At 45.7% G+C, this 144179-nt stretch overlaps 1 protein-coding gene and 1 non-coding gene across 2 annotated transcripts; one reads left to right on the top strand and one right to left on the bottom strand.

Moving 5' to 3' along the window:
• The first annotated feature begins 20039 nt into the window (after positions 1-20039).
• Positions 20040-20113, top strand: TRNAR-UCU (transfer RNA arginine (anticodon UCU)). Its single transcript has one exon. It is a non-coding gene; the product is annotated as a tRNA-Arg (tRNA).
• Positions 20114-71115: 51002 nt separating this feature from the next.
• Positions 71116-115668, bottom strand: LOC138638260 (vomeronasal type-2 receptor 26-like). The gene is made up of 6 exons (XM_069727468.1): positions 115557-115668; positions 114547-114981; positions 114278-114360; positions 107136-107348; positions 78558-78681; positions 71116-72032 (listed from the first exon to the last, which is right to left on the bottom strand). The coding sequence occupies exons 1-6, from the start codon at positions 115666-115668 to the stop codon at positions 71116-71118; spliced, it is 1884 nt and encodes a 627-aa protein (XP_069583569.1).
• Positions 115669-144179: the final 28511 nt, after the last annotated feature.

Raw genomic sequence — 144179 nt, 5'->3', positions numbered from 1 at the left:
ACTTACATAGTGCCAATAATTCCACATCACTTTACAGACATTTGCAGACATTAGTTGCACTGTCCCCATTGGGACTCACAATCTAAATTTCAGTATGTCTTTGGATTGTGGGAAGAAAAATGAGTACTGGAAGGAAACCCTCGCAAACATGGGGAGAACATAAAACCTCTTTGCAGATGTTGTCCTTGGCAGGACGCCAGCGCTGTAAGGCTTCTAATGTTTTTGTGTTAATGACTTAATATTCCTGAGATTGGAAGCTTATGACTGCGATACACACTGTGTGCCTCACAGCTGTCTTGGGAAAAAACACTATCAAGATTATCTTCAAGCATCTTTATATACTGCAGCATAGGCGCGTCCATTTTCAGGGGGAAAGCAACAGGCAAAATTTATTTTAGTATCACGGACTAAACAGACTGGCAACCCAGTAGTCAGCACTATTTTGAATCCTAACAATACGGGCAACAAACATGTTGCAGATAGTGCTGCAAGAAGGCGCTCATGGGTTGGTCTCTTTCATGAGGTACAAGTCCATAGTGTGTTGGTGGTGGCATAACACTCAAGCTTGCTTCCTTTATCCCCTCCTTGCAACCACAGAAAACAGAGAGAGAATCATTATCCTCTTCATCTCCTAACTGTTGCACATCAATATCCTCTTCTTTATTATCCTTCTCCATTTATTCCTCCAATGGCAACCGTCTGTGAGAAGACAGATTTGAACTTAGAGATATTGTTACTCCTACTGCATCCTCCTCTGCTTCCTTCTCTTCTTCCAGGACTACCACCACCACTTCCTCACCCACAATATTTCAAGTGTGCTCCAGCATGTAGATGACTGTAAGTCTGATGCTGATGATGGCATCGTCAGCGCTAACCATCTTAGTAGCCATTTTGAAAACATGCAAAGGGTGCATAGGTCCTTCATCTGTGTCCACTCTGCTAGTGTGAATTGCATCATGTCTGTACTGTGTTGTGCCAGGCTATGCAAAATGTCATACTCCATCAGGTCTCAGTACTGCTGCCACAGTCACTGCAACATGTACAGAGTTGAATTCCACGGCGTAGTCACGTCACATATCAACTGGTTAAGTGGTAGGCCAAAAGATGTCTATACCAACTTGAATGGAATGGTGGAAGTGAGCATACAATGACAGTGCTTTCTTCATCAGTGCATCTAGACTGGAACAGTGGTGGAGGAATTTCTGTACCATCAGATTGAGGATGTGAGCCATGCAAGGCACATGTGTGAGGTTGCCCCGGCGGTGGTCTGCCACCAGGTTTGCGCTGTTACTGCACACGGCCTTCCCTGGCTCCAAGTTGAGTGGAGACCCCAATTTCTCAAACTCAGCATGGATAGCTGTCCACAACTCTTAATCTGTATGACTGCAATCTCTAAGGCATATTAATTTAAACATTGCTTGATTGCGGTGAGCCCTGGCTGCGCAGTATGGAGGTGGGGGGATTATTTCTGCAATGTTGGAATGTGGAGGTGGAGGACTGGGGGAAGTGTTAGATACAGAGGTTTGTCCCAATAAAGGTTATTATTAATTGAAGATTGAAGATGGTGAAGTTCAAGCTCTTAGCTTTGCCATATATAGGAGGAAACAATCTTTTATGTGTTGTATAAAATGTTAATATGTGGTCCCATTTTCATGCCATGACTAAGACCTGATGGTCGAAACGCGTCGGCGTTGACCACCTGGGACCCCCATCTCTTTTTTGCAAATGTTTGCATTTTAAAGTGTTTTCAATAAATTGACTTTTTAGAAGATCCATGCTGGAGATTATTTTTTCTTTTTCATTGCTGAATCTTTTATGTGAGCACAACTGCACAAACGAGGGCTGGCTGCTGTGCTGACAGAGGGTGGAGTAGGGTGAACACGACCAGCTGCTGGACTGTGAGGGAGGTTGAGGCAGAGATGTTATGGTGGATTGAGAAAGAATGGGTGTCCTTGGAATGTAAGATCAGTAAAAAACAGCAGGTATGTCCACTTCCGTATCAGTTGACAGTCTCTCACTCACCCTGACTCTAGCAGGTAAACAAGTGGAGGTTCTCTGGCCAGAGACCTGTGTGATAACACTTGCCACGGTGAGGGGTGAGAAAGAATAAGAAGATGCAGTTGATGGGTTAGACAGTGGTTGGCAAAGTCTACATTTTAGCACAGTGAGATTCCCAGATTAACGCATGTTGATCGCGCATGTGCCAGTTCATGCATATAGTAGTCAAATTATTGCATTTTTTAAACTCTACTCTGTCGTTTTTAGCAAAGTTGTGAGATAACGTGATTGTTTTCATTTTTGGTAGTCGGAAAAATCCCCAAGTTAGGCAACTGCAGACCCGCAAACTCTGCTGTCCACTGACAAAGTTGTGGCTGATAATGCATTGCTTGTCGTGGTTGCATAACTCACTGTTTGCGGAAAGCCACAACGTAACCTCCTCTTCTTCCTCATCCTCTGCTGAGCTACTCAGCTGCATGCCTCTGGGTTTATACCAAGTGTAATCTACTACCTCATCGTCAACCTCTCTGTTCCACTTTTCGCCCTGAGAGTCACCCTCCTTCTCTTCCTGTCCTGACAGCACAGTACAATCTGCAGGAGACTCAAGTATCTGAGTCTCATAAGGATCACCTCCACCACCAGGGGGTTAAGGTCTGTTGACAAGGGTTTTTATTTTACTCAGACCCTACTTTGCCCAACCCTGGATCAAACTGAAAGAAAATTGGGGCATCGGTGCAGATGATTTCCTGCTCTTGACTCTGTGAATCTTTGGAGTACACTTCCGATGGCCATGGCATAAAATGTGTAAACAGATCTGCAGACTCAGCCATCTGTGGTTCTTTACAGTCAATTGGTCAGTTGGAGAGTTGTGACATGTGGAAAAATAAGGGTAATTGAGGTGCCACCTATGAGGACTGATTGTGTGTGATGTTAAGGTGGAGGAAGAGACACAGAGGCCAATTGATGCAGCGTGTGCCATCTACTGGAGCACATGTTCTTTCTGGCCCTGATCTACAAAGCGTACCACTATGCGGCTGCCAAAGAAAGGGAATGGAGTAGCCCCTCCAGTAACAAAAGTTGTGAAAATGCTGCACAATTGCTCACTGCTGCAAAACAAACATACAGTGTGGCCCATTATATGGATACTCCTAAATAAAATGGGAATGGTTGGTGATATCAACTTCCTATTTGTGGCACCTTAGTATATGGGAGGGGGAAAACTTTTCAAGATGGGTGATGACCATGACAGCCATTTTGAAGTCGGCCATTTTGGATCCAACTTTATTTTATCCAATGGGAAGATTGTCATGTGACACATCAAACTTATTGAGAATTTCACAAGAAAAACAATGCTGTGCTTGGTTTTAACGTAACTTTATTCTTTCATGAGTTATTTACAAGTTTATGACCACTTATAAAATGTGTTCAAAGTGCTGCCCATTGTGCTGGATTGTCAATGCAACCCTCTTCTCCCACTCTAGACACACTGACAGCAACACCACAGAAGAAATGCTAGCACAGGCTTCCAGTGTCCTTTGTTTCAGATGCTGCACATCTTGTATCTTCACAGCATAGACAATTACCTTCAAATGACCCCAAAGATAAAAGTCTATTAGGCCAGATCAGGAGACCATGGTGGCCATTCAACTGGCCCACGATGACCAATCCACTTTCCAGGAAACTGTTCATGTAGGAATGCTCAAACCTGACACCCATAATGTGGTGGTGCTCCATCTCCCCTCTCTCTCACTATGCTTCTGTCTACTAGCTCCATCTCCCCTCTCTCTCACTATGCAGCTGTCTACTAGCTCCATCTCCCCTCTCTCTCACTATGCTGCTGTGTACTAGCTCCATCTCCCCTCTCTCTCACTATGCTGCTGTGTGCTAGCTCAATCTCCCCTCTCTCTCACTATGCTGCTGTGTACTAGCTCCATCTCCCTTCTCTCTCACTATGCTGCTGTGTACTAGCTCCATCTCCCCTCTCTCTCACTATGCTGCTGTGTACTAGCTCCATCTCCCCTCTCACTATGCTGCTGTGTACTAGCTCCATCTCCCCTCTCTCTCACTATGCTGCTGTGTGCTAGCTCCATCTCCCCTCTCTCTCACTATGCTGCTGTCTACTAGCTCCATCTCCCCTCTCTCACTATGCTGCTGTGTACTAGCTCCATCTCCCCTCTCTCTCACTATGCTGCTATGTACTAGCTCCATCTCCCCTCTCTCACTATGCTGCTGTGTACTAGCTCCATCTCCCCTCTCTCACTATGCTGCTGTGTACTAGCTCCATCTGCCCTCTCACTATGCTGCTGTGTACTAGCTCCATCTCCCTTCTCTCTCACTATGCTGCTGTCTACTAGCTCCATCTCCCCTCTCTCTCACTATGCAGCTGTCTACTAGCTCCATCTCCCCTCTCTCTCACTATGCAGCTGTCTACTAGCTCCATCTCTCTTCTCTCTCACTATGCTGCTGTGTACTAGCTCCATCTCCCATCTCTCTCACTATGCTGCTGTCTACTATCTCCATCTCCCCACTCTCTCACTATGCTGCTGTGTACTAGCGCCATCTCCCCTCTCTCTCACTATGCAGCTGTCTACTATCTCCATCTCCCCTCTCTCTCACTATGCTGCTGTGTGCTAGCTCCATCTCCCCTCTCTCTCACTATGCAGCTGTCTACTAGCTCCATCTCCCCTCTCTCTATGCTGCTGTCTACTAGCTCCATCTCCCCTCTCTCTCTCACTATGCTGCTGTGTACTAGCTCCATCTCCCTTCTCTCTCACTATGCTGCTGTGTGCTAGCTCCATCTCCCCTCTCTCTCACTATGCTGCTGTGTACTAGCTCCATCTCCCCTCTCTCTCACTATGCAGCTGTCTACTAGCTCCATCTCCCCTCTTTCTCACTATGCTGCTGTCTACTAGCTCCATCTCCCCTCTCTCTCACTATGCTGCTGTCTACTAGCTCCATATCCCCTCTCTCTCACTATGCTGCTGTCTACTAGCGCCATCTCCCTTCTCTCTCACTATGCTGCTGTGTACTAGCTCCATCTCCCCTCTCTCTCACTATGCTGCTGTCTACTAGCTCCATCTCCCCTCTTTCTCACTATGCTGCTGTCTACTAGCTCCATCTCCCCTCTCTCTCACTATGCTGCTGTCTACTAGCTCCATCTCCCCTGTCTCTCACTATGCTGCTGTCTACTAGCGCCATCTCCCTTCTCTCTCACTATGCTGCTGTGTACTAGCTCCATCTCCCCTCTCTCTCACTATGCTGCTGTCTACTAGCTCCATATCCCCTCTCTCTCACTATGCTGCTGTCTACTAGCTCCATCTCCCCTCTCTCTCACTATGCTGCTGTCTACTAGCTCCATCTCCCATGTCTCTCACTATGCTGCTGTCTACTAGCTTCATCTGTCCTCTCTCACTTTTTAATAATTTAATTGTGCTTTAATTTAGGCAATTAAGCTTAACCCCTTAGTGACGGAGCCAAATTTGAAATCTGACCAGGGTCACTTTTTGTGGTAATAACTCTGGAATACTTCAACAAATCCCAGTGATTTTGAGATTGTTTTTTCGTGACGCATTATCCTTTATGATAATGGTAAATTTAGGTTGATATGTTTTGTGTTTATTTATAAAAAATATCAGAAATTTGAGAAAAATGTTAAAAAATTAACAATTTTCAAACTTTGAATGATTATCCCTTTAATCCAGAGAGTCATACCACAGCAAAACATTAATAAATAACATTTCCCTTATGTCGGCTTTACATCAGCACCATTTGTAAAATGTTATTTTATTTTGTTAGCATTTTAGGAGATTTAAAAATGGAGCAGTAATTTTTCATTTTTTCAAGGAAATTTACAAAATGTATTTTTTTTAGGGACCTATCCATGTTTAAAGTGTCTTTAGTGGTCCCATATGTTGGGAAACCCGCAACAGTTATACCATTTTAAAAACAGCACCCCCTGACATACTGAAAACTGCTGTCAGGTAGTTTATTAACCCTTCAGGTGCTTTTTAGGACTTAATGCAAAGTGGCATGATATAAATGTCGCCAACATGTAAGCAGGTTACAACAGCCGACAGACTCTAAAGCCGCTATTTAGTCGTGCCATGGCAAACATCAGGACCACAAAATCATGATCTGAGGGCACCAACTGGGATAAAGAGGAAGCCCCGACACTCTGTTAACCATTTATAATGATGTAGTCACTATTGACAGCAGCATCAAAGGGGTTAAACAGATATAGGCGGTGACAACACTGATCGCGGCTGATGCAGTAAGGCTGGTTTCACATTTGCAGTTGTGTCCGCAGCTTTTGTGCTGCAATTATCCGCATGCGTCGTGTATTCCTATCTTTAACATTGGGGATGCATGTGTCTGCGATCAGTTGCGTTTTGCCGTGTTAGACGACGCATGCGTCGTTTCATCGTCTGCGTTTTGACGCGGTAAACGCTACAAGTAGTAATTTTAGAGGCGTCAATTTTCCACCTAGAAACATATGCGGTTGTTAGCGGAAGGAATGCGGCAAAAAAACGCATTACGGTCTATGTGAACGCATGCATTCACAAGCACATGCGTTTTGCTTGCGTTTGTGAACGCATGTGTTGCACAACAGGAAAACATGTCTAGACACTGATTAGCCACCCCCAACATACAAACTGATGAAAGGAGGGAGAGAGTATTTGCAGATCACTACCCAGCAGACAGAGAAGCAGAGCAGACGCAGGCAAGAACCCCCTTGGAGGAAACAAGACACTGAACATTGTGAGTATATCCTAGCCAATGTCTTTGTTTTCTATTTTCTGTCTCTATATGTCATAATTTCTGGCATTTTTTTCTTTCTGCATGCATCAGAATGTGATATTCTTCTGAGGAGGAGCAATGTCCTGGGCCTGCACAAGCCGAATATGTCAGTGAAGTGAGTACTCACCTCCTCAGATTGGTAAGTATTCACTGTCACATCTACTCATGTGACAATTTTTTTTTCCTTTTTTTAGAACACTTCTGGAGCGCCCCCAGACACAGGGCCACGCGTTCTCGGTACCGGGCCTCTCTGGTTTGTTTCTGAGGCTGTCACGCTGGCTAGACCCGGTCCGCGACCCTGCTAAGGGGCGTCCAATAAAGGTGGTACAGTCTATCAGGGATTCGGGACGCCACCTGTGGTGTTTGGTCAGGGTGACCGACGCTGCTGTGGGGTCCGCTGGGGTGATGGAATGGCAGCTAGATGGTATACCTTCCCACAGGTGAAGTGTGTCCCCAGGGCTTCCCAGTAAGGTGGATGGTGATGGTGTGAGGTGCGGGCAATAACGAGGACACAAGGTTGCAGGCTCTTTACCTCTTTACTGAAGACTTCAGGATCCGCAATCCAGAGCACGCTTAACAAGGCTATCTGAGACTGGCCGGTCCGATGGGCACTTCCAGAATTCCCTTTGCAGGTGGAAATCGTTGCCTACCACTAGCGCCTGTGTGTTGTAGTGCTACCCTGCTGAGCATTCGGAATAGTCCTCACAACTTCTGTTCTCGTTTGTTCGTTCTTTCTAATGTGTTCCAGATGTTTCTAGTTCAACATCCCCCAGGTATGTTATGGCTAGGACGCACCCATATGACGGGAAGGCCTGGAGGTCTTCCGGGACCCTAGAGACGCCCCTCCCCCACTGTTGCCCCCTATGTCTTCGTAGGTGTTTAGGTGACACAGCCAACTTATAATTAACTGTCCTGCGGAGTTTGAAGTAAGGCATAGAGTCAGTTACTCCCTCGGTGTTCCGGCCACCGGCTACGCGCCTCAGTAGGATGTTGCCTCGGTCTAACGGTACGGCTCCTACTGGCTCTCCTTTGTGCTTGATCACGTTTCTCACTGTCTCACAATATCCTTCGCTTCGTGTCTCTTTCTTAGGATACCGCCGCGGGGTGTGCAGGCGTGGTTCCGTAACGTTCTATTCTGGTCGCTAGGTGCCTGCCAGGTTCCCACGCCTGACAGGGACCCCCCTGTGTCTTCTCCCTGCAACACCCCCTGCCACGGGATGTTGCCTGAATCCAACCGTCAGCTTCTGACTAACTTTCTGTCCAACCCCTAGTTTTACCAGTGTGAGGAGTGTAAAGTGTAATGTGTGCTGGTGATACCTGGTCAGTAGAATTCCTTCAGTGCCATCAGACGTACCATCACTCCCCTTAGTGGCAGAGTGTCATACTGCAACGACCAGATCTCTGAGGCACTGCACTTCCACTGCGGCAGAGGCTGAGCAGGAGCAGTGGGTTCACAGTCGGGTGGCAAGGCGGCAGCATGTACGTATACGTGGCTGACTGTTTATTGTATCCTCACTTTACTATTCTTAAATGTTCATTTCTTTACTTTCCTCTTTTTTTAGCTTTTTCTTCTTGACTCCTGTTTTTCTTGACTTTCAATATTCATGCCAGTTTTCTGTCTCTGTTTTCTTTCTTTTCCTTATGTTAATGTCTCCTACTTTAATGTCTTTATTTATTTTTTAGGTTCCAGAATGGGATGAGGACTTCATTGAAAATGACCTCCTAATCTCCCTAGTCCTTGAGCGATTCCCGTTGTAGGACACCCGGGCTCCGCAGCACTCGGACAATGTGACGATCCGACGGCTATGGAATGAGGTGGCCAAAGCGATGTGGGATGGCTGGGACAACACCCCGACTCGGGTCCGAAATGCATTTCGTAAGTATTGCAATGCAGTGTGATGCAGCAGTGACCTTGGCTGTGATCACACAACTGTGTGTGATAAGAGAAACTCTGAGGAGTTTCTCTCCTCACACACAGTTGTGTGATCACGGTCCAAAGTGCATTGTCTAACCATTATTTATATTTTTCAACATTGCTCAAAGTCAAAACACGTTGGCGTTCGATGAAGGATCGCTTCAACAAGGACCTTTGTCAAGGGAGTCGGGTTCCTAGTGGTGCTGGAGCAAGGATCCGCAAATACAAATGTCACCGAATCCTTGCATTTTTTAGACCAGTCCTTGTCCAGAGAACGTAAGTATTTTTTTGTGTATTGGGTTGTGTTTTATTGCCTAAATCTGTATGTTTCTATTTCACAGGAGTTGGCGCTTAACTTTTGTAAATGTTTGGTATTAATTTTTTTTTCTTCTTTTTTCACAGCACATGGAGCAGCACTCTTGACCCTGGTTCTAGAACGGTCCTTCATCAGACAACCCCCGACCCGTCCACGCCATCCAGCAGCGCTGCAGCAAGTGGGCCTGCCACACAGACTGGAGACCAGAAAGCTGGTCCATCAGGTGTTCCCCTTTCCCAGTCCTCTGCCTCTTTTTTGGGGGCTGTTCTCGGCAGCGGCAGAGGGCCTTGGACAGGTCTCCAATGCCCGAGTTTTTGCACTTGACCTCGGTCTTCCATGATGGACTCAAGGCGATGGGTGACCGACTGGATAGTGCCATAAACCATATGAATACACTTATCAAGGAGGTTACCAAAAGCCTTGACCAAGTGAAAGCCAACCTCCAGAGGTCAGCACATCATTTTTTAATCAAATTGAAAAGGGCATGTCGGAACACCTTACTCCTGATCTCCAGCTTAGTGTCATGCAGGCCTGCAATGCTGCTTACGTGCAGGCTATGCAGCAGAGTCGGTATTTTCAGCACACAGTGGTGGCATATCCACCTGTGCCTACACTGTCACGCTTGACCTCAATGCCGAGCTCTGCTGTATACCACTGCATGTCCACCTCCATTCCAAGCACTGCTGGACACCACTACAGCACCACCACCATACTGAGTGCTATTGGACAGCCCACCGCCACCACCATGACAACTGCTGCTCCTGCTTAGACCTCCTCCACTGCCACCAACATGCAGCAGCAGCACCCGGATCAGGACAGGTCGGCCACCATCAATACGTCCCAGCTTTTCAGCACCAGTATGCAGCAGCAGCACTCGGACCCTGGAATGGCTTTAACTACCACCAGGATGCAGCAGCAGCAGCCGGACCCTGGCATGGCCTTCCCCACCACCACAACCATGCAGCAGCACACAGACCCTGACAGGTCGGCCACCATGACCAAGCCGCAACAAATGACTCTATCGAAACTCCCCAGACCGCAGTGCCGATCCCAAAAAGGGAAACTAAATAAAAAACAAAGGACGATCTCAATTCCTCCCCCCTCACCTCCCAATATGTCTGTAATGTCAGGTTTGTCTCACCCTTCCAGTGTGTCTCTGCCCTCTCATGCATCAAGCCCCATCCCCCAACTCCCAGACCCCACTACCTTAAGGCCATGTGCACACGTTCAGTATTTTTCGCGTTTTTTTCACGTTTTTTCGCTATAAAAACGTGATAATAACGTGAAAAAAATGCTTACATATGCCTCCTATTATTTAAAGTGTATTCCGCATTTCTTGTGCAAATGTTGCTTTTTTTCCGCGAAAAAAATCGCATTGCGGAAAAAAAAGCAACATGTTCATTAAATTTGCGGAATTGCGGGGATTCCGCACACCTAGGAATGCATTGATCTGCTTACTTTCCGCATGGGGCTGTGCACACCATGCGGGAAGTAAGCAGATTATGTGCGGTTGGTACCCAGGGTGGAGGAGAGGAGACTCTCCTCCACGGACTGGGCACCATATAATTGGTAAAAAAAAAGAATTACCGTATATACTCGAGTATAAGCCGAGATTTTCAGCCCAAAATTTTGGGCTGAAAGTGCCCCTCTCGGCTTATACTCGAGTCAAGGTGGGTGGCAGGGTCGGCGGGTGAGGGGGTGAGGGCGCTGAGGCATACTTACCTAGTCCCAGCGATCCTCGCGCTGTCCCTGCCGTCCCACGGTCTTCTGTGCTGCAGCTTCTTCCCCTCTTCAGCAGTCACGTGGGACCGCTCATTACAGAAATGAATAAGCGGCTCCACCTCCCATAGGGGTGGAGCCGCCTATTCATTCCTCTAATGAGCGGTGCCGGTGACCGCTGATAGAGAAAGAAGCTGCGGCACCGAAGACCAGGCAGAGGGACAGCGCGAGGATCGCCAGGACTAGGTAAGTATAGCATATTCACCTGTCCTCGTTCCAGCCGCCGAGCGTCGCTCCATCTTCCCGGCCGGCGCCTCCATCTTCCCGGCGTCTGCGCTCTGACTGTTCAGGCAGAGGGCGCGATGACGCATATAGTGTGCGCGGCGCCCTCTGCCTGATCAGTCAGAGCAGAGACGCCGGGAAGATGGAGGCGCCGGAACGAGACGCCGGGAGCTGCAATCAAGGGAGGTGAGTATGTGGTTTTTTTTTTTTATTGCAGCAGCGGCGGCGGCAGAGATTTATGTGGAGCATCTATGGGGCACAGTGAACGGTGCAGGGCACCGTATATGGCACATCTATGGGGCACAATGAACGGTGCAGAGCACCGTATATGGCACATCTATGGGGCACAGTGAACGGTGCAGAGCACCGTATATGGCACATCTATGGGGCACAGTGAACGGTGCAGGGCACCGTATATGGCACATCTATGGGGCACAGTGAACGGTGCAGAGCACCGTATATGGCACATCTATGGGGCACAGTGAACGGTGCAGAGCACCGTATATGGCACATCTATGGGGCACAGTGAACGGTGCAGAGCACCGTATATGGCACATCTATGGCGCACAGTGAACGGTGCAGGGCACCGTATATGGCACATCTATGGGGCACAGTGAACGGTGCAGAGCACCGTACATGGCACATCTATGGGGCACAGTGAACGGTGCAGAGCACCGTACATGGCACATCTATGGGGCACAGTGAACGGTGCAGAGCACCGTATATGGCACATCTATGGGGCACAGTGAACGGTGCAGAGCACCGTATATGGCACATCTATGGGGCACAGTGAACGGTGCAGAGCACCATATATGGCACATCTATGGGGCACAGTGAACGGTGCAGAGCACCGTATATGGCACATCTATGGGGCACAGTGAACGGTGCAGAGCACCGTATATGGCACATCTATGGGGCACAGTGAACGGTGCAGGGCACCGTATATGGCACATCTATGGGGCACAGTGAACGGTGCAGAGCACCGTATATGGCACATCTATGGGGCACAGTGAACGGTGCAGGGCACCGTATATGGCACATCTATGGGGCACAGTGAACGGTGCAGGGCACCGTATATGGCACATCTATGGGGCACAGTGAACGGTGCAGAGCACCGTATATGGCACATCTATGGGGCACAGTGAACGGTGCAGAGCACCGTATATGGCACATCTATGGGGCACAGTGAACGGTGCAGAGCACCATATATGGCACATCTATGGGGCACAGTGAACGGTGCAGAGCACCGTATATGGCACAGCTATGGGGAAATATGAACGGTGCAGAGCACCGTATATGGCACATCTATGGGGCACAGTGAACGGTGCAGAGCACCGTATATGGCACATCTATGGGGCACAGTGAACGGTGCAGAGCACCGTATATGGCACATCTATGGGGCACAGTGAATGGTGCGGAGCACCGTATATGGCACATCTATGGGGCACAGTGAACGGTGCAGAGCACCGTATATGGCACATCTATGGGGCACAGTGAACGGTGCAGAGCACCGTATATGGCACATCTATGGGGCACAGTGAACGGTGCAGAGCACCGTATATGGCACAGCTATGGGGAAATATGAACGGTGCAGAGCACCGTATATGGCACAGCTATGGGGAAATATGAACGGTGCAGAGCACCGTATATGGCACATCTATGGGGCACAGTGAACGGTGCAGAGCACCGTATATGGCACATCTATGGGGCACAGTGAACGGTGCAGAGCACCGTATATGGCACATCTATGGGGCACAGTGAACGGTGCAGAGCACCGTATATGGCACATCTATGGGGCACAGTGAACGGTGCAGGGCACCGTATATGGCACATCTATGGGGCACAGTGAACGGTGCAGAGCACCGTATATGGCACATCTATGGGGCACAGTGAACGGTGCAGGGCACCGTATATGGCACATCTATGGGGCACAGTGAACGGTGCAGGGCACCGTATATGGCACATCTATGGGGCACAGTGAACGGTGCAGAGCACCGTATATGGCACATCTATGGGGCACAGTGAACGGTGCAGAGGACCGTATATGGCACATCTATGGGGCACAGTGAACGGTGCAGAGCACCGTATATGGCACATCTATGGGGCACAGTGAACGGTGCAGAGCACCGTATATGGCACATCTATGGGGCACAGTGAACGGTGCAGAGCACCGTATATGGCACATCTATGGGGCACAGTGAACGGTGCAGAGCACCATATATGGCACATCTATGGGGCACAGTGAACGGTGCAGAGCACCGTATATGGCACAGCTATGGGGAAATATGAACGGTGCAGAGCACCGTATATGGCACATCTATGGGGCACAGTGAACGGTGCAGAGCACCGTATATGGCACATCTATGGGGCACAGTGAACGGTGCAGAGCACCGTATATGGCACATCTATGGGGCACAGTGAACGGTGCAGAGCACCGTATATGGCACATCTATGGGGCACAATGAACGGTGCAGAGCACCGTATATGGCACAGCTATGGGGAAATATGAACGGTGCAGAGCACCGTATATGGCACATCTATGGGGCACAGTGAACGGTGCAGAGCACCGTATATGGCACATCTATGGGGCACAGTGAACGGTGCAGAGCACCGTATATGGCACATCTATGGGGCACAGTGAACGGTGCAGAGCACCGTATATGGCACATCTATGGGGCACAATGAACGGTGCAGAGCACCGTATATGGCACATCTATGGGGCACAGTGAACGGTGCAGAGCACCGTATATGGCACAGCTATGGGGAAATATGAACGGTGCAGAGCACTGTATGGCACAGCTATGGGGAAATAATGATCTATTTTTATTTTTGAAATTCACCGGTAAATGCTGCATTTCCACCCTAGGCTTATACTCGAGTCAATAAGTTTTCCCAGTTTTTTGTGGCAAAATTAGGGGGGGTCGGCTTATACTCGGGTCGGCTTATACTCGAATATATACGGTAAAATAAAAAATAGTGATATACTCACCCTCTGATGGCCCCGGAATCTTCCCGCCTATCATCGGTGCATGCTCTCTCTTCCATTCCTATAGATGCTCTGTGTGAAGGACCTGCGATTACGTCGCCGTCTTGTGATTGGTCGCGTGACCACTCATGTGACCGCTCACGTGACCGCGACATCATCGAAGGTCCTGCACACACACACCATCTGTAGGAACGGACGCCGCTGAGGAGATCGCCTGTCTGCAGGTAAGTATAACCATTTTTGTTATTTTTTTATTATTTTTAAACATTCTATCTTTTACTATTGATGCTGCATAGGCAGCATCTATAGTAAAAAGTTGGTCACACTTGTCAAACACTACGTTTGACAAGTGTGACCAACCTGTCAGTCAGTTTTCCAAGCGATGCTACAGATCGCTTGGAAATCTTTAGCATTCTGCAAGCTAATTTCGCTTGCAAAATGCTAAGAAAAACGCGAAAAAAAACGGGAAAAAAACGCAAAAAAAAAATGCAGATTTCTTGCAGAAAATTTCCGGTTTTCTTCAGGAAATTTCTGCAAGAAATCCTGACGTGTGCACATACCCTAATTGCCCCTACTCCTGCCACCCCTGCGTCATCCACAGTTAGCCAGGCCTCACAGCTACACACCCACCATTTCCGTCACTCTACCCCAAGCAGGCGCAGTTAAATTAATTGTGAACAAGGAGTACATAAGGAGCATAAAGGTAGTCAGAAAAGGTAATAATACTTTATTAAATTACATGAAAAAATGCAACATGCACATAGTAATCATACAGTAGTACAAAAATATATGTATATAGTGCTCAAGGATAGTTAAATCAGAACCTGAGTGGACATTCCCGGGTGTGCACCGTCAATAGGGCCAATGTGCAAGCATAAAATTTGAGTGTGCTAGTTCAGGTGCACATGAATGACTGCACCAGTATATAAGTAATGCCCACTGGCGTAAAGAGTATTAAGAGTCTAACATAGCAACACTTACCAAAACAAGGCACCGAGGCAGGACACACTGGGTGGCATCCACCAACACAGCCCCCAGGGGGCCCCCTTTCCCCTGGACCATTACTCCTCATAGCCTCATTGGCTGAATTATTGATTATACTCATGTGTCCGTCCTGAGTGGTGAGACCGTTCAATTTTTTACTTTGAGCACTGGTTATTTTGAGCACCTTTCACTTGTTTATGTGTTTTTTTGTTGGGTTCTAATGTTTTTTTATTTATGGTTATTAAAAGTTAAGTTTTAACATTGGTATCCCTCCATAGCTGCAGTCATAAATACATAAAGGAAAATACAAATAATGCATGGCAGACGAACAATAATTATGACTGGCATTTGTTTAGAATTATTAAGTACCTTAGTGTGACCAGGAGACATTCCTCTGCTGGAATCGCTCTACGGAGCTGGGTGTCCTGTCTCCGGATGGCTCCTAGGACATGACCAAGCAAATCCCGAAAAGAGTCTTGAGACATCCTGGTATATTCCGGGAATTTGTCCGAATTGGCATTAAGCTCGCCATATAGCGTGTGATAGGCTCCACGGCTCTCACGGAGTTCAATAATGGGGTGTCTCCAAAAATGCCTACCCTGTGTCCTTCTCTGTCGTTCTCTATTTCTTTGTTGCTCCCAAGCAAGCGCACAGGCAAGAAACAGCTTAATGCTTAAATCCAGGTTGAAATAAAAGCTCTCCATGCGAAGATCCATCATGACACAGGATACAGTAGCAAACTGTTAAGATTTCAGCATTCCTAGGGTCAATATGTAGATATCCCATAATACACGCCCCCCTGTAGTCCCATTGGCAGTGTCTGGTTATCTAGATTTTTCTCCTGTTAAATTTTTCACCATGCATACAGAAAACGCAAACGCTTGACAAAATGCATGGAAAAGCGTGAAAATGTAGCGTTTTTTTAAATGCATGAGTTAACGTAAGCGTCTAAAAAACTGCTACATTTGTAAACGTTTCCATGCGGTTTTTCCTGCATTTGTGGTTGGGGATTAAACGCTGCGGATTCTAACGCAAATGTGAAACTAGCCTGCGGGGGAGAAGAGATGAATGCCGGCTTCAGCACCACGCAGGGGGGACAGCGCTTGGTGTAGCGCTCTCTCTCCTGCACGGTCCGTGTGGTCCTCAGGCGGCACACGGGTGGCACACGGCTGCCGCACGTGTGCCACACTGATATGCCACGTGAGCACACGGACACACAGACACGGATAATTCTGGTACCGATTTTTCCGGTACCGGAATTATCTGGACGTGTGGGACTGGCCTTTCATGGACATTCCAACAATTAATCACTAGAACATGTTAGATAACTCATCAGTAATTGTTAGATAACTCACCAGTAATTACTGATGAGTTACCTAACATGTTCTAGTGATTAATTGTTGGAATGTCCATGTAAATATGTGAATTGTAATTGGTTCTTTTATGAGTTACTCTTTGTGCTGTCTCTTATATGCTTCAGCTGGAATCTCTTTCTTCATGCTTGGGTTAGTGCCAATTGTTTTTAAAAACTGTTTTCCTTTTTTGAAAAATGTGAATATAATCTAGTATCATGATCCATGGCTAGTCCCATTCGGATAGATTTTTCTCTCTTCTTTTTTGTTTTGTTGAAAATTGAGATCGAACAATAACATGTAGATATACAGGTCCTTCTCAAAAAATTAGCATATAGTGTTAAATTTCATTATTTACCATAATGTAATGATTACAATTAAACTTTCATATATTATAGATTCATTATCCACCAACTGAAATTTGTCAGGTCTTTTATTGTTTTAATACTGATGATTTTGGCATACAACTCCTGATAACCCAAAAAACCTGTCTCAATAAATTAGCATATCAAGAAAAGGTTCTCTAAACGACCTATTACCCTAATCTTCTGAATCAACTAATTAACTCTAAACACATGCAAAAGATACCTGAGGCTTTTATAAACTCCCTGCCTGGTTCATTACTCAAAACCCCCATCATGGGTAAGACTAGCGACCTGACAGATGTCAAGAAGGCCATCATTGACACCCTCAAGCAAGAGGGTAAGACCCAGAAAGAAATTTCTCAACAAATAGGCTGTTCCCAGAGTGCTGTATCAAGGCACCTCAATGGTAAGTCTGTTGGAAGGAAACAATGTGGCAGAAAACGCTGTACAACGAGAAGAGGAGACCGGACCCTGAGGAAGATTGTGGAGAAGGACCGATTCCAGACCTTGGGGAACCTGAGGAAGCAGTGGACTGAGTCTGGTGTGGAAACATCCAGAGCCACCGTGCACAGGCGTGTGCAGGAAATGGGCTACAGGTGCCGCATTCCCCAGGTAAAGCCACTTTTGAACCATAAACAGCGGCAGAGGCACCTGACCTGGGCTACAGAGAAGCAGCACTGGACTGTTGCTAAGTGGTCCCAAGTACTTTTTTCTGATGAAAGCAAATTTTGCATGTCATTCGGAAATCAAGGTGCCAGAGTCTGGAGGAAGACTGGGGAGAAGGAAATGCCAAAATGCCTGAAGTCCAGTGTCAAGTACCCACAGTCAGTGATGGTGTGGGGTGCCATGTCAGCTGCTGGTGTTGGTCCACTGTGTTTCATCAAGGGCAGGGTCAATGCAGCTAGCTATCAGGAGATTTTGGAGCACTTCATGCTTCCATCGGCTGAAATGCTTTATGGAGATGAATATTTCATTTTTCAGCACGACCTGGCACCTGCTCACAGTGCCAAAACCACTGGTAAATGGTTTACTGACCATGGTATTACTGTGCTCAATTGGCCTGCCAACTCTCCTGACCTGAACCCCATAGAGAATCTGTGGGATATTGTGAAGAGAAAGTTGAGAGACGCAAGACCCAACACTCTGGATGAGCTTAAGGCCGCTATTGAAGCATCCTGGGCCTCCATAACATCTCAGCAGTGTCACAGGCTGATTGCCTCCATGCCACGCCGCATTGAAGCAGTCATTTCTGCCAAAGGATTCCCGACCAAGTATTGAGTGCATAACTGAACATTATTATTTGATGGTTTTTTTGTTTGTTATTAAAAAACACTTTTATTTGATTGGATGGGTGAAATATGCTAATTTATTGAGACAGGTTTTTTGGGTTATCAGGAGTTGTATGCCAAAATCATCAGTATTAAAACAATAAAAGACCTGACACATTTCAGTTGGTGGATAATGAATCTATAATATATGAAAGTTTAATTGTAATCATTACATTATGGTAAATAATGAAATTTAACACTATATGCTAATTTTTTGAGAAGGACCTGTATTTACTCTTGGCACAAGGGACCTTCTGTGATTTGGGGATAATTCCCTCCATTGTAAAGATGTAAGATGTGGCTTTAGAGGAATATATTATCCATTTGAGAATTTGGGGTTGAGACGCATTTCTTTAGCGAGGCTTGTGTCTCCCCCATTCTCCGTGTGGTGAGTTGCCAGCCCCAGCTAATGGGGGGGGGGGGGGGGGGGTGTTCTCACCCTTATGGATTTTTCCCAGCCCTTCTAACATCTAATTTTAATGGGAATCCTCTTTGAAACATGTTTGATAATGAGTCTCATATGTATGGTGCAATTTGATCTTATTAGCATTATACTTATTGAACAATATTTGTGTCACTATATCAAAGTACTACTATATTAAAACTCTATGTGCTGTACATTTATTTTCTCTGTTTATAAACAAAGATGTTGTAGCTTATCTGTCATTATATGAATATATTGTAGTGCGCAAGTTTCGTTCCTTTGTAACATGCTTGAAAATGATAGATTTATGACTCTGGTGTTTTATATTAACACAGGAAGAAAACTGAATTATAATCGTGCTATAACACCGCTGTACATTTATTTTTTCTTTATACAGTATATGCATATATTTTTTCTTTAAAAAGCGCTGTGACTTAGTAGTGCTGAGGTTTCGTTCCTTTGTAACATGCTGTTTACTTGGATTTTTTTGCCTTTACCCAAGAGAGTGGGACAAGTCATGGATGTGATTAACAAGGCTACACACCTGTTTTATCATTACCAATTGATGTCTAAATGCATATATTTCAATGCCTTTTCTATCTATATCTACGCACTGCACTTTATGTGATGAATAATTCCTGTATCACTGCCTGCACTTTATGCATGTCAATTATAATGTAAATACATGCTCTCACAATGATGATTAATGCAAATGATTAAGATCATGTATACTCTTTATATACCTGGCACTTTCACATGTTCACTGCTTGAGAAAGGTTCCTGTTGGGACCGAAACGTCGCTTTCTGGGCTGATTAACTAGCTCTTTTTCACTACAAACGGTGTGCTGCCTCCATCTTTTCTTTTCTATCTATCTATCTATCTATCTATCTATCTACCTATCTATCTATCTATTAATCTATCATCTATCTATTATCTATCTATCTATCTATCTATTAATCTATCATCTATCTATTATCTATCTATCTATCTATCTATCTATCTATCATCTATCTATCTATCTATCTATCTATCTATCTATCTATCTATCTATCATCTATCTATCTTCCATCCTGCTTCCTTCTGTCTTTTCTGTCCATCCTTCCTGCTCTCCTCCTATGATGACATTCTCAGCCCTGTTCTCTGTAATAATCCCGCTCCCCCGGACCCCGTCTGTGATGCCACAATTTTTCCCTAAATTCTCCATCTGGATTCCTCCTCCGTTGTCTCCGCTCGCCTCCATTGTTCTCCTCTCATCCCCTTTCTCTCCATCCTGTATTGCGCTCCATCTTTTCTATGTCCTTGTTCTCAGATGTGGCGTCCGGGTGATACAGCACGGAGGATGCTCTTGCATCTCGCAGTTAACCCTCTCCTGCCCTCCCTGCCTGATGCTGCAGAAGCTGCGCTGCTGTCGTTTTGTGTGCACATTCCTGCATCCTGATTTTGCAGCATTCCCTGGGAGACGATGCTGGGGAGGAGGAGGGTGATGATGCTGAGATGATGCACAAGTGATGCTGTGGATGCAGAAGGTGTATTCTTTTTCAGAGCTGATGCTGATGGTGAGCATGCGGTGAGGTCTCTGTGGCGCAATGGACGAGCGCGCTGGACTTCTAATCCAGAGGTTCCGGGTTCGAGTCCCGGCAGAGATGGTGCCTACCGTAATCTTTTGTTTTACGCACAATGTAATATAATTTCACTGGAATTATCTTGGCAGTTTCAGAAGATGGTTCTTCATTGTGAATTGTTTATCTCCTGGTATTTTACTGTGACAGATCAGATCAGGGGAAGAAGTCTATTTCTGCTGCATTTTATACATGTTGGATATTTTCTGAATAAAGATGACTATTGGATTTGTAAAATATCGGGCGTCAGAACATTTCATGACATGATTTAAAGAAATAAGAATGCCTTGAAGGATGCCTATGTGATTGATATAAACAAACTAATAGGAGGGCACCATCGACAAATTAGATGCAAAAGTGAAAGAAGGTGATCAACCCGAGACATGTCAAAATATGTGCTACAAACTAAGTGAAAAAGAAACATGTCACAAAAACAGCGACCACCATATGTAATAGTCAAAAATAATCATTTCATTCATTTCATTTCAAGTGTACAGCAGCACAAAATATAAAAACTTTTAAAAACAATGTTTATATAAAAATATCAATTAGCTCAAATGACCCAATCGACAAAGAATGCATCCAATCATATCAAATATTGCGGAAAACCACAAATCTAAATAGAAGTAACAATAATTATTGAATGGAAGAAAATGTTGTTGTTCAACACCAAAAAGGTCTTGAGAACTATTACACTATCCTGACTCCCCTTTCATCAAAAAATACCTGATGCACAAATTATTGGTAAGCCATCTCAAGAAAACATGTAACAACCCCCCCAAAAAGGTAGGCAAATGCAGTTTTTTTTCTGCCTAATCTAAAATAAATAGAAGGTATAATGGCAAGTTGGAAATTAAAGGGACACTGTCACCTGAATTTGGAGGGAACAATCTTCAGCCATGGAGGTTTTTTTTTGGGGTGTTTGATTCACCCTTTGCTTACCCGCTGGCTGCAATATTGGATTGACGTTCATTCTCTGTCCGCCGTAGTACATGCCTGCGCAAGTCAATCTTGCCTTGCGCAGGCGTGTACTATGGAGGACAGAGAATGAACTTCAATCCAATATTGCAGCCAGCATGCAGCCAGCAGGTAAGGAAAGGGTGAATCAAACACCCAAAAAAAACCCCTCCATGGCTGAAGATTGTTCCCTCCAAATTCAGGTGACAGTGTCCCTTTAAAAGCCAGCCAGAAATGTCTACCGAACCAGGAGGTAGGAGGAATAGATAGGGTTAGGGAAGGAGTAGTGTCTACAAATCTTATGGGTAGAGAGGGGATGGTGAACCCAAACTCAATTAGTATAAGACACACAGGGAAATAATGACTGAACTGTGGTTCCACATAATAGTGTCCCAATCACATACCACATGGAGATGCCTATAGCTCAAGACCAGTTTTGTGGGATTTATGTCGAGTGGGCCAGGGGATGGCCCACACATCCGTGGCTTCATCAGGGACCTATGCAATGGTGTGAGTACACTCACTTCACTATATAGTATACTAGCGAAAAACGGAGCATAGACCCCAAAAGCTATAAAAAAAGATATAAAGATTTTATTGAAGTACAAAATTTGGACAAACAGTAAACATACATGACAGAATATATAAAAAATTCCAACATGTAGAGAGGAGGAAAAACCAGCCGGTACACTAAAAAATAGGACACACGTCCATAGTATGACCTGGGTAAATGCAATGAGTCCAACCAGTAGCCTATGCTTCCTATAGTAAGGGGTCATACCCAAAGGACCAATGTCCCATATTAGGCTAGATGTCCATATATCCCATTAGACAACATATCTTAGAGGCAGTATAGACTTACCCATAGTAGGTCAGGATCTGTGTGTGGCCTTCCCACCACCCCTGATGCGCATTTCGCCTAATCGCTTTTTCAAAGGGGGGAGTGATATGAGTGTCCTGCTCCTGCTGCACTATTTATAATGAGTCGGATCTAGTACCATGCGGCGCATGTGCACCTGAGCCCAGCACATAAAATAGTACTATCTCCATAGGCGTCATTGTGCGGCGCGTAGGTGGGCAGAAAACCTGCCTATGGTACCTAAATCCATCCGCGCCGCACATGTTGTAAACGCCATGGAGATTAGATTGTGCCGGATAGACAGGGCTGCGCATGCGCACTACTAGCGCCGACAAAACCGGAAGTGCATGGTGACTACCCTGGAAATGTTTCAGTCCTGATTAAGGACATACTGCGCCTGCGTAGAGCTGCTGTCAGCGTCCACAGGTCCGCGGTTGTGTTACCTGTTATAACAGGTAATTCAGAACCACAATGGACCTTGAAGTTCAGAGCACACAAAGTGACCTGACAATTACCAAAAACATAGGACGAGCTCTGAGACGTGGAAACTCTGCTGACCGCAATCCCTAATCCTATCCAACCACACTAGGGGTAGCCGTGGAGCGCTCCTGACCAGTCCTATGCGCCTCGAGCACAGCCTGAGAAACTAGCTAGCCCTCAGAAGGAAAAATAAGCCTACCTTGCCTCAGAGAAATACCCCAAAGGAAAAGGCAGCCCCCCACATATAATGACTGTGAGTTGAGATGAAAATAAAAACGCAGAGATGAAATAGATTTAGCAAAGCGAGGCCCAACTTACTGAACAGACCGAGGATAGGAAAGATTGCTTTGCGGTCAACACAAAACCCTACCAACAACCACGCAGAGGGGGCAAAAAGACCCTCCGCACCGACTAACGGTACGGAGGTGCTCCCTCTGCGTCCCAGAGCTTCCCGCAAGCAAGAAAAACCAATATAGCAAGCTGGACAGAAAAAATAGCAAACAAAAATAACACAAGCAAAACTTAGCTTATGCAGGAAGACAGGCCACAGGAACGATCCAGGAGAAAGCAAGACCACTACTAGAACATTGACTGGAGGCCAGGATCAAAGCACTAGGTGGAGTTAAATAGAGCAGCTCCAAACGACTTAACCTCATTACCTGAGGAAGGAAACTCAGAAGCCGCAGTACCACTCTCATCCACCAAAGGAAGCTCATAGACAGAACCAGCCGAAGTACCAGTCACGACCACAGGAGGGAGCTTGGCCACAGAATTCACAACAGTACCCCCCCCCTTGAGGAGGGGTCACCGAACCCTCACCAGAGCCCCCAGGCCGACCAGGATGAGCCACATGAAAGGCACGAACCAGATCGGCAGCATGGACATCAGAGGCAAAGACCCAGGAATTATCTTCCTGACCATAACCTTTCCACTTAACCAGATACTGGAGTTTCCGTCTCGAAACACGAGAATCCAAAATCTTCTCCAATATATACTCCAACTCCCCTTCAACCAAAACCGGAGCAGGAGGATCAATAGATGGAACCACAGGTGCCACGTATCTCCGCAACAATGACCTATGGAACACGTTATGGATGGAAAAAGAAGCTGGAAGAGTCAAACGAAAAGACACAGGATTAAGAACCTCAGAAATCCTATATGGACCAATGAAACGAGGCTTAAACTTAGGAGAGGAAACCTTCATAGGAATATAACGAGATGACAACCAAACCAAATCCCCAACACGAAGTCGGGGACCCACACAGCGCCTGCGGTTAGCGAAACGTTGAGCCTTCTCCTGGGACAAAGTCAAATTGTCCACTACATGAGTCCAAATCTGCTGCAACCTATCCACCACAGTATCCACACCAGGACAGTCCGAAGACTCAACCTGCCCTGAAGAGAAACGAGGGTGGAACCCAGAATTGCAGAAAAACGGCAAAACCAAAGTAGCCGAGCTGGCCCGATTATTAAGGGCGAACTCAGCCAAAGGCAAAAAAGACACCCAATCATCCTGATCAGCAGAAACAAAACATCTCAGATATGTTTCCAAGGTCTGATTGGTTCGTTCAGTCTGGCCATTTGTCTGAGGATGGAAAGCCGAGGAAAAAGACAAATCAATGCCCATCCTAGCACAAAAGGCTCGCCAAAACCTCGAAACAAACTGGGAACCTCTGTCAGAAACGATGTTCTCTGGAATGCCATGTAAACGAACCACATGCTGGAAAAACAATGGCACCAAATCAGAGGAGGAAGGCAATTTAGACAAGGGAACCAAATGGACCATCTTAGAGAAGCGATCACAAACCACCCAAATGACCGACATTCTTTGAGAGACGGAGAGATCCGAAATAAAATCCATAGAGATATGTGTCCAAGGCCTCTTCGGGACCGGCAAGGGCAAAAGCAACCCACTGGCACGAGAACAGCAGGGCTTAGCCCGAGCACAAATCCCACAGGACTGCACGAAAGAACGCACATCCCGAGACAGAGACGGCCACCAAAAGGATCTAGCCACCAAATCTCTGGTACCAAAGATTCCAGGATGACCAGCCAACACCGAACAATGAACCTCAGAGACAACTTTATTCGTCCACCTATCAGGGACAAACAGTTTCTCCGCTGGGCAACGGTCAGGTCTATTAGCCTGAAATTTTTGCAGCACCCTCCGCAAATCAGGGGAGATGGCAGACAAAATTACCCCCTCTTTGGGAACACCCGCCGGCTCAGGCAAACCCGGAGAATCGGGCACAAAACTCCCAGACAGGGCATCCGCCCTCACACCCTTAGAGCCCGGAAGGTACGAAACCACAAAGTCAAAACGGGAGAAAAACAGCGACCAATGAGCCTGTCTAGGATTCAACCGTTTGGCAGACTCGAGATAAGTCAAGTTCTTGTGATCAGTCAAGACCACCACGCGATGCTTAGCTCCTTCAAGCCAATGACGCCACTCCTCGAATGCCCACTTCATGGCTAGCAACTCTCGATTGCCAACATCATAATTTCGCTCAGCAGGCGAAAATTTCCTGGAAAAGAAGGCGCATGGTTTCATTACCGAGCAATCAGAACTTCTCTGCGACAAAACAGCCCCTGCTCCAATTTCAGAAGCATCAACCTCGACCTGGAACGGAAGCGAAACATCTGGTTAGCACAACACAGGGGCAGAAGAAAAACGACGCTTCAACTCCTGAAAAGCTTCCACAGCAGCAGAAGACCAATTGACCACATCAGCACCCTTCTTGGTTAAATCAGTCAACGGTTTAGCAATACTAGAAAAATTATTGATGAAGCGACGATAAAAATTAGCAAAGCCCAGGAACTTCTGCAGACTCTTCAGAGATGTTGGCTGAGTCCAATCATAAATGGCCTGAACTTTAACAGGGTCCATCTCGATAGTAGAAGGTGAAAAAATGAACCCCAAAAATGAAACCTTCTGAACACCAAAGAGACACTTTGACCCCTTCACAAACAAAGAATTAGCACGCAGGACCTGGAACACCATTCTGACCTGCTTCACATGAGACTCCCAATCATCCGAGAAGACCAAAATATCATCCAAGTATACAATCAGGAATTTATCCAGGTACTCTCGGAAGATGTCATGCATAAAGGACTGAAACACTGATGGAGCATTAGAAAGCCCGAATGGCATAACCAGGTACTCAAAATGGCCTTCGGGCGTATTAAATGCTGTTTTCCATTCATCACCCCGTTTAATACGCACAAGATTATATGCACCACGAAGATCTATCTTGGTGAACCAACTAGCCCCCTTAATCCGAGCAAACAAATCAGACAGTAGCGGCAAGGGGTACTGAAATTTGACCGTAATTTTATTTAGAAGGCGGTAATCAATACAAGGTCTCAGCGAACCATCCTTCTTGGCCACAAAAAAGAACCCCGCTCCCAATGGCGACGATGACCCTTCTCCAAAGACTCCTTCACGTAACTCCGCATAGCGGCGTGCTCAGGTACAGATAAATTAAACAGTCGACCCTTAGGAAACTTACTACCAGGAATCAAATCGATAGCACAATCACAATCCCTATGCGGAGGTAAGGCATTGGACTTGTGCTCATCAAATACATCCCGGTAATCAGACAAGAACTCTGGGACCTCAGAAGGGGTGGATGATGAGATAGACAGAAATGGAACCTCACCATGTACCCCCTGACAACCCCAGCTGGACACAGACATTGATTTCCAATCTAATACTGGGTTATGGACTTGTAGCCATGGCAACCCCAACACGACCACATCATGCAGATTATGCAACACCAGAAAGCGAATATCCTCCTGGTGCGCAGGAGCCATGCACATGGTCAGCTGGGTCCAATACTGAGGCTTATTCTTGGCCAAAGTCGTAGCATCAATTCCTCTCAATGGAATAGGACACTGCAAGGGCTCCAAGACAAACCCACAGCGCCTAGCAAACTCCAAGTCCATCAAATTCATGGCAGCACCTGAATCCACAAATGCCATGGCAGAATAGGAAGACAAAGAGCAGATCAAAGTAACGGACAAAAGAAATTTCGACTGTACCGTACCAATGGTGGCAGACCTAGCGAACCGCTTAGTGCGCTTAGGACAATCAGAAATAGCATGAGTGGAATCACCACAGTAGAAACACAGCCCATTCTGACGTCTGTGTTCTTGCCTTTCAGCTCTGGTCAAAGTCCTATCGCACTGCATAGGCTCAGGTTTATGCTCAGATAATACCGCCAAATGGTGCACAGATTTAAGCTCACGCAAGCGTCGACCGATCTGAATGGCCAAAGACATAGACTCATTCAGACCAGCAGGCATAGGAAATCCCACCATGACATCCTTAAGGGCTTCAGAGAGACCCATTCTGAAAATAGCTGCAGGCGCACATTCATTCCATTGAGTGAGCACGGTCCACTTTCTAAACTTCTGACAATAAATCTCTATCTCATCCTGACCCTGACACAGAGCCAGCAAATTTTTCTCTGCCTGATCCACTGAATTAGGTTCATCGTACAGCAATCCGAGTGCCGGAAAAAATGCATCAATATTACATAATGCAGGATCTCCTGGCGCAAGGGAAAATGCCCAGTCTTGAGGGTCGCCACGTAATAAAGAAATAATGATCTTAACTTGTTGAACTGGGTCACCAGAGGAGCGGGGTTTCAAAGCCAGAAATAGTTTACAATTATTTTTAAAATTCAAAAACTTAGCTCTATCTCCAGAAAATAACTCAGGAATAGGAATTTTAGGTTCTAACATAGGATTCTGAACCACTAAATCTTGAATATTCTGTACATTTATAGCGCGATTATCCATCAAAGAGAACAGACCCTGAATGTCCATGTCCACACCTGTGTTCTGAACCACCCTGATGTAAAGGGGAAAAGAAAGACAGAACACAGTGCAAAGAAAAAAAAATGGTCTCAGAACTTCTCTTTTCCCTCTATTGAGAAGCATTAGTACTTTGGGCCTCCAGTACTGTTATAACAGGTAATTCAGAACCACAATGGACCTTGAAGTTCAGAGCACACAAAGTGACCTGACAATTACCAAAAACATAGGACGAGCTCTGAGACGTGGAAACTCTGCTGACCGCAATCCCTAATCCTATCCAACCACAATAGAGGTAGCCGTGGAGCGCTCCTGACCAGTCCTATGCGCCTCGAGCACAGCCTGAGAAACTAGCTAGCCCTAAGAAGGAAAAATAAGCCTACCTTGCCTCAGAGAAATACCCCAAAGGAAAATGCAGCCCCCCACATATAATGACTGTGAGTTGAGATGAAAATACAAACGCAGAGATGAAATAGATTTAGCAAAGTGAGGCCCAACTTACTGAACAGACCGAGGATAGGAAAGATTGCTTTGCGGTCAACACAAAACCCTACAAACAACCACGCAGAGGGGGCAAAAAGACCCTCCGCACCGACTAACGGTACGGAGGTGCTCCCTCTGCGTCCCAGAGCTTCCCGCAAGCAAGAAAAACCAATATAGCAAGCTGGACAGAAAAAATAGCAAACAAAAATAACACAAGCAAAACTTAACTTATGCAGGAAGACAGGCCACAGGAACGATCCAGGAGAAAGCAAGACCAATACTAGAACATTGACTGGAGGCCAGGATCAAAGCACTAGGTGGAGTTAAATAGAGCAGCACCTAACGACTTAACCTCATCACCTGAGGAAGGAAACTCAGAAGCCGCAGTACCACTCTCATCCACCAAAGGAAGCTCATAGACAGAACCAGCCGAAGTACCACCCACGACCACAGGAGGGAGCTTGGCCACAGAATTCACAACAGTTACCATGGAAATCCAGGTAGGAGTGCGCGTGCGCGCATCACCGCCGAACTATGGGCACTATGTATGATAGTACTGGGGTCTAATTAACCTTGTATTCACGCATGTCTAGCCTATCACCTGTCCGGATCAACACCTCAGAGCACATATACACATAAAACTACAATGCCGCCGGGCTCTAGACAAACCGATCCATATCAGATGTTTGTGCCCACAAGAAACCAACGGAGAGCATGATATATTAAAACTGGCTGGGATACTATAAGTCGAAATGTAGAGGATACAACCCATGTTAAAAGAAAAAACAATTGTGATAAACAATACATATAAAAAAGTTTTTTCTTCCCAAAAAAACGAAAAAAGAAGAAGAAAGGGAGACACACATGAACAAAATATATATCTATGCATGAAATTCCAGTGATATATAAACATGTGTAATACAATGATTACAGAACTAAGTCCAGAATCTAAAAGTGATGTGTTGCCGTAATATTGTCACATTAATTATCTACTATAAACAAATAGTGATACAGTACACAGTGAACCATAGTGCATAACGAAATGCCAACATAGCATGCGCCATGTATGTATATAAAAGAGTATCCCCCTAAAAATTCTCTTCCAATAAGATCCAAGTCCCAGCAAAATGTTCCAGCCCATATCAGATGGATGAGACGTCTCCGTGTTGTGAGCAGATCTTGAAGACCAAATTTCAAGACTAGTGCAGGGATTTGCATATCACATGTAAGGAATTAAAAGCAACATACTAAAAAATGAAAAATAAAGATACACATAATTAAAAACGTATCATGATTCAAGGATTATATACATCATCGACTCTTTATGGTCAAGCTACATACGAAAGAAGCTGTGGGGACCTGGCCCCCCGGGGACAATAATACACAGAACCCAATCACCAAGACCCAGCGGATCATAGGAAAGGGACATTTTTTATTTTTCATTTTTTAGCACAGCCACATAGTGTATAGCACAGCCCACGTAGCATATAACAGCCCACGTAGTATATAGGGCGCGCACTAACCACGTCACCACGGCCTCTGATCTCGGCCTCTGACCTCAGCGTCACTGCAGAAGACGCTGAAGACGGAGGCAGAACGGCGGCTGGAACGAGGAGCAGGTGAGTATCGTGCAGCGCAGCGCTCCCCTCCACGTTATACTCACCTGCTCTTGGAGCGGTGCAGTCCCTGCTTCCCGGCGCGGCAGCTTCTTCCTGTATTGAGCGGTCACCGTTACCGCTCATTACAGTAATGAATATGTGGCTCCACCCTTATGGGAGGTGGAGCCGCATATTCATTACTGTAATGAGCGGTACCATGTGACCGCTCAGTACACGAAGAAGCTGCCGGCGCCAGGAAGCCAGGGACCGCGCCAGCCGCCAGGAATAGGTAGGTGAGTATAATTAGACAGCCCCCAGCCGCTCCCCCTCCCGGTGGTCCTAGGCACTGGCAGCTGCCTTCCTGCCCCTAACGCCGTCCCTGAATGGGCCCCCCTGTCTCGCCAAGTCCCGACACTTGCCCGGGTACGCCGGGTGCTGACGCCGGCCCTGATATCAATAATAAAAAATATAGAAGGTTACGTACAGTATATAGAGTCCCACTAGTTAGCAGAGACTGATTAGTTTGTAACTGAGTTATTGTGAGAACCTTGATAGAAACATCTGTGCTCTGTATGTCATAAGCTAAAGGACACTTGCCAGAACTGCCAAAATGTGGCTATATGGAGATGACAAATGGTTCTTTTAAAGGTCACACAAGCAATATGTTTAGGCATTTTAACCCTGATGTTCTGTTCGGGTCATAGTGACCCGAACAGACTTTTTGCGGCCCTGATGATTTTTTTTCTGTAAGTCTCTAAAACTTGAGACTCCTTGACTTTTCCTCATTTGGGGGGACCTACCTATGAGTATTTTATTTTTTTATTTTTTCGTTTACTTTTTGCTACACAAAAAAAGTTACACTTGTTGTGTTTGGGTCATAGTGACCCGACATCGTTTTTTACAGCTGTGAGGCCATATTTTCAGTGAAGTAAAGGAGTTATAACCTCAGTTGGGTCTATTTATTGCATCTACTATTGTATATCAATTGATTTATTTCCTAAATTATTTCAATGGGGTCGTACACGCGCTCTACCGGGGGTATGCATTGAGATCTGCGCACCATAAAAATGGCTTTATATTGATTATTTTTGGTGCGCAGTCTATTCTAAAATGTAGAGTGCATCCGGAGAGATCACTAGGTGTGCACTACACGTGTATATTATGTGCAGAACTGACTGCTCAGAACGCGCTGTCTAAGACTTTTTTTTTTTTGTAAAGCTAGTCTGTCTTCCTGGCTTATCTGCTTGTTTTCAGAAGGGTTCTTATCTTCTCTGCTCTTATCAGTACACATATGCTAGCCCAGACATATTACCTTTCAGTTTCTTTGGAGAGCAGCTGTGTACATACCTCTGTTCCAGGATATCTCTGTTCTAGGCAGTATCTTTGTTTTCTACAGGTATGTTGCTTGTTATGCTTTTACTAATCAATTCTATTGATAGATTGTATATTGTAAAGGAATACTTTTATTTTATTACATGCAATTAGTGTTATTACTGTGTGATACACTGCTCTACACTTAGCATGATAGATTGCTGGATATTGAGCACTGGTATGCTTTGATGTAGTATAGAAGCTCTTATTGTTTTTGAAGCTGTTTTTTTTTCTCAGACTTTATTATTATTGTTTACTTACAAAGGTTTTTTTTAAACTACAAAATATGTGTAGTTTTCTATTTTCGTTTTGCTCATTGATCTGTTTTTTCAGAATAAAAACAAACAAAAAAAAGATTTCTAGTTCATTTTTCTTTTTTTTTTTTACTACCAAACATGTTCACAAACAGTCTAGTAAGCAAAAAGTATTAAAAAAATGGAGTTAGAGTGTCTAAAATCAAGGTTTAATAAGCCGGGTCATAGTGACCCGGAACACTACAAGTGTATAGTAAATGCGAACAAAACAGCAGGGTTAAAATGAGGTAATGTACAGAACTAATATGCATATTCTGCAAGTTACTAGTTTCTTCTAATATGGTAGAAGCTACAACAGGAGGAAAAAAAAGGAGGAAAAAACCTCCACTATTCTAGAAAAAACACCACAGAAAAACAGGCAAAGGTGCTTACCTGTCTAGGCCTCAAATCAAATGCACTCTCATGGTGCAGTGGGCCCAAGTAAAGATGGCGACTACACAGCCTATTAGTAACGCCATGTGGCGGGCTGACCAGCGCTAACTGTAATGCGTCCCGTGTGAACAGAGGCCACAACTTACAAAGCCATCAGATCCCAGCTGCACCTCAAAAAGTAAAAGTAAAAAAAGTGCACTAGAACATATCAAAATATGTAAGGTATTAGTTAATATTATGGCCACAATACATAAGCTGGCAACGTACGTCAAGGGTCCTCACGCTTGCCAGTCCTAGTCTAACAGCAAAAACTACAACAGGAGGAAAAAAAAGGGAGGAAAAAACCTCCACTATTCTAGAAAAAACACCACCGAAAAACAGGCAAAGGTGCTTACCTGTCTAGGCCTCAAATCAAATGCACTCTCATGGTGCAGTGGGCCCAAGTAAAGATGGCGACTACACAGGTGTGATAATACCAAATAAGACAGCCAGCCTACAATCAGGGAATGGCTGCTTGGCACACCAGTGCAAATAAATAATCTGCGGCAGTGTTCACACAGAGTATGCACAGCAACTGGATCCTAGCCTAATATGGTAGAAGCTATGAACATAGCGATAGGTCACCACATATGGTTATGAGGTAGAAAAATAGTAACCAATGTCAGTCTATGAGTCAAAAAGGGTATAGAAAGCAGACCCGACTCTGTTCAGCCAGATCTCTCATTATTTTGGGAATTTCCAACACACGGACAACATCATTCCTCAAGACCATATGTAAGATCAATGAATGCTTGATTTCTCTTCTATAATTTAATACTTAATTTTGTGTGCTATGAACTTATGCTTTTCTTCATTTTTGTAATCACTTTTTGAATGGACATTAAAGGGACACTGTCACCTGAATTTGGAGGGAACAATCTTCAGCCATAGAGGCGGGGTTTTCGGGTGTTTAAGCCACCCTTTCCTTACCCGCTGGCTGCATGCTGGCTGCAATATTGGATTGAAGTTCATTCTCTGTGCTCCATAGTACACACCTGCGCAAGGCAAGATTTCCTTGCGCAGGCGTGTACTATGGAGGACAGAGAATGAACTTCAATACAATATTGCAGCCAGCATGCAGCCAGCGGGTAAGGAAAGGGTGGATCAAACACCTAAAAACCCCGCCTCCATGGCTGAAGATTGTTCCCTCCAAATTCAGGTGAGTGTCCCTTTAAGGCTATGTGCACACATTCAGTTTTTTTTGTGTTTTTTTCACGTTTTTTCGAGGTAAAAACGCTTTAAAATCTCATTAAAAATGCATGCATTATGCATCCTATCATTTAGAATGCATTCTGCATGTTTTGTGCACATGATGCGTTTTTTTCCGTGAAAAAAATGCATCGCGGTAAAAAAAGCAGCATGCTCATTAATTTTGCGGATTTTCTGCGTTTTTCCTGCTATTCTATGCATTTAAGAAAAAACGCACAAAAAACGCACCAAAAACGCGTCAAAAACGCATGAAAAAACAGGAAAAAAATGCATGCGGATTTCTAGCAGAAGTGTCCTGTTTTTGTCAGGAAAATTTCTGCAAGAAATCCTCACGTGTGCACATACCCTAAACAAGATTTGTTTTATCCACACAATTCAATATTGCTTTCCTTTCTATCCTCACCATGCTCTTACTTGAAAAGTAAGGAAGTGTTATTTTTTCTAAGAAAGGCCTGCTGCACAAAATCTCCTCTTAACAGTTGTTGTAGAGATGTGTCTGCTGCTAGAACTCTGTGTGGCATTGACCTGGTCTCTAATCTGAGCTGCTGTTAACTTGCGATTTCTGAGGCTGGTGACTCGGATAAACTTATCCTCAGAAGCAGAGGTGACTCTTGGTCTTCCTTTCCTGGGGCGGTCCTCATGTGAGCCAGTTTCTTTGTAGCATTTGATGTTTTTTGCCACTGCACTTTGGGACACTTTCAAAGTTTTCCCAATATTTTGGACTGACTGACCTTCATTTCTTAAAGCAATGATGACCACTCGTTTTTCTTTACTTAGAATTTGTATTATGGCAAGAAAAATGCAGCTAACAGTCTATTTATTCAGTAGGACTATCAGCTGTGCATCCACCAGACTTCTGCACAACACAACTGATGGTCCCAACCTCATTTATAAGGCAAGAAATCCCACTTATTTAACCCGACAGGGCACATCTGTGAAGTGAAAACCATTTTCGGTGACTACCTCTTGAAGCTCATCAAGAGAATGCCGAGAGGGTGCAAAGCAGTCATCAACGCAAAAGGTGGCTACTTTGAAGAACCTAGAATATAAGACATCATTTCAGTTGTTTCACACTTTCTTGTTAAGTATATAATTCCACATGTGTTAATTCATAGTTTTGATGTGCTGCTTCCATCCTGCACCCTAATCCTGTCACATAGAGGACATAATCTGGGACACTGCGGCTTATGCCGCTGTCCCCTGACTGCTGCGCCTCCCCCCACTCTTGTTAGTACAGAGATCTCCCATTGAGTGAGGCCAAACTGAATATGGGGTTAACTCCCCACGGAGGGGGCGGGGCTTATCCCCTGCTCTTGGCGCCGGGAAGCGCTGAAGCCACATCCGGATCCCAGGACCCGGACCTGTTTCCCGCCCTCCCTCCCCTTTTGTTAGACGTTGGTTCAGTTGCAGCTGCGGAAGGGTGGAGTTTTGTTGGTGGTGAAGATACCTGCCCGGGAGACCGGAAGGCAGTTAATTTCCTTACACCCCATTTGTTGGCAGATATTGCTTGTTTAAGCTGCGACCAAAAATATTTACCCAAAGTAAAAGATGGAAATGGTATGAGTATATTTCCCAATAAAAGTTTTAAAAGTTCTGATAACTGTTGTGTGTTCACTTATTGGGAGTAAACGGTCATGGGTCGTAGCAGTCTAGAGTGCGCAGTACATCTTCTCAAAATGAACTATATACATACTGTTTAGATCAAGATATGTGAGGGTGTAGAAAGGTATCTTTTCTATAGGAATATCTTATAAGACATCTTATTATATCATTGAGCGGAAGAGATTTGCTATAGATACAGTCTATTTAGAGAAGTACTGATAACATTTTTTGAGGGCAGTCGTAATTCTAGCTTGGTAGCTTTATCAGAGTATTAATCCAGCTAACGTACCAAGTTAAACTATTCAAGCTGCCTATACAGGAACAATACTGCACACATACCTCTTCTCTTTCTCACCAGCCTGTTCACCATCTTCCTCACTCCCTGCCACTATATGGCCCAGCAGGGTGAGCAGGGAGAGCCGTCGAGGAACTGGGGCGCCACTGCGCAGGTTTAGAGTGCCAACCTCCGCAAGTAGGTAGGTTGAGGTAGGCCAGTTTAGGGGCAGGCACCCCCCTGGTTGTTTTCTTTCTTGTGGTGTTGGTGTGTTGTTTATTTATATTTATTAAGGTTTAATAAAAGTTAAATTTTAGATAAAGGGTGGATATCTGTGAGCCTAGATCATGCTCAGAGCATGATCAGCAGCTTTGTCAGTGCAACACTGACAGATTGCAAAGCATAGGAATGCTGTTGCATCCACAACAATTAGTAACACAAGCAATTCGCTGGCAAAAAATGATAGTCCCATAGTGGGACAAAGTGAAAAGGCAAAAGCAAAGTTTACGAAAATTGTAAAGATATATATATACAATATATACAAAATATATACAGTATATAATAAAAAAATCTAAAATATATTGTTCTCATAAATAAATATTTTTATGAAAAAAAATAATCAAAAAAAGTACAAATATTTGGCAGCACCACGTCCGCAACAACCCAACCTATGAAGCTGTCCCACTATTTAACCCCTTTAGTGAACACCATTAAAAATAAATAAAAACAAGACAAAAAACAATGATTTATCATCTAACCGCAAAACAAAATTGGAATCAAACGCAACCAAAAAGATGAATATAAATAAACATGGTACCACTGAAAACGTCATCTTAGTGATCAAAAAAAACAAGTCTCATCATACAACTCCATCAGCGGAAAAATAAAAAAAGTTATAGCTCTCAGAATAAAGCGATGCAAAAATAATTATTTTCTCTATAAAATAGTTTTTATTGCGTAAAGGTGCCAAAACATGAATATGATATAACTGTCGTATTACTGTAATCGTAATGACCAGAGGAATATGGAAAAATTATACCTCTCAAAATATGGTGTTTTTTTTTGTAATCGCACTGACCCAAAGAATAAAGTCACCTAATCACTTATACTGCACGAGGAACGAAGTAAAAAATAAATAAAACCAATTCTTCACCTACTGTTCATTTTGCCTCCCAAAGATTGCAGTAAGGCTCAGTGAACATTCATCCTGCTCTCTGCATGGAGCGCTTAAAACGGGGTTTCCGTGTAAATCTCTGAAATGCGTGGTTCAGACGAAACCTCCGGCGGAAGATTCCCTATAGTGATGCAGATGGAGGCACTGTTGACACCATAGCACCTGTGATCTGGAGGTGTCCGTCTTTTTAGGATTGCATAAAAGTGCCATCGGCCACAGTTTAATGTACTTCATAAAAGAAGGACAACACTGAACAGAGGTCAGATAGAGTCCACAGTAACTCTGCTGCCTCATTATTATGAATGGATCCCTCTGGGGTTTCATCTGAATTCACACCACTAGGAGATTTAGATGAAAAACCCAAACTAAATGCTCAGCGTATAGTGCCGGATAAATGTGATTCTAAATGTTATGTAAAATGTTCCTAACAAAAGCATCAAATCAATCCACCAAAAAAGCAAGTCCACACTCAGGTCCATCATCTGTCAATGGAAATATTAGGGGTTTCCACGTTACTGGTAGCACAAAGGCTCTGGAAAAGCAAAATGGCCCCTTGCCCCTCAAAAGAAATTCAGCAAATTCTGTTTTCCCAAATACAATTGCCCCCTCCCTTAAGGGCTCCACACTGTACCTAAACAACATATGGCATCCACGTTTGGCATTTCTGTAGCGATGACAGTCCACATAATTTACGGGTGCATGTTTCCAAAAGCACGGGCTGGGCATAATCTACTGGTCAGTCCAACTTACTGGTCACTACAGCGTATTGGTAACTACCATGGCAGTTTGCAATTTTCACTCCTCAATATTCATCATTGCTACTTGTTTCTGGAAAACACCCATGGAGTCAAAATAGTTACTACATCTGTAGATAAATTCACAAAGGGGTATAATTTCCAAAATGGGGTCACTTAAGAGGGATTCTGCTCCTCTTTCAATTAGGGGCTCTGTGCATGGAGTTCGCAAATTATTCTAGGAAATTTGTGCTCCAGGAGGCAAATAACGCTCTGTCCCTCCCAGGTCTCTACATATGGCTAAGCAGCACTATACAGCCATATATGCGATATTGCCAAGTTCAGCTGAAATTGTGGGACAAATTATGGTGCCATTTTTACCCACTTCTTGTCTGAAAAATTAAAATCTGGGGCTAAAACAACATTTTGGTGATAAAAATGCAGTTATTTTTTCTGAACAGCCCAAAGGTATAAAATTCTTTGACACACCCGTGGTGACACACCCGTTGTGTCCATATGATCACTACACCTCTAGATGAATTTGTTGAGAGGTGTAGTTTGTAAATCGGGGTCACTTATTGGAGATCTGCATTTCTGGCACCTCATGAGCTTTCCCAGTGGGTCATGGCACTCATAAACTATAACAGTAAACTGTAAAATCTGGGGCTCCTTCCCTTCTGAGCTTTGCACTTTGCTTGAAAAATATTTCCCGATTACATGTAGGGTATTGGCACACACAGGAAAAAATGGACCGCAGTTTGTTGTAAATGAAATTCCTATTAGCCCTTAGAAAAATTAAAAAGTTGGGGCTAAAACAACATTTTAGTGGTGAAAATGTAATTTATTCTTTCTTCACCACTCAATGGAATACAATTCTGTGAGGCACATGTGGTGTCAATATATGATCACTGCACTCCTAGATTAATTCATTGGGGAGAGTAGGCTGGAAAATGAGTGGGGGTTTCTGCTGTTCTGGCACCTCAGGGGCTCTGCCAATGTGACATGGCACCCTCATACCATTCCAGTCAAATTTGAACTCCAAAGTGGCGCCTCTTCCCTTCTGAGTTTTGCACTGTGCCTCAAAAGTAGTATTCCCCAACATATGGGGTATCGGCGGACTCAGGGGAAATTGCACATAAAATTGTATGGTGTTACCCTTATGAAAATGCCAGATTTGGGGCTGAAGTAACATTTTTGTGGGGAAAATGTGATTTTTGTTATTTTCATGGCTCAACATTATAAACTACTATGAAGCACCTGGGGGTTCAAGGTGCTCACCACACATTTAAATATATTCCTTGAGTGGTCTAGTTTCCAAAATGGGGTCACTTGTGAGGGGTTTCCGCTGTTTAGGCAAATCAGGGGCACTCCAATCGGGACATGGAGTCTGCTAATGATTCCAGAAAAGTTTACATTCAAAAAGTAAAATGACGCTCCTTCCCTTCCAAGCCCTGCCGTGTGCCCAAACAGTAGTTTTCTCCACATATGTGCTATCGGTATACTCAGGAGAAATTGTACAAAAATAGTTTGGAGCAATTTCTCCTGTTACCCTTACGAAAATGCAAAAGTTGGGGCCAAAATAACATTTTTGTGGAAAAAATTTGATTTTTTTTTAATTTTCACAGCTCAACGTTATAAACTTCTGTGAAGCATCTGGGGGTTCAAGTTTTGTCACTATACATCTATATCGGTTCCCTGAGGGGTCTAGTTTACAAAATGGTGTCACTTGTGGGGGATTTTCACTGTTTAGGCTCATCAGGGGCTCTCCAAACGCAATATGGCGTCCTCTAATTGTTCCATCAAATTGTGCATTCAATAAGTCAAATGGCGCTCCTTCCCTTCCGAGCTCTGCTGTGAGCCCAAGCAGTTGTTTTCCCATGCTCAGTAGAATTTGTTTTCCTGTTACCTTTTGAAAATTAAAAAAAATTGGATCTAAAGTAATTTTTTTGTAAAAAAAAGGGTAAATGTTTATTTTTTTCCACATTCCAAAAATTCCTGTAAAGCACCTGAAGGGTTAATAAATTCTTGAATGTGGTTTTGAGCACCTTGAGGGGTGTAGTTTTTAGAATGGTGTAACTTTTGGGTATTTTCTGTCATATAAGCCCCTCAAAGTCACTTCAAATGTGAGGTGGTCCCTAAAAAAACGGTTTTGTAAATGTTGAAATTTTGTTGGAAAAGAAGAAATCGCTGGTCAACTTTTAACCCTTGTAACTTCCTAATAAAAAAAAATGGTTCAAACATTGTGCTAATGTAAAGTAGACATGTGGGAAATGCTATTTATTAATTATTTTGTGTGATATAACAGATTCAAAGGCATAAAAATTCAAAGTTTGAAAATTTGCTAAATTTTTTAAATTTTCGCCAAATTTCCATTTTTTCACAAAAAAACGCAAGTTATAGCGCATTTTACGCCTACAATATGTCATGAAAAAACAGTCTCAGAGTGGGATCCGTTGAAGAGATATTACCTCATGAAAATGCAAACTACCTTCGGGAGTAAAGGGGTTAAAATGTAATTCAAGCATCACCTGTCTGAAAGAAAAAAATACATACCGTAAATAGAATAAATGATATTATTATATAAAATAATTCATAAGAACACATACGTGTCTGCTTTTAAGCCACTTTAATGAATAATGTGGATAATGAATACATTTACAAATTATTGATTTTTTTTAAATTCTGCTGAAAACATTTTTGATTATTATGAATGTGTCAGCGTGTCATGCGTCAGCTCTTTTACGTCCGCAATAGTGCTCCGCCACCCTATATCAGTACCTTTTTGGACACTGGACCCATGTATGATTCAGAATTGTCTCCATCTCATTATTTATACTGTGTCATGAATTCTTTGTATAATACCAGATTATTTCTTTGAGTCTAGGGATTTATTTGTATGGGATCCTCTCTACATCTGATTTATCATGTATATTGTGTATATATAATTGTACTGCACTATTATATCATTTTGTCTTATTCTCCTGTATGTATTTTCTTTTTATACATATCTCTATTATATTTATTTATATATTCTTTTCTTCTCCAATAAGGTTTGATAAAGACCAGGGACATGGTCGAAACGTTACCTTATGGAATAGTATGCATTTCTCTACTCCAGTGAAGCAATTTTCTTTATTTTGTGATTGAAATAAGTACTTTTTTTGCAAATTATATGAGACCCCGAGTGCAACTGTTTATCCTCTGGATTACGGTCAGTGGAATATTTTCACGTTCAGTCAGCACCTCCTAAGCTAGAGTGCGCGTCTTTCCTTCTTTTTTGCTCAGTTTGTCAGTTTGGTCCCAAACTTCTTCCATTATGGAGGCCACTGTGCTCTTAGGAACCTTGAGTACTGCAGAAATTCTGTTGTCACCTTGGCCAAATCTGTGCCTTGCCACAATTCTGTCTCTGAGCTCCTTGGCCAGTTCCTTTGACCTCATGATTCTCATTGCACTGTGAGGATATGTGCACACGTATTTTTTTCCGCAGCAGATTTGATAAATCTGCAGGGCAAAAACACTGCATTTTTGCTGCAGATTAATTGCGGATTTACCGCGGATTTACTGCGTTTTTTCTGCGGTTTTCACTGCGGTTTTACAACTGCGGTTTTCCATAGGGGCAGCTGTAAAACCGCTGTGGAATCCGCAGAAAGAAGTGACATGCTGCGGAATGTAAACCGCTGCGTTTCCGCGCATTTTTTTCCGCAGCATGTGCTCAGAGTTTTTGGTTTCCCATAGGTTTACATTGTACAGTAAACTCATGGGAAACTGCTGCGGATCCGCAGCAAAATCCGCATCGTGTGCACATACCCTGAGTTGTGAGGTCTTATATAGACAGGTGTGTGCCTTTCCAAATCAAGTCCTATTAGTATAATTAAACACAGTTGGACTCCTAGGAGTGGAACCATCTTAAGGAGGATCATAAGGAAATGGACAGCATGTGACTTAAATATGAGTGTTTGAGCAAAGGGATCCCCTACGTACGTTTTGCTTTTAGATGTCTGGCTTCGTCATGGGGAGTGGTTTACAGTTTACCTTGCAGGACCTTATATTGCCATGGCTTCCAGTCTGGATTGGTGTCCAATGAGAATTGTATGGATGGCGCATGTGCACCCAGCTGGCCGTGTCATAATCCCGTCACCACTGGCGTCAGGCATTGTGCACATGCGAGGGTGCGTGTACGTGTCACTATGGCTCTTGATATGTGCACCGCTCTGCAGAAACACAATGGAGAAGGAGAACGGCGGGACGATGCACATATCATTTTCTCAGATATGCTTCTATACGTCAATTCATCTTCCTCTATAATTTCCCAGAGGAGAATTGCATGGCCTGTAAGTCATCATACAACAGGTTGTCACTCTCCACAAGGACATACGTTAATCCTTAGGCATTTCTGAGGCATGTGGGTACAGTGGATATCCTCTTCCCTATGCAACATAAAAGGTATTGTCCCATCAATAGGAAGCTGATTTCTAATGTATATGGAGCGCCCCCAGACACAGGGCCACAGGTTCTCTCGGTACCGGTCCTCTCTGTCTCAGTCCTAGGAATGTCACGGTGGCTGGACCCGGTCCGTGACCCTGCTAAATGGCGCCCAATGAAAGGGTGGTAGAAGTTGTTAGGTGTTTGTGACGCCACCTGTGGTGTTTGGTCAGGGCGACCGACGCTGCTTAGGGGTCTGCTGGGGTGATGGAATGGCAGCTGGATGGTATACCTTCCCACAGGTGAAGTGTATCCCCAGGGCTTCCCAGTAGTGTAGGTGGCGATGGTGTAAGGTGCAATTAATAACGAGGACACAGGGTTGCAGTCTCTTTACCTCTTTACTGGTGAGGACAGTATCCTCAATCTGGAGCACTTTTAACAGGGCTGTCTGAGGCCGGCCGGTCCGAAGGCACATCCAGAGTTTCCTTTGCAGGTGGAAATCAGTGCCTACCAACTAGCGCCTGTGTGTTGCAGTCCTTCCCTGCTGAGCATTCGGGATAGTCCTCACAACTGTCGTTTCTATTCTGATGTTCTGCTTCGTCCCCCAGTTTGTTATGGCTAGGACTCACCCGTTTGACGGGAAGGCTCGGAGCTATTCTGGGACCCTAGAGACGCCCCTCTCCACGCTTGCCCCCTATGTCTTCTTAGGTGATGCATGTTAGACAGCCAACCTATAATCAACTGTCCTGCCTCTGTTTGAAGTAATGCTTGGAGTCAGTTACTTCCTCGGCGTTCTGGCCACCGGCTACGCGCCTCAGTAGGATGTTGCCGATCTCGGGGCACGACTCCTACTGGTTCTCCTTTGTGCTTTGATCTCGTTTCTCACTTCTCCACAATATGCTTCGCTTCGTGTCCTTTCTGTAGATACCGCTGCAAGGTAGTGTAGGTGTGGTTCTGTAACGATCTGTCCTTGTCGCTAAGTCACTGCCAGGTTCCCACACCTGACAGTGACCCCTCTGAATCTTCCCCGCAATACCCCCTGCCACGGGATGTTGTCTGGAAAAAACCCAGCCAGCTTCTGACTGACTTCCTATCCAACCCCCAGTTTTACCAAAAAGTGAGGAGTGGCCTAATAAATAGAACCTTTTGCTCCCCCTGGTGGCCGGAGTGTGAAATATAGTGTGTGACTGTGATACCTGGTTAGGTGGACTCCTTTAGTGCCATCAGACTTACCATCACTCCCCTTAGTGGCAGAGCGACATTACTGCAACGACCAGGTCTCTGGGGCGCTGCATATAAAACACACAGCAGACCTTTTTCAAATCTAAAATCTCACCCTTCCCCATTTATAGCCTATTTGGTTTGCATACAGTCATGGCTGAAAATGTTTTCACCCATGAAATAGTTCCTGAAAATGAAGTATTTCTCAAAAACTTTGTATGAACATGCTTGAAACAAAGTTGTTTACCCACAATTTTGGAAAGACGCCAACAATTTTGTCTGGCCCATTTTGGGGATTTTGTATGAAATTCTGTTCAATTTGTTCTTTTTCTCTTTTTTTATGTTGTTTCAATAGACACAAATTAAATAAACATGTATAGCAAAAGTGTAATTGCAATAATTTTCTGGGAGAAATGCTTCATTTATGGAACAATTTCAAGGGTGCCAACACTTTTGGTCATGATTGCCAAGTTTTTTCATAGGGAGAAAAAATGTGAGTCATATGAATGCCAAAGTCTGGTTCTGGTCTGAACTCCAGGTCTTCTTCATGCCATGGGTGTTGTAGGGTCTTTAGCACTTACGGGGCCCATTTGGCATCATCTTTAAGGGACCTAGCCCAGAGTAGCTTTGGTTTGGGGAGCCTAGTTAGTACTGATTGTTTGAGCGATCCCCAAATATGATGGACCCAAATATATTTCTTGCAGAGGCGTAATAAGTGAGGGTCCTTGGGAAAATGACTTGCAGTAGCCATATCAAATCATAGACTTAAAGGATTATACAGGATTTAGTTTTTTTGGCTAAGAACTTACCAGCAGATAGTTTCTATCTACCTGCATGTTCTGCCCTACGATAATCTGTCCTGGATCCTGTCGGCAGATGGCTTCTGCCAGTGATTCTGTAGCTTCTGGTGACATCGTGTCAATGGAGCAGGTTCTTTCCTTCTATTCTACTATCGACAGACTGCTACTGTTGATTTGTTGCTGGCTGACAGCCTGCTCATCACTACCTAGCTATCAATCAGCATGACGTCAACAATGAAGTCCCGTTCAGAGGTGTAACAATCATCATCACAGAAAGTGCGAGTGCCACCGGGCTCATGAAGGAGGGGGGGCCCGCTGTCACTGGCACCTGTTCCAAGGATGCACATTCAGCTGTACTGTATTGTGGTGCACAGACCTTCTGGTTCCTATACATTTTCATTAGATTCACCTATATTATCACGCAGGATGGGTTTTAAAGGGACACTGTCACCTGAATTTGGAGGGAACAATCTTCAGCCATGGAGGCGGGGTTTTGGGGTTTTTGATTCACCCTTTCCTTACCCGCTGGCTGCATGCTGGCTGCAATATTGGATTGAAGTTCATTCTCTGTCCTCCATAGTACACGCCTGCGCAAGGCAAGATTGCCTTGCGCAGGCATGTACTACGGAGGACAGAAAATGAACTTCAATCCAATTTTGCAGCCAGCATGCAGCCAGCGGGTAAGGAAAGGGTGAATCAAACACCCCAAAACCCCGCCTCCGTGGCCGAAGATTGTTCCCTCCAAATTCAGGTGACAGTGTCCCTTTAAGGATGATTTTAAATATAGACACACTCCTCCCCCTCGCTTATCCGTTCGGTAATTTCTGAACAGACTATAGCCCTGCAAGTTAACAGCCCAGTCATGGCTCTCATCCAGCCATGTTTCAGATATCCCCACCATGTCAAAATTATGCTCCAACAAAATTAATCCTATTTCGTCCATCTTGTTGCTGAGGCTCCTGGAATTAGTATACATGCACTTTATGTATCTCTCTGTACTTCTATTCTTTCTTAAATTATTAAGTGTTCTAACACCACCTCCCATGCCACCCCCAATTTCTTTATTTGTGCCCAGGTCACTATCTACACTATCTTCTCCTCCTATAAAATGAGTACCCTCCCCCATCCCTAGTTTAAACACTGCTCCAACCTTCTAGCCATTTTCTCCCCCAGCATAGCTGCACCTTCCCCATTGAGGTGCAGCCGGTCCCTAGCATAGAGCCTGTAGATGTAAAGGGTTATAATATATGTAGCACCCTTTCCCCAACCTCTTTAAATATTTTTGCCATGCTGCTATGATGTGTATATTTAATGTTACTGCTATGTAAAATGTGTATAATATGCATGTTATATTTAGGGAAAGTATGTTACCCGGGGTCGGCCACTAGATGGGGAACAATGTAAAAAGGGAACATTGCTTCAGATGGGGAATTGTAGTACATAGTATAGAAATGGTTATCATAGGATGGACACAGTGGGATAAGTTAGGAGTCAGTCGGGGTGAGGGTGCCCATTAGCTCAGGAGGGCTGGCTAGCCCTGGGTTACATCGTGCCATGCAACGATGGAAGAAGTGTAAGGCCCAGCCATATAGCAACTTCTTGAAAAATGTGCCAAGCTTGATCAAACCCACCCAAAAAATTCATCATAATATAAGCAAAATAAACACACTGACAGAAATTACATGAATAACACATAACTAGTGTTGAGCGATACCTTCCGATATCGGAAAGTATCGGTATCGGATTGGATCGGCCGATATTCAAAAAATATCGGATATCGCCGATACCGATACCCGATCCCAATGCAAGTCAATAAGACCAAAATATCGGAATTAAAATAAACCCTTTCTTTCCTTGTAGGTTCATTCTACATGAAGGAAAACAACTAAGAATAATGCAGGATGTATTTGGGGAGGTGGCGGAGACATTAAAGGCATAGAGGTTTAGCCCAATCAAATAGAATAGCAGGAATTTAAATTTTTTTTTAAGATGTTCGGAGTTGCAAAGATATTGACTATGTTAAGATTTTTTTTATTTTGTCAGATATTGATGTTTCACTATTCCACGCCCTTCATCTTTTTTTTTTACTTTACCCACACTTTCATCTTCATCATCATCAGCATCTTTGACATCAACTTCTTCTTCACCTTATTCATCTTCTTCATCTTCTACCTATTTTTTGGGGGGGTTATATTCTTCAAATTCATTTTATTCAACTATTATTATTCTTCCTATTCTACTTCTTCATCATATTCTCATTTGTGACAGGCATTCCCGTAGTTGTTATCTATAAAAGTTTGAAGATTACACCTTCTGTTCTGCCTGTCACAAAAGAGTTACATTTGTCCACGTTCAGTTTGGCCTGCAGCATCAGGCTTTATCCAGGGGCACCACGAGGAGGAACGGACTCACCCCCATACACTACTTAGTCTTCTTCTGCATATAATTTAGATAATATCTTTTGCTCTGATATTAAGTGTTAAGCTTAATGTTATTCTGCTCTTTGTTCTGCAGCCTCTTGTTCTTCTGCTTCTCGGTCTTCCATGTCGTCGTCTCCAGGGTCGTCGTCTCCAGGGTCGTCGTCATCTCAGTGGTTGTCGTCTCTGGTGTCGTCGTCATCTTAGGGGGGTCTTCCGAGTCGTCGTCTTTAGGGTCTTGAACTTGGAAATGTAGCAGAAGGTACAAGAAGGCTGAGAAAATGCCGAGATCCAGCTGATGGAACTGGAACTCGGATGGCTACCCGAAGGTCCAAGAGCCAATGGAACTACCGAGGACCAGCTGACGCTACTGGAACCCGGTTACTAAGCAGGAGGTGCCCGTGCAAAAAAGCACTACCAAGGACCGCCTGATGTTGGCGGAACTCGGATACCCAGAAGGAGGCACCTAAGCCAAAGGCTCTGCCCGGAACCAGCTGACGTTACTGGAACCAGGATGGGGAGCAGAAGGTACAAGAGCAAAAGACACTGCCGAGAACCAGCTGACGGTACTGGAACCCGGATGGGTAGCCGAAGGTCCAAGAGCCAATGGAACTACCGAGGACCAGCTGACGTTCCTGGAACCTGGTTACTAAGCAGGAGATACCCGTGCCTGAAAGCACTACAAAGGACCACCTGACGTTGGTGGAACTCGGATAACCAGAAGGAGGCACCTAAGCCAAAGGCTCTGCCCGGAACCAGCTGACGGTACTGGAACCAGGATGGGGAGCAGAAGGTACAAGAGCAAAAGACACTGCCGAGAACCAGCTGACGGTACTGGAACCCGGATGCGTTGGCCAACTGTGCAAGAGCCAATGGCACGACCGAGGACCAGCTGACAGTGCTGGAACAAGGTTACTAAGCAGGAGGTACCCACGCTTAAAAGCACTACCAAGGACCGCCTGGCGTTGGCGGAACTCGGATACCCAGAAGGAGGCACCTAAGCCAAAGGTTCTGCACGGAACCAGCTGACGGTGCTGGAACCAGGATGTGGACCAGAAGGTCCACAGGAGAGGAGAGAACAGCTAGGCCGCGAGGCTGCCACAGTTACCGAACACCAACAGTCCTACAGGGGGAGCTTGGCCTACTGGCACTACAGAACCAGCCTTGATTGCCAATTCCCGCAGCCCACATAGGAAGCTCGTAAACTGGAGGCACCATGGAGTTGGCTAACCCGACCGCAACACGACGGGACAATGTATAGGCGTCTAAGTGACCTTGACACTACCCGGAACCAGATGACGGTGCTGGACCCAGGCTGGGCACAAGGGAGTGCCTGTGACAAAGACACTGCCGAGAACCAGCTGACGGTACTGGAACCCGGATGCGTTGCCCAAGTGTGCAAGAGCCAATGGCACCGAGGACCAGCTGACGGTACTGGAATCCGGATTTGGACCTATTCAAGATTGTCTTCCTAGAGCCCCAACTAGCGGTGTTGGAGCAAAGGGTAAGCAGGGGGAGCAAAGTGTAGGCTGAAGCCTGCACTGGAGGAAGCTTTGTGTCTGCGTTGCGTTTGCAGGACACGTTGCCAGCTACACAGCAGGGGAACAGCTGGAGTTGCTGAACCCCACTGACACAATGGCGGGTGTTTTTCTCTGTGCAGCCAGCACTTCCGGGCCCCAACTGGCGTAGTTAGAGCCCAGGGTCTGCATGAGGAGCAGAGTGTAGGCCGAAGCCTAGTAGAACCAATTTCAAAGGTAACCTTTAACCCCCCTTCAGGTGTTACAAACTAGAAGAGCCACACCTTGTGCAGCATTAATGCTGCACAAGTAAAAGGTTGCTCTATGAATTTTTCTCCTTGCACACGCTGAATGAAACACGTATACAATGTAGCCCCTTATACAGTCAAACTGTCTTGGAGGCGTGACTTGCCTTTTTAAGGAGACGCAGCACAGGTGTCAAAATTTAGCTGACAAAAAATCCCACCTTGGTGCTGGGCGCAGCCTCCTGAGCATCGTTATTTGCTGTACAGGAGTCTGCGCTCTTGTGTTATCCCTTGGCCATGCGCTGTGAGCGCTGCCTGTCTTCTCACCTCATTTCATGCAGCACAGGTGTCAAAATTTAGCTGACAAAAAATCCCACCTTGGTGCTGGGCGCAGCCTCCTGAGTGTCGTTATTTGCTGTACAGGAGTCTGCGCTCTTGTGTTATCCCTTGGCCATGCGCTGTGAGCGCTGCCTGTCTTCTCACCTCATTTCATGTCGGCCGGTGCGGTTAGCGATGGCCAGGAATCCCAGACCCACAGTGTCTTTTCATAAAGTCACACTGCGGGGCTGGGAGTCGTGGCCTTGCGCAGTAAATATGTTCGCCTCTCACTCATGTCCTTACAGCTGCTTCAGACTGTGCGGCGTCAGCTGATCCCTTATCGCATGCCACGGCCATGAAGCCTCACAGTATGAAGAAGGCGGAAGGAGATGAGTGAAGACAGGCGAAGATATGCACTGCTCATGCCCCCCAATCACACCCTCGCAGTCTAAATAGATCAGACAACGAGGGGCGTTGTGTCAGGCAGGGCGGACGCACAGGCACAGCCAGCCAACCAATGATGTCAGAAGACGGGCAGCGCTACCAGGGGGGGTGCTGCATATCATTTAAAAGGAAAGTCACACCTCGGACAATGTAATGGTCTCTAATGAGACACATTTTGTACGTGTTGAGTTCGACGTGTGCATGGAGAAAAAGTGAGCCACCTTGTACAAATGCAGCATTACCGCTGTACAAGGTGGCTGTTATACATACAAACACCTGGGGGGGGGCAGGGTCCCTTTAATTTCAGTTCAGGTGCCTGCGTGGCGTTTGCAGGACATGTTGCCGGCTACACAGCAGGGGAACAGCTGGCGTTGCTGAACCCCACTGACACAATGGCGGGTGTTTTTCTCTGTGCAGCTAGCACTTCCGGGCAACAACTGGCGGTGTTAGAGCCCAGGGTCACCAGGAGGAGGGGAGGAGCAGAGTGTAGGCTGAAGCCTGCACTGTTGGCAGCTTTTGGTCTGTTGTGCCAGCGTGGCTTGTGCTGGACACGTTGCCGGCTACACAGCAAGGGAACAGCTGGCGTTGCTGAACCCCACTGACACAATGGCGGGTGTTTTTCTCTGTGCAGCCAGCACTTCCGGGCACCAACTGGCGGTGTTAGAGCCCAGGGTCAGCAGGAGGAGGATAGTGTAGGCCGAAGCCTAATTGAACCAATTTCAAAGGTAACCTTTAACCCCCCCTCAGGTGTTACAAAGTACAAGAGCCACACCTTGTGCAGCATTAATGCTGCACAAGTAAAAGGTTGCTCTATGAAATTTGCTCCTTGCACACGCTGAATGAAACACGTACACAATTTAGCCCATTATACAGTCAAACTGTAGTGGAGGCGTGACTTGTCTTTTTAAGGAGACACAGCACAGGTGTCCAAAATTACCCCTTGGTGCTGGGCGCAGCCTCCTGAGCGTCGTTATTTGCTGTACAGGAGTCTGCGCTCTTGTGTTATCCCTTGGCCATGCGCTGTGAGCGCTGCCCGTCTTCTGACCTCATTTCATGTCAGCCGGTGGGGTTATCGAGGGCCATGAATCACAGACACGCAGTGTCTTTTCATTAATTCACACTGCAGGGCTGTGATTCATGGCCTTGTGCAGTAAATATGTTCGCCGTGGCGCTCACACATGTCCTTACACCTGCTTCAGACTGGGCGGCCTCAGCTGATCCCTTATCGCATGCCGCAGCCATGAGGCCGCACAGTCTGAAGAAGGCGGAAGGAGATGAGTGAAGACAGGCGAAGATATGCACTGCACATGCCCATCAATCAAACCCTCGCAGTCAAAATATATCAGACAATGAGGGGCGTTGTATCGGGCAGGGCGGACGCACAGGCACAGCCAGCCAACCAATGATGTCAGAAGATGGGCAGCGCTACCAAGGGGGGTGCTGCGTGTCATTTAAAAAGGAAAGTCCCACCTCAGGGACAATGTAATGGTCTCTAATGAGCCACATTTTGTACGTGTTGAGTTCGACGTGTGCATGGAGAAAAAGTAAGCCACCTTGTACAAATGCAGCATTACCGCTGTGCAAGTTGGCTGTTATACATACAAACGCCTGGGGGGGGGCAGGGTCCCTTTAATTTCAGTTCAGGTGCCTGCGTGGTGTTTGCAGGACACATTGCCGGCTACACAGCAGGGGAACAGCTGGCGTTGCTGAACCCCACTGACACAATGGCGGGTGTTTTTCTCTGTGCAGCTAGCACTTCTGGGCAACAACTGGCGGTGTTAGAGCCCAGGGTCAGCAGAAGGAGGAGAGCAGCAGAGTGTAGGCTGAAGGCTAGTAGAACCAATTTCAAAGGTAACCTTTAACCCCCCCTCAGGTGTTACAAACTAGAAGAGCCACACCTTGTGCAGCATTAATGCTGCACAAGTAAAAGGTTGCTTTATGAATTTTTCTCCTTGCACACGCAGAATGAAACACGTATACAATTTAGCCCATTATAAAGTCAAACTGTATTGGAGGCGTGACTTGCCTTTTTAAGGAGACGCAGCACAGGTGTCAAAATTTACACCTAGGTGCTGGGCGCAGACTCCTAAGCGTCGTTATTTGCTGTACAGGAGTCTGCGCTCTTGTGTTATCCCTTGGCAATGCCCTGTTAGCGCTACCCGTCTTCTGACCTCATTTCATGTTGACCGTTGCGGTTTGCGATGCCCATGAATCCCAGACCCGCAGTGTCTTTTCAAAAATTCACACTGCGGGCCTTGGATTCATGGCCTTGTGCAGTTAATATGTTCGCCGCTCACACATGTCCTTACACCTGCTTCAGACTGGGCGGCCTCCGCTGATCCCATATCTCATGCCGCGGCCTTGAGGCCGCACAGTCTGAAGAAGGTGGAAGGAGATGAGTGAAGACAGGCTAAGATATACACTGCACATACCCATCAATCACACCCCCGCAGTCAAAATAAATAACACACCGAGCGGCGTTGTGTCGGGCTGGGCGGACGCACAGGCGCAGCCAGCCAACCAATGATGTCAGAAGACGGGCAGCGCTACCAAGGGGGGTGCTGCGTGTCATTAAAAAGGAAAATCACACCTCAGGGACAGTGTAATGGTCTCTAATGAGACACATTTTGTACGTGTTGAGTTCGACGTGGGCAAGGAGAAAAAGTTAGCCACCTTGTACAAATGCAACATTACTGCTGTACAAGGTGGCTGTTATACATAGAAACACCTGGGGGGGGGGGAAGGTACCCTTTAATTTCAGTTCAGGTGCCTGCGTGGCATTTGCAGGACACGTTGCCGGCTAACAGCAGGGTAACAGCTGGCGTTGCTGAACCCCACTGACACATTGGCGGGTGTTTTTCTCTGTGCAGCTAGCACTTCCGGGCACCAACTGGCGGTGTTAGAGCCCAGGGTCAGCAGGAGGAGGAGAGGAGCAGAGTGTAGGCCGAAGCCTGCACTGGTGGCAGCTTTTGGTCTGTTGTGTCTGCGTGGCGTTTGCAGGACACGTTGCCGGCTACACAGCAGGGGAACAGCTGGCGTTGCGGAACCCCACTGACACATCAGCGAGTGTTTTTTCTGTGTAGACAACACTTCCAGGTGACAACTGACAGTGTTGAAACCCAGGGAATCAAAGAGGAGCAAAGTGTAGGCCGAAGCCTGCACTGGAGGCAGGAAAATGTCTGTTATTGTGCCAGCATGGCTTGTGCTGGACACGTTGCCGGCTACACAGCAGGGGAACAGCTGGCGTTGCTGAACCCCACTGACACATTGGCGGGTGTTTTTCTCTGTGCAGCTAACACTTCCGGGCAACAACTGGCGGTGTTAGAGCCCAGGGTCTGCAGTAGGAGCAGAGTGTAGGCCGAAGCCTGCACTGGAGCAAGTTGAAAGGGAACCTTTAACCCCCCCCCCCCAGGCGTTTGTTGCTGAAAGAGCCATCTTGTACAGCAGTAATACTGCAAAAGGAAAAAGGTGGCTCTTTAAATTATGCTCCTTGCAAACGCTGAACTACACACTCATGTAATGTGTCCCCTCACACCGTTAAACTGTCCCGGAGGTGGGACTTTCTTTTGTAATGTGACACAGCACAGCCGTCATTCCAACCCCCTTGGTGCCGTGTGCCGCCTCCTCAGCGTTGTTTGATTCTGTCACGGAGCCGGCGCTGTAATGTTATCCCTTGGCCATGCACACTTAGCGGTGCCCGTCTTCTGACATCATTTAGGTGTCAGGCTGGCAGTGCCTGTGCGTTCAAGCTGCAGGAGATCCAACCTCGCAGTGTCATCTAATGTAATCCCACTGCGGGCCTGGGATACATGGGCATGCGCAGTGCATATCATCGCCTCTCACTCCCCTCCTTCCTGCTTCTTCAGACTGTGCGGTGTCACGGTCGTGGCATGCTATTAGGGATCAGCTGACGCCGCCTAGTCTGAAGAAGCGTGAAGAAGGGGAGTGAGAGGCTAGTATATGCACTGCGCATGACCATGGATCCCAGGCCCATTGTGGGATCACATTAGACGACACTGCGAGGTGGGATTTCGGGCAGCGTGGAAGCACAGGCGCAGCCAGGCCGACATCAAATTATGTCAGAGGACGGGCAGCGCAAACTGTGCATGGCCAAGGGATAACATAACAGCGCAGGGTCCGTGACAGAATCAAACAACGCTAAGGAGGCGGCGCACGGAGCCAAGGGGGTAGGAATGTCGGCTGTGCTGCGTCACATTACAAAGGAAAGTCCCACCTCCGGGACGGTTTGACGGTGTGAGGGGACACATTACATGAGTGTGTAGTTCAGCGTTTCCAAGGAGCATAATTTACAGAGCCACCTTTTCCTTGTATAGTATTAGTGCTGCACAAGGTGGCTCTTTCAGTAACAAACGCCTAGTGGGGGGGGACAGGTTCCCTTACATTTTAGTTGTGCCAGTGTGGTGGTCGCATGACACGTTGCCGGATACACAGCAGGGGAGCAGCAGGAGTGACTGAACCCCACTAACACATTGGCGAGGTGTTTGGCTCTGTGCAAACAGCACTTCCGGGCATCAACCAGCAGTGTTGGAGCCCAGGGACAGCAGGAGGAGCAGAGTGTAGGCTGGAGCCTGCACTGTAGGCATGTAAATGTCTGTTAGTGTGCCAGCGTGGCGGTCGCATGACACGTTGCCGGATACACAGCTGGGGATCAGCTGACGTTACTGAACCCCAATAACAGAGGAGCGACTGTTGACTGTGCAGACAGCACTTCCAGGCACCAACTAGCGGTGTTAGAGCCCAGGGACAGCACGAGTAGCAGAGGAACAGAGTGTCGGCCGAAGCCTGATTGGAGCAAGTTGAAAGGGAACCTTTAACCCCCCCAAGGCGTTTGTAGCTGAAAGAGCCATCTTGTGCAGCACTAAGGATGCAAAAGGAAAAGGTTGCTCTTTTAATTATGCTCCTTGCAAACACAGAAGTAAACACTTATAAAATGTGTCCCCTGATACCGTAAAACCGTCCCGGAGGTGGGAATTTCCTTCGTAATGGGACGCAGCACAGCCGTCATTCCTACCCCCTTGGTGCCGTGCGCCACCTCATCAGCGTTGTTTTTAGCTGTCAAGGAGCCTGCGCTGTTATGTTATCCCTTGGCCATGCACACATAGTGGTGCCCGTCTTCTGACATCATTTAGGTGTCAGGCTGTCAGTGCCTGTGCGTCCACGCTGCCCGAGATCCAACCTCGCAGTGTCGTTTAATGTAATCCCACTGCGGGCCTGGGATCCATGGGCATGCGCAGTGCATATCCTCGCCTCTCACTCCCCTCCTTCCCTCTTCTTCAGACTGTGCGGCGTCACGGCCGTGGCATGCTATTAGGGATCAGCTGAATGCGCACAGTCTGAAGAAGGCGGAGGGAGATGAGCAAGAGCCTGAGGGGAAGATATGCACTGCGCATGCCCATGGATCCCAGGCTCGCAGTGTGATTAAATCAGAAGACACTGCGAGGCGGGATCTCGTGCAGGGCGACCGCACAGGCGCAGCCAGCCTGACACCAAATTATGTCAGAAGACAGGCAGCGCAAATTGGGTATGGCCAAGGGATAACATAACAGCGCAGGGTCCGTGACAGCTTAAAACAACGCTGAGGAGGCAGCGCACGGCACCAAGGGGGTAGGAATGATGGCTGTGCTGCGTCACATTACGAAGGAAAGTCCCACCTCCGGGACGGTATAACGGTATCAGTGAACACATTTTGTAAGTGTTAAGTTCTGCGTGTGCAAGGAACTCAACTAAAAGAGCTACCTTTTCCTTGTGCAGCATTACTGCTGCACAAGGTGGCTCTTTCAGTAACAAACGCTGGGGGGGGAACAGGTTCCCTTACATTTAGGTTGTTGTGTCAGCGTGGCGGTCGCAGGACACATTGCCGGCTACACAGCTGGGGATCAGCTGACGTTACTGAAACCCAATAACACTGGGTCGTATGTTTTGACTGTGCAGCCTGCACTTCTGAGCCGCAACTGGCGGTGTTGGAGCCCAGGAATTGCAGTTCAGGTGGTAGAAAGATGAACACATCGGGAGACCTGGATGACACCCAATTACTTAATCAGGCAGAGGAGTGGCAAATTCCTGCGAGATCCAGGCCTGGTTCATTTTCAGAAAAGTAAGCCGGTCAACGTTATCGGAGGATAGCTGCATGCGACGGTCTGTTAGTACACCACCTGCGGCACTAAAGTCACGTTCCGATAAGACACTAGCTGCAGGGCAAGCTAGCACCTCCAATGCATACTGGCTTAGCTCTGGCCATGTATCTAGCTTAGAGACCCAAAACTTGAAAGGGGAAGAGCCGTCTGGGAGTACAGTAAGAGGGCAAGACATGTAGTCTGTCACCATCTGACGGAACCGTTGCCTCCTGCTGACTGGAGCCGCCGGTGATGGTGTAGACATTTGGAGCGGGCACACAAAAGTTTTCCACAGTTGGGCCATACTGGTCTTGCCTTGGGCAGAGGCACTGCTTCAGCTCCCTCTTTGTGCAGAGCCTCCTCCACTGCCTCGACGCACAGAGCTGCTTTGTAAAGCACTAGCAGCACTCCTCTCAGTTGGACTGGAGAAGATGATGGAATTCACCAGTGTGTCGTGGTACTCCCGCATTTTACGCTCCCGGGTCAACGCTGGGATGAGGTTTTGGACGTTGTCCCGGTAGTGAGGATCAAGTAGGGTGTACACCCAATAATCAGGCATGTTGAGAATGTGGTCGATGTGGCGGTCGTCTCTCAGGCACTGCAACATGAAATCAACCATGTGCTGCAGACTGCCAACTGGCCCAGAAACGCTGTCCCCTGCTTGAGACATGATCTCTGCCCTTTCTTCATCACCCCACCCACGCTGTACACACTGACCACTGGACAATTGTGTAACTCCCTCCTCTGGACGGAGCTCTTCCTCCTCCATTGACTCCTCCTCATCCTCCTCACAAAGTGTCCCCTGCCTACCCCTTTGTGAGGAACCACATGGCGCTGACTGTCCAGAAGCTGATGGAAAAGGTGACTCCTCATCCTCCACCTCTTCCGCAACATCATCCCTTCACGCTTGCATTATTTGTTGAAGCAGGCAGATAAGGGGGACAGTCATGCTGACTAGTGCATCATCTGCACTTGCCATCCGCGTGGAATAATCAAAAGGACGCAAAACCTGGTAGACGTCCTTCATAGTGGCCCACTCTGTGGTTGTGAAGTCTGAACGGCGCTGACTGCGACTTCTTTGCGCCTGATGCAGCTGGTACTCCATTACTGCTTGCTGCTGCTCACACAACCACTCCAACATATGTAATGTGGAATTCCACCTGGTAGGTAGGTCACATATGATGCGATGTTCCAGAAGGCGGAATCGGCGCTGCAGAGCAGCAATGCGAGATCTTGCCAAGCTGGAACACCGCAAGTGAGCACACTCTAGGCGGGCCTTGTGCAGCAGTGCATCAAGATCCGGATAGTCCCTCAGAAAACTCTGCACAACCAAATTGAGCACATGTGCCAGACATGGGATGTGAGTGAGGTTGCCAAGGGCCAAAGCTGCCACCAGATTTCGGCCATTGTCACACACTACCATGCCTGGCTGGAGATCCGCTGGCACAAACCACACATCGCTCTCCTGCTTGATGGCATTCCAGAGCTCCTGCGCTGTGTGGCTTCGATTCCCCAAAGAAACTAATTTCAAGACGGCCTGTTGACGTTTGGCCATGGCTGTGCTCATGTCGGTCGTAACAGGTAAACGTTCACGGGTCCATGTGGAGGTGGACTGTGACGGCTCCTGCAGCGATGATTCTGAGGAACTTGTGTATGAGGAGGAGTCAATGCGTACAGACTGGATTCCTGCAATCCTTGGAGTGGGCAGGACACGTCCTGCGCCACTCGCACGATCTGTACCTGGCTCAACAACATTAACCCAATGGGCAGTGAGGGAAAGGTATCGCCTCTGTCCATGTTGACTGGTCCACGCATCGGTGGTGAGGTGGACCTTGCTACTGATGGCGCTCAGTAGCGCATGTTTTATGTGTCCCTCCACATGCTTGTGCAGGGCAGTGACGGCTTGCCTGCTGAAATAAAAGCGGCTGGGCACCTTGTACTGTGGGACTGCCAATGCCATCAAGTCACGGAAGCTGTCAGTCTCCACCAGCGTGAATGAGAGCATTTCCAGTGACAGAAGTTTGGCAATGCCTGCATTCAGAGCCTGTGCTTGGGGGTGGTTTGCCGAGAATGGCCACCTTTTCTCCCATGCCTGTACTACCGATGGCTGTAGACTAGGCTGGGAGTGTGAGGATGACTGGGAACGTGGTGCTGTGGGTGGAATTACACTAGGTCTCTGGACAACAGTGCCAGAGGTTCTTCCATGGTGATCCTGGGAGGAAGCCGAACCAGCTGTGTGTGAGCTGGAGGAAGAGGCAACACTAGCTGAAGAGGTGGTAGCTGCCGCTGTTGGTTGGCCTAGGTCTTCAGTGTGTTTTTGTAACTCCACCGCGTGCCTGGTCCGCACATGTTTCCACATATTTGTGGTATTGAGGTTGCTGACACTTTTCCCTCTTTTGACTTTCTGATGACACAGCTTGCATTTGACAAAACAAATGTCATCTGCAACTGTGTCAAAAAAGGACCAGGCACTGCAAGTCTTGGGAGCACCCTTTTTGGCTTTTGGAAGAGACAGGCTCCTAACGGGTGCCAAAGTGGAGGCTACAGGCTCCGCAGTCTTCCCCCTCCCTCTCCCTCTTTTGCCCGTTCGGGAAATCTCTTCCTCAAAGCTGCTCCCACCACCTTCCTGTTCCTCATGCCACGATGGGTCAAGGACCTCATCATCTCCACTACCCTCTGCCACCAACTGCTCTTCCTGGGTAGTCTCGGCAGCACAGTACACACTAGAAAGCGGCACCTGAATTTCATCATCAGATGCGTACTGCGCTGTGGTCACCGGAGGCACTGGCCCACCCGCCTCTTCAGAGTCAGAGAGACAAAGCTGTTGGGCATCACTGCACACTGCCTCTTCTTCCATTTCTCCAATGCTGCTTGGCTGGCCCCCTGTTTCCAAGCCAATAGATTCAGAGAACAGAAGTAGAGACGGCTCCTGTCCTGGGCTCTCTGACTGCCTTGCCAATTTGGCAGGTGGTGAAGAGACAGATGGATGGTCTCCAGTGGTCTGTGCCTGAGAGGATGTGGCACTAATTGAAGTCGATGCCGATGCGTTAGCTGCCATCCATCCGACAACGACTTCAATTTGATCTTCACGCAGCAGCGGTGCACGGCGCTCTCCTACAAAGCTGCGCATGAAGGACTGTTCCCTGCTGAAACTGGGTGATGATGAGTCACCGGTGCCCGCAGCAGGCACAGAATCACCACGTCCTCTCCCTGCTCCTCTCCCTGCTCCGCGCCCACGCCCACGTGCCTTACTCCCTGCCCTCTTCATCTTGGTTGACAGATAAAGATAAGCAGAAAAGTATTAAGGCCTTAGTGTGCTTATTCCTGAAATGCTCCTCCTAACAGGTGTAAGAAACACTAATTTTCTAAAGTGTCGACTAGACTTTATTATTGATAAAATGTGGCCTACACAAGTGTTAAGTGGTGTTTGGTGAACTTTACTTTTTTTTTTTGGGCAGATCGGGCTACAGAGCGAGTTTCACTCACACGGAGACCGTGCAGACAGCCGTAAACGGCGCTGCAAGGCCCAAAAACCCTCCTCTACGTTATTCTATGTAGTGTTTTTCCACAATTTAGCTGGAGACGGGTGGAAAGCCACTAATAGGAAATTTGAGAAAAAATGTGCAGCAGGCTGCACTATGAGCAAAAAAGGACAAGTTTTTTAGTGTATGAGACAGTGAAGAACCCTGAGCTGAATACAACCGGCTGTGGCTGCACACAGACTACAGGGTGAGCTGCACTCACACGGAGACTGTGCAGACAGCCGTAAACGGTGCTGCAAGGCCCAAAAACAGTCCTCTAGGTTATCCTATGTAGTGTCTTTCCACAATTTAGCTGGAGACGGGTGGAAAGCCACTAATAGGAAATTTGAGAAAAAATGTGCAGCAGGCTGCACTATTAGCAAAAAAGAACAATGGATAGAACAGTATGAGGCAGTGTGAACCCCCCCTGAGCTGAATACAACCGGCTATGGCTGCACACAGACTACAGAGTGAGCTGCACACACACACACACACACACAAGAAAGACCTTGCAGAACGCTGTTAAAACAAGAGCAAGGTGAACACACAGCGGTTGCTAAATTAGCCTTGGAAAAGCGCAATGAAGCAATTCGCTATCTCAACTGGCCCTCAGTTAGAACACAGCGTCCTGTCCCTAACTGAATTCACAGCAGAGTGAGCGCAAAATGGCGGCAAGCGTTTTTTATAGTGCATCATGACATCATTTCAGCAGCCAATCACAGCCTTGCCAGTAGTTACATGCCCACCATGCTAAACAGGATGTGCCCACACTTCCATTCATTCCTCATTGGCTGCTGCGTGCAGTTTGATTTCTGGGAACTTCCGATTCTGGTATCCGATATGCGGTAAATATCGGAAATCGGTATCAGAATTCCGATTCTGCAAATATCGGCCGATACCCGATACTTGCGGTATCGGAATGCTCAACACTACACATAACTGAGAATGTACTAGCTTAGCCAAGCAATTTTTTGCCCCATGTAATTATGTCTGAATAGTATTTGTATACTCCTATGTAGCATGAAAAAAAAAAAATTGGAGTGCTATACAATTAGGGTATGTGCACACGTCAGGATTTCTTGCAGAAATTTTCTGACAAAAACCGGACATTTCTGCCAGAAATCCGCATGCGTTTTTGAAGTGAAAATCATTCCCGGTGACTGCCTCTTGAAGCTCATCAAGAGAATGCCGAGAGTGTGCAAAGCAGTCATCAAAGTAAAAGGTGACTACTTTGAAGAACCTAGAATATAAGACATAATTTTAGTTGTTTCGCACTTTTTTGTTAAGTAATAAGTATATAATTCCACATGTGTTAATTCATAGTTTTGATGCCTTCAGTGTGAATGTACAACTTTCATAGTCATGAAAATACAGAAAAATCTTTAAATGAGGTGTGTCCAAACTTTTGGTCTGTACTCTATATATATATATATATATATACATATATAGATATATATACACACAAATTTTTATATATTTTTTCATAAATCATAAACACGTACATAATTGCCACATATGGTCATAATTTATATATCCTGTAATATACAACACAATGATCAATCATACTGAAATCAAACAAATGAATAAAGGATGTGAATCCACCTATGAAAGAAAAGAATAAAAGGGAGGGGCGAACGTGGGTTCATAGATATGAAGCCAGAATGTGTCCAACGTGATATGTTGGTCACTAGCAACAACTCAGAGACAGGGATATAAATAAAAATATAATATAATAGTATTTCAATATTTTTATATTGGAGAGGTATACACTAGGTCAGAAGAGGATGGCCCAGAGATAGGAAAAATGGAAAATATAAGAATAAATGGGAAGAATATTAGTACATCTCTTTTTTATGACATTTCCCCCTGGGGCAGTAACATTTGTTTTGGTTTGAAATTAGTAATTGGCATCATAAAAACACCCTTGCACAAAAATTGATTGACTTTTGCATCACGAAATACGTTCACCCTTGTGTACTAGTGGTTGTGGATGATGAGGATGAGGATAAGGAGGAGTATAACAGCAAACAGACCAAACTAGGAAGCGTATACCCATGTGTGGTTGTGAAGAGGTGCTTGAGAATACACCTCCACAAAAAAAGACAATGTATTTGAGGTTATGTTTCGCAGTTTTCATTCGGTGGTGTACAGAAGTTTTGCCCAATACAGCCCTTGTTCAGTTTTATAAGAGTCAGCCTGTCAGCATTGTCAGCTGACAGGCGTATGAGCTTATCTGTTATAATTCCACCAGTGGCACAAAAAACCCGCTCTGATAGAACGCCCAGCAGCAGGGCAGGCCAGGACCTCCAAGGCATAGAGAGTCAGTCCATGCGACGTGTCCAGCTTTTCCTAATAACTAAAAGGCACAGAGGAATCCCGGCGGATGTATGTACAATCTACAAAGTACTCCCTCAGCATCTTCTCAAACATTGCACTTCTTGTGACAGCACCCCTTGTCTCTGTGCCGACACAATGGGAGGGTCTGAGAAAACTGTCCCAGAACTTTGCCATTGTTCCCCTGCCTGAGCTGGATTGTACTTCTGTCTCTCTCGCTTGGACTCATTGGTTGTACAACAAACTCTGACATCTGCTGCCAGCGTTCTCAGATGAGAATTTTTTAAGTAATACCGCTACAAGGGCCCTGTGGTACTGCAACATTTTAATACACCTGTGTGCCTCTGGAAGAAGAGATTAAAAGTTCTCCATGTAACATGGTTATAGAAGTGTCACCAACCATTAATGAGTGCCACCAAAAATTGTAATAATGTGAGGGTCACGGTAAACGCAGCATAAAGTCAGCCATGCATGCCAGACTGCTAACAGGCAATACTTCCATGTCCTCACCAACAGGATGACAGACAATTCTGTCCTCCTCCTCATCCTCCTCCTTTTCCCTGTCCTCAGGCCATCCCCCTGAACAGACGGTATGACAGCTGTGCTTGCAGTACCATCTATAGCGTAAGAAAGTAGCTCCTGTTCTTCCTCCTCCTCCTCATTGTCTACCAATCCACATTGGAACGACATGAGGCTGGGCTGAGTGTAATCACCCTGTATGGTTCCTTACTCAATGTCCTCGTGCTCTGCCTGCAATGCATCCTCTTTAATTGTGAGCAGAGAGGTTTTAAGAATGCAGAGAAGCGGGATGGTGATGCTAATTATGGCGTCATCGCCGCTCACCATCTTGTGCAGTCCTCAAAGATTTGGAGGATGGTACATATGTCTGACATCCATATCTGACCATCCCTGGCCACAAGTACTTGTCCACATGTCCGTGGTTAGGTGGACTTTGCCAGTAACAGCATTGTTGAGGGAATGGGTAATGTTGTGGGACAAGTGCTGGTGTAATGTCGGTACAGCACACCAGGAGAAATAGTGGCGACTGGGGACCGAGTACCTTGGGACGGCCGCCGCCATCAGGTCTCCCTCGTCAAAGCTGAAGCGAAACGTGCGTTGTGGTTCAATGTTTTCTCATAAGCTACACAGAGCTGCCGGATCTGCTGGTGAAAGTACACCGTCTGTCTGCCCATTTTTTGAAAGTCATCTTCAGCTTCAGCCGCCCTTGCCATGCTTCAGCAGCGTTTGCAGCTTCTGGCTCACTGACTGGTGTGTGATATCGCCACGCATAGGAACTCAACACTGCATATGTTGGAAAGGATTTGAGAGCAGAAGAGGGCAGTTGTTGAATACCAGCATCAACAAGGCCATCGATATTCAGTTCAGACTCCACACATAAGACCCCAGGAGTGGACATGGATGTCAGACACATGTACAATCCTCAAAAACTTTGCGCTGCATTTCCGGTGACCATCACAATATTAAAATTTTCAGTGACACTCATTACTGGTTGGTGACACTTCTAGACTCACTCTACAAGGAGAACTTTCAATCTCTTCTTCCAGAGGTAGACAAGGGTACTAAAATGTAGCAGTACCAGAGGGAGCAGAATTACTAAAAAAATTCCCATCTGAGAACGCTGGCAGCAGACGTCAGAGTTTATTGTGCAACCAAGGAGTCCAAGCGAGAGAGACAGAAGTACAATCCAGCTCAGGCAGGGGAACAATGGCAAAGTCCTGGACAGTTTTCTCAGACCCTTCCATCATGCAGGCACAGAGGCAAGGGGTGCTGTCACAAGAAGTGCAATGTTTGGGAAGATGCTGAGGGAGTAACTTGTTAATCATACAAACATCCTCTGTGATTCATATGTGGCTTTTAATTATTGGGTATCCAAGCTGGACACGTGGCATGAACTGGCTCTCTGCGCTTTGGAGGTCCTGGCCTGCCCTGCTGCTAGCATTCTGTCAGAGTGGGTTTTTAGTGCCACTGGTGGAATTATAACAGATACGCGCATCCGCCTGTAAACTGAAAATGCTGACAGGATGACTCTTCTGATTGACTCTTATCCTCCTCCTTATCCTCATCCTCATCATCCACAACCATACGAACACCAGGCTGAACGTATTCCGTGATGCAAAACTCACTCATTCTTTGTGCAAGGGTATTTTTATGATGCCCGTTAATAATTTTAAACCAAAAAATGTTTTACTCCCTCAGGGGAAATGTTTGTCAGCCCATGCACTTTATGTATGGGCATTACAAGTCTAAAAGACCTGTTCCTTTAAATTGGGCCTAGTTTTTAATGAGGCCTTCCTCAACATATAATCATTCTCCGCCACTAGATCATCGGGTTTAACTTGTTCCGTGCTGCTACAGCCAGTCCAATTTTTGGCAACGATGTCTATCATGCCCATAAAATATTTTTATAAAATGTACCCCCCATGGGGAAATGTTTGTCAGCCCATGCACTTTATGTATGGGCATTACAAGTCTAGGAGACATGCTCCTTTAAATTGTACCTAGTTTTTAATGAGGCCTTCCTCAATGTCTCATCATTCTCCGCCACTAGATCATCAAGCTTAACTTGTTCCGTGCTGCTTCAGCCAGTCCAATTTTTGGCAAGGGTGTCTATCATGCCCATAAAATATTTTTAAAAAATGTACCCCCCGTGTACAAATGTTTGTCATCCCATGTATTTTGTGTATGGGCATTACATGTCCCGCTCCTTTAAATTGGGTCTAGTTTTTAATGAGGCCTTCCTCAACGTCTCATCATTGTTCGCCACTAGAACACCAGGGTTAACGTGTTCCATGCTGCTACAGGCAGTCCAATTTTTGGCAAGGGTGTCTATTATGCCCATAAAATATTTCTAGAAATGTACACCCTATGGGGAAATGTTTGTCAACCCATGCCCTTCGTGTATGGGCATTACAAGTCTAGGAGACCCGCTCCTTTAAATTGGGCCTAGTTTTTAATGAGACCGTCCTCAACATCTCATCATTGTTCGCCACTAGATCACCAGGGTTAACGTATTCCGTGCTGCTAAAGTCTGTCCAATTTTTGGCAAGGTTGTCTACGACACCCATAAAATATTTTTTTTAAATGTACCCCCCATGGGGAAATTTTTGTCAGCCCATGCACTTTATGTATGGGCATGACAAGTCTAGGAGACCGGCTCCTTTAAATTGGGTCTAGTTTTTAATGAGGCCTTCCTCAATATCTCATCATTCTCCGCCACTAGATCACCAGGGTTAACATGTTCCTTGCTGCTACAGCCAGTCAAATTTTTGGCAAGAGTTTCTATGATGCCCATAAAATATTTTTTTTAAATGTACCCCCCAATAGAGAAATGTTTATCATCCCATGTATTTTGTGTATGGGCATTACATGTCTAGGAGACCCGCTCCTTTAAATTGGGCCTAGTTTTTAATGAGGCCTTCCTCAACGTCTCATCATTCTCCGCCACTAGATCTCCAGGGTTAACGTGTTCCGTGCTGCTACAGGCAGTCCAATTTTTGGCAAGGGTGTCTATAATGCCCGTAAAATATTTCTAGAAATGTACACCCCATGGGGAAATGTTTGTCAACCCATGCCCTTCGTGTATGGGCATTACAAGTCTAAGAGACCGGCTCCTTTAAATTGGGCCTAGTTTTTAATGAGGCCTTCCTCAACGTCTCATCATTCTCCGCCACTAGATCACCAGGGTTAACATGTTCCGTGCTGTTACAGCCAGTCAAATTTTTGGCAAGAGTGTCTATGATGCCCATAAAATATTTTTTTAAAATGTACCCCCAATGGAGAAATGTTTGTCATCCCATGTATTTTGTGTATGGGCATTACATATCTAGGAAATACGCTCCTTTAAATTGGGCCCAGTTTTTAATGATTCCTTCCTCAACGTCTCATCATTCTCCGCCACTAGATCTCCAGGGTTAACGTGTTCCGTGCTGCTACAGGCAGTCCAATTTTTGGCAAGGGTGTCTATTATGCCCATAAAATATTTCTAGACATGTACACCCCATGGGGTAATGTACTTCAGCCCATGCACTTCATGTATAGGCATTACAAGTCTAAGAGACCCGCTCCTTTAAATTGGGCCTGGTTTTTAATGAGGCCCTCCTCAACATCTCATCATTCTCTGCCACTAGATCACCAGGGTTAACGTGTTCCTTGCTGCTAAAGCCAGTCCAATTTTTGGCAAGGGTGTCTATGATGCCCATAAAATATTTTTTAAAAATGTACCCCCCAATGGAGAAATGTTTGTCTTCCCATGTATTTTATGTATGGGCATTACATATCTAGGAGATACGCTCCTTTAAATTGGGTCTAGTTTTTAATGAGGCCTTCCTCAACGTCTCATCAATCTCTGCCACTAGATCTCCAGGGTTAACGTGTTCCATGCTGCTACAGCCAGTCCAATTTTTGGCAAGGGTGTCTATGATGCCCATAAAATATTTTTAAAAAATGCACCAATCATGGGGTAATGTTTTTCAGCCCATGCACTTAGTGTATGGGCATTACGAGTCTAGGTGACCCGCTCCTTTGTAATGTGACTGTTTTTTTTATGAGGCCCCCCTCCATGTTTTTTCCAAGGGGGATTGTGCAAATTTGGTTCAAGGTGGCCCTTGCATTCAATGCATAAGGAAACAGTATGGCAGGACCAACTGAAGAATGTGAAGTGGGTTTTCCTGTGACCAACCAGTACCTGGGTTCAAAGATTTATTGGGGTGCATATGACTTGATAGCAGTGTAGGCCTTGCTGTTAATACGAAAGAGAACAGTATGGCAGGACCAACTGAATAGTGTGAAGTGGGTTTTCCTGTGTCCATTCAGTACCTGGGTTCAAAGCCTAAGGGTATGTGCACACGTTGCGGATTCGCAGCATTTTTTTGAGGTGCAGAAATGCTGCAGATCTGCAGTTGATTTACAGTACAATGTAAATCAATGAGAAAAAAAAATGCTGTGCACACTTTGCGGAAAATCCACTGCGGAAGTAGCATGTCACTTGTTTTTTGTGAATCTGCAGCGTTTTGTACCCATTCCATTATAGAAAACCGCAGGGGCAAAAAACACAGCAAATCCGCAAGAAAACCGCAGCAAAAACGCACAAAAAATGCTGCGGAACCGCACAAAAAATGCGATAAATCCACAGATGCGTTATCTGCCAGGAGAGGCAGAATCCACACGAAAAATTCCTAAGCCTAATCCGCAACATGTGCATATAGCCTTATTGGGGAGCAAATAACTTGGTAGCAGGGCAGGCCTTGCAGTTAGTACATAAGAAAACAGTGTGGCAGGACCAACTGAGTAATGTGAAGTGGGTTTTCCTGTAGCCATCCAGTACCTGGGTTCAAAGGTTTATTGGGATGCATATAACTTGGTAGCAGGGAAGGCCTTGCTGTTAATACATAAGGAAACAGTATGGCAGGTCCAACTGAAGAATGTGAAGTGGTTTTTCCTGTGGCCATCCAGTACCTGGGTTTAAACCCTTATTGGGGTGCATATGACTGGGTAGCAGGACAGGCCTTGCAGTTAATACATAAGAAAACAATGAAGCAGGTTGTTGATGTAATTTTATTGTTCATGGTTTTATTGAGAAATTTCAACAACCATATGTAAAGAAACAGGTAAAACAAAATATAACGAAAGTTGGCATATGTTTACATTTCTTCATGACACTTTCCTGAAAACAGTGATGCCCCCCCCCCCCATTTTAACACTCCACTCCCTTTACATTCCTCTAAACAATTCCCTCTCTTTCCCTGTGCACAATGGGGCAACCAAGAAACCAATGTCTCAACTAACTCATCCAAAAGGTCGTCTCCGTTGAAGAAAGTGAAATTGGTGATCTCTTGTTCTTTAATGTTCCAATCTGGGATTTGAAAGCTTTTTTGAAATAATAAAAACCTACCGTAACAAAATACTAATGTTCTCCTCCAAATTTTTAAAACAGAAAACTCACATTGCTAGTTATCTGAAATTGTAGAAGAAGTTGTGTGTTATGTCCAAAAATGTAAACAGGTGCGGAACAAAGTATTTTGGTAGCCCTGAGCAGAAGCAGGAAATTGCAGCTCCCCCCTATCCCTAGCATCTGGTATCACTGCGATCGTAATGACCTGAAGAATCAAGCTGCCTGATCACTTTAGGCTACTTTCACACTAGCATCGTACGACGCACGTCGCAATGCGTCATTTTGGTGAGTGGGTTTTTTCCCCATAGACTAACATTAGCGACGCATTGCGACGCATTGCCACACATCCCAACCGTCGTGCGACGGTTGCGTCGTGTTGTGGCCGACCGTCGGAACAAAAAAAGTTACCTGTAATGTTTTTTTGTGCGTCGTGTCCGCCATTTCTGACCGCGCATGCGCGGCCGGAACTCCGCCCCCTCCTCCCCGCAACTCACAATGGGGCAGCGGTTGCGTTGTAATAATGCATCCGCTGCCCCCGTTGTGCTGTGTTGTCACAGGATGCGTCGGTACGTCGGCCCGTCGCCGACGCTAGTGTGAAAGTAGCCTTCATCACACGTGAATGGGGTGAAAAAAAAAGGAAAAACCAGTTATGAATTTCTGTTTTTTGCTCACTCAGCCACCTACAATTCAAAAAAATGATCAAAATATGTCATCTAGTCCAAAATTATAAGAATAAAAACGTCAACTCATTCTGCAAAAAAAACAAGACCCCACACAGCTCATTCAGAGGAAAAAATCATCCTTGGAAAGTCAAATTGTCCCCTGTTCTGAGCCCCTCAGCGTGCCTAAACCTTACTTAGGCTGCCATCACACTAGCAGTATTTGGTCAGTATTTTACATCAGTATTTGTAAGCCAAAACCAGGGGTGGAAAAATTAGAGGAAAAGTATAATAGAAACATGTGCACCACTTCTGCATTTATCACCCACTCCTGGTTTTGGCTTACAAATACTGATGTAAAATACTGACCAAATACTGCTAGTGTGACGGCAGCCTTAGGGTCCACATTAGCAAACATGCTCGGATAATGTCTTATCTGAACATGATTGTGCGTATTTTGGGAGTGCTTGTATATTATGTTCGAGTTCCTCTAACTGCATGATTTGTGTCTTTTAGACAGCCTCAACACATGGGGATTGCCTAAGGCCGGTTTCACACGTCAGTGGCTCCGGTACGTTAGGTGACAGTTTCCTCTCATACTGGAGACACTGACTCACGTAGACACATTGAAAGCAATGTGTCACTGCACATGTCAGCGTGTTTTCACGGACCGTGTCTCCGTGTGCAAAACGCGGAGACATGTCAGTGTTCGTGGGAGCGCACGGATTACACGGACTCATTAAAGTCAATGGGTCCGTGTAAAACATGTACCGCACACGGACGCTGTCCGTGTGCAGTCCGTGTGCCGTGCAGGAGACAGCAGCGCTGTCTCTCCCACGTGGTGCTGAATCGGCCATTCATATCATCTCTCCAGCAGCGTTCGCTGGAAAGAAGATATGAAAAATCCTTTTTTTTTGTGTCCACGTGTTTAAAATAAAGATCCCTGTCGCCACCCCCCTCCCTCCCCCTGTGCACCCCCCCGCTGTTACTAAAATACTCACCCAGCTCCCTCGCAGCGTCCTGTCCTCGCCACACCTTCTCCTGTATGAGCGGTCACTTGGGGCCGCCGATTACAGTCATGAATATGCGGCTCTACCTCCCATAGGGGTGGAGCCGCATATTCATTACTGTAATAAGCGGCACCACATGACCGCTCAGACAGGAGAAGTTGCGGCGAGGACAGGACGCTACGAGGGAGCCGGGTGAGTATTTTAGTAACAGCGGGGGGAAAGGGGGGAGGGGGTGGTGACAGGGATCTTTATTTTAAACACGAGGACACAAAAAAAAAGGATTTTTCTTATCTTCTTTCCAGCGAACGCTGCTGGAGAGAAGATATGAATGGCCGCTTCAGCACCAGATGCAGGGGACAGCGCTTATCTCTAGCGTTGTCTCCTGCACGCTCTGTGTGGTACCCAGTCGGCACACGGGCGGCACATGTGCCACACTGATGTACCACGGGAGCACACGGACACACGGACACGGATAATTCCGGTACCGATTTTTCCGGTACCGGACTTATCTGGACGTGTGAGACTGGCCTAAAAAACAGACAATGTCTGCATGTGTTATGTCTGTCTAACAGACGCAAATCATGCAGCCGCCAGGACGAGAACATAATAAACGAGCACTCCCAGGATACTCGGATAACACATGAGCATGTTCAGATAAGACGTTATCTGAGCATATTCGCTCATTACTAGTCAACAAGTATGGCATTATTGCAAAGAGGAGAATGGACTTAAAGGGGTTCTCCATGTCTAATCATTGATTATCTATCCACCGGATAGTTCTTCAATGTGAGATTGTTGGGGGTCCAACACCAGCACACACATGTATCAGCTGAAAACTGATTCATCAGTGGCCGTATCTAAGTGGTGAGCAAGTAAAGCACAGCAGCCCCACACATTGTTTAACGGACGAGTACTGAGCTTTATCTCCCATTGATGTGAATGTTCTGCAGTATTCAGGCAGCGGCCACCAGACAATGAACCAATGAACGGTGTTGCTGTATATAGCCCATGCATCAATTAGTCTAGGTTCACACTGCGTCCGCCTACTTAGCCTATATTATATTACCCGAACATCGCTTAGGCTAGGCCCACACTGTGTCCATGCACTTAGCCTAAAGTATACGTCTGGAAACTATACTATACAAATAATGTAGCGTCACAATGTCAGATCATTCACGAGACGCACTCTAAATGTGTTCTTTCAGACTCTGTCTCTGTCTGGCTGACATGCACTTATGTAACTATATAGGAAAGTGCTGCAGATAGTACTTTTCTAAACAGGGGTACACTACTAAGAGATGTGTACCATATATGCTTTTTTACAGTGGATACCTATAGTGGACGGATGCTTTGGGGTCCATCCTGAAAGTGCACCCAGATGGGCACATATCTTCCGAGTCTATGCACCCAACACTGTCCAATAGTCTTATTTTGACACGAGTCATCAATTTTAGGGCCTTGAACAACTTTTTTAACCCTTTCACCATTTTGGAATTCTCTGATTTCGCATTTTCATTTTTTGCTCCCCTTCTTACCAGAGCTATAACTTTTATCAACATCATTGGTTTTACCATATCGTGTACTGGAAAACGGTAAAAGAGTTTTCAAGTGCAGTGAAATTGCAAACAAAGTGCAATTCCACACTTGTTTTTTTTTTACCATGTTCACTAAATGCTAAAACTGACCTGCCACTTCAGTTCTCCAGGTAATTACGAGTTCACAGATACCAAACATGTATAGGTTCCTCTTTTATTTAAGTGGTGAAAAAAATCCAAAGATTGTAAAAAAAAATAAAAAACCTGTAGAATCTCCATTTTTTTTGGATCTGGGTCTTGTTAAAGGTTTATTTGCGCCCCAAGCTGATGTTTTTATTGATACCATATTGGAGTAGATACAATCTCTTGTTCGCCTTTTATTACATTTAATTGCAATGTTGCGGCGACCAAAAAAAGTAATTTTGGCATATGATTTTTTTTCTTGCTACACCGTTTATCGATCGGATTAATTATTTCTATGTTTTGATAGGTTGGGCGTTTTTTAACACAGCGATATTAAATATTTGTATCTTATTTTATTTTGAATGGGACAAAACAGGGGTGATTTGAACTTTTATATTTTTTACATTTTTAAAATATTTTTAAAAATATACTTTTTTTTTACTTTTCATACTTTTCACTTGCTTCAATAATATCCTTAGGAGCCTTGACGCTGCAATCTTCTGATCGCTTGTGCTACACAGAGTAGGGCTGCTATGAACGCCGGCCAGGGGGCGGTGCTCATAGCAGATCTGCAATGACAAGCAACTGGCGCTCCGCCATCATGTGACAGGGGCGCCGATAGGCAGGGTTTATGATGTGCTTCCAGTGCACATGTTAAATGCCACTATCAGAGATTGACAGCGGCATTTAACATGTTAACAGCCGTGGGTGGATCAGCTCAGATGAAATCAGCTTTCATGTGCCTGAAAACATGTGGGCTCAGCGCTGGAGCCCATATCAAAGAGGAGGAGGCGACTTATGACATACCAAGATGTCATAGGTCGTACAGGCATTAACATTCATATGTCTCCAGATGCTGAAGCCATGTATTGGGTACCAAAACTGAATATTTGCAATTTTCACCCTGCAATATCAATTGCACACTAATTTCTGGATAACATCACTGCAGTCCAAATAGTTGCTGCACTCCTTGATTATTTCCCTGAGTATAATTTGCAAAATGAGGTCACTTTTTGTGGTTATGTCTGCTGCTTTGGAATCTTAAGGGCACTACAAACGGTGCCCACAAACTATTCCCGGAATCTCTGCTCCCTAATAGCCAAATGGTGCTCTTTTTCTTCTGAACTCTGCTTGGTAAGCATGTAAATGCGAAAGTAATATTGACACCTTCCCCACCTATAATCCTGTCCTCCCCTCTGCACCAGTGTCACTGATTGGATGCAGTCAGACTGCCATACTAATTGCTAGAGGATCCTATCACAACCCTTGGGCTGGCCATCTGCTCTCCTACATGAGTGTGACAGCATATATTTCCATGCAGCTGTCACTCTCATGTCAGGAGAGCAAACGGCCAGCCTGAGGATTGCGACACAATCCTCGTGTACATCGCAGTATGACTGTATCACTGACACTGGGGAAGGGGAGGGCAAAATTTTGGGTGGGGGAAGGGTGAACATTCATTTGACATTAACATATATTTGACTAGACTGAGCGAAATAATACATTTTCAGGGGCTTACATCAAAACAACGATGTAAAATACATAAGCAAAAGTTACATACTCTGAGCGATTCCCTTAAATTCTTCAAACTTCCTAATAAAAAAGTGAATGTTTAAAAACGATGCTTATGTAGAGGAGACTTGTGGTAAATGTAATTCTTTGCTATTTTGTGTGATATAACTCTCTGGTTTAAGGGCATCAAAAATTCAAAGTTTGGAAATTGAAAAAATTTCAAATTTATTGACAAATTTTTAGTATTTTCAGAAATAAATTCAAATCATATAGACCAAAATTTTAACATGAAGTGCAATCTGTCATGAAAAAATTGGCAGAATCACTGGGATATGTTGAAGTATTCAGGACTTATTACCTCATAAAGTGACACTGGTCAGAATTGAAACATTTGGTTCGGTCATGAAGGTAAAAACACGCTCCGGGGTAAGGGAGTTAAGGAAAAACTAAATTGCGGTAAGTTAATATAGTAGTGCTTACATGACTGACAGTTTTATAATTGTAGTAGTAATAGTAGTAGTACGGTTACTTTCTCTTTTCAAAGTCAAAAAATAAATCCCACTTAGTACTTTTTATAATTTTTTTTAGTAATTTTTATGTGTTTTTTATCATTGAGCTCTGGCTTTAGAAGGATGACATAACATTTTGGGGTGAAAATACACACCAATAATCCTGCTGTTGAGATTAAAATGGCAAAAACTTCTACTGCTACTGTGTACTTGCCCTTAGTGCTCAGGTAAGTGGGTATAAAGGACAACCAAACACTGCAAAATATGACCATGCTGAATGTGATATGTTGAGCCTCATTGAAGTTGTCTGGAAGTTTCCGAGCTGAGTAGGCAACGAAGAAACTTAATAAAGCCAGAAAACCAACATAGGAAATTGCAAGAGAAAAGAAGAACATAGATACATCCAAACACTGCAGAATCAGCTTATCATGTGATGTCTTACTATCAAATTCTACAATAGGGGGGGTACATATTGTCCAGGTAACACAGATGAGAAATTCTACTAAACAGCATACAGTAGTCAAGCCTATCGAGACCCTTGAACCTTTCCACTTTATAAACATGTGCCCCGGTTTGGCCGCATTAAAGGCAAAGATGACGGTAATGGTTTTTCCCAACACAGAGGATATGGCGACTGAAAATACAAAGAGAAATAATGAATGCCTCAAGAGGCAGGTAATGTCTGTGGGAAGACCAATGAATAACAGTGAGCAGACGAAGGACAGGGTAAGAGCTATCAGGAGGACGTAGCTAAGGTGCTGGTTGTTCGCTCTTACTATAGCAGTGTTCCTGTGCTTGACATAGATGATCATTACTAAAGTTGAGGTTACAGCAAAGATTATGGCTATGGCTGCCAAGGCTAAACCAAGATGGTCATCATAAGAAAGATATTCTATGGTCTTTACTATACATATAGTCTTGTTTGTGTTTGACCAGAATGTTTCCGGACACTTTATACAGTTTTCCATTCCTGTAATAAAAAAAACCATCATTAATTATATTTCTCTAAATGAAATAGAACCTGCTTTATATATTATTTTCTAGCTTTCTACAGCACCTATCTATTAGAGAATAATTAACTTGGCCGGAAAATTTGACTCACATAGTATTTATCTAACATGCATCAAATTGTGGGTGAAAGCAGAATATTATGCTCTGAAGTCTCTACTAGGGATGAGCGAACGTGCTCGGTGATACTCAGATATCACTCGAGTATCTCGGTGCTCGGATGTGCTTGGCACTCGGCGAGCATTAACTGGTGCTCGGATTTGAAGCTCGAATAATCACCCTGCATGTTTGGTGCCTCTTATATAGCACATAAACATGCAGGCATTGCTTGCTAGTCACTATAATTCCATAGCCATCTTGGCTGTGGCATTACTGTTATTGGCTGGTCGCATTACCTCATCAGACAGGCTCCGCTACACACCATTGCACAGGTCAGGGACAGTTCTGATCGGAGGGAGAGAGTGCTTGTCTAGGCCTATGCGTGCACAGTTTAACTAACACAGTTTACACTAATGCTGAAGCTGAACCATCGTACTAACAGCCATTATAAGGGCTAATCCTGTGCTTTGCTGTTTGTATCAGATATATGATGCATTTAGTCTTGAGAGGGACAGTTGCAAGAGCAGGGAGAGTGAGAGAATACAGTGTCTTGGCAGGGATTACGGTTTTACCTTCCATTGCTAAATAAATACCTGTTGCTCGTGACCACATTTTTTTTTCTTATGGATGGAAAAATTTACTATGTTGTCATCCATAGAGTGTTATGTGCTTTGTGGTACATTTCAGTGGTTTATAACAATCCAAAAAAGATTTCATTTTTTTTTTCTGGATTCAATTAGTCATCCTTAAAGTATTACTTGCTTTCTAATAAATTTTGGTGATGTATAACGTTCCCAAAAAAGTTCTAAATTTTCCTGAATTCAATTAGTAATCCATAAATTATTATGTGCTTTGTGGTACATTTTGGTGGTTTACAGCATTCCAAAAAAGCATTCAAAATTTTTTCTGGATTCACTTAGTTATCCATAGAGTATTACATGCTTTCTGTTAAATTCCCATTTCCATTTTTTTAAGTGTATCCATATACATGGCCCACCCTGTGCTTTATAACTTGGTTTGTGTGAATTTTCATTGGTTTAAAATAAAAACCAAAATAGTCCTACTACAGGTATATAAAGTTGGTTGTTCAAACATCAACTATTGTCACATATACTCTAGGACCTTCATTGTGTAAAATTTTGTTGGTTCGAAATAAAAAACAAAATTGGCCTGCTACAGGTGTACAAATTTGTTTGTTCAAAAAATGAGTATTGTCATATATGCTGTAGGACATGGTTTGTGTGAAATTTCATTGGTTTGAAATAAAAACAAAAAATTGGCCTGCTACAGGTATGCAAATTTGATCCCTCGGTACTCGGTCCCCAGCCGCCACTATTTCTCCCAATGTGGCATCCCCGCCTTGTACCAGCTTGTCCAGGAATATTACCGCACCCTTACCAATGTGGTTACTGGGACTGTCAACTTAACAACCAACACGTGGACAAGCGCTTGTGGCCAGGGAAGATACATTTCACTGATGGCACAGTGGGTGAACATTGTAAAGGCTGGGGTCAAGTCCCACCCCATGGGGTCACATGCGCTACCGACACAGAGGATTGCTGGCCCTATTTCTAGCAGGGTTTCCTCCACCTCCTTCACCAGTTCCTGCAAGCCTTCCTGCTTCTCATCCTGGCCCTCCTTATCCTTCATCTCCAGTGTCCTATTTCAGAGCAGGATATCCACATCAACCAGAAGCACTGCCTCAGTGAAGTGGTAACAAGCTCCACTGGAACTCTACACTACACATGCTGGCAAGGCTTCGTGAGCAGCAGAAGCCAGTTGTGGAATACCAGCTACAACATGCCTGTTGGTATGCTGGTCAGTGTCCGCACATAACAACTGAAGAGTGGGCATGAATGTCTGACATTTTTTGTGGTTGTCCATGACTTTGAGCGATCCCACTTCTGTGCCTACTTAAACAGTTGCTGCTGACAATTAAACATGAAGCTTTGCATGCGGAGCAGGTGGAGATGGAGGAAGACATAAGACAGGGAGATACTACACAGCCCAACCTTATCTCATCTGCTCAGCATGGATTGGTTAACAATGAGGAGGTGAATACTCTGGAATTCTCTACCACAACACATCAGACTCTCGCCTACCATCGAAACCTTCAAAAAGAACCTGAAGACCCACCTCTTCCGACAAGCCTACAACCTGCAGTAACCACCGATTGACCAAATCGCTGCACGGCCAGCTCTACCCTCACCTACTATATCCTCACGCATCCCTTGTAGATTGTGAGCCCTCGCGGGCAGGGTCCTCTCTCCTCCTGTACCAGTTGTGACTTGTATTGTTCAAGATTATTGTACTTGTTTTATTATGTATACCCCTCCTCACATGTAAAGCGCAATGGAATAAATGGCGCTATAATAAATAATAATAATAATAATAATAATAATAAAGGTACCGTCACATTAAGCGACGCTGCAGCAATATAGACAACGATGCCGATCGCTGCAGCGTCGCTGTTTAGTCATTGTGTCCCCTGGTAACCAGGGTAAACATCGGGTAACTAAGCGCAGGGCCACGCTTAGTAACCCGATGTTTACCCTGGTTACCATTGTAAATGTAAAAAAAAAAAACACTACATACTTACATTCCGGTGTCTGTCGCGTCCCCCGGCATCCGCTTTCCTGCGCTGTGTAAGCGCCGGCCGTAAAGCAGAGCGGTGACGTCACCGCTGCGCTCTGCTTTACGGCCGGCTGGCGCTGACACAGTGCAGGGAAGCTGAACGCCGGGGGACGCGACAGACACCAGAATGTAAGTATGTAGTTTTTTTATTTTTTTTACATTTACAATGGTAACCAGGGTAATTATCGGGTTACTAAGCGCGGCCCTGCGCTTGGTAACCCGATGTTTACCCTGGTTACAAGTGAAGACATCGCTGGATTGGCATCACACACGCCGATTCAGCGATGTCAGCGTGTGATCCAGCGCCAAAATAAAGTTCTGGCCTTCTAGCTCCGACCAGCGATTTCACAGCAGGATCCTGATCACTGCTGCGTGTCAAACACAACGATATCGCTATCCAGGATGCTGCAACGTTACGGATCGCTATCGTTATCGTTCTAAAGTCGCTCAGTGTGAAGGTACCTTAAGGAAGAGGAGGGGGAGGCTAGTACCATATAAGCTTTGTCCCATCTTTCCTATGTAGATGGGCTGAGAAGCGAAATGAGGAAGAGATGGAGGAGGAGATGGAGAGTAGTCATCATGGAGGAGACAGGGAAGTGTTAGCTGTAGGGACTTTGACACATATAGCCAACTTTATGTACCACTGTTTTTTCCATGACCCTCACATTACATTCATTTTGACCAATGCAGAGTACTGGTTGTTCATCCTGCTAGACCCACGCTACACGGAGAACCTTGCATCTCTCCTTCCTGAGCCAGAAAGGTCTACTATACCAGTTGGCCATTTTGGAAAATATGTTGAAAATATTCCCATCAGACAATGCTATTGGCAGGAGTAAAGTTCTTGCCCAACCAAGGACGTGAGGCGAGGGATACTCACACCATGTACAGTAGAAGCAGGTGTACACTGTCAAAGGTCTAGGTTATTTCATGACACCATTCCAGCATCCAGGACCTGATTACTGGGTATTTTTGACAAGGAGGGAAAAGTTTTTAACCCCTTTCTGCCAGCTGACGGGATAGTATGTCAGCTGGCAGACTCCCCCGCTTTGAGGCGGGCTCCAACGGTGAGCCCACCTCAAAGCCATGACATGTCAGCTGTTATCAACAATGTGGCCACAATGGGTGCAAGCTGAATCGCGATCCGCCCGCGCCTATTAACTAGTTAAATGCCGCTGTCAAACTCTGACAGCGGCATTTAACAGCCGGAAGCGCTCGCACCGCTGACCCCGTCACATGATCGGGGGTCAGCGGTGCATTGCCATAACAACCTGAGGTCTCCTTGGTCGATGCTCAAAGCAAAGCTGCATTTCTGACACATAGAGTTGATCTGTGCTTCACCTCTAGGTTGCAGAGGCGATCGTGTAGTGCATGCTTCTAGCCTCCTATCGAGGCTATTGAAGCATGCCAAAACAAAAAAAAGTGTTTAAAAATATAAAAAAATAAATAAAACGTAAAAGTTCAAATCACCCCCCTTTTGCCCCAATCATAATAAAACAATTAAAAAAAAAATCAAACCTACACATATTTGCTATCGCCGCGTTCAGTGTCTCCCAATTTATCAATAAAAAAAGGATTAACCTGATCGCTAAACGGCGGGAAAAAAATCAAAACGTCAAAATTACGTTTTTTTTGTCGCCACAACATTGCATTAAAATGCAATAACGGGCAATCAAAAAAACAAATCTGCACAAAAGTGGTATAATTAAAAACTTCAGCTCGGCACATAAAAAATAAGCCCTCACCCAACCCCAGAACACGAAAAATGGAGACGCTATGCGTATCTGAAAATGGCGCAATTTTTTTTTTTTAGCAAATTGTGGAATTTTTTTCACCACTTAGATAAAAAATAACCTAGACATGTTTGGTGTCTATGAACATGTAATGACCTGGAGAATCATAATGGCAGGTCAGTTTTAGCATTTAGTGAACCTAGCAAAAAAGCCAAACAAAAACAAGTGTGGTATTGCACTTTTTTTTGCAATTTCATCGCACTTGGAATTTTTTTCCTGTTTTCTGTTACACGACATGGTAAAACCAATGATCTCGTTCAAAAGTACAACTTGTCCCGCAAAACATAAGCCCCACATGGCCATATTGATGGAAAAATTAAAAAGTTAGGGCTCTGGAAAGAAGGGGAGTGAAAAATAAAAACGAAAAAAGCTTTGGGGTTAAGGGGTTAAAGATGGTCAGGCAATACCTGACAAACAAATTCAGCGTCCTGCCAAATTTCCCTGTGACCATTAGCTATTGGGTCTCAAAGCTGGAGCCCTGGCATGAGCAATCTCTCTGTGCCTTGGAGGTGTGATGCCCTGCCGATAGCGTGTCGTCTTACCAGGTTTTTAGTACTGCCGGGGGGGGGGGGGTGTCATAACAGACAAGTGCTTTCACCTGTCATCATAAAGTGCTGACAGGCTCACTGGTAAAAATGAGCAAAGCCTGGATTAGCCTAGACATTTCCACACTACCTGATAACAGCAGCACGTAAAGTGCTTTGAATTTTTAATATTTGTATGAAGCCCACCAGTTGTTACCTTCAAGTGGCTATGGATGACGGTTTAACCCTCCTTATCATTTTTTCCTGGCTTTGCACTTAGTGCATAGCCTTTATGGGTCTACGAGTACCACTACATGATAATTTGAACATAATTTATATGAGTCCCTCCTTTATGTCTAATACAGGGTGTATCTGAGTCACTCTTCCATCTTTCCATCTAATTTTTGGAAATTTTGGCTTTCTTTAAAATTAACCTGAAATTTCCAATTTCTTAATTAAAAAAATTAATAAAATTTAGTTTTTCCTAAATTATTATTTTTGAAATCCTTTTTAAATTTTGCTTTATATAAAAGTCATACAGGAAAGAATGTTTCGCATATTTTTTTTCCTGTAAACTCCAATTTCTTGTTGATTTTGAATGTTTTATTGTCAGTATTTTAAAGTGGACTAAAAGTGTGACACCGCTTTTCTGGGAGTCAGAGACGCTCGCAGAGAGTCTTCCCCATGCTGTTTTCCTTCCATTCAACGCTTTTTCATTCATGTTAACATTTTCACTGCCCCCCAAGACCTCCTTGTAGGGTCTGTAGAAAAAATGCTCAGATTTTCCATTGAGTCCCATTATACTCATTACTCAAAATGTGCATCCGAATATTAGGAATTGCTTGGTTTGAGTAACGAGAATCCGAGGATTTTAGTGCTCGATCATCCCAGACCAAAGAGTTCAATAAGCAGAGGGATAAAAATAAAAAAAATATTATATCCATTACTCATCTCACCCTCCTGCTGTCCTGGCACTCCAATGTCATTGCTGGTCCCACTACTGGTCATCTTTCTCCCTTTGGCTCCACTCTTCTTTTTAATCTTCAGTTTTCTGCATCCTTTGATGCCTCTGGTGCTCACTAAGCCTGACACAACATCATGATGTTCTTTGCCCTGCAACTTGAGGCTGTTGATTAAAGATGGAAGAGAAGACTGGAGCAAGGCAAAAAAAATGAGTCAGAGGAGAACCAGTTAGGGAGCCAAGACAAATGAGGGGCAAGGTGAGTAATAGTTTTTTTTTCCGTGTTTGAATCCCTTCTTAGCCTTAAAAAGAATCAGGCAAAATGGTATGCAGTAGGCCGTTATTTTGCAAGATTCAAGTGTAATGAATTGGAAAAAAATCTGCTTTTGGTGAAGTGGATTTTTTTGGGTGAAATCCCAAGTGAATTGGATTCTATCTATCTGTTTGTCAGTAATATAACTGTGTTTAGACGGCACCTGATAAATTTGCTATTTCCCCATCGGAGCATGGTACACAGTCAAAGCAGCAGGGCACCATTCCCATTTGGAGGGATTTTCTTTTTCCATGAGTACATATCTCACTGCACATGGACTGTGGAATCTTAAAAAAAATAAAGTTATAAAATGAATCAACAAAATCAATATAATTTGACAACCTTATAGAAATATAAAATTGTTGGAATGTAAAGCTTCGACATATATATTTTTTCCATATAAAATGAAAAACATCCTGTGTATGTGGAAGCCTGATAACTCATCCCATGGCAGCATGGTAGTGAAACTAAATCTAACATATATTATTATGTTTACTTTATTAATATATACTAATATATTTTAATAATAATACATACTGTATACCTTAATATATGATAGAGTTGAGCAAAATGATTCCCAGAACCCTGGCCATTGGCTTCATTGCTAGTCCAAGGCTGTCAAACTGGAACAGTGTGAACCTCCTTCTACCTGTATCAACTCTGGTTCAACTTATGGTCCTTCACAACATTATGTACAGTATAAGTTACAACACAATGTAATGATGTTGTGGGGCCTGCTAAGCAGAAGCTGCACTAGGGATGACGAAGGTAGTAGGAGACTTTCAATGCTCTAGTCCAGCAGCCATGGACAACTAATGTGGCTGCAAGACCAGGGTCTTCAGATCATTTTAGCTCACCTTTAATATATAGTAAAATAAATCTATGAATTATTGTTAAAGGGGTTGTCTGACTTCTGACAAACAGATGAAGTTGCAGATTGAACTAAAGAACACTAGAGGAAAAATGTAGAAATGCTTGTAACCGGTGGGAATGATTGTCCATTCAATTCATGGTTTGTTAGTAGCTCTTCTCTTTGGTTCCTAAAAGCAATGTCCTCCATTATGTTCATATCCACTAACAGAGATGTATCTATGTTTTCTGCCACCTGGGACAAGAATTCAGTTTGGTGTCACCCCCCACTCCCAAGCACATAAGTGATTTGCGCGCTTGGTCATGTGCCGACTGGCTGGTCCTCCTAATTCTTTTAATGTTCAGTGAAAAACTGAAAGAAGCAGGAATAAAAGCTCATGGTCACGTGACCGTAAGTATGAAAATCGTATGAGTGAAGTGACCATGTGATGACTGCTAGTACCAGCAAGTGGATCTCCCCGTCAGGGCAGCGGGGTGCTCAGTACCGGGTCCTTCGGTTCACAGGGGGATGTCACAATGGCTGACCCGGACCGTAGCCCTGGGACGTCCGTGTAAAAGGGAAAGGTCTTTAAAGGGGAAATGTTCGTGTCAGGGTGACCGACGCTGCTTTAAGGCGGTCGCTGGGGTGATGTTATGGCAGCTAGATGGTATACCTTCCCAAAGGTGAAGTGTATCCCCAGGGCTTCCCGGTGTGTAGATGGTGGATGGTGAGAGGCGCAGTGAAGAACGAGGACACAAGGTTGCAGTCTCTTTACCTTTACTGAAGACTTCAGCATCCACAGTCCAGAGCACCAGATCACAGGGCAGGTAGAGTCCGGCCGGTTTGGAGGCAAGTCCAGAGTCCCCTTGTCCAGGTGGAAGTCAGTAGCCTACCTCTAGCACTGCAGTGTTGTAGTCCCTTACTGCTAAGCTTCTCATAAGGTCCTCACAACTGTTGTAGATGTTATGTCTCTCTCTCTGTCACCCAGATGGATAGGACAAACCCATATGATCGGTGGCTTGAGGCGGTTTATAGGGACTCTATCATGCCCCAGCCTCTAAGGGGTGCCACCTTGCCTCCTGGGTGTAGGGCAACGTTATGATCCGGTGACCTTGGAGCAACATGAAAACTTTCACTGGAGTAGGTGGTCACTATACTGACCGCAAATCCTGATCTTAACACCACAACTAGAAGTAGCCGTGGAGTGTACCTAACCAATCCTAGACACCTCGTCACAGCCGGAGGACTAAATACCTCTAAAGATGGAAATAGGAATACTATCTTGCCTCAGAGCAGAACCCCAAAGGATAGATAGCCTCCCACAAATATTGGCGGTGAGTCGGAGAGGAAAAAACATGCACAGGCAGAAAAACAGGATTTAGCACAAGAGGCCACTCTAGCTAAATAGGACAGGATAGGACAGAGTTCTGTGCGGTCAGTATTAAAACCCTTAAAAAATATCCACAGCAGAATATACAAAAACTTCCTACATCTAACTAAAGACGTAGGAGCGTAAATCTGCAACTCCAGCGAATCCTACATTCAGAGCAGGAATACAATCAAAAACAAGCACACAGCCTGTGTGCCACAGAAAAAGAAACAGACACTTATCTTTGCTTAAATGGCAACCAAGCAGGAGAAGCCAGAAAGAGATCCATCATATCCCAAAAAACATTGACAACTGGCAAGGAGTAGTGAGTCCTGCAAGCCTAAATACCCCAGTCAGAACTGCAATTAGCAAATACAGCTGTCCAAGACTGCAGCTCAGGAACAACTGCATTACCATCTGCTACCACCAGAGGGAGCTCAAAAGCAGAATTCACAACAGGGCGAACAGTTAACGTGAAATTAGCTGTCCTGCCGGTTTCTGGAGCAAGGCATAAAGGGTCATTGCTCCCTCGGTGTTCCGGCCACCAGGATCCTGCGCCTCAGAAGGAGGCAGCCTGTGTCTGGCTGGTCCCCTTCTGGTATCCACTCCTTTGCTACGACTTCTTTCACCCTCTCTGCAATACAGTTCTCCTTCAGTGTCTCTTTCTGTGAGCTGCAGCTCTCAGGGAATGCACAGCTCTGTGTCCTTTTTCCTCGATCTCTGACAGGATCCCACCCCTGCCAGGGACCAACTACCTGAGTGAAGTTCAGCCAGCAACTAACAAACTTTGCCTACAGGTCACCAGTTTTACCAAAGTGTGGGGAGTGACATAATAAATAGGAGCAAGAGCTCCCCCTGGTCGCCTGGAGTGTGAAATGTGTTGCATGTTTGTGATACCTGAATGCAGTTGTCCTTCTTTGCCTCCAAAAGTAACATCACTCTCCCCTAGAGGAAAATGACATCACTGCAACGACCAGGACCCTGGGATGCTGCACTCCCCCCGTTAATCCAGTACTCCCAGACTGGGAAAAGAAAACAACAATACATTAGCAAAAAGACATACAAATTTTTGAAATGCAATGAAACAAGTTAATATAACTGATGTTTCCCTTTATGGGAGGTAAGGACTCTTGAACGTTGCATAACAAAACATATTTACATTGTGCGCGCACTATCCAGGTATAAAACAATATAACTATAAACTAGCTATGAAACACAAGTACCCTCTATGAGTATACTATCTCCTAAGTGCTAATCAAGCATTTTTCTTTATTAAAGTACAAATCACCATCTGATTATTTCAACTCTTCTTCAAGTGCAGGACAGTCTTTCAACCCCCACGGGCTCACTGCATTTTTGTTCAATTTATTCGCTCTGTATTCCATTCAAAAGTGCATCAAAATATCAATACTCATTGTCGGCTATGTAAAACATTATTTTAACTAGATTCAAACATTAGCTTTCACTACTACCTACTATATTAACCCTTTAATATACTCTGTCAAGTACAACTATTAAACTTTCCCTTTAAGGGAGTAAACAGTATTCAAGTCTCTTTTCTGAGGTAGTGCAAAGTGTCAATCACATCAATATTCAAGTCAAGTTAGCAACAAAAGTGACGTGAAGCGAGGGACCCGTTACGAACCCCCAACGTTGGCCTTGGGCAAGCTACAAGGCGTGTATCCTGACCAGGAATTCTGCCATACCTGGTTTTTCTTCAGGTCTCTGTAAGACAAAACACTTTCTAACAACATTAGAAACAGTCTCTGTAACGCTTCCGTTGTAAAACCAGTAGGAAGCACCTTTAAGAAGGTGCAAACTATTTACAAATAAAGTTTGTGAATCATTCACCATCCATGATTCAATTGTTCTTTAAAGCAAGGCAACTTGTGAAAAATGGGTGCAGAACTTGGAATCCTCCTATAACTGAGGACCCCTGTAAAACATAACCCAAGTCGGGTTCAATAAACTTCAACAGCAGCAGAAAGAGTTAACAGTTAACTATATACAGTCAGTTCAAGATTTCTTAATTATTGAAACAGTCCTGGAGGTAGCACTGGCGGAGGAGGTCCCCTCGGGTTTGAACGCCTACCCGGCATTATGTACAGTGTATCTGCAATCTGGATAGGAGTCTGCGTACTCACAGTTCTCTGTTCCACTAGGGTGCCGGCACATCTGGAGCACAGAACAATGGGTGCTCTGTCATGGGCGGCGGTGTCTCCCACCTGGCCAGATGGGGGCAATGTTGGGCAATGTGGAGCCTCCGGTGGCAACGGCTCCGAGTCTCTAGATGGCGATCTTCCCTCATTCAGTTCACTCTTATGCACATGGAGAGCGTACCATCCCTTGTCTCACCAGTGTCTGGTGTAGGTGACGTGGTCACCAGGGTAGAAATCCCTACCAGGATGGCCCTCCATCAAGTGCGCCTCCACATCCCGTCTGTTTACAAAGACCTCGGGGTAAAGGTCCGGTTCATTATGAACCCCCAGCTGGCATCGAGGCAAAACACCACTGCGGTCCCACACCTCCGCGGGCCCTGGTCTTAATGGCCTATCTTCCTGGCCCGGGCCTTGGCCTGCAGGTCTCTTTTGTGCTCGGCCTGGCACTTGAGCTTCTCCCTCCTCTCACTCTGCTCATGCTGCAGGGCCAGCTGCCGGCGGTACTACTGCTGGGTGATAATCTCAATGTTCTCTCCCTCCTGCTGAGCATCCCAGGGAACCCGATCAGATCGGTGGTGGTATGGGTCCACCTGAAGGTCACCCACTCCTCCTGGACGTCCACTGTCTGTCTAGTGGGTTGCAGCGGGGCGTCGGAGGTCCTCAGGGTCTCCCAGGGCCTTTTCCATTCCAGGCGGCTACACACCCGGCCGGGTGGTGGTGGTGGAGGAGTCGACGGGCACCAGCAAGGCGGTGTCCTCAGCTACCGGGGCAGGGTTTGCAGGCTTACCTGCGGCCATGGCATCGCTTGTGCTCGTCTCCTCCACTGCAGGTGGCGGCTCCGTCGGCTGGCTGCGCTGCTGCTCCTGGATGCTGGTAGCCGCGCAGTACCAGGACTTCTGGAGCTGGCGGCACAGCTCCTCGACCTCCGCACCGAGAACCTCCGGGTTCATACATGGCGGCGGGGCCTCTCTGGCTTCTGATTGGCGGACAGCACTGTGGATATTCTCCCCCTCCTCCTGGTGACCTCCGCTTGCCATCTTGCCAACCAGGGTAGTGTCTGCTTCCTCCTCTGGTTCCTGCTCCTCCTCTTCTGGAGGGTGGTTCCTTCTTTCTCCTCCATCCCAGACTAGGAGGTGGATCCCTTTGGTTGATGGGCATATTTTTCTGACACAGTAGTATCTGTGAGGGGCTGGTTCCATTTTCGCGCCGTTCTTCTAGGCTACGCCCACGATGACATGCCCCACTCCTCCTGGATGCTGCATGGCACTATAATGGCGGCGGTTTTGGTGGTAATTTTTGGCGGCAAATCACAGTCCATTAGTCATACAGATTTTTAGCACAAATCATGGTTAGGCACAGTTCTGGCACAGTCTCTAGGCGCACATGACCGGTGTTCAGACTTAAGTAGATTCTGTTCGTGACGCCAAAGTTGGATCACCTCGTCAGGGCAGCGGGGTACTCGGTACCAGGTCCTTCGGTTCACAGGGGGATGTCACAGTGGCTGACCCGGTCCATGGCCCTGGGATGTCCGTGTAAAAGGGAAAGGCCTTTAAAGGGGAAAGGTTCGTGACTAGAGATGAGCGGTGTTCGAGTCGAACTTTTCGCCAATTTCAAATTCGAGCTGTTTTGGGAGGTGTTCGAGTCGTTCGACGAACTCGAACAATTTGCTTAAAATTCGGCTGTTCGAGTTTCTGTTCGATAACTGTTCGTTCACCAAAAGCCTAACTTGATATGCACATTAAAACTGTTTATCATTGTTAATAGACTGGTTCAGTGTATAGTGGGCGCGGGGGGGGGGGGGGGTGTTATGACCTGGTGGTCAAGACAATAATGGACCTGGTGGTTAAGAGCACACGGAATGACCTGATAGTTACTGATAATAAAGGACGAGCTCTGGGACGTGGGAACTCTGCTGACCGCAATCCCTAAACCTATCAACCACACTAGAAATAGCCGTGGATTGCGCCTAACGCTCCCTATGCAACTCGGCACAGCCTAAGAAACTAGCTAGCCCTGAAGATAGGAAAATAAAGCCTACCTTGCCTCAGAGAAATTCCCCAAAGGAAAAGGCAGCCCCCCACATATAATGACTGTGAGTAAAGATGAAAATACAAACACAGAGATGAAATAGATTAAGCAAAGTGAGGCCCGACTTACTGAACAGACCGAGGATAGGAAAGGGTACTTTGCGGTCAGCACAAAAACCTACAAAAGACCACACAGAGGGCGCAAAAAGACCCTCCGCACCGACTCACGGTGCGGAGGCGCTCCCTCTGCGTCCCAGAGCTTCCAGCAAGCAAGACAACAAATTAAATAGCAAGCTGGACAGAAAAATAGCAAACCAAAGAAATACAAGCTGGAACTTAGCTTCTGATGGGAAGACAGGTCACAAGAACGATCCAGGAGTGAACTAGACCAATACTGAAACATTGACAGGTGGCGTGGAGCAAAGATCTAAGTGGAGTTAAATAGAGCAGCAGCTAACGAATTAAACTCGTCACCTGTGAAAGGAAACTCAGAAACACCCACCAGAGGAAGTCCATGCACAGAACCAGCCGAAGTACCATTCATGACCACAGGAGGGAGCCCGACAACAGAATTCACAACAGTACCCCCCCCCCTTGAGGAGGGGTCACCGAACCCTCACCAGAGCCCCCAGGCCGACCAGGATGAGCCAAATGAAAGGCACGAACCAGATCGTCAGCATGAACATCAGAGGAAAAAACCCAGGAATTATCTTCCTGACCATAACCCTTCCACTTGACCAGGTACTGGAGTTTCCGTCTCGAGAATCCAAAATCTTCTCCACCACATACTCCAACTCCCCCTCAACTAACACCGGGGCAGGAGGATCAACGGATGGAACCACAGGCGCCACGTATCTCCGCAATAACGACCTATGGAACACATTATGGATGGCAAAAGAAGCAGGAAGGGCCAAACGAAATGACACAGGATTGATAACCTCAGAAATCTTATACGGACCAATGAAACGAGGCTTAAACTTAGGAGAGGAAACCTTCATAGGAACATAACGAGACGACAACCAAACCAAATCCCCAACACGAAGTCGGGGACCCACACAGCACCGGCGGTTAGCGAAACGTTGAGCCTTCTCCTGGGACAATGTCAAATTGTCCACCACATGAGTCCAAATCTGCTGCAACCTATCCACCACAGTATCTACACCAGGACAGTCTGAAGACTCAACCTGCCCTGAAGAGAAACGAGGATGGAAACCAGAATTGCAGAAAAACGGCGAAACCAAAGTAGCCGAGCTGGCCCGATTATTAAGGGCGAACTCAGCCAACGGCAAAAAGGACACCCAATCATCCTGATCAGCAGAAACAAAGCATCTCAGATATGTTTCCAAAGCTTGATTAGTTCGTTCGGTTTGGCCATTTGTCTGAGGATGGAAAGCCGAGGAAAAAGACAAATCAATGCCCATCCTAGCACAAAAGGATCGCCAAAACCTTGAAACAAACTGGGAACCTCTGTCAGAAACGATGTTCTCCGGAATACCATGTAAACGAACCACATGCTGGAAAAATAATGGCACCAAATCAGAGGAGGAAGGCAATTTAGACAAAGGTACCAAATGGACCATCTTAGAAAAGCGATCACAAACCACCCAAATGACCGACATCTTTTGAGAGATGGGGAGATCCGAAATAAAATCCATAGAAATATGCGTCCAGGGCCTCTTCGGGACCGGCAAGGGCAAAAGCAACCCACTGGCATGAGAACAGCAGGGCTTAGCCCGAGCACAAGTCCCACAGGACTGCACAAAAGAACGCACATCCCGTGACAAAGACGGCCAGCAGAAGGATCTAGCCACCAAATCTCTGGTACCAAAGATTCCAGGATGCCTAGCCAACACAGAACAGTGAATCTCAGAGATAACTCTACTAGTCCATCTATCAGGGACAAACAGTTTCTCTGCTGTGCAACGGTCAGGTCTATCAGCCTGAAATTTTTGCAGCACCCGCCGCAAATCAGGGGAGATGGCAGACAAAATTACCCCCTCTTTGAGAATACCCGCCGGCTCAGGAACACCCGGAGAGTCAGGCACAAAACTGCTTGACAGGGCATCAGCCTTCACATTCTTAGAGCCCGGAAGGTACGAAACCACAAAATCAAAACGGGAGAAAAATAACGACCATCGAGCCTGTCTCGGATTCAACCGTTTGGCAGACTCAAGATAAGTCAAATTCTTGTGATCTGTCAAGACCACCACGCGATGCTTGTCTCCTTCCAGCCAATGACGCCACTCCTCGAATGCCCACTTCATGGCCAACAATTCACGATTACCAACATCATAGTTACGCTCAGCAGGCGAAAACTTTCTAGAAAAGAAAGCACATGGCTTCATCACCGAGCCATTAGAACTTCTTTGCGACAAAACAGCTCCTGCTCCAATCTCAGAAGCATCAACCTCAACCTGAAACGGAAGCGAAACATCTGGCTGGCACAGCACAGGGGCAGAAGAAAAACGACGCTTCAACTCCTGAAAAGCCTCTACAGCTGCAGAAGACCAATTGACCACATCAGCACCCTTCTTGGTCAAATCAGTCAACGGTTTAGCAACAGTAGAATAATTAGCGATGAAGCGCCGATAAAAATTAGCAAAGCCCAGGAACTTCTGCAGGCTCTTCACAGATGTCGGCTGAGTCCAATCGTAAATGGCCTGGACTTTAACAGGGTCCATCTCGATAGTAGAAGGGGAAAAAATGAACCCCAAAAATGAAACCTTCTGAACTCCAAAGAGACACTTTGACCCCTTCACAAACAAGGAATTTGCACGAAGAACCTGGAACACCATTCTGACCTGCTTCACATGAGACTCCCAATCATCCGAAAAGACCAAAATATCATCCAAATACACAATCAGGAATTTATCCAGGTACTCTCGGAAGATGTCATGCATAAAGGACTGAAATACTGATGGAGCATTGGAAAGCCCGAATGGCATAACCAGGTACTCAAAATGGCCCTCAGGCGTATTAAATGCTGTTTTCCATTCATCGCCTTGTTTAATACGCACAAGATTATACGCCCCTCGAAGATCTATCTTGGTGAACCAACTAGCCCCTTTAATACAAGCAAACAAATCAGACAGCAACGGCAAAGGATACTGAAATTTGACTGTGATTTTATTAAGAAGTCGGTAATCAATGCAAGGTCTCAAAGAACCATCCTTCTTGGCCACAAAAAAGAACCCTGCTCCTAACGGTGATGACGACGGGTGAATATGGCCTTTCTCCAAGGATTCCTTTATATAACTCCGCATAGCGGCGTGTTCTGGCACAGATAAATTGAACAATCGGCCCTTAGGAAACTTACTACCAGGAATCAAATTAATTGCACAATCGCAATCCCTATGAGGAGGTAGGGCACTGGCTTTGGGCTCATCAAATATATCCCGATAATCCGACAAAAACTCTGGAACGTCAGAAGGAGTGGAAGACGAAATAGACAAAAATGGAACATCACCATGTACCCCCTGGCAACCCCAGCTGGACACAGACATAGATTTCCAGTCCAATACTGGATTATGAACCTGTAGCCATGGCAACCCCAAAACGACCACATCATGCAGATTATGCAACACCAGAAAGCGGATATCCTCCTGATGTGCAGGAGCCATGCACATGGTCAATTGGGTCCAATACTGAGGCTTATTCTTGGCCAAAGGCGTAGCATCAATTCCTCTCAATGGAAAAGGATACTGCAAGGGCTCCAAGAAAAAACCACAGCGCCTGGCAAACTCCAAGTCCATCAAATTCAGGGCAGCGCCTGAATCCACAAATGCCATAACAGAATAGGACGACAAAGAACAAATCAGAGTAACGGACAATAGAAATTTAGACTGTACCGTACCAATGGTGGCAGACCTAGCGAACCGCTTAGTGCGCTTATGACAATCGGAGATAGCATGAGTGGATTCACCACAGTAAAAACACAGCCCATTCCGACGTCTGTGTTCTTGCCGTTCAGCTCTGGTCAAAGTCCTATCACATTGCATAGGCTCAGGCCCATGCTCAGATAGTACCGCCAAATGGTGCACAGCTTTACGCTCACGCAAGCGTCGACCGATCTGAATGGCCAAAGACATAGACTCATTCAGACCAGCAAGCATAGGAAATCCCACCATGACATCCTTAAGGGCTTCAGAGAGACCCTTTCTGAAGATTTCTGCCAGGGCGCATTCATTCCACTGAGTGAGCACAGACCACTTTCTAAACTTCTGACAATATATCTCCGCTTCATCCTGACCCTGACACAGAGCCAACAAGATTTTCTCTGCCTGATCCACTGAATTAAGTTCGTCATAAAGCAATCCAAGCGCCAGGAAAAACGCATCAACATCACGCAATGCCGGATCTCCTGGCGCAAGGGAAAATGCCCAGTCTTGAGGGTCCCCACGTAACAAAGAAATAATGATTTTTACTTGTTGAACAGGGTCACCTGAGGAGCGAGGTTTCAAGGCAAGAAACAATTTACAATTATTTTTGAAATTCAAGAACTTAGATCTTTCACCAAAAAGCAAATCAGGAATAGGAATCTTAGGCTCTGACATCGGATTCTGAACCACAAAATCTTGAATGTTTTGTATCCTTGTAGTGAGATTATCCATCCAAGAGGACAGACCTTGAATGTCCATGTTTACACCAGTGTCCTGAACCACCCAGAGGTAAAGGGGAAAATTGAGACAAAACACACTGCAAAGAAAAAAAAATGGTCTCAGAACTTCTCTTATCCCTCTATTGAGATGCATTAGTACTTTGGGCCACCTGTACTGTTATGACCTGGTGGTCAAGACAATAATGGACCTGGTGGTTAAGAGCACACGGAATGACCTGATAGTTACTGATAATAAAGGACGAGCTCTAGGACGTGGGAACTCTGCTGACCGCAATCCCTAAACCTATCAACCATACTAGAAATAGCCGTGGATTGCGCCTAACACTCCCTATGCAACTCGGCACAGCCTAAGAAACTAGCTAGCCCTGAAGATAGGAAAATAAAGCCTACCTTGCCTCAGAGAAATTCCCCAAAGGAAAAGGCAGCCCCCCACATATAATGACTGTGAGTAAAGATGAAAATACAAACACAGAGATGAAATAGATTAAGCAAAGTGAGGCCCGACTTACTGAACAGACCGAGGATAGGAAAGGGTACTTTGCGGTCAGCACAAAAACCTACAAAAGACCACGCAGAGGGCGCAAAAAGACCCTCCGCACGACTCACGGTGCGGAGGCGCTCCCTCTGCGTCCCAGAGCTTCCAGCAAGCAAGACAACAAATTAAATATCCAGCTGGACAGAAAAATAGCAAACCAAACAAATACAAGCTGGAACTTAGCTTCTGATGGGAAGACAGGTCACAAGAACGATCTGGGAGTGAACTAGACCAATACTGAAACATTGACAGGTGGCGTGGAGCAAAGATCTAAGTGGAGTTAAATAGAGCAGCAGCTAACGAATTAACCTCGTCACCTGTGAAAGGAAACTCAGAAACACCCACCAGAGGAAGTCCATGGACAGAACCAACCGAAGTACCATTCATGACCACAGGAGGGAGCCCGACAACAGAATTCACAACAGGGGGGGGGGATAGATCTGTGCTGAAATAACGCCGATCTCCATTTCTTTTTCTTTCCCGCATTAACAGTGGGGTGGTGCAGTCTCTCAGCCTATCAGCAGTGCACACACACAGCAATGTGCATGTGATGCACACAAGCAAGGTGTTAAACTAACTATACTGCCTGTGTATCTCAATTTTTACTGCATCTAATCCAGTTAATAGTTTTGTGCCTAGGAGCAGCGTCTGCAAGTCAGCAGAGTAGCCTGCCTGTGAAACTAACTATACCGCCTGTGTATCCAAAATATTTACTGCATCTAATCCAGTTAATAGTTTTGGGCCAAAGAGCAGTGTCTGCACATCAGCAGAGTAGCCCGCCTGTGAAACTAACTACACCGCCTGTGTATCTCTATTTTTACTGCATCTAATCCAGTTAATAGTTTTGAGCCTAGGACCAGTGTCTGCATGTCAGCAGAGTAGCCTGATGAGAAACTAACTATACCACCTGGATATCTCAATTTTTACTGCATCTAATCCAGTTAATATTTTTGGGCCTAGGAGCAGTGTCTGCACGTCAGCAGAGTACCCCGCCTGTGAAACTAACTACACCGCCTGTGTATCTCTATTTTTACTGCATCTAATCCAGTTAATATTTTTGGGCCTAGGAGCAGTGTCTGCACGTCAGCAGAGTAGCCCGCCTGTGAATCTAACTATACCGCCTGTGTATCTCTATTTTTACTGCATTTGATCCAGTTAATATTTTTGGGCCTAGGAGCAGTGTCTGCATGTCAGCAGAGTAGCCCGCCTGTGAAACTAACTATACCGCCTGTGTATCTCTATTTTTACTGCATCTAATCCAGTTAATAGTTTTGGGCCTAGGAGCAGTGTCTGCATGTCAGCAGAGTAGCCCGCCTGTGAAACTAACTATACCGCCTGTGTATCTCTATTTTTACTGCATCTAATCCAGTTAATATTTTTGGGCCTAGGAGCAGTGTCTGCACATCAGCAGAGTAGCCCGCCTGTGAAACTAACTATACCGCCTGTGTATCTCTATTTTTACTGCATCTAATCCAGTTAATATTTTTGGGCCTAGGAGCAGTGTCTGCACATCAGCAGAGTAGCCCGCATGTGAAGCTAACTATACCGCCTGTGTATCTCTATTTATACTGCATCTAATCCAGTTAATAGTTTGGGGCCTAGGAGGAGTGTCTGCACGTCAGCAGAGTAGCCCGCCTGTGAAACTAACTATAGCGCCTGTGTATCTCTATTTTTACTGCATCTAATCCAGTTAATATTTTTGTGCCTAGGAGCTGTGTCTGCACGTCAGCAGAGTAGCCCACCTGTGAAACTACACCGCCTGTGTATCTAAATTTTTACTGTATCTAACCGAGTTAATTCATTTCGTGGACAATCTGATATGATCCCTTTCTTACCACCATCGCTACAAGCATCGACAAAAATTCCAGATGAGGCACAAAAACAGCAGGTGCTTGAATGGATATCAAGTGTTCGTTCAACTGGGCTCTCTTCCATGTCAACTTCAACATCACAACTACTCCAGTCCTCAGAGTTGTCCCCCCAATCGCACATGCTTCCTCACAGCTCCCAAGTCTTCAGCCGCCCGTCTGAGCATGGGGTAACACACATGGTTGAGTCTGTAGAGCTGTTTACGCATACTATAGCCTGGGAATCAGAGGTCTGCTCCAGAGCTTCTGTGAATCCAGACGAGGAAATGATCTGCACTGATGTCCAGAATCTTTGTGAGTCGGATCCAAGCCCAGATGAAGGTTCTAAGCATAATGTAGACTCTCGTTCCCAAACTGTAACTCCTGTTGGTGGAGACAATGAGGAAGATGATGATGAAACTGAGATACCTGATTGGAACGAAAACTTGAGTTTTCGGTCAGGGCACGAAGAGGTTGGCTCTGAGGACGACGGGTGTGAGGACACACAGGATGATGATGACGAGGTTGTCGACCCCACTTACTGTCAACCCCCAGTCCATGAGGTCAGCAGAGGAGGTGGAGGAGGATGCTAGTGATGATTCTGATGACGAGGTAATGTTGCACCTTCCTGGACAGAGACGGAGTACTGGAAGCACGTTAACAGAAGTCGTGGTGGCTCTTCAGGTCGCATGGGCTCTAAGCCTTGCATAGCCTGAGCATTTTTTGACATTGCAAAGGATGACCCAACTGATGTTGTCTGTAAGATTTGTCAACAAAATCTCAGTAGAGGACAAAAAATGACTAGCTTGAGTACTTCATGCATGAATCGTCACATGGATATGAGGCATAAGTTGCAGTGGGAAGCTCACTGTGCTACAATGCGGCCTAGTGGGCCGGGTCAACCACCGTCTGCCCCATCAAGTGTATCTGTGTGCTCTTCATCCTCTGTGACTCTGGGGACAGCAGTCGCACATGGTTTTGGATGCAGACCTTACACCTTTTTACCCGCAACAGCCAGTGTGATTGGCAGGTCGTCAGGACATTTGCAAGTGGAAACACCTGCTTTTGTTGAGCGCTTTCCGACATCGACACCACATTTTGATCAAGGCAACATAACATCTCAGCCTGCAACTTCCTCACAGACCAGCAGTTTGCCGGGGACACCCTACTCAGCTCTGTCTAAGCACGGCAGCCAGCCCTCAGTCCCTCAGATGTGGACAAGTAAAAGACCATTTCCTCCTAGCCAAGACAAAGCTAAGAGGTTGAATTTCTCCATCTGCAAGCTGTTGGCTACAGAAATGCTGCCTTTCCGCCTGGTGGACACAGAGGATTTTCGAGACCTTATGTCTGTCGCAGTGCCCCAGTACCAGATGCCCAGTCGCCACTACTTCTCAAAGAAAGCTGTGCCTGTGCTACACCAGCATGTCGCACACAACACCACTGCTTTCTTGAGAAACTTTGTCTGTGACAGGGTGCATTTCACCACAGACACTTTGACGAGTAGACATGGACAGGGGCGTTACATGTCGGTGACTGGGCACTGGGTAACTACGGCGACGTCAGGAGAAGGGGCTGCTGTCCAAGTCTTGCCGTCCCCACGAGTTGCTCGTCGATCCTCTGTATCTAGAAGTTCCTCCACTGCTTCTGCCTCCTCAACCTCATCTCAGTCCTCCACCTGCACCCAAAGCCTGTCTGGTAATGCCACCAGTGTTGTAACTACGCAGAAGGAATCCTGCACACCTCCTCACTATGCTGTCATTAGGGCTCAACGGCATTTACATTGAAATGTCTTGGAAATGTGAGTCACACAGCTGAGGAGTTGTGGTCAGCTCTGGAGAACGAGTTCCATCAATGGTTGTCTCCACTCAACCTGCAGCCAGGGAGGGCTGTGTGCGACAATGCTGCAAACCTGGGTGCGGCCCTTCGCCGGGGCAATGTCACACACGTGCCCTGTATGGCTCACGTTTTGAACCTGGTTGTCCAGCAATTTTTATCCCACTATCCCGGACTAGATGGGCTTCTGCAGAGGGCACGGTCGCTGTGTGCTCACTTCCGCCGTTCGCATCCCGCAGCTGAACGACTTACATCTCTACAGAAGTCGTTGGGCCTGCCAGTTCACCGGCTGAAATGCGATGTGCTCACATGGTGGAATTCAACTTTGCACATGTTGCAGCGACTGTGGCAGCACCGACGAGCACTGGTGCAATACGTTATCATGTATAGCCTGGGCCAACGAGATCAAGAGGTGGGGAAAATCACGCTGCAGGAGTGGTCTCAGATCAGGGACCTATGCAGCCTTCTGCACATTTTTGAAATAGCAACGAAGATGTTTAGTGCTGACGATGTCATTATCAGCATGACCATTCCGGTGATTTACATGCTGGAGCACACCTTACACAGTGTTCGGAGTCAGGTGGTGGGACAAGAGGAGGAGGAACAGGAGGAGTCGTATGCGGAAGGGATAATATCTCCAAGGTCAAGAAGGTTGGCAGCACCAAGGCGGCTGCATTGGAGGCTGGGGGAGAGGGATTACCGAGGGCGCATGGTAGCAGCCAAACTATTGAGGAAGGTGCAGGAGGTGAGGAAGAAGTGGAGGACGAACTGGCGCTGGGCATGGAAGACTCATCAGATGAGGGAGACCTTGATCAAATTTCTGTGGTGCGAGGTTGGAGGGAGAGGGCAGAAGAAGGAAGCATGATTCTCACCTCGCCACCACCAAGACAACAAGGACTTGGTCCTCCTGGATGTGCAAGACACATGAGTGCCTTCTTGCTGCACTACCTGCAACATGACCCTCGGATTGTCAGAATCCGAAGTAATGCCGACTACTGGGTTGCCACACTCTTAGATCCCCGGTACAAAAGCAAATTTGGCGAAATAATTCCTGCCATAGAAAGGGATTCACGCATGCAGGAGTTTCAGCAGAGACTGTTACAGAATCTAACATCTGCTTTTTCACAAAACACCAGTGGTGCACGTAGTCAGTTCTAACTTGCCAACCGTGGGACTATCGAGTCATCACTCAAACCGTAACTGTAACATCGTATCTGGTGGTAACAGCAATTTTTTCTAATCGTTTCAAGATTTTTTAGACCATCCTTTGCAAGGCCATAGGAGACAAGAAGTCTGACGCACAGCCAACGTCTAGAGAGGATGGTACAAGAGTATCTCCAAGTTAATATCGATGCCATGACTGTGGAACTGTACCCTTGCTCATTTTGGGCTTCCAATCTTTAAAAATGGCCTGAGCTCGCCAATCACGCCTTGGAGATCTTGTCGTGCCCCGCAGCCAGCCTTCTCTCTGAACGTGTGTTCAGCGCTGCTGGTGGTGTGCTGACAGATAGGCGCACGCAGCTGTCCAGTGACAATGTAGACAGACTAACGCTCATCAAGATGAACAAATCCTGGATCCGCAAGGACTTTTCTACCCCTGTGTCATCTTGGGGAGACTAAAAGCTTGATGATTTTTGAAAATCACCTCACCAACCGTTTTAAAAACCTCTGACGAAATTGATGCCACTTAAGTGGTGTCTGTGGCCGAATTTTTGGAAAAAATGGAGACTCTTTATTTAGTCCCCTTGCTGAGTTTTACATGATGTTGCCATCGTCAATTCCAGGTGGGTGGGGTCGTCTGCAGAGTTGTTTACTCATACTATGGCCTGGGATTCAGAGGTCAGCTCCAAAGCTTCAGTGTCTACTAGTCAGCAGAGTAGCCCAGCCACCCACCGCCTGTTTACCTAAGTACTATTTTTAACGGCATCTGGCCCAGGAAATCCTTTTGGGCCTAGTAGAATTAGGTGCTACTTTGCAGCGTACTTCACCCATGAAGCAAGCTACACCGCCTGTTTACCTAACTACTATTTTGTAACGGCATCTAGCCCAAGAAATCATTTTGGGCATAGTAGAATTTGGTGCTACTCAGCAGCGTACCCCACCCATGAAGCAAGCTACACCACCTGTTTACCTAACTACTATTTTGTAACGGCATCTAGCCCAAGAAATCATTTTGGGCATAGTAGAATTTGGTGCTACTCAGCAGCGTACCCCACCCATGAAGCAAGCTACACCACCTGTTTACCTAACTACTATTTTGTAACGGCATCTAGTCCAGGAAATCCTTTTGGGCCTCGTAGAATTTAGTGCTACTCAGCAGCGCAGCGTACCCCACCCATGAAGCAAGCTACACTGCCTGTTGATCTAATTACTAATTTTTAACTGCATCTAGCCCAGGAAATTGTTTTGTACCTAATAGCATTTTGTGCTACTCAGCAGAGTACCCCACCCATGAAGCAACCAACACCGCCTGTTGATCTAATTACTAATTTTTAACTACATCTTGCCCAGGAAATCTTTTTGTACCTAATAGCATTTTGTGCTACTCAGAAGAGTACTCCACCCATGAAGCAAGCTACACCGCCTGTTTACCTAAGTACTATTTTTTAACGGCATCTAGCCCAGGAAATCATTTTGGGCCTAGTAGAATTTAGTGCTACTCAGCAGCGTACCCCACCCATGAAGCAAGCTACACTGCCTGTTTACTTAAATACTATTTTGTAATGGCATCTAGCCCAGGTAATCCGTGGGGCCTAGTTGAATTTAGTGCTACTCAGCAGCATACCCCACCCATGAAGCAAGCTACACCACCTGTTTACCTAACTACTATTTTGTAACGGCATCTAGCCCAGGAAATCCTTTAGGGCCTAGTAGAATTTAGTGCTACTCAGCAGCGTACCCCACCCATGAAGCAAGCTACACCGCCTGATTACCTAAGTACCATTTTTTAACGGCATCTGGCCCAGGAAATCCTTTTGGGCCTAGTAGCAATTTCTGCTACTCAGCAGAGTACCCCACCCATGAAGCAAGCTACACCGCCTTCTTTCTTTCTCAATCTAACCCCTCGGCTCTGGGGTGTCCCCTCTCCCTCCAGCTCTCTCATTCTCACAGGTGGACTACCGCATGGTTTAACACTGTGGCAAATATTTGGGCCCAGGCATAAGAAGTCGTCGAGGTAATGGATAATATGTGCCGCCTTACAAACATCCATGACAACACATTCGAGGAAGCAATTAAACGCCTCAAATAGTGAGCAGGATATGGAGCACCCCATAGGCAAACAGCGATCTATGTAGTATGCTCCTTCACAGAAGCAGCCCAATGGGAGGACACTATTCGGAGGCACAGGGAGTAACCGGAACACCCCCTCAATGTCTGTTTTGGCCATTAGGGTGCCCCTTAACCAACTTCTTGACCCACCTGATTGCCTCATCAAAGGAGGTACAGTACATAGTCGATGTTTTCGTTTACTGACCTGCCCCTTGGATATGACAAATGGTGGATTAGTCTAAATGTATTGGGTTAATTTTTTGGCACAACTGCCAACGGGGGTACCACTACGTCTTCTAAGGAAAGTGTTCTGAATGGACCCGCCGCCATTCTACCTAAAGATATTTCTTTTTTTTTGTCAAGACGTCTGGGTGTTGGTAGAGTGATTTTAGATTTTTACTCCAGCCTTTCTTGATTTTAGAAGGGCATGACATGCCTATATCTGTGTCTCCTTCTCCTTTTACTCCTCCACCTCTTTTCTTTTCGCATGACTTTATGTAGTTGTGACTTTTCCATGTGTTTGTTGTGTCTTCTGAGCAGTTTGTCAGCTTTTGGACAACTTTTAATGTGTTTTCTATGTGTTTTCCATGTGTTTGTATGTGTTTGTGTTTGCCTTCCATTAGTTTCAATGGGGTTCGACGGTGTTCGTCGAACGTTCGACGAACATTCGTCGAAAACGTCCCTGTTTGACGAACCAAACCTGAACACTAGGGAGGTGGCTCAACACTATTCGTGACGCCACCTGTGGTATTCGGTCAGGGTGGCCGACGCTACTTTAAGGGGTCCACTGGTGTGATGTTATGGCAGCTAGATGTATACCTTCCCACAGGTGAAGTGTATCCCCTGGGCTTCCCGGTGTGTAGATGGTGGATGGTGAGAGGCGCAGTGAAGAACGAGGACACAAGGTTACAGTCTCTTTACCTTTACTGAAGACTTCAGCGTCCACAGTCCAAAGCACCAGATCACAGGGCAGGCAGAGTCCGGCCGGTTTGGAGGCAAGTCCAGAGTCTCCTTGTCCAGGTGGAAATCAGTAGCCTTCCTCTAGCGCTGCAGTGTTGTAGTCCCTTACTGCTAAGCTTCTCATCATAAGGTCCTCACAAATGTTGTAGATGTTATGTCTCTCACTCGCTGTCCCCCAGATGGATAGGATAAACCCGTATGACCGGTGGCTTGAGGCGGTTTATAGGGACTCTATCATGCCCCAGCCTCTAAGGTGTGCCACCTTGCCTCCTGGGTGTAGGGCGAACAGGTAACGTGAAATTAGCTGTCCTGTCAGTCTCTGGAGCAAGGCATGAAGGGTCATAGCTCCCTCGGTGTTCCTGCTACCGGGATCCTGTGTTTCAGAGGGAGGCAGCCTCTGTATGGCTGGTCCCCTTCTGGTATCCACTCATTTGCTATGACTTCTTTCACCCTCTCTGCAATACAGTTCTCCTTCAGTGTCTCTTTCTCGGAGCTGCAGCTCTCAGGGAATGCAAAGCTCTGTGTCCTTCTTCCTCAATCTCTGACAGGATCCCACCCCTGCCAGGGACCAACTACCTGAGCAAAGCTCAGCCAGAAACTAACTTTCCCTACAGGTCATCAGTTTTGCCAAAGTGTGGGGAGTGACCTAATAAATAGGAGCAAGAGCTCCCCCTGGTGGCCTGGAGTGTGAAATGTGTTGCATGTTTGTGATACCTGGATGCAGTTGTCCTTCTTTGCCTCCAAACGTAACATCACTCTCCCCTAGAGGAAAATGACCTTACTGCAATGACCAGGACCCTGGGGCGCTGCCAAGCAGAGCTGAATACTGACAGTGAGGATATTACATGCTGTTAGTATTGGCTACAAGGCTTTATTTTGTAATTAAAGAATGCGTCCAGGTTTCTGAATTCTTAGAACGCATGCATTGCACACTGTTAAGATTTTTCCTTGCACAACTATGTGATTTGTATGCTTTTGGGCACATTCCAACTAGACTTGTTTGGCCTTGCTCAGTTATTTTCATTAAGCGAGGCTATGCATGCTTAGTCAGCACGTGCATAGACGTATGCAAGTCACCTGCACAAGAGAATCCTGACAACGTGCAATGTGAGAATTCCGAAGTCTGCAGTCTCATAGAATGATTGCAGACTCATGACAAACTTGGACAACTCCTTTAACCCTTTCACCCCGAAGCCTGTTTTCACCTAAGTGATAGGGCCAGTCGTGCAGACTTTGAGAATGGTGTCACATTTCTATGGCGGTGGCGATAACTGCGAACTGACAAGTAAACCTAGGCAGGTGATCGTAAAGCAAAAGTTCTGACCATTGTCACTTTATGAGGTAATAACTCTGAAACGCTTCAACGGATCCTGGTGATTCTGACAATGTTTTCTCGCAACATATTGTATTTTATGATAGTGGCAACAATTCTTTGATATTACTTGCGTTTATTTGTGAAAAAAGCGGAAATTTGGTGAAAATTTTGAAAATTTTGCAATTTTCAAGTTTGAATTTTTATACCCTTGCATCAGAGACTCATACCGCACAAATTAGTTAATAAATAACATTTCCCACATGTCTAATTTACATCAGCACAATTTTGGAACCAAATTTTTTTTGTTAGGGAGTTATAAGGGTTAAAAGTTAAACAGCGATTTCTCATTTTTTCAACAAACTTTACAAAACCATTTTTTTTAGGGACCACATCACATTTGAAGTCACTTTGAGGGGCTTATATGATTTAAAATACCCAAAAGTGACCCCATTCTAAAAACTATACCCCTCGCAGTACTCAAAACCACATTCAAGAAGTTTATTAACCCTTCAGGTGCTTCACAGGAATTAACGGAATGTGGAAGGAAAAAATGAACATTTAACTTTTTTTTCACATAATGATTTTTAGCAACAATTTTTTTATTTTCACAAGGGTAAAAGGAGAAAATGGACCACTAAATTTGTTGCTCAATTTCTCCTGAATACAATGATACCCCATATGTGGGGGAAAACCACTGTTTGGGCCCACGGCAGGGCTCGGAAGGGAAGGAGCGCCGTTTTACTTTTTCAAACCAAAATTGGCTGAAATTGAGATCGGACACCATGTTGTGTTTGGAGAGCCCCTGATGTACCTAAAAAGTGGAAAACCGCCACAAGTGACCCCATTTTGGAAACTAGACCCTTCAAAGAACTTATCTAGCTATGTTGTGAGCACTTTGAAACCCCACGTGCTTCACAGAAGTTTAGAACGTAGAGGCGTGAAAATAAAAAAATCACATTTTTTCCCCCAAAATTATTTTTAGCAACAATTTCTTTATCTTCACAAGTGTAAAAGGAGAAAATGGACCACTAAAGCTGTTGTGCAAGTTCTCCTGAACACACTGATACCCCATATGTGGGGGAAAACCACTATTTGGGCGCACGGCAGGGCTCGGAAGACCGGTGGTCACTAACACTGTGACACCAGCTAATCTACATCTAAAACTACACTGTAGTAACTACTACTATTATTTTTTTGTAAAAAAAAAAAAACTGACGTCACTTAGACTGCGAAGTCCGCTACACTTACTATCTAAAAAAAGAAAAAGTCCTGTGGCGCAGTCTCTGATCAGCAGCGACACTGATCAAAGAGCTGCGGACACAGGAAGAGCACGAATGCTCTGCACGGGATGCCGCACACAGGAAAAAAAGCGCAAAAGAGTGCGCTAAAAATTGAATTGGAGGGGGGAGAGGGGTAATGGAACAGGGATGGAGGGACGTCACCAAACACTGATGCCAGCTACGCTACCTTGTTTCGTCTGAAACTACACTGTACTAACTACTATTTTTTTTCTAAAAAAAAAAACAGACGTCGTTTAGACTGCAATGTCTGCTGCGCTAACTAGCTGAAAAAAAAAGTCCTGTGGCGCAGTCTCTGATCAGCAGCGATATAGATCAGAGCGCTGCGGACACAGGAAGAGCACGAATACTCTGCGCGGGACGCCGCGCACAGGAAAAAAAGCACAAAAAAGTGCGCAAAAAATTCAATTGGAGGGTGGGGGAAGGGGAGGGAGGGGGTACTGGAACAGGATGGGAAAGGGGTGGGGGTGGTGCTGCTGCTGCTGATCACAGGCCTCACACAGCATGTAGATGGCAGCAGAGAGCACAAGCACAGAGCACAGAGCTGGAGATCAGCACAGCACAGGAGGGCAGGAGATCGCCGGGTTGATCACACTGGCCACCAATGGATTCCTTCACTCAGGTCAGACAGAGGGGCTTGGATAACCGCTATGCATGCCAAATCTGAGAAAAAGATGGCGTGCAGGGCGGTGATCGGTATTTTAAAGTTAACCCCCTAGAAGCTATTGTTCAGCCAATCAGCGCCATAGGGGTTAATCAGGTGAGGTGACGTGATCACCCCACCTACTGTGACAGCTGTGATTGTTGCAACGTCATACAGCACCAATCACAGTCTGTCACATGCTTTTTTTTTTTTTAAACTTTATTGTCATGTTACTGTGATTAGCTGGTCAAAATTGACCAGCCAATCACAGCGATCGCTGATGCGGGGGGGAGGGGGCGGTGCAGCCCCCGGGGCTACGTGCAGAGATGGTCTGCTGTCGGAACCAAATCACCATGCGATGCCACGCGGTGACCGGAAAATGGTGGCGCATGGCACGAAGGGGTTAATGTTCGTAACAAAAATTTAAATATGAGAATTAATCAGTATCACAAAAAACATTTCCTTCCAAGTACCCGATAAATGATATTGTTTCTGGAGTACTTCTCTTTCTTTTCTTCTTCATCTTGTCCAGGCACCATGATGAGTTATTTCATCCATGGCTTGTCTCTGCAGACTTACATTTTCTCTGGTCTTCTGCAGCACATCCCCACACAATGTAATGTAATTAATATGCGCTTGAAACAAGATATCTGCTTTATACTGTGGCCCTTAATAAATAATGGCCCCTATATATATTTCCTGCACAAAATTTTACCGCATCACTGTTTTTCTTATGGCACATACTCTACACACTGCCCCTCCTTTCCATACTGGGCTCCCTCTTCACACTGTGTCCGCCCTAGAGGGCCCGGTCTCTATACTGTGCTCCCTCACCACACTCGGCCTCCTTGGCTTACTATCAATTCCTAGGTGTACCCTTACAATGTCCCCCCACACAAACACTACTCAGTCTTTATTCTGTGCTTACTCACACTTTTTCTCCCCCATACTGTTTTCTTGCACTATTCCCCTCAATGTTCTCCTCACATGTTCCCCCCTCCATCTTGGTACATTTACTCTCTCACTTTCCATACTGCCTCTTCACACATCCCCCCAACTCCACCCACATACTATGTCTGAACCCATTCCATTACCCTAGCTCCTCATACTGTGCCCAGACCCATGCCCCCACCTACTATACTGTGTCGGCCCCTACTGTGACTCCTTGCTCCCCAAACTTGTGTCCTCAAATCTTCCCCATTATACTAAACTAGCTATTGAACCCGTTCTATGCCCGGGTGGCTAGCATCTATATTGGTATATGGTCTCAATCCTGGTATGTGCTGCTCCATCCTGCGTCCCCATCCTGTCATGAGCTGTTCCATCCTGCGTCCCCATCCTGACATGTGCTGCACCCATCCTGCACCCCCATTCTGACATGTGCTGCGCCCATCCTGCACCCCCATTCTGACATGTGCTGCTCCATCCTGCGTCCCCATCCTGTCATGTGCTGCACCCATCCTGCGCCCCCATCCTGCCATGTGTTGCACCCATCTTGCGCCCCCATTGTCATGTGTTGCACCCATCCTGCGCCCCCATTCTGTCATGTGCTGCTTCCATCCTGCGCCCCCATTGTGACATGTGCGGCTCCCATCCTGCGCCCCCATTCTGACATGTTCTGCACCCATCCTGCGCCTCCATTCTGACATGTTCTGCACCCATCTTGCGCCCCCATTCTGTCATGTGTTGCATCCATCCTGCGCCCCCATTCTGTCATGTGCTGCTTCCATCCTGCGCCCCCATTCTGTCATGTGCTGCACCCATCCTGCGCCTCCATTCTGACATGTTCTGCACCCATCCTGCGCCTCCATTCTGTCATTTGCTCCTCCCATCCTGTCATGTGCTACTCCCATCCTGTGCCCCCGTTCTGTCATGTGCTGCTCCCATCCTGTGCCCCCGTTCTTTCATGTGCTGCTCCCATCCTGCACCCCTGTTCTGTCATGTGCTGCTCCCATCCTGCGCCTGTTCTGTCATGTGCTGCTGCCATCCTGCGCCCCCGTTCTGTCATGTGCTGCTCCCATCCTGCGCCCCTGTTCTGTCATGTGCTGCTCCCATCCTGCGCCCGTTCTGTCATGTGCTGCTGCCATCCTGCGCCCCCGTTCTGTCATGTGCTGCTCCCATCCTGTGCCCGTTCTGTCATGTGCTGCTGCCATCCTGTGCCCCGTTCTGTCATGTGATGCTCCCATCTTGCGCCCCCATTCTGTCATGTGCTGCTCCCATCCTGCGCCCCTGTTCTGTCATGTGCTGCTCCCATCCTGCGCCCGTTCTGTCATGTGCTGCTGCCATCCTGCGCCCCCATTCTGTCATGTGCTGCTCCCATCCTGCGCCCGTTCTGTCATGTGCTGCTGCCATCCTGTGCCCCCGTTCTGTCATGTGATGCTCCCATCTTGCGCCCCCGTTCTGTCATGTGCTGCTCCCATCCTGCGCCCCTGTTCTGTCATGTGCTGCTGCCATCCTGTGCCCCCGTTCTGTCATGTGCTGCTCCCATCCTGCGCCCCCGTTCTGTCATGTGCTGCTCCCATCCTGCGCCACCATTGTATTATATGCCCCCCATAAGATGCTCCATTATATATGCCCCGTATGCTGCTGCCATATATATAAAAAAAAAATACCATACTCACCTATCGTCGCTGGGCGCCTAGTGCTGGGGGGCTTGAGCAGGCGGGGACACCGGCGCGCTGTGGGGGTCAGGTGCCGGAGTCACCGCTAGCTCAGGCCCCCAGCACTTGCTATACTCAACTGTCTGTCCCGTTCCACCGCTGCGCTGGCTGTGACTGTTCAGACAGAGGGCGGCGCCGGCGTGCATTAAGTGCGTCATCGCACCCTCTGAACTGGGAACGTCACAGCAGAGGACCCGGGAGACGGAGCCGCACGCAGCGCTGGAACGGGGGACAGGTGAATATACTCACCCTCCTGGCGGTCCCTGACTCTCTGGTGGAGATTGCGGTGTGCGTTCAGTGATTACGCATACCGCGATCTCCCGGGAGCGTCACTCTCTGAGGCCTAGACTGCGCCGGCGCTTGCGCAGTCTATAAAGGCTTCGGACAGAGTGACGCTCCAAGCGTTATATTATAGATCTCCCCCAGCCTCTTTACACCAAATCTCACCCACACAGTTAACACCACCCACACAGTAAATCTCTCCCAGCCCCATTACACTAAATCTCCCCTCCACAGACAGTAAATCTCCCCCACACAGTAAATTTCCCCTAGCTCCATTACACTAAATCTTCCCCACACAGGAAATACCACCCGACAGTAAATCTCTCCCAGCCCTGTTACACTAAATCTCCCCTCCACACACAGTAAATTTTCCCCAGCCCCGTTACACTAAATCTATCATACATTGTAAATACCCCACACACAGTAAATCTCCCCAGCCCCGTTACACTAAATTTCCCCTCCACACATAGTAAATCTCCCCCACACAGTAAATCTTCTCCAACCCCATTACACTAAATCTCCCCTCCACACAGTAAATGTCTCCCAGAATCGTCACACAAAAACTCTCCCACACAGTAAATAGCCCCCCACACAGGCAATACCCCCCCCCCCTCACACACATAGTAAACCTCCCCCAGTCCCATTACATAAAATCTCCTTCACTCAGTAAAATACCTCCCATACAGGAAATACACCATCACAGGAAATAATGCCCCCCCCAGTAATCTCCTCCAGCCCCATTACACTAACTCTCCACCACATAGTAAATACTCCCATACAGCAAATACCCCCCACAGAGAGTATATACACCCCACACAGTAAATACCTCCCCACACAGAGTATATACCACCCATACAGAGTATACACCCCCACATGCAGAGTTTATGCCCCACACACAAAGTACAGTTAGGTCCATATATATTTGGACAGAGAAAACATTTTTCTAATTTTGGTTCTAGACATTACCACAATGAATTTTAAACAAAACAATTCAGGTGCAGTTGAAATTCAGACTTTCAGCTTTCATTTGAGGGTATCCAAATTAAAATTGGATGAAGAGTTTAGGAGTTTCAGCTCCTTAACATGTGCCACCCTGTTTTTAAAGGGACCAAAAGTAATTGGACAATTGACTCCATGGCTATTTCATGGAAAGGTGTGGGCAATCCCTTCGTTATGTCATTCTCAATTAAGCAGATAAAAGGCCTGGAGTTGATTTGAGGTGTGGTGCTTGCATTTGGAAGGTTTTGCTGTGAAGTAAACATGCAGTCAGAGGAGCTCTCCATGCAGTTGAAACAAGCCATCCTTAAGCTGCGAAAACAGAAAAAAACCCATCCGAGAAATTGCTACAATATTACGAGTGGCAAAATCTACAGTTTGATACATCCTGAGAAAGAAAGAAAGCACCGGTGAACTCATCAATGCAAAAAGACCTGGCACCCACGGAAGATAACAGTGGTGGATGATCGCAGAATAATCTCCATGGTGAAGAGAAACCCCTTCACTACAGCCAACCAAGTGAACAACACTCTCCAGGAGGTAGGCGTATCAATATCCAAATCTACCATAAAGAGAAGACTGCATGAAAGTAAATACAGAGGGTTCACTGCAGGGTGCAAGCCACTCATAAGCATCAAGAATAAAAAGGCTAGACTGGACTTTGCTAAAAAACATCTAAAAAAGCCAGCACAGTTCTGGAAGAACATTCTTTGGACAGATGAAACCAAGATCAACCTCTACCAGAATGATGGAAAGAGGAAAGTATGGTGAAGGCGTGGTACAGCTCATGATCCAAAACATGCCCCATCATCTGTAAAACACGTCGGAGGCAGTGTGATGGCATGGGCATCCATGGCTGCCAGTGGCACTGGGTCACTAGTGTTTATTGATGATGTGACACAGGACAGAAGCAGCCGAATGAATTCTGAGGTATTCAGAGACATATTGTGTGCTCAGATCCAGCCAAATGCAGCCAAACTGATTGTCCATTTGTAGTATGAAACGACGACCAATGACCCAAAACATAAAGCCAAAGCAACCCAGGAGTTTATTAAAGCAAAGAAGTGGAATATTCTTGAATGGCCAAGTCAGTCACCTGATCTCAACCCAATTGAGCATGCATTTCACTTGTTAAAGACTAAACTTCAGACAGAAAGGCCCACAAACAAACAGCAACTGAAAACCACCGCAGTGAAGGCCTGGCAGAGCATCAAAAAGGGGGAAACACTGCGTCTGGTGATGTCCATGAGTTCAAGACTTCAGGTAGTTATTGCCAACAAAGGGTTTTCAACCAAGTACTAAAAATGAACATTTTATTTAAAATTATTGAATCTGTCCAATTACTTTTGGCCCTTTTAAAAACAGGGTGGCACATGTTAAGGAGCTGAAACTTCTAAACCCTTCATCCAATTTTAATGTGGATGCCCTCAAATGAAAGCTGAAAGTTTGAACTTCAACTGCATCTGAATTGTTTTGCTTAAAATTTATTGTGGTAAGGACTATAACCAAAATTAGAAAAATGATGTTTCTGTCCAAATATATATGGACCTAACTGTATATACCCCCACACACAGAAAATCTCCCCGGCACATTTAATGTTCTGTGTCTCCAGAGTGGAGCACTTACCGTACCACTGTTCCTCTTCACACTTCTGGGTGCCTGCAAGTGATGTCAGCAGCGTGATGACAAGACCTGATCACAAGACCTGATCACGTTGCTGGCGTCGCTCTACCGCAGAGCTTCCATTGTATTTGCGTCTGAAAGATGCAAGTACAAATGATCAATGGACTCTGAGAGTCAGCACGCTGCACATTCTGTGAGGCGTTGTCAGCTTGACAGCCAGCTCAGAAAACGGCCAGCTCCCAGCCCAGGGGGCGGAAGAATACAGCTGCCAGTGCCGAACATTACAATTCGGAGCGCAGCATTAGACGGTCCAACTGTGTTCCACTGCCCCCGCTACATGCCCCAGCTGCCCCCCTTAGATACGCCTCTGTCCACTAAGGAGAAAGCTATTTTAGTAATGGGGTAAAAGGTGGTCTATAACATAGATACCTGTCTCCTTGAATACTCTGCTCTTACCTCTGTAAAATTTGGATTCCACATAATAGCAGTTTTATTAATTGCAAATTGTTGCAATGGCAAGAAAGTACCAACGTGCCTTTTTACTTCTGTACCGTTAGGATAAAGGACCCAGTTTAGAATACCAAAACTATTCACTACATCACCCTGTGGGGTGAAAAATAGGTCTTCTTCTGTAGTTTGTAAACGAACATATTTCAAATAAATATTCAGCTAGAGAAAAGAGAAGGGTTTTAGCATAAATTTTTATTTAACTGTTAAACTAAATTCATCATAGCTCATCTATTATTATTATACATTTTTATAGCGCCATTTATTCCATGGCGCTTTACATGTGAATACGAGGCAAATATAGACAAATACATTAAACATGAGCAGATAACAGGCACACGGGTACATAAGGAGGGAGGACCCTGCCCGCGAGGGCTCACAGTCTGCAGGGGATGGGTGATGAAAGATCTACATGATATTCTGACATTGTACTGCCTGCTTAGCTGCTTCTGTAACTCCCATAGACTCCAATTTATAGGACCCTGGCTAACTGCATACAAGTAGGGTTGAGCGACTTACTTTTTTCGGATCGAGTCGGGTTTCGCGAAACCCGACTTTGTCAAAAGTCGGGTCGGGTGAAATCGGCCGATTATTGTGAAAAGTCGGGGGCCGACCGAAACATGAAACCCAATGTAAGTCAATGGGGAATGAAAGTCGGCAGTGAGTGGAGGACAGGAAAACACCTACAGTGCCCATTTTAATGCCAAAAACATCAATTCTTATTACTTAGTAACATAGTAACATAGTAACATAGTTAGTAAGGCCGAAAAAAGACATTTGTCCATCCAGTTCAGCCTATATTCCATCATAATAAATACCCAGATCTACGTCCTTCTACAGAACCTAATAATTGTATGATACAATATTGTTCTGCTCCAGGAAGACATCCAGGCCTCTCTTGAACCCCTCGACTGAGTTCGCCATCACCACCTCCTCAGGCAAGCAATTCCAGATTCTCACTGCCCTAACAGTAAAGAATCCTCTTCTATGTTGGTGGAAAAACCTTCTCTCCTCCAGACGCAAAAAATGCCCCCTTGTGCCCGTCACCTTCCTTGGTATAAACAGATCCTCAGCGAGATATTTGTATTGTCCCCTTATATACTTATACATGGTTATTAGATCGCCCCTCAGTCGTCTTTTTTCTAGACTAAATAATCCTAATTTCGCTAATCTATCTGGGTATTGTAGTTCTCCCATCCCCTTTATTAATTTTGTTGCCCTCCTTTGTACTCTCTCTAGTTCCATTATATCCTTCCTGAGCACCGGTGCCCAAAACTGGACACAGTACTCCATGTGCGGTCTAACTAGGGATTTGTACAGAGGCAGTATAATGCTCTCATCATGTGTATCCAGACCTCTTTTAATGCACCCCATGATCCTGTTTGCCTTGGCAGCTGCTGCCTGGCACTGGCTGCTCCAGGTAAGTTTATCATTAACTAGGATCCCCAAGTCCTTCTCCCTGTCAGATTTACCCAGTGGTTTCCCGTTCAGTGTGTAATGGTGATATTGATTCCCTCTTCCCATGTGTATAACCTTACATTTATCATTGTTAAACCTCATCTGCCACCTTTCAGCCCAAGTTTCCAACTTATCCAGATCCATCTGTAGCAGAATACTATCTTCTCTTGTATTAACTGCTTTACATAGTTTTGTATCATCTGCAAATATCGATATTTTACTGTGTAAACCTTCTACCAGATCATTAATGAATATGTTGAAGAGAACAGGTCCCAATACTGACCCCTGCGGTACCCCACTGGTCACAGCGACCCAGTTAGAGACTATACCATTTATAACCACCCTCTGCTTTCTATCACTAAGCCAGTTACTAACCCATTTACACACATTTTCCCCCAGACCAAGCATTCTCATTTTGTGTACCAACCTCTTGTGCGGCACGGTATCAAACGCTTTGGAAAAATCGAGATATACCACGTCCAATGACTCACCGTGGTCCAGTCTATAGCTTACCTCTTCATAAAAACTGATTAGATTGGTTTGACAGGAGCGATTTCTCATAAACCCATGCTGATATGGAGTTAAACAGTTATTCTCATTGAGATAATCCAGAATAACATCCCTCAGAAACCCTTCAAATATTTTACCAACAATAGAGGTTAGACTTACTGGCCTATAATTTCCAGGTTCACTTTTAGAGCCCTTTTTGAATATTGGCACCACATTTGCTATGCGCCAGTCCTGCGGAACAGACCCTGTCGCTATAGAGTCACTAAAAATAAGAAATAATGGTTTATCTATTACATTACTTAGTTCTCTTAGTACTCGTGGGTGTATGCCATCCGGACCCGGAGATTTATCTATTTTAATCTTATTTAGCCGGTTTCGCACCTCTTCTTGGGTTAGATTGGTGACCCTTAATATAGGGTTTTCATTGTTTCTTGGGATTTCACCTAGCATTTCATTTTCCACCGTGAATACCGTGGAGAAGAAGGTGTTTAATATGTTAGATTTTTCCTCGTCATCTACAACCATTCTTTCCTCACTATTTTTTAAGGGGCCTACATTTTCAGTTTTTATTCTTTTACTATTGATATAGTTGAAGAACAGTTTGGGATTAGTTTTACTCTCCTTAGCAATGTGCTTCTCTGTTTCCTTTTTGGCAGCTTTAATTAGTTTTTTAGATAAAGTATTTTTCTCCCTATAGTTTTTTAGAGCTTCAATGGTGCCATCCTGCTTTAGTAGTGCAAATGCTTTCTTTTTACTGTTAATTGCCTGTCTTACTTCTTCTTACTTAAGCTTGTCAATCTTAATTTACCTTATAATAATAGTTAGGCATTGAAAACAGGGGGTCATTTGGCTAAAGTTGTGGGGGGTAGGGCTGGCTCAAGATTTTCGTGGGCCCAGGAAATGCGGAATACGTCACGGTGGTAGAGCAGGGAGAGGTAAGTATTTCAAGTTTGCAAGTGCTGTGATCCTGAGCAAGCAGGGAGGCCTACTGGTTGGCACTGGCACAGGGCCCCTCATAGTACGGCGGTGTGTATGACGGCAGGTGGCGCCTTCCACTGGCAGAGACACTTTTGCATACTATGAAGGGCCCTGTGCCAGTGCCAACGAGTATTCCCCCCCACCTGATGAAGGAACTTGCACTTTCATCTGCACCTTCCTCTTTGTCCCCGTGTAAGGTGGTATAGTAGGCGGGAAGGGGGACCTGACTTTCAGCAGGGTCAGATTCAGGCTGTGTAGAGTGCAAGGGGAATGTAGTGGTCTGGGTCAATGTACCAGCAGACCCATCAAGCAGTGGCTGGCCAATGGGGAGGATGAGGAGGAAACACAGATATAGGCCCAAAATAAAAAAGTGGGCTAAATGCAATTCAAAATTGGTGACAGGACTAAACAGGCAGCATTGCTTTGTTCAGTGGAGGAAAACTGTAATGAGTGGCAGACTAAGTTAGTAGGCCCAAATAATAAAGTGGGCTAAATGTCTGCCAAAAAATTGTTCATAAATAAACTGGTGGCATAGCTAGGTACAGGGGTGGCCTCCTCTGCTGAGTAGCAGACAGTGGTAGTAAGCGCAAATTATTAACTGGTCTAAATGGAGGCCAGAGCCCCTGTATATTTTAACTATCATCAATCATTTCAACAAATTTGTATTGGCAGTGCCATTGAAGGATTTAACAGCACAGACTACACAGTGGTGGAGCAGGGAGAGGTAAGTATTGCAAGTGGTAGAGCACAGTTCGACCAGGGGGGGAGCAATCTCTCGTGGGCGGCAGTACTGGCACAGGGCCCCTCATATTACAACGGTGTGTCTGACATTGGTTGTACACCACCACCGCCAGAGACACTTCATTGTACAATGAGGGACCCTGTGCCAGTGCCGTCGCCCAAGAGTGGGCGCACCCACCTGTCCAGGCAAGTTTTTTTTAAAATCTAACCAAAATAACAACCGTTATATGGTATTGTAAAAAAGGTAGAAACTTGTTAAGAATTTAAATCTCCCATTTTTTGGGATACTGAACCTAAACTCAGGCCCTGTGCATAAAACAACACAATGTAAGTGGTAGAAAGTGGTTGGCTGATATACAACAAACTAACAGGATTGAAATATATCCACTTTGTGAGAGTTTGAAGCTCACTTTTTTGGGGGGAGACTGAACCAAAACTCAGGCCCAGTGTATAAAGCAACACATTGTAAGTGGCAGAAAGTGGTTGGTAGATATATGAAAAAATACAAGGACTGTAGAACAATTTCAATCTCTCTACAATGATCTCAGGAAAAGTATGGCAGCAATAAAAAGGACTGCTGCACACAAAAGTGTGGACAAATAAACAAGATAGCTGTGCAGAAAAAGCAACAGGATTTTTGCTTTTAAAAAAGCAGTTGGTTTGCACAGCAGCGTACAAACAGCAATGCAGTGATCAGGGAGCCTTATAAGGCAGCCTAATAAGCTTCAGAGCTGATGCACAAAAATATAAACTCCACTGTCCCTGCAAAGAAAAGGTGGTGTTGGACAGTGGAAATCGCTACAGCACAAGCAGTTTGGGGTTAATCTTCCCTCCCTAACGCTATCCCTTCTTCTGATGAAGCGGCAGCAACCTCTCCCCATGCTAAAATCGGCAGAAGTAAGATGGCGGTCGGCGTGCACGCCGCTTTATAGCCCCTGTGATGCCGCAGAAAGCAAGCCAATCACTGTCACGCCCTTCTCTAAGATGGTGGAGACCGAGACCTATGTCATCACGCTGCCCACACTCTGCGTCCTCCTTCATTGGCTGAAAAATGGCGCTGAACGCGTCATATGAAACGCGACTTTTGCATGCAGATCGGCGACCTCATGGCCGATCCCACACTAGGATCGAGTCGGGTTTCATGAAACCCGACTTTGCCGAAAGTCGGCGATTTTTGAATTTGTCCGATCCGTTTCGTTCAACCCTACATACAAGAAGAACCTTGCTCTTTTCATATACAGTATGGGGTGCCCCAGTTTTTCTACCTAACAGACATTTATGGCCTGAAATATTAAGGTTTGTCAGAAATTTAACCATGTATGGGATATGATTTCCCCATTCTTGGATGAGTAGCATAATCAAATCTGCATGCGCAGTCAGTGTCTTCAACCCTCGCAGCGGCACTTATGGTCGGGTGACGCAGTTCCGGCCTGACGGTTACAGCCATCATTTAAACCCAGCGTCTCTCACTATACAGCATGCGACCAGCAGCAAGGCTTGGGAGTGCCACTGATACATGTCGGTCATCACGTAACTCTACTTTACACCAACAAATTTCACCTCAGATTAACCATCACACAGCTCTTAAAGATGCAATTACCCCTCTCACGTCTACCCTCACCTGTATCCCCACCAACGGTACAGGTCTAGGGAGCACTTCTCATGCTATCTTACCAATGTTTGCATCTGACTCTTTACAGGTCCCGAACCTGGTTGGATATTACCCACCATTATTTATACTATTATTCCAATAAGATGGGTGTTTCTGTACTAGTACATACCCGCCTGGGAACCGCTTCTCCTCTCCAAAAAAGTAATGAAACGTTGTTATTCCCTACAGCAATCCCACATCCCTTCGGGATCTTTTCAATCTAAGTAGTAGTTCTATTATTAAGGTAATCCCTCTCTTCTCCACAATATCCTATATCTGCTTCTGACTATACTCCAGTCTACCTAACTGACTTCCTAAATTGCTCTCTTCACTTTTTGCTCCATAGTGGCAATTGTTACCTTCTAGACTCTATGCACCTGGCTTTTTGATCTCTTTGATTGGTTGGTGCTTGTTATAATCTATGGTTATTTCACAACCATACTACAATCAATATGTGGATATGTTTTGTTGTTTTCACTTTATTCTTTTGAGTGCATTATGTAAATACACATTTTTTATGTTATTTATATGTATTTCTATTTTTTGTCTTTTAGCGACTTTATGAGTAAGACTCGGGAGAGTCGAAACGTCATATAACTTTCGGTCACTTTTCTGTACATTTGGTTTGCTCCCCTGTTTGTGTCTCGTGAATAAAATTGAATTATTTGCATAAAAAATCTATAGAGTCTGCGGTGTATTCTAAATTTATACTACTAGGGACTTTTTACAGTCCATTACACCAGCATCTCGCTTCTCTGGACTGAGTGCACACTAATATACTTTATTATGTCAGAAATTTGTCATAAAGCACTGAAAAGTCTCTAGTTTGTTTCGCAATATGAGATTGGGCAAAGAATGGGTAGTGGCAATATCCCTGAATGCTTTCTTCTTCCCCGTCAAGGACGCCAACTCACTCACCTCAGCGGCCCTCATCTTCCACTTTCATCTCCTCCTATTGCTGTCTGGGGTCTGCACATGGCTTGCAGATCCCCGGGCACTGTGCTTAGGGCACACTGCTCTAAAGGAATAGCGTGTGAAGTCCTATGGTGTCCCCAGCCAATGCTTGTGAGACACTTATTATTTAAGGCATTTCCACTTGATGAAATTTGCCTGAGCTTCATGTTATGCTCTGCTTGTCTGCATGCCTGCTAGTTCCCATGTCCCATGTTCTAGTTTATCTTCCAGTACCTGCCTGAATACAAGCCATACTTGTCGTACCTGACTGCACTTGGAGGGATTTCCATCGCGCTTCTGGTAAGCGCAAATTAAATGCCACTGTCAGAGATTGACAGTGCCATTTAACTAGTCAACAGCCGTAGGTGGATGGCGATTCCACCCACAGCTGTTTCAGGCACATGTCAGCTGTATATATCAGCTGACATGTGCCTGGAAAAGTGCGGGCTCGGTGCCGGAACTCGCACCAAACAGGGGGAGTCTGGCATCAGCGTACTATTACGCCCAATATTGGAAAGGGGTTAAAAGAAAGAACTGTTGAGGGTTGTGAGCAAGCTTGGTTTTTACTGGGAGGGTGTTTTACTTTCTGTGCAACTGTAAATTCTGCTATTTGCTATTATGTATGAGCCTCCTAAGCTGAAGTACAGAACGCCTATATTTATGAAGGGTATAAAAGGAATGAACATTCAGGCAAACCCTGGAGATTGTTGGAAATTACACATATGTGTGTTTCTTCTTTCCTCTCCATCCATGAGAAACAAAAGAAATAAATTATCATATGAGTAAGGGAGACTCTTACCTTTTTGATTCCTTTGCTAGGAGATTGTTTGACTAGTAGTTTTGCTGCATACATTTCATGTAAAGCCTTAGCCAGAAAATAAACTGCATTGTAAATTGTATAAGTAAAGATATATGTTGACGTGCCTTCACTTTTTAAAAATTCAGCCCATAAGTTATTTTCTTTTTTTAAATCATGCCAAAACCCGAAGTGAATCATGCAAAAAATTTCAACAAAAGGATTATCTGGCACGCTGTGCAGTGTGGAATTGAATAAAAAGTCCTGCAGACCATCAATGTCCTCTTTATGCACTGTTATCACTAAGGAACCATTGAAAGCAGATAGAATCTTTTTGAAATCGAGATCCAGAAGTATGTTCAGGCTGACGGAGGATATCCACACTTTACTGGGCAGCTCTTTTATGTTCATTTTTTGTAGCATTACAATGAAAGCTTCAGAGGTCGTATAAAGAATTATAACAGTCGATGTTGACTTCTTTAACACTTTAAAGAGTTTGTTAACATCTTTCAACATGGACAGGGACATAACAACAAGAAATTCCACACATATTCCATTGTATCCCAATAGTTGCTTTAGTTCATTAGTAGCTTTTATGTTGCTGTCATCTTCAGTGGATATGATTCCAATCCATGTCCAGTTAAAGTACAGCAAAAGTTGTAGGATCACCTGGAACTGATGATACTCATTCGGAATAGTTCGATAAACTGATGGAAATTGTATCCTATCATTAAATACTGGATCTGTAGCACCATAGCTGATCTATAAATAAATACCATAGCTAATAATACATAGCAAGATTCAAAGCAGATTCAGATTTGGCTTCATGATAGTTATTAGTTATGATCCTGGTAAAGTTGTCAACAATGGCAAGTTGAGGAGTAACTTGAGGTCCTGTGCCACAATGCTGAATCTGTAACCCAGGCCCCCATGAACAATGGAGTGATTGTGCACAGTAACCTACAGACAGTGTCAGCTCGGCGCCGTTATACTGATTACAATGATACCTTGGTTGATGAAATCCATCTTGTGGTTGTTATGTAATCTTTATTTTCAGTTAATGATATGCTAGTGCTCTGGGGCGGCCTGTGCAGTTCTTCATGTGGTGCTCTGATTAGATATTCTCAATTCAAACTGCTGATAGGACACTGATCCCTCACTGATCTGCCTCCTAGTTTACATAATGAATATCTATCTATATAATCGTCTTAAGGTACCGTCTCACAGTGGCACTTTGGTCACTACGACGGCACGATCCGTGACGTTCCAGCGATATACTTACGATCTCGCTGTGTCTGACACGCTACTGCGATCAGGGACCCCGCTGAGAATCGTACTTCGTAGCAGATCGTTCTTTCGTCGTCAAGTGTCCCTCTGTGGCGGCATGATCGCATCGTGTAACAAAGGTGTGCACGATATTGTATACGATGTGCGCATAGTAACCAACAGCTTCAACATCGCAAACACGTCATGAAATTATCGCTCCAGCGTCGTGCATTGCGAAGTGTGACCGCAGTCTACGACGCTGGAGCGATAATGGAGCGATGCTGGAGCGTCACGGATCGTGCCGTCGTAGCGACCAAAGTGCCACTGTGAGACGGTAACCAGCCTAAGGGTCACTTCTGTCTGTTTGTCTGTTTGTCTGTCACGGAAATCCCGCATCGCTGCTTGGTTGCGGCCGGCCCCCATAGCGGTTTAGCAGACCGTGAAACGGACTGCGTTACACCATGGCATAACACGGTGTAACGTAGTCTGGTAATGCTGCTATTAACCCTGTGTGACCAACTTTTTACTATTGATGCTGCCTATGCAGCATCAATAGTAAAAAGATCTAATGTTAAAAATACTAAAAAAAAAAAAAAAAAAAAATCCTGCTCCTTTCGACGCTCCGGTCCACAGAATGCATTGCGGCAATGACTCGAGATCACATAGTGGTCTCGCGAGATGATGATGTAGGGGTCTCGCGAGACCGCAACATCATCACGTGTTATTGCCGCACGTGGGCTGTGGTATATACTACGCGGCTGTGCTATATACTATGTCTCTGTGCTATATACTACGTGGGCTGTGTTATATACTACGTGGCTGGGTAATATACTATGTGTCTGGGCAATATACTACGTGGCTGTGCTATATACTATGTGGATGTGTTATATACTACGTGGCTGTGCAATATAGTACTATGTGGGCTGTGTTATATACTGCATGTGCTGCGTTATATACTGCATGGCCTGTGTTATATACGTGGCTGTGCAATATACTACATCGCTGTGCTATATACTACTTGGCTGTGCAATATACTATGTGGCTGGGCAATATACTATGTGGCTGTGCTATATACTATGTGGCTGTGTTATATACTACCTGGGCTGTACTATATACTACGTGGGCTGTGCAATATACTACGTGAGCTGTGTTATATACTACATGGCTGTGCAATATACTACATGGCTGGGTAATATACTTACGTGGCTGTGCAATATACTACGGGGCTGTGTTATATACTACATGGTCTGTGTTATATACTACGTGGGCTGTGTTATATACTATGTGGGCTGTGCTATATACTACTATACATATTCTAGAATACCCGATGCATTAGAATCAGGCCACCATCTAGTTATTTATATACTAAAAAAGATATAACCTGCAGCAGGCAGACGCCAGCACTTGTGCTGCAGCCTGATCACATGTGTAATGTGCAGTTAATCTGGTCACGGGTGTCAGCTGATGGGACTACTGCTCCCATCAGCTGATTTCAGAACCCAAACTTTTTGTAACTGTTCGGACAAACCTGCAGGACCCGAACTTTCAGTTGTCTGCCTATCTCTAATTACATGTGTATTTGTTAATGCTGTTAAAACAGAGACCATTAAAATATATGTAACTGGCTATAATGCCAAATCCAAAACCATGATTCAATAAAAAAATGTATTTTGTAAGTGAGTCGCCCCACCAGGGCAGTGGGGTACTCGGTACCGGGTCCTGCTGTTCTCAGGGGAATGTCACAATGGCGATCCGGTCTGTGGCCCAGGGCGCCCATGTAAAAGGAAAAGGTCTTTAAAGTGAATAAAGTTTATGTTCGTGATGCCACCTGTGGAGTTCGGTCAGTGGGGACCGACGCTGCTTTAAGGGGTCCTCTGGGGTGATGTTATGGCAGCTAGATGGTATAACTTCCCACAGGTGAAGTATATCCCCAGGGCTCCCGGTGTGTAGATGGAAGATGGTGAATGGCGCATTAAAGAACGAGGACGCAGGTTTGCATTCTCTTTACCCTGTTTACTGAAGACTTCAGGCAGCCATAGTCCAGGGCACCAGATCACAGGGCAGGCAGGGTCTGGCCGGCTTGGAGGCAAGTTAGTAGTCCCCTTATCCAGGTGGAAATCAAAGCCTTCCTCTAGCGCCGTGGTGTTGTAGTCCCTTACTGCCTATGGCTTCGTATAAGGTCCTCACAGATGTTCTCTCTCTTTCTGTCCCCCATATAGGATAGGACATAACCCTTATGACTGGTGACTTGAGTCTGTTTATAGGGACTCTAGCACACCCCGGGCTCTAAAGGTGTCACCGTATGTCCTGGGTATTAAGGCAGACAGGTAACGAGAAGTTCAGATGTCCTGCCGGTCTCTGATGTAAATCGTAGAGTTACTTACACCCTTTGTGTTCCGGCTACCCGTCTCTGCGCCTCAGAAGGAGGCAACCTGCTCGGGGCTGGTCTCCCCTTAGTATCCTCTCCTGTGCTTTGCTCTCCTGCATGCTCTCTGCAATCAATTTGGTTTTCTGTATATCTCTTTCCAGGAGCTGAAGCACTGTCGCTACACAGCTCCGTAAACCCTCCTCTGCCTCTGACTGATCCAGTCTGTTTCCTGGCAAGCACTGTTCTCAGCTTTCCCTGCAAAACTACCTTATATATGGGGAGTCACCTACTAAATAGGATCAAAAGCTCCCCCTGGTGGCCTGGAGTGTGAATGTGTTGCATGCTTGTGTTTACCTGGTTACAGTAATCCCTTCTTGCCTTCAAGCGTAACATCACTCTCCCCGTGAGGAAAGCAATGCTACTGTGAGGACCAGGACCCTGGGGCGCCACACAAGTGCAATACATAGTGCAAGAATTAGGACAAACAATGTTAAGGTCCTATATTAGACAAAAAAAAGTGTTACATACCGTGTAACTGGAATAATGCAGCCTAAATGTTAGGGCTGGCGGAACGCACCAAATAATTATAAGGATGGTATAAGGTGCGTTTGCAGCCCAGGGTCCACTGTGCAGAGATGGAACCTGCTGCTGAGTATTGGCGGAAGGACGCTTGCTCATACGTGGGTTAGACCTCACCAAGTGTGAATGGAAGCAAACTCTGTTGCTTCACACAGTTGCCAAATAAATGCTGCGCCCTGTTAGCAGTCACAGGGTGCAGCTGAAAGAAGCTGGTGTGATCCCTATGAATCACCCCCACTAGACTGGCGATTGGACTCACTCTGAGTCACATGCAGAGTCCAAGCAGGATTTCCCACCCTATACTGACCGTTTGTCAGGACAGAACTTGGAATTTACTGCACAAGAGTGCGTGCAGCACCGCTCTGGCGGACGCCACTAACCACCCAAACTTGGGCCAGGAAAGCGCTCTATTAGCGCACGGCGCCGCACTAGTGGTCACTGCTAACAGATGCTGTATCATGTGCTAGATGTGCGGGATAACACTGTCGGGGGCTAGGCAGCTTCCACCATTCACGAACAGTCAACAACACTAGGGATGGGAATGATTCGGAGCTTTCAGCCATCGACAGGCAAACATCCACACCCACACATTACCAAATTTATACTGGCGCATGGTTGTGCGGCCATGCGAACCTTTTATAGCGAAAGTTCTCCAGGACCTTCCTAGTGGTCCAATAGGAGCTGCTACAGGACCTGAGCATGTGACCCCTGACCTCCAATGAGAGGTCGTCCCTTGGGCATGCTCAGAAGAAGAAAAGCAGGACTTAGTCCCAGGAGCACCTGCTCGCCACTGATCAGTACTGTTTACGATGGCTGATCCTGGAAGGACAGCAGTAACCAGTCGCACAATATCAGCTTGAGGCAGACACTGGGACTGATGTCTCTGCTGAGCAGGCTTCACTGTGGCTGGAGGAGAATGGGAGACCGCAATGGAGATCGTTCAAGATTCCCCCTGTGCAGTGGTGGGAACTCAACATTGCCCCCCTCAATGGGCCTCGCTATGCTCGAAGGCCGCAATGAGCTGCGGAGCCCAACTGTGCTCAGCAGATTCCCAGGACCTGTCCTCTGGGCCATGACCCTTCCACTCCACCAAATAGAATCTTTTGCCACGTACCATCTTACACCCCATGATGACGTTCACCTTGCAATCATCAGTGGATGATAGACCAAAGGGTTAACCTGTTCCAGGACTTTGAAGTGAACCAAGTAGCGAGGTGCCAACTTGGTGTACTCAACTCGCAGCCTTTTATGGGCGGAGAGCCACACCAAGTCACCAGGAGCAAAGGTCGGAGTGGGGCACCGATGTGCATCGGCGGAGGACCCCATTCTCTCCACAGCCCAGTCTGCCACCCTGGAGTCGGTGCAAGACACGGGCATGGGCACAGGAACCCGCGGATGCTGGCCACAATTAAAAGGAATGGGGTCTGCCCAGCGGAGTTGGCTACGGCGTTGTTCAATGCAAACTCCGCCCACGGTAGCAAGGATGCCCAGTCATCCTGGCTGGCTGAAACATAATGTCGTAGGTACTGTATGTTACCAGGGTCTGGTTGGCCCTCTATACCAACCCATTCATCTCAGGATGCTATGCTGGATAGAGATTCAGCTCGATGCTGAGAAGACGACAAAGCTCTCTGAAGAACTGAGACGCAAACTGGGGACCCCGGTCACTGACAATTTTGTCTGGCATACCATGTAGGCGGAAAATGTGCTTAACCCCTTTACCCCCCAAGGGTGGTTTGCACGTTAATGACCGGGCCAATTTTTACAATTCTGACCACTGTCCCTTTATGAGGTTATAACTCTGGAACGCTTCAACGGATCCCAGTGATTCTGACAATCTTTTCTCGAGACATATTGTACTTCATGGTAGTGGTAAAAATTCTTTGATACTACCTGCGTTTATTTGTGGAAAAAACGGAAATTTGGCAAAAATTATGAAAATTTCGCAATTTTCCAAATTTGAATTTTTATGCAATTAAATCACAGAGATTTGTCACACAAAATACTTAATAAGTAACATTTCTCACATGTCTACTTTACATCAGCACAATTTTGGAACCAAAATTTTTTTTTGTTAGGGAGTTATAAGGGTTAAAAGTTGACCAGCAATTTCTCATTTTTACAACACCATTTTTTTTAGGGACCACATCTCATTTGAAATCATTTTGAGGGGTCTATATGATAGAAAATACCCAAGTGTGACACCATTCTAAAAACTGCACTCCTCATGGTGCTCAAAATCATATTCAAGAAGTTTATTAACCCTTTTGGTGCTTCACAGGAATTTTTGGAATGTTTAAATAAAAATGAACATTTAACTTTTTTTCACAAAAATTTACTTCAGCTCCAATTTGTTTTATTTTACCAAGGGTAACAGGAGAAAATGAACCCCAAAAGTTGTTGTACAATTTGTCCTGAGTACATCGATACCCCATATGTGGGGGTAAACCACTGGGCGCATGACAGAGCTCAGAAGCGAATGAGCGCCAATTGACTTTTCAATGCAAAATTGACTGGAATCAAGATGGGACACCATGTTGCGTTTGGAGAGCCCCTGATGTGCCTAAACATTGAAACCCCCCACAAGTGACACCATTTTTGAAAGTAGACCCCCTAAGGAACTTATCTAGAGGTGTGGTGAGCACTTTGACCCACCAAGTGCTTCACAGAAGTTTATAATGCAGAACCGTAAAAATAAAAAATCATATTTTTTCACAAAAATTATCTTTTTGCCCCCAATTTTTTATTTTCCCAAGGGTAAGAGAAGAAATTGGACCCCAAAAGTTGTTTTACAATTTGTCCTGAGTACGCTGATACCCCATATGTGGGGTAAACCACTGTTTGGGCACATGGGTGAGCTCGGAAGGGAAGGAGCGGCGTTTGACTTTTCAATGCAAAATTGACAGAAATTGAGATGGGACGCCATGTTGCGTTTGGAGAGCCACTGCTGTGCCTAAACATTGAAACCCCCCACAAGTGACACCATTTTGGAAAGTAGACCCCCTAAGGAACTTATCTAGAGGTGTGGTGATCACTTTGACCCACCAAGTGCTTCACAGAAGTTTATAATGCAAAACCGTAAAAATAAAAAATCATATTTTTTCACAAAAATTATGTTTTTGCCCCCAATGTTTTATTTTCCCAAGGGTAAGAGAAGAAATTGGACCCCAAACGTTGTTGTACAATCTGTCCTGAGTACGCTGATACCCCATATGTGGGGGTAAACCACTGTTTGGGCGCATGGGAGAGCTCGGAAGGGAAGGAGCGGCGTTTGACTTTTCAATGCAAAATTGACAGGAATTGAGATGGGACGCCATGTTGCGTTTAGAGAGCCACTGATGTGCCTAAACATTGAAACCCCCCACAATTGACACCATTTTGGAAAGTAAACCCCCTAAGGAACTTATCTAGATGTGTTTTGAGTGCTTTGACCCCCCAAGGGCTTCACAGAAGTTTATAATGCAGAGCCGTAAAAATAAAACAAAAATTTTTTCCCACAAAAATTATTTTTTTAGCCCCCAGTTTTGTATTTTCCCGAGGGTAACAGGAGAAATTGGACCCCAAAATTTGTTGCCCAATTTGTCCTGAGTGCGATTATACACAATATGTGGGGGGAACCACTGTTTGGGCGCATGGGAGGGCTCGGAAGGGAAGGAGCACCATTTGGAATGCAGACTTAGATGGAATGGTCTGCAGGTGTCACATTGCGTTTGCAGAGCCCCTAATGTACCTAAACAGTAGAAACCCCCCCACAAGTGACACCATTTTGGAAAGTAGACCCCCTAAGGAACTTATCTAGATGTGTGGTGAGCGCTTTGACCCACCAAGGGCTTCACAGAAGTTTATAATGCAGAGCCGTAAAAATAAAACAAAAATTTTTTCTCACAAAAATTATTTTTTAGCCCCCAGTTTTGTATTTTCCCGAGGGTAACAGGAGAAATTGAACCCCAAAATTTGTTGTCCAATTTGTCCTGAGTGCGCTGATACCCCATAAGTGGGGGCGAACCACTGTTTGGGCGCATGGGAGGGCTCGGAAGGGAAGGAGCTCCATTTGGAATGCAGACTTAGATGGAATGGTCTGCAGGTGTCACATTGCGTTTGCAGAGCCCCTAATGTACCTAAACAGTAGAAACCCCCCAAAAGTGACACCATTTTGGAAACTAGACACCCTAAGTAACTCATCTAGATGTGTTGTTAGAGCTTTGAACCCCCAAGTGTTTCACTACAGTTTGTAACGCAGAGCTGTGAAAAAAAAAAAAAAAAGCTTTCCCCAAAAAAATATTTTTTAGCCCCCAGTGTTGTATTTTCCCGAGGGTAAGAGGAGAAATTTGACCCCAAAAGTTGTTGTCCAATTTGTCCTGAGTACGCTGATACCCCATATGTGGGAGGAACCACCGTTTGGGCGCATGGGAGGGCTCGGAAGGGAAGGAGTGCCATTTGGAATGCAGACTTAGATGGAATAGTCTGCAGGCGTTACATTGCGTTTACAGAGCCCCTAATGTACCTAAACAGTAGAAACCCCCCATAAGTGACCCCATATTGGAAACTAGACCCCCCAAGGAACTTATCTAGATGTGTTGTGAGAACTTTGAACCCCCAAGTGTTTCACTACAGTTTATAACGCAGAGCCGTGAAAATAAAAAATCTTTTTTTTCCCACAAAAATTATTTTTTAGCTCCCAGTTTTGTAGTTTCCCAAGGGTAACAGGAGAAATTGGACCCCAAAAGTTGTTGTCCTATTTGTCCTGAGTACGCTGATACCCCATATGTTGGGGTAAACCCCTGTTTGGGCACATGGGAGAGCTCGGAAGGGAAGGAGCACTGTTTTACTTTTTCAACGCAGAATTGGCTGGAATTGAGATCGGACGCCATGTCGTGTTTGGAGAGCCCCTGATGTGCCTAAACAGTGGAAACCCCCCAATTATAACTGAAACCCTAATCCAAACACACCCCTAACTCTAATTCCAACGGTAACCCTAACCACACCTCTAACCCTGACACACCCCTAACCCTAATCCCAACCCTATTCCCAACTGTAAATGTAATCTAAACCCTAACCCTAACTTTAGCCCCAACCCTAACTGTAGCCCCAACCCTAACCCTAGCCCTAACCCTAGCCCTAACCCTAGCCCTAACCCTAGCCCTAACCCTAGCCCTAACCCTAGCCCTAATGGGAAAATGGAAATAAATACATTTTTTTTTGTTTTTCCCTAACTAAGGGGGTGATCAAGGGGGGTTTGATTTACTTTTATAGCGAGTTTTTTAGCGGATTTTTATGATTAGCAGCCGTCACACACTGAAAGACGCTTTTTATTGCAAAAAATATTTTTTGCGTTACCGCATTTTGAGAGCTATAATTTTTCCATATTTTGGTCCACAGAGTCATGTGAGGTCTTGTTTTTTTGCGGGACGAGTTGACGTTTTTATTGGTAACATTTTTGGGCATGTGACATTTTTTGATCGCTTTTTATTCCAATTTTTGTGAGGAAGAATCACCAAAAACCAGCTATTCATGAATTTCTTTTAGGGGAGGCGTTTATACCGTTCCGCGTTTGGTAAAATTCATAAAGCAGTTTTATTCTTCGGGTCAGTACGATTACAGCGACACCTCATTTATATCATTTTTTTATGTTTTGGCGCTTTTATACGATAAAAACTTTTACAGAAAAAATAATTATTTTTGCATCGCTTTATTCTCAGGACTATAACTTTTTTATTTTTTTGCTGATGATGCTGTATGGCAGCTCGTTTTTTGCGGAACAAGATGACGTTTTCAGCGGTATCATGGTTTATTTATATCTGTCTCTTTGATCGCGTGTTATTCCACTTTTTATTCAGCGGTATGATAATAAAGCGTTGTTTTTTGCCTCGTTTTTTTTTTCTTCTTCTTACGGTGTTTACTGAAGGGGTTAACTAGTGGGCCAGTTTTATAGGTCGGGTCGTTACGGACGCGGCGATACTAAATATGTGTACTTTTATTGTTTTTTTTTTATTTAGATGAAGAAATGTATTTATGGGAATAATATTTTTTTTTTTCATTATTTAGGAATATTTTTTTTTACACATTTGGCAAAATTTTTTTTTACTTTTTTATTTTGTCCCAGGGGGGACTTCACAGATCGATGATCTGACAGTTTGCACAGCACTCTGTCAGATCACCGATCTGACATGCACCACTGCAGGCTTCACAGTGCCTGCTCTGAGCAGGCTCTGTGAAGCCACCTCCCTCCCTGCAGGACCCGGATCCGCGGCCATCTTGCATCTGGGCCTGGAGCAGGCAGGGAGGGAGGTAAGAGACCCTCGCAGCAATGCGATCACATCGCGTTGCTGCGGGGGGCTCAGGGAAGCCCGCAGGGAGCCCCCTTCCTGCGCGATGCTTCCCTGTACCGCCGGCACATCGCGATCATCTTTGATCGCAGTGTGCCGGGGGTTAATGTGCCGGGGGCGGTCCGTGACTGCTCCTGGCACATAGTCCCGGATGTCAGCTACGATAGGCAGCTGACACCCGGCCGCGATCGGCGGCGCTCCCCCCGTGAGCGCTGCCGATTGCATATGACGTACTATCCCGTCGGTGGTCATAGGGGCCCACCCCACCTCGACGGGATAGTACGTCTAATGTCAGAAAGGGGTTAATAAACAACGCCACCAAGGCTCGTACAGAAGGTAGCCCAGGAAGGGGCACCAAGTGCACCATTTTGGAAAAATGGTCGTTGACTACCCAAATAATGGTGCAGCCACGGGACTTGGGTAAGCTCACCACAAAGTCCATCCTGACCATTTCCCAGGGTCTGTCCGCCATCGACAGGGGGTAAAGTAACCCAGCAGGCCATTGTATAGGGGACTTATTCTTGGTGCTGGAGACACATGCCCGAATATAGTCTCCAACGTCACGGGCCATATGCAGCCACCAGTACGTCCTCGCCAGGAGCTTAGATGTCCTCTTAGTCCCAAAATGTCCACCCACCCTGGAGGAGTGGGCCCAAGAGAAAACCTCCGGTCAAAAATTAGATGCAACAAAAGTCTTGCCTGGAGGCACAGACTCTAGCGAAAACGGGGCCACAGCTCTCAGGCTCTCAGAAGGGACAATAAGCTGAAGCTCCTCCTCCTCTGATTACACTACGGAGCGGGAGCGAGCGTTGGAACAAATTTTTTTCTCCCCGGAGAGAAAACTGAGGGTGAAGAGGAACAGGGAGAAGAACAGAGACCATCTGGCCTGGCGAGAGTTTAGCCGCTGGGCGGTTTGTAAATATACCAAATTTTTGTGGTCGGTGAATATTTGGAAGGGATAGCAAGCCCCCTCCAGGAGGTGTCTCCACTCCAAAAAGGCCAACTTCATTGCTAGCAACTCCCTGTCCCCAATGGAATAATTCCTCTCTGCCGGTGAGAAGGTCTTGGAAAAGAAGAAGCAAGGATGATACCGACCTTGAGCATCCTTCTGGAAGAGGACTGCTCCAGCACCGACAGAAGAGGCATCCACCTCCATGATCAATGGTTTATCAACATCAGGGTGATGTAAAATGGGAGCGCTAGCGAAGTGTGACTTGATAGAGAGGAAGGCCTTGGAGACTTTCTCCGACCACAATTTGGGATTAGCTCCCTTCTTGGTGAGGGCAACCAAGGGAGCTCCCAAGGTTGAGAAGTGGGGAATCAACTGGCGATAATATCTGCACTGCTTTGAGAGAAAGGGGTTCCTGCCAGTCCATCACAGCCTGTAGCTTGGCAGTATCCATGGCCAACCCCCGGGCGGAGATGATATAGCCCAAGAAAGGAAATGCTCAAACAAACAATTTTCCAACTTGGCATAGAGGGATTTTGCCGTAGGAGGTCGAAGACTTTGCAAACATCTCTAGGGTGGGAACCTATATCTGGAGAGTAGATGAGAATATTATCCAGATAGACTACGACCGAGGTGGTGAGCATATCCCGGAAGATATCGTTCACAAAGTCTTGGAAAAGGCAAGATAATTACAGAGCCCGAAGGACATCACCAGGTATTCATAGTGCCCTTCCCTGGTGTTAAATGCCGTCTTCCATTTGTCCCTCTCAAGGATGCGAATCAGGTTGTATGCACCCCGCAGATCAAGCTTAGTAAATACCCTCGCCCCCCGCAACCTTTGAAGAGCTCAGATATAAGTGGCAGAGGGTACTTATTCTTAACGGTTATATCGTTAAGACCCCTGTAGTCTATGCAGGGACGTAATATTCCGTTATTATTCCGCACGAAGAAGAACCCAGCCCCTGCGGGTGACACTGACTTCCTAATGAATCCTCTTGCCAGATTCTCCTGGATGTAAAGAGACATTGCCTCCATCTCCGGGAGAGATAACTGTTAGACTCGACCCCAGGAAGGCTCTTCACCAGACAAGAGGTCAATAGGACAGTTAGAGGGGCGTTGAGGCGTAAGACTCTCAGCAGCCCTCTTGGAGAACACGTCCGCATATGGCCAATAGTGTTTGGGGAGAGAGGAAAGATCTGCGGGTACCTCAGTATTAGCAACCTGAACGTACTCCCTCTGACATCTACCCTCACAAGATTCACTCCATCCCAAAATTCTCCCTGTGGACCACTCAATATGAGGGGAGTGGTACCATAGCCAAGGTATCCCTAACAGGACCTCATCAATTCCCTCAGGAATGACAAGTAAAGAGATAATTGCCTGATGGGATGGTGACAAAGAAAGAGTGAATGGGATGGTCTGGTGTGTGATCTGTGAGGACAGTGTCGACCGATTCACCACTCATACGGTCACTGGTTTGACGAGCATCACCAGGGGTATTGCGTGCCATTGGGCAAAGGCAGAAGACATGAAGTTGCCCTCAGCCCCAGAATCCATGCAAAGCTCTACCATATGAGTGGATGGGCCTATGGTAATTGTCCCCTAGAAGGACAATTTGGAGGAAAACGTCACTGTGTCTAGTGTACCTCCTCCTAAAACCACTAGAGGCTGATGTTTTCCCGACCTCTGGGAACATTTTCTGGCATAATGTCCGACTGCTGGCAGACAGGACAGACCTTGTGTGCACGAGCGGTCCAAGACTTAGACCCTGCTCGTGTCACCTCCATGTTCTCATGTGGCTCAGATACCTGGACCGGAGATTCCGGAGGTTTGGTGAAGGTGGGAGCCAGCCAAAGCCTCTGCCTACACTGGGCTCACTCCAACCTTTGCTCATTAAAATGAAGGTCGATGCTGGTAGATATTGCTATTAGCTTCTCAAGTGTGGCAGGAATCTCCCTAGTGGCCAAGGCATCCTTCACATGGTCAGCTAGTCCCCTCCAGAATACAGGGATGAGGACTTTATCTGGCCACTCCAGCTCAGAAGCCAAAGTCCAGAAGTGGACAGAAAAATGGCTGACGATGGATGAATCCTGTGTCAATGCCAGCAGTTGGAGCGCCGTATCATGGGTGACATAAGGTCCCAAAAAGACCTGCTTCAGACTGCTCAAGAACTGCAGAGCACTCTGCACCACAAGATTGTCGCGCTCCCACAGCTACGTAGCCCACTCCAACGCCCTGTCTGACAGGAGGGATATAATAAATCCCACCTTAGCCCGCTCCATGGGAAAACGTGCAGCCAGGAGCTCAAGATGTATAGCACACTGGCTCACAAATCCCCTACACAGCTTATTGTCACCAGCAAACTTGTCTGGCAACGGGAGACGGGATAATGTTGGAGCAGGGGTGGCAGTGGACGAACTAGCTGCAGCCATGCTAGCAGCCTGAACAGCAACTGCGGTAACATCCACAGCTGAGGTTGTGCGCTCGAGAGCTGCCAACCTGCCCTCCAGCTTCTGGATGTACTGCAGCAGTCGCTGTTCATCTGCCATTACTAGCCAGACCCTGGTGCTAGTATAATGTTAGGGCTCGCGGAATGCACCGAATAATCATAAGGATGGTATGAGGTGCGTTTGCAGCTCGGGGTCCACCGTGCAGAGATAGAACCTGCTGCTGAGTAATGGCGGAGGGACGCTTGCTCACACGTGGGTTAGAACTCACCCAGTATGAATGAAAGCTAATTCTGTTGCTTCACAGAGTCGCCAAATAAATGCTGCGCCCTGTTAGCAGTCACAGGATGCAGCTGAAAGATGCTGGTGGGATCCCTATGAATCACCCCCACTAGACTGGTGATTGGACTCGCTCTGACCCTCAATGGTTTTGAGCCCGAGCCTGAGGATGACCTAAGTCAGATGCAGAGTCCACTGACCGGTTGTCAGGACAGAACTAGGAATTTACTGCACAAGAGTGCATGCAGCGCCGCTCTGGCGGACGCCACTAACCACTCAAACTTCGGCCAGGAAAGAGCTCTATTATTGCACTGCTCCTCACTCTCAGTCACTGCTTGACAGGCATACATCCACACACACATATTAGCAAGTATATACTAGCGCATGGCCGTGCGGCCATGCAAGCCTTTTATAGCGGAAGTTCTCCAGGACCTTCCTAGTGGTCCAATAGGAGCTGCTACAGGACCTGAGTATGTGACCTCTGACCTCCAATGAGAGGTCATCCCTTGGGCATACTCAGAAGAAAAAAAGCAGGACTTAGTCCCGGGAGCGCCTGCTCACTGCTGATCAGTACTGGTTACAATGGCTGACCCTGGAAGGACAGCAGTAACCAGCCACACAGTATCAGCTTGAGCCAGATATTGGGACCGACTTCTCTGCTGAGCAGGCTCCACTGCAGCTGGAGGAGGATGGGAAACCGCAGCGGAGATGGTTCGAGATTCCCCCTGAGCAGCGGCAGGAACTTGACAACTAGCACTATATTTGTTCAATAATAAAAATGATTAAATATACTCCTATATAAACCCCGAACACCCCGATGTAAAAATAACAGCAGTGTCTCACATTTGCAATTCTATGTACGTATATGTGTACAGGCACCATATAAGTAAAAACCACTATAGGGTGGGTGTAAGTGGTCTCACTATAATCATACATAAGCAACCATACACCGTTACTTTATATAGAATGAGGTGTATGGTTGCATATGTACAGCGTCGGACTGGAGTAGTTTGGGCCCACTAGAGAAAATCATTCTAAGGGCCCACCTTGCTTAAGGGGTACTAGCTGCAGAGTCTTCCCTTTTTCACTGGATCCTGCATTAAAAAGCGGTCCGTCGGGCAGATAAAACGTTCAGAGGAACGTTTTTTCTGCACGTTGGAAAATCGGTCAGCGACGCATCCTGCGCTGCCCGTCACTGGCTACAATGGAAGCCTATGGGCGCAGGATGCGTCGATGCCTGTGAAAAGCAGGAATCCAGTGACGGGTCCCATCTTTTCAAAGAGAGCATGCGTGGAAGAATTTTCCGTCAGGGAAATTCTCTCTCGCTCTCTCTCTCTCTTTTTACTATTGATGCTGCCTATGCAGCATCAATAGTAACAAGATATAATGTTAAAAATAATTTAAAAAATAAAAAATCGCAGTATTCTCACCTACCGGCGTTTCCGCGCAGCGTCACCAATGCTCCCGGCAGCAAGCGTTCCTAGTAATACATTGCGACTTCTCGCGAGATTTCGCAGTGTATTACTAGGAACGCGCGAGATTTTGCAGTGTATTACTAGGAACGCTAGCTACCAAGAGCATCGCTGCGCGGGAATGCCAGTAGGTGAGAACACTGCGATTTTTTTATTTTTTTTTTAACCTGGTTTGTGTTGTGTATGCGTTTTTGCAGCGGAAAACCGCTGCGAAGACGCATACACAACAGGGGCACATAGCCTCGACGGGTCCGTCAGAAAGACGGGCCCAGTGCACACGTTTTCCACAATCTGCACAGGATCCGTCATTTCAACGTCTTGATGGATCCTGTGCAGATTTTGAACATAAAAGTGTGAAAGTAGCCTTAGTTTCCATCTAGTTAAGCACCCTTACCGGCAGCAGATAATTTTATGTAAACCATAGAACAATGATATTCTATAAGCACAGAAAGATTTTATTATTTAGACATGTGCCACATACACACAATAGACACGACACATACACACCAGTCACACGCTAGACACAGGATACATACATGTGACACACACACCAGTCACACGCTAGCCACATGACACACTCACGCACCATACATACCCCAGTCACACACTAGACACAGGATTAGAGATGAGCGGACCCCTAGATGTTCGGGTCCGGCCGAACAGTTAACCCCTTCATGACCCAGCCTATTTTGACCTTAAAGACCTTGCCGTTTTTTGCAATTTTGACCAGTGTCCCTTTATGAGGTAATAACTCAGGAACGCTTCAATGGATCCTAGCGGTTCTGAGATTGTTTTTTCGTGACATATTGGGCTTCATGTTAGTGGTAAATTTAGGTCAATAAATTCTGTGTTTATTTGTGATAAAAACGGAAATTTGGCGAAAATTTTGAAAATTTTGCAATTTTCACATTTTGAATTTTTATTCTGTTAAACCAGAGAGTTATGTGACACAAAATAGTTAATAAATAACATTTCCCTCACGTCTACTTTACATCAGCACAATTTTGCAAACAAAATTTTTTTTGCTAGGAAGTTATAAGGGTTAAAATTTGACCAGCGATTTCTCATTTTTACAACGAAATTTACAAAACCATTTTTTTTAGGGACCACCTCACATTTGAAGTCAGTTTGAGGGGTCTATATGGCTGAAAATACCCAAAAGTGACACCATTCTAAAAACTGCACCCCTCAAGGTGCACAAAACCACATTCAAGAAGTTTATTAACCCTTCAGGTGCTTCACAGCAGCAGAAGCAACATGGAAGGAAAAAATGAACATTTAACTTTTTAGTCACAAAAATGATTTTTCAGCAACAATTTTTTTATTTTCCCAATGGTAAAAGGAGAAACTGAACCATGAAAGTTGTTGTCCAATTTGTCCTGAGTACGCTGATCACTCATATGTGGGGGTAAACCACTGTTTGGGCGCACGGCAGGGCTTGGAAGGGAAGGAGCGCCATTTGACTTTTTGAATGAAAAATTGGCTGCACTCTTTAGCGGACACTATGTCACGTTTGGAGAGCCCCCGTGTGCCTAAAAATTGGAGCTCCCCCACAAGTGACCCCATTTTGGAAACTGGACCCCCCAAGGAACTTATCTAGATGCCTAGTGAGCACTTTAAACCCTCAGGTGCTTCACAAATTGATCCGTAAAAATGAAAAAGTACTTTTTTTTCACAAAAAATTTCTTTTCGCCTCAATTTTTTCATTTTCACATGGGCAATAGGATAAAATAGATCCTAAAGTTTGTTGAGCAATTTCTCCCGAGTACGCCGATACCTCATATGTGGGGGTAAACCACTGTTTGGGCACACGGCAGGGCTCGGAAGGGAAGGCGCGCCTTTTGACTTTTTGAATGGAAAATAAGCTCCAATTGTTAGCGGACAGCATGTCGCGTTTGGAGAGCCCCTGTGTGCCTATGCATTGGAGCTCCCCCACAAGTGACCCAATTTTGGAAACTAGACCCCCCAAGAAACTTATCTAGATGCATACTGAGCACTTTAAACCCCCAGGTGCTTCACAGAAGTTTATAATGCAGAGCCATGAAAATAAAAAAAGAATTTTCTTTTCTCAAAAATGATTTTTTAGCCTGGAATTTCCTATTTTGCCAATGGTAATAGGAGAAATTGGACCACAAATATTGTTGTCCAGTTTGTCCTGAGTACGCAGATACCTCATATGTGGGGGTAAACCACTGTTTGGGCACACGGCAGGGCTCAGAAGGGAAGGCATGCCATTTGGCTTTTTAAATGGAAAATTAGCTCCAATCATTAGCGGACACTATGTCGCGTTTGGAGAGCTTCTGTGTGCCTAAACATTGGAGATCCCCCACAAATGACCCCATTTTGGAAACTAGACCCCCAAAGGAACTAATCTAGATGTGTGGTGAGCACTTTGAACCCTCAAGTGCTTCACAGAAGTTTATAACGCAGAGCCATGAAAATTAAAAAAAAAATTCTTTTCTCAAAAATGATTTTTTAGCCCGCAATGTTTTATTTTCCCAAGGGTAACAGGAGAAATTTGACCCCAAAAGTTGTTGTCCAGTTTCTCCTGAGTACGCTGATACCCCATATGTGGGGGTAAACCACTGTTTAGGCACATGCTGGGGCTCGGAAGTGAAGTAGTGACGTTTTGAAATGCAGACTTTGATGGAATGCTCTGCGGGCGTCATGTTGCGTTTGCAGAGCCCCTGATGTGGCTAGATAGTAGAAACCCCCCACAAGTGACCACATTTTGGAAACTAGACCCCGAAAGGAACTTATCTAGATGTGAGGTGAGCACTTTGAACCCCCAAGTGCTTCACGGAAGTTCATAACACAGAGCAGTGAAAATAAAAAATACGTTTTCTTTCCTCAAAAATAATTATTTAGCCCAGAATTTTTTATTTTCCCAAGGGTTACAGGAGAAATTGGACCACAAAAGTTGTTGTCCAGTTTCTCCTGAGTAAGCTGATACCCCATGTGTGGGGGTAAACCACTGTTTGGGCACACGTCGGGGCTCAGAAGGGAATTAGTGACTTTTGAAATGCAGACTTTGATGGAATAGTCTGCGGGCGTCACGTTGCGTTTGCAGAGCCCCTGGTGTGCCTAAACAGTAGAAACCCCCCACAAGTGACCCCATTTTGGAAACTAGACCCCCAAAGGAACTTATCTAGATATCTGGTGAGCACTTTCAACCCCCAAGTGCTTTACAGAAGTTTATAACACAGAGCCGTGAAAATAATAAATACGTTTTCTTTCCTCAAAAATTTTGTTTTAGCAAGCATTTTTTTATTTTCACAAGGGTAACAGGAGAAATTGGACCCCAGTAATTGTTGCGCAGTTTGTCCTGAGTATGCTGGTACCCCATATGTGGGGGTAAACCACTGTTTGGGCACACGTCGGGGCTCGGAAGTGAGGGAGCACCATTTGACTTTATGAATACAAGAATGGCTGGAATCAATGGTGGCGGCATGTTGCGTTTGGAGACCCCTGATGTGCCTAAACAGTGGAAACCCCTCAATTCTAACTCCAACACTAACCCCAACACACCCCTAACCCTAATCCCAACTGTAGCCATAACCCTAATCACACCCATAACCCCAACACACCCCTAACCACAACCCTAATTCCAACCCTAACCCTAAGGCTATGTGCCCACGTTGCGGATTCGTGTGAGATTTTTCAGCATCATTTTTGAAAAATCCGCGGGTAAAAGGCACTGCGTTTTACCTGCGGATTTAGCGTGGATTTCCAGTGTTTTTTGTGCGGATTTCACCTGTGGATTCCTATTGAGGAACAGGTGTAAAACGCTGCGGAATCCGCACAAAGAATTGACATGCTGCGGAAAATACAACGTAACATTTCCGCGTGGTATTTTCCGCACCATGGGCACAGTGGATTTGGTTTTCCATATGTTTACATGGAACTGTAAACCTGATGGAACTCCTCTGCGAATCCGCAGCGGCCAATCCGCTGCGGATCCGCAGCCAAATCCGCACCATGTGCACATAGCCTAATTCTAAAGGTATGTGCACATGCTGCGGAAAACGCTGCGGATCCGCAGCAGTTTCCCATGAGTTTACAGTTCAATGTAAACCTATGGGAAACAAAAATCGCTGTACACATGCTGCGGAAAAACTGCACGGAAACGCAGCGGTTTACATTCCGCTGCATGTCGCTTCTTTCTGCGGATTCCACAGCGGTTTTCCAACTGCTCCAATAAAAAATCGCAGTTGTAGAACCGCAGTGAAATGCGCAGAAAAACCGCAGAGGAACAGAATACGTGTGCACATACCGAAACCCTAACCCTAGCCCTAACCCTACCCCTAACCCTACCCCTAACCCTAGGAAGATGGCGGCGCCCAGGAAAGAAGACGGACGGATCCCGGGAGGCTAGGTAAGTATAAGGGGGGGGGGAGATCAGGGCACGGGGGGGTGTCGGAGCACGGGGGGTGGATCGGAGCATGGGGGGGTGGATTGGAGCACGGGGTGGGGGATCGCTGTGCAGGGGGGTGGATCGGAGCACGGGGGGGGATCGCTGTGCGGGGGGGTGATCGGAGTACGGGGGGTTTGATTGGAGCACGGGGGTATGATTGGAGCACGGGGGAGCGGACAGGAGGACGGGGGAGCGAAGCACAGGACGGAGGGGAGCGGACCACAGATCGGAGGGCTGGGGGGGCGATCGGTGGGGTGGGGTGGGTGCACATAAGTGTTTCCAGCCATGGCCGATGATATCGGCCATGGCTGGATTGTAATATTTCACCAGTTTTTTAGGTGAAATATTACAAATCGCTCTGATTGGCAGTTTCACTTTCAACAGCCAATCAGAGCGATCGTAGCCACGGGGGTGTGAAGCCACCCCCCCTGGGCTAAACTACCACTCCCCCTGTCCCTGCAGGCCGGGTGAAATGGGAGTTAACCCTTTCACCTGATCTGCTGGGACGCGATCTTTCTGTGACACAGCATATGCGTCACAGGTCGGATTGGCACCGACTTTCATGACGCATACGCTGTGTCACAGGTCGGGAAGGGGTTAAAAATGAGTCCAGGTTCGGGTATCAGAACAGTACCTGGACCCTATTCATTTGAATGGGGGGCCAATACATCCAGTGTTTACCACTCTGTCAGATGCTCTGTCACTGCTTCTGATCGGCGGTAAAATCATTACCGCCAGTCAGACAGCTGATGTTCACACGCTGTCAAATGATGAGAGCCCACAGCTGTGATCAGATGTGATCGGAGGTATAAAGTTTACCTCTGGTCACTGGCGCCGGCTAACCTCATCGAGGTTATGGCAAGTCACTGAGGCTATGTTCTCAGCCAGGACCCTGAACTGCAGAGACCTTGGTGAGATCCCCACTAGTGCAGTGAGAAAGTCCCACGGTGCAGAGGCGGTGAACTTACCAATGGGTTTTTTTTCACTCCCCCCTCTTCTCCACACAGCCCCGTATCACCTCTTTTTCCACAAAGCTCATCATCCCCCCTTTTCCACACAGCCCCTCATCGTCCCTCCTTCTCCACACAGCCCCCTCATCATCCCTCCTTCTCCACACAGCCCCCTCATCATCCCTCCTTCTCCACACAGTCCCTCATCATCCCTCCTTCTCCACACAGCCCCCTCATCATCCCTCCTTCTCCACACAGCCCCCTCATCATCCCTCCTTCTCCACACAGCCTCCTCATCCCTCCTTCTCCACAGTCCCCTCATCTCTCCTTCTCCACACAGCCCCCTCATCATCCCTCCTTCTCCACACAGCCCCCTCATCATACTTCTTTCTCCACACAGCCCCCTCATCATCCCTCCTTCTCCACACAGCCCCCTCATCATAACTCTTTCTCCACACAGCCTCCTCATCATCTCTCCTCCACACAGCCCCCTCATCATCCCTCCTCCACACAGCCTCTCATCATCCCTCCTTCTCCACACAGCCCCCTCATCATCCCTTTCTCCACACAGCCCCCTTATCATCCCTCCTGTTATGTAGGCAATCCAGTGACACAGTGTGCCAGCAATCAGAGCACATACAGTGATCTGACAATAACCCAAAAACAATAGAACGAGCTCTGAGACGTGGAATCTCTGTAGACCGCAATACCTGAACCTATCCTAAACACAACTAAAGGCAGCTGTGGATTGCGCCTGTCACTACCTATGCAACTCGGCACAGCCTGAGGAGCTGACTAGCCTGAAGATAGAAAAACAAGCCTGACTTGCCTCAGAGAAATACCCCAAAGGAAAAGGCAGCCCCCCACATATAATGACTGTTAGCAAGATGAAAAGACAAACGTAGGGATGAAATAGATTCAGCAAAGTGAGGCCCGATATTCTAGATAGAGCGAGGATAGCAAAGAGAACTTTGCAGTCTACAAAAAACCCTAAAGCAAAAAACCACGCAAAGGGGGCAAAAAGACCCACCGTGCCGAACTAACGGCACGGCGGTGCACCCTTTGCGTCTCAGAGCTTCCAGCAAAAACGAATAGACAAGCTGGACAGAAAAAGTAGCAACAAAAGCAAAAAGCACTTAACTAAGCAGAGCAGCAGGCCACAGGAAAGATCCAGAAGCTCAGGTCCAACACTGGAACATTGACAAGGAGCAAGGAAGACAGAATAATAATAATAATAATAATAATAATTTTTATTTATATAGCGCCAACATATTCCGCAGCGCTTTACAAATTATAGAATCAGGTGGAGTTAAATAACAAAGCAGCCAACGAGCTCACCAGAACACCTGAGGGAGGAAGCTCAGAAGCTGCAGTACCACTTGTGACCACAGGAGTGAATTCAGCCACAGAATTCACAACAGTACCCCCCCCCCCCTTGAGGAGGGGTCACCGAACCCTCACCAGAGCCCCCAAGCCGACCAGGATGAGCCACATGAAAGGCACGAACAAGATCTGGAGCATGGACATCAGAGGCAAAAACCCAGGAATTATCTTCCTGAGCATAACCCTTCCATTTAACCAGATACTGGAGTTTCCGTCTAGAAACACGAGAATCCAAAATTTTCTCCACAATATACTCCAATTCCCCCTCCACCAAAACCGGGGCAGGAGGCTCAACAGATGGAACCATAGGTGCCACGTATCTCCGCAACAACGACCTATGGAATACATTATGTATGGAAAAGGAGTCTGGGAGGGTCAGACGAAAAGACACAGGATTGAGAATCTCAGAAATCCTATACGGACCAATAAAACGAGGTTTACATTTAGGAGAGGAAACCTTCATAGGAATATGACGAGAAGATAACCAAACCAGATCCCCAACACGAAGTCGGGGACCCACACGGCGTCTGCGATTAGCGAAAAGTTGAGCCTTCTCCTGGGACAAGGTCAAATTGTCCACTACCTGAGTCCAGATCTGCTGCAACCTGTCCACCACAGAATCCACACCAGGACAGTCCGAAAACTCAACCTGCCCTGAAGAGAAACGAGGATGGAACCCAGAATTGCAGAAAAATGGAGAGACCAAGGTAGCCGAGCTGGCCCGATTATTAAGGGCGAACTCAGCCAACGGCAAAAAGGACACCCAATCATCCTGGTCTGCAGAAAAAAACATCTCAGATATGTCTCCAAGGTCTGATTGGTTCGTTCGGTCTGGCCATTAGTCTGAGGATGGAAAGCCGAGGAAAAAGACAGGTCAATGCCCATGCTACCACAAAAGGCTCGCCAAAACCTCGAAACAAACTGGGAACCTCTGTCAGAAACAATATTCTCAGGAATGCCATGCAAACGAACCACATGCTGGAAGAACAAAGGCACCAAATCAGAGGAGGAAGGCAATTTAACCAAGGGCACCAGATGGACCATTTTAGAAAAGCGATCACAGACCACCCAAATGACTGACATCTTTTGAGAAACAGGAAGGTCAGAAATGAAATCCATCGAAATATGTGTCCAAGGCCTCTTTGGGACCGGCAAGGGCAAAAGCAACCCACTGGCACGTGAACAGCAGGGCTTAGCCCTAGCACAAATCCCACAGGACTGCACAAAAGTACGTACATCCCGTGACAGAGATGGCCACCAGAAGGATCTAGCCACCAACTCTCTGGTACCAAATATTCCAGGATGACCAGCCAACACCGAACAATGAAGTTCAGAGATAACTTTAGTAGTCCACCTATCAGGGACGAACAGTTTCTCCGCCGGACAACGATCAGGTTTATTCGCCTGAAATTTTTGCAACACTCGCCGCAAATCAGGGGAGATGGCAGACACAATGACTCCTTCCTTGAGGATACTCGCCGGCTCAGATGAACCCGGAGAGTCGGGCACAAAACTCCTAGACAGAGCATCCGCCTTAACATTTTTAGAGCCCGGAAGGTACGACATCACAAAATCGAAGCGGGCAAAAAATAACGACCAACGGGCCTGTCTAGGATTTAAGCGCTTGGCAGACTCGAGATAAGTAAGGTTCTTATGATCAGTCAATACCACCACGCGATGCTTAGCTCCTTCAAGCCAATGACGCCATTCCTCGAATGCCCACTTCATGGCCAGCAACTCTCGGTTGCCCACATCATAATTACGCTCAGCAGCCGAAAACTTCCTGGAAAAGAAAGCACATGGTTTCAACACTGAGCAACCAGAACCTCTCTGTGACAAAACCGCCCCTGCTCCAATCTCAGAAGCATCAACCTCGACCTGGAACGGAAGAGAAACATCTGGTTGACACAACACAGGGGCAGAACAAAAACGATGCTTCAACTCCTGAAAAGCTTCCACAGCAGCAGAAGACCAATTAACCAAATCAGCACCCTTCTTGGTCAAATCGGTCAATGGTTTGGCAATGCTAGAAAAATTACAGATGAAGCGACGATAAAAATTAGCAAAGCCCAGGAATTTTTGCAGACTTTTCAGAGATGTCGGCTGAGTCCAATCCTGGATGGCTTGGACCTTAACCGGATCCATCTCGATAGTAGAAGGGGAAAAGATGAACCCCAAAAATGAAACTTTCTGCACACCGAAGAGACACTTTGATCCCTTCACAAACAAAGAAATAGCACGCAGGACCTGGAAAACCATTCTGACCTGCTTCACATGAGAGTCCCAATCATCTGAGAAGATCAAAATGTCATCCAAGTAAACAATCAGGAATTTATCCAGATACTCACGGAAGATGTCATGCATAAAAGACTGAAACACAGATGGAGCATTGGCAAGTCCGAACGGCATCACTAGATACTCAAAATGACCCTCGGGCGTATTAAATGCAGTTTTCCATTCATCTCCTTGCCTGATTCTCACCAGATTATATGCACCACGAAGATCTATCTTAGTGAACCAACTAGCCCCCTTAATCCGAGCAAACAAGTCAGATAACAATGGCAAGGGATACTGAAATTTAACAGTGATCTTATTAAGAAGGCGGTAATCAATACATGGTCTCAGCGAACCATCCTTCTTGGCTACAAAAAAGAACGCTGCTCCCAGTGGTGATGACGATGGGCGAATATGTCCCTTCTCCAGGGATTCCTTCACATAACTGCGCATAGCGGCGTGTTCAGGCACAGATAAATTAAATAATCGACCTTTAGGGAATTTACTACCAGGAATCAAATTGATAGCACAATCACAATCCCTATGCGGAGGTAGGGCATCGGACTTGGGCTCTTCAAATACATCCTGATAATCAGACAAGAACTCTGGGACCTCAGAAGGAGCAGATGACGAAATAGACAAAAATGGAACATCACCATGTACCCCCTGACAACCCCAGCTGGATACCGACAGAGTTCCAATCCAATACTGGATTATGGGTTTGCAGCCATGGCAACCCCAACACGACCACATCATGCAGATTATGTAGCACCAGAAAGCGAATAACTTCCTGATGTGCAGGAGCCATGCACATGGTCAGCTGGGTCCAGTACTGAGGTTTATTCTTGGCCAAAGGTGTAGCATCAATTCCTCTCAACGGAATAGGACACCGCAAAGGCTCCAAGAAAAACCCACAACGTTTAGCATAATCCAAATCCATCAGATTCAGGGCAGCGCCTGAATCCACAAACGCCATGACAGAATACGATGACAAAGAGCATATCAAGGTAATGGACAGAAGGAATTTGGATTGTACAGTACCAATGACGGCAGACCTATCGAACCGCTTAGTGCGCTTAGGACAATCAGAAATAGCATGAGTGGAATCACCACAGTAGAAACACAGACCATTCAGACGTCTGTGTTCTTGCTGTTCAACTCTGGTCATAGTCCTATCGCACTGCATAGGCTCAGGTTTAATCTTAGACAATACCGCCATATGGTGCACAGATTTACGCTCGCGCAAGCGTCGACCGATCTGAATGGCCAAAGACATAGACTCATTCAAACCAGCAGGCATAGGAAAACCCCCCATGACATCCTTAAGAGCCTCAGAGAGACCCTTTCTGAACAAAGCTGCCAGCGCAGATTCATTCCACAGAGTGAGTACTGACCACTAGGGTTGAGCGAAACGGGTCGTTCATTTTCAAAAGTCGCCGACTTTTGGCAAAGTCGGGTTTCATGAAACCCGATCCGACCCCTGTGCGGGGTCGGCCATGCGGTACGCGACTTTCGCGCCAAAGTCGCGTTTCAATGACGCGAAAAGCGCCATTTCTCAGCCAATGAAGGTAAACGCAGAGTGTGGGCAGCGTGATGACATAGGTCCTGGTCCCCACCATCTTAGAGAAGGGCATTGCAGTGATTGGCTTGCTGTCTGTGGCGTCACAGGGGCTATAAAGGGGCGTTCCCGCCGACCGCCATGTTACTGCTGCTGATCTGAGCTTAGGGAGAGGTTGCTGCCGCTTCGTCAGAAGCAGGGATAGCGTTAGGCAGGGTCCATTAACCACCAAACCGCTTGTGCTGTAGCGATTTCCACTGCCCAACACCACCTTCGGTGTGCAGGGACAGTGGAAGCTACATTTTTTTTTTTTTTTTTTCCCTCAGCACTGTAGCTCATTGGGCTGCCCTAGAAGGCTCCCTGATAGCTGCATTGCTGTGTGTACGCCGCTGTGCAAACCAACTGCTTTTTTCAAAGCACAAATCCTCTTGTTCCTTCCTTTCTGCACAGCTATCTTTTTTGTTTGTACACACTTTTTATTTAATTTGTGCATCAGTCCACTCCTTATTGCTGCCTGCCATACCTGGCTGAGATTACTGCAGGGAGATAGTAATTGTAGGACACTCCCTGTTTTTTTTTTTTTTTGTGGGAGATTAAGATTGACATTTCTGCTAGAGTGCCATCCCTGTGTGTGCCATCTCTCACTCAGTGGGCCATAGAAAGCCTATTTATTTTTTTGTTTGATTTGGGTTATAAAATCTACCTGAAAAAATCACTACATCAATCAGTGGGAGAAAAATATTGGCCTCAGGGCTTGTGTGCCACTCTTGACTCCTGTGTGTGCCATCTCTCAGTCAGTGGGCCATAGAAAGCCTATTTATTTTTTTGCTTGATTTTGGTTCTAAAATCTACCTGAAAAAATCACTACATCAATCAGTGGGAGAAAAATATTGGCCTCAGGGCTTGTGTGCCACTCCTGACTCCTGTGTGCATCATCACTCACTCAGTGGGCCATAGAAAGCCCTTTTTTTTTTTTTTTGCTTTATTTGGGTTCTAAATTCAACCTGAAAAAATCAATAAATCAATCAGTGGGAGATTAATATTGGCCTTTGGGCTTGTGTGCCAGTCCTAAGCGTGCCATCTCTCTCTCTCAGATAGTGGGCCATAGAAAGCCTATTTATTATTTTTTTTATTGGGTTTATAAATTTTCCCTGGAACAAAAAAAAAAAGTGGGAGATTAATATTGGCCTCTGGGCTTGTGTGCCAGTCCTGAGAGTGCCATCTCTCTCACAAATAGTGGGCCATTGAAAGCCTATTAATTTTTTTGCTTGATTTGGGTTCTAAAATCTACCTGAAAAAATCACTACATCAATCAGTGGGAGAAAAATATTGGCCTCAGGGCTTGTGTGCCACTCCTGACTCCTGTGTGCATCATCACTCACTCAGTGGGCCATAGAAAGCCCATTTTTTTTTTTTTTGCTTTATTTGGGTTCTAAATTCTACCTGAAAAAATCAATAAATCAATCAGTGGGAGATTAATATTGGCCTTTGGGCTTGTGTGCCAGTCCTAAGCGTGCCATCTCTCTCTCTCAGATAGTGGGCCATAGAAAGCCTATTTATTATTTTTTTTATTGGGTTTATAAATTTTCCCTGGAACAAAAAAAAAAAAGGGGGAGATTAATATTGGCCTCTGGGCTTGTGTGCCAGTCCTGAGCGTGCCATCTCTCTCACAAATAGTGGGCCATAGAAAGCCTATTTATTTTTTTTTTTTTGTTTTATAAATTCTCCCTGAAAAAAAAAAGGGAGATTAATATTGGCCTTTGGGCTTGTGTGCCAGTCCTAAGCGTGCCATCTCACTCTCTCTCTCAGATAGTGGGCCATAGAAAGACTATTTATTATTTTTTTTATTGGGTTTATAAATTTTCCCTGGAACAAAAAAAAAAAGTGGGAGATAAATATTGGCCCCTGGGCTTGTGTGCCACTCCTGACTCCTGTGTGCGTCATCTCTCACTCAGTGGGCCATAGAAAGCCTTTTTTTGTTTTATGTGTTTTCTAAATTCTCCCTGAAAAAATCATTTTATTTTATTTGGTTTCTAAATTCTTCCTGAAAAAATCATTTTATTCTATTATTTTTTTTTCCTAAAGTCTCCCTGAAAAAAAAAGAAAAAACAAATCAGTGGGAGATTAATATTGCCCTTTCTGCTTGTGTGCCAGTCTTGACTCCTGGGTGTGCCATCTCTCTCTCTCTCTCTCCAATTGTGGGCCATAGAAAGCCTATTATTTTTTTAGCTTGATTTGGGTTCCAAAATCTACCTGAAAAAATCACTACATCAATCAGTGGGAGATAAATATTGGCCTCTGGGCTTGTGTGCCACTCCTGACTCCTGTGTGCGTCATCTCTCACTCAGTGGGCCATAGAAAGCCTTTTTTTGTTTTATTTGTTTTCTAAATTCTCCCTGAAAAAATCATTTTATTTTATTTGGTTTCTAAATTCTTCCTGAAAAAATCATTTTATTCTATTATTTTTTTTTCCTAAAGTCTCCCTGAAAAAAAACAAAAAACCAAATCAGTGGGAGATTAATATTGCCCTTTCTGCTTGTGTGCCAGTCTTGACTCCTGGGTGTGCCATCTCTCTCTCTCTCTCCAATTGTGGGCCATAGAAAGCCTATTATTTTTTTAGCTTGATTTGGGTTCCAAAATCTACCTGAAAAAATCACTACATCAATCAGTGGGAGATAAATATTGGCCTCTGGGCTTGTGTGCCACTCCTGACTCCTGTGTGCGTCATCTCTCACTCAGTGGGCCATAGAAAACCTTTTTTTGTTTTATTTGTTTTCTAAATTCTCCCTGAAAAAAATCATTTTATTTTATTTGGTTTCTAAATTCTTCCTGAAAAAATCATTTTATTCTATTAGTTTTTTTCCTAAAGTCTCCCTGAAAATAAAAAAAAAACAAATCAGTGGGAGATTAATATTGCCCTTTCTGCTTGTGTGCCAGTCTTGACTCCTGGGTGTGTCATCTCTCTCTCTCTCTCGAATTGTGGGCCATAGAAAGCCTATTATTTTTTTTGCTTGATTTGGGTTCCAAAATCTACCTGAAAAAATCACTACATCAATCAGTGGGAGATAAATATTGGCCTCTGGGCTTGTGTGCCACTCCTGACTCCTGTGTGCGTCATCTCTCACTCAGTGGGCCATAGAAAGCCTTTTTTTGTTTTATTTGTTTTCTAAATTCTCCCTGAAAAAATCATTTTATTTTATTTGGTTTCTAAATTCTTCCGGAAAAAATCATTTTATTCTATTATTTTTTTTTCCTAAAGTCTCCCTGAAAAAAAAAAAAATCAAATCAGTGGGAGATTAATATTTACATTTGTGCTTCAGTGACAGTCCTGGGTGTGTGGCATCTCTCTCATTTGTTGCCACCAACAACAGAGTGTGTAACATTGTGCCTGATTTTCGTTGTGGTCTCACTCACCTGTAAAGGGGTAGCTAAATCATACTGAAGTTATAGCTCACCGTGTAATTTGTGTGACAGCAACAAATACCGTTAGTTTGTTTACGTTTTTAAAACAATGAGGAAGTCTGGTGGAAGAGGTCGTGGCCGGGGGCGTTCATTGTCAGCTGGTAATGAGGGTAGTGGTAGTGGTGGAGCATCAGCTGGTCGTGGGAAAAAAAATATTGCACCTAAGTCTGGAGCTGTG

The sequence above is a fragment of the Ranitomeya imitator genome, chromosome 1 (assembly GCF_032444005.1).
Source record: "Ranitomeya imitator isolate aRanImi1 chromosome 1, aRanImi1.pri, whole genome shotgun sequence".
In the NCBI taxonomy this organism is placed as follows: domain Eukaryota; kingdom Metazoa; phylum Chordata; class Amphibia; order Anura; family Dendrobatidae; genus Ranitomeya; species Ranitomeya imitator.
Note: the sequence above shows the minus strand (reverse complement) of the source record. Positions and strands in the feature narration are given on the sequence as shown.

Bases quoted from the DNA above. Each gene is read 5' to 3' on its own strand.
- LOC138638260 (XM_069727468.1), bottom strand. From the start codon at position 115,668: ATGCGATCATGCCGCCACAGAGGGACACTTGACGACGAAAGAACGATC. The intron at 107,349-114,277 runs GTAAGAGTCTCC...TCTTTTCTCTAG, and splicing joins CTAGCAAAGGAATCAAAAAG to CTGAATATTTATTTGAAATA. The intron at 78,682-107,135 runs GTAAGAGCAGAG...ATTTTTTTTAAG, and splicing joins GGAATCCAAATTTTACAGAG to ATTCCACAGTCCATGTGCAG.